Genomic DNA, 105,154 nt, shown 5'->3' with positions numbered 1-105,154 from the left:
TAAATATTTAATAAGCTAGGAAGACAAAAGCAGGAGCTACAGGTACTACGGGACTGAGAGCCTGCTGCCAGAGAGGGACTGCCACGCACTGCCAGCAGTGCAGCTTCTGTGGAGACTTACAGTGCTTGAAACCATTCCTGTATATTTTGAGAAGGGAGCTTTCTGGTTTTGGCCCAGCAAAACTTGTTTTAAAAATGCTCCTACCTAATTTTCAGATAGCTGAAACCCACCTGAGTCATCAGGTCTAACGTTCGCTTTGTCTTTATCCAGACCTCTTCTGTTTGCCCCATCTGTTCACTGTGCTTGGTCCCAGCGGCAAGGTAGGCATTTAATCATGAGTGCTAATCTCTTAGCGTTTTTGCTAGAAAAAAGACAGTGCTAGGCTACCTTCCTCCAAGTCCTTTTCTTCTTTTTTGAGGCTCACAGAACAATGAGGGGGGTAAAGGCAGTACTTGCAGAACTGCAAATTTGCTTACCTTCTGCCTTGCGAAAGATTTAGAAACCTTGCTCTCTGCTGGACGGTTTAATCCCAGAGCCCAGAGTCTATTAGTTGTGTTCTGCTGCTTTTGCTTCTTCTTTCGGTTTGAGGCTGACTTCCTCCACCCTCTCTGTCTTCAGCGACACAGACAGTGGGGTAGATGTTTTGCACATGTCTGAATTATCCTTGAAAGGCATTAAACTACTAACTTCAGGCACTCACAATCCATGACAGCACAGCGCACACACTAGGCTGCAAAACCCACTCAAGAAGCTGGGTAAATCCTTAGGGCAGTTACTCATTACCTGAGCTCATTTAGCTATGTTCGACACGAACTAAAAAGCCGCAGAAGGTGTGTGGCAACAACTGCGATTTGAGGGTCAGTTAGTATGAGCCTTTAAGAAGAAAAATACCTAAGTAAGTACCTGCTGGAAACCAAGCATATCTGTAACAAAGCTTCAGCAGTAACAGAAATACCTCTTTTTCTCCTGTTGAAACTTGCTAATATGCTTTTCCAGCTCCTTTCTACATGGCTGAAAAGTAGTTTTAGCAAATAAATAGAAGCATCGTGCTGCACCTTCCACAAGACATCAGACGTATGGGACAGCAGAATGGGTGACACTGTCCTTGGGTCCCAAAGTGCGTGGTACACCTGTGGACTGTATTTCACACAGCAGCAGTTTACCAAACCTGGGTTATTGCATTTCAATGCACAGACGTCTTTGAGGAAGGCTGGCAAATACTGGCCAATATTGAGCAGAACATCTCAACAGAACTATCAGGAAGGAAACATTATGTTTCATTTATGGGATTACACTCAAAATGTTTGAGTAGGTTTTTATCAACAAATCCTAAACAATGCAAATGCAAAACAAGTAACTCACAGTGTGCTTTATTATTTTTTCACAATATTAACTAGACAGACATGGAAAGTTTAATGGCAGCATGTTCTTACAACGTTTTAAAGACGAAGAACAACATAATCATATTAAATGATGATAAACTGACAAACTACATTACCATACATACATCATCCAAAGGTACTGGATAAACAATATCTGCTTATGTACATTTATGCTGGTGATAATTAAAATTCAAATATTCAGAGGAAAAAGAAAAAATATGCTATTTAAATTATAAAAATATACAGTTTTTATGTGGAATTCTTAATGCTGTATAACTTTTTGGAAAAGATTTCATTATGTGACGAAGCTGCATTAACTTAGTATAGGAGTGTGATTTAAACCAAATACAGATTAAACTAGCTCTTTCGTCTTCCTTCTATTTAGCCTTGTTTAGCCTTGTTTGAAAGAGAGATAGGAATGAAAATCAAAGCTGGGCTTTTGTAATGAGAAAGAATTTTGATACTCATAAATCAAAAGTTGTTTAATTTTTCATATAGTACTGAGCCATAAACTCATAATACAAATGAATCATCTTGCTAGCTTGTTTAAAGAGAGAGAGAGGAAAAAAAAGATAGGCTTTAACATGCTACTTCACTATACTTTTAATCAATAGGACTTCTAGGTTTGTGAAGTGGAGTGCAGATACACAGCTAAGCACAGTGTCATGCTTCAGGGTCAAAGCATGCAGTCCTTACATATAGCTGACTCCCACTGCCTCAGCTGGGGAGACTGCATGCATGCAAGGATTGGGGGTACTGGGTCTGTATTCTTCGAACTGCATCACCTTTGTGTCTCCTTTGCACACCTGGTTTCAGAGAAACATTGTTTCTTCATAATTGTTCCTTATTAGTGCAACCCTACTCAGGCTGTGTAATCCCCAATCACAATAGCAAATCGAACCTTTCTAGCGATTGGGTAATTTTATAATAATTTACAAATAATTTTGTAATTGAAAATTTTTAGTAATTATAGTCATGTAGTGCACACATTTGTATCTGGTTTTAGTTAAAAGTGGTTTTCAGACCATCTTGGGTGAACTCCTGCATCATATGAAACTCAAGATTTTCTTACATACCAATGTCATTCTCCATATCTTCCAGCCTCCTTCCTTATCTGTATATTCTCTGTTACCTGGACAGCCCCATTACTCCTTCGGTGGATCCAGTGCTTGTTCTATTAAGAAATGTCATCTGTTTCAGCTCTGATTTCAGAATACTTAAATTGCAGAATTTTTTTCTTGTTTTTCCATCCGTTCCTAAGTTGCTGATCTATAACAGATCTTAGGTGATCTTACAGGGTTTTTTTTTTCAGAAGCAAAATATTTTCCTTCGTTATTTTCTTAATAAATGGAGAGAAAAAGAATTAATGACAGATAAACTGAATACAGCAAAATCAAGTATTTCTCTTAAATTCCTATGGATTTGCTGTTTTGCAAAAGACTGCCTTCAGAATTAACAATGTTTTATAGTGAAGAATAATTGTGGGGTCTTCATAATCTTTTACTCTGCCCTTACATCATCGTTTTTCAAGGGAAAGGATGAGAGATGAACAAATTCCAGGTAACAGTCATCTTTAACCAAGGAGATATTTCAGTGATCTCTTTGTTTCCCTCCACTTCTTGACCTCTTCCTTTGTTGTCCTCTGATCTTCCACACCTAACCAACTTCAGAAGTGTCCCTCTTTTTTTATTTTTCGCCTTTACAACTTGGATATGTTGGGAGTGGTCAGCTGTGTGTGCATACATAGTGACAGCGGATGGATTTTCACTGAAGCATAGTCTTGGAGCATGGAAGTCTATAAGGCATTTTGTGGGAAAAAAATCTTATGTGAAAGTGTAATGAAGAATAGGAAAGACAGGAATTATTGCAAAAGAAATGCAGGAGTGAGAGGAGAGGATTTTATTAAAGAAGTTCAAGCTTTTATATACATTCAATGTTTCTAATATGTTTCTTAATAAATGTATTATCAACTATCATTATACCTAATGCAGCCACAATACTGTACTATTCTGCAGTCAGGATGGGAAAAATCCATTAGCTCTTTAATAAAATAAAATCATCAACAGTCATCATGACTCTTCTTTTTGCCTGGTACTAACTAATACACTGGGAAGTCCAGTGAGTAGACACAACAGAACACAAAATCCTCAGTATTTATTTAAATGTGTATCATGTGTCGTCTTCATATTATCTCTAAAGCAGCTTTAAAAAACTTTTGCTGTTGGAAGGTATGAAAAAATAAAACCCATTCAAATTATCCTGGTAGTATAGCAGCACTGGAATTGATAGTTACTCTTTTACTACTTTTGACAATGTAAACCTTTAATAAAATAAACAATATTGAAACAATTTGAGGTCTAATAGTTCATGAACTTTAATGGGCGTATGGGCACAAATTGAAATGAGGACTAGATTGTGAAATGAAACATTAGCTCAATACCAGCCAATTCCAGTTGTGAAATTGGCTGCAGACAAATTCAACTTGGAAGCTGAAAAAACCAAAGCCCACACTCAATCCACAATATTAGGTTGCTCCCATTTCAGATATTTTTCATACGAACCCTACACGAGCATGCCCACTTCTGACAGAAGCGCTCTGAAAACATTGCAGGTGCTTTTTGTTTGATGGTGGGATTTTTCATTTTTCTTTAATCAAGCATAGTTCACATTTTTGTGTTCTTAGAAACATTTCCTTTCTATGTTTCTATAAAATCAAAAGTAATTTCAAATTTGAAATGTAAGCTCTCGCCATCTTTGCTTATACAAAGTGTAGGTGCCACGACTAAATAGCAGTAAAAATGCTGAGATGTACAACTCTTTAAAAACAAACAAACAAACAAAAAAGCAGCTTTGAAGACACATCAACTACAGCCTTAACATTGAACATATTACATTCCCAAGTTAATGGAGATATTTTGCATATAATGCCACAAAGTTATTCGACTGAAATCTTGAGGTTGAACCTACAGTTTATTCACTGTATTTTTTTTCACCCTTAGAGCACTTATGTATTGTATGGTACATTTTATCCAGAGCTTTGCAACCTTTTCTTTTTATGTCTGGACGTCCATTTACCCACAAATCCCAGATTTCAAAAGTTTTATAGAAAAAATAGGAGCGCTTGACTTAAACATTTGAAGCTGGACATTTCCATGCCCCGAAGCAGTCCATGGGACACGCTTCAGACTCTTCGGCTTCGTCGGGACTCCTGGCCCCCTCCGAGCGCACGGAAAGCCCCGCTTTAAGATGCATTGACACATCTGGTTTCAGAACACAGGTCTGTTTATAAAACTGTATACCGAGCATTCTGCATTAATTTTACTTGAGTTGCATTTTGTAACATGAGCAAATGACTTCAGCCCCCCCCCCCTTTTCCTCCACCCTATTTTCGCTTGAAATGACAGTAGGCACCTGCGCAATTGAGGTGTCAGAGTCTCTGTCCAGAGAGAGGATTTGGAGTTTCTTCATCATCTTTTCTTCTGTAGACAGTCTTAGGAAATTATTAGCATGAAACAATTTTGAGGGTGAGGGGCAGGAGGATAAAGCTCACTTTCTTTTCCTGTTATGAAAATGAACTTGATTTTGGTGTCCAGTTTGATAAACAAGGATAGGCAGAGCTAATCTGTAACTCGGCTGAGGTCTGCTTCTTGCCAAATAAAATTAAGATCTTTTTCAACTTTCGGGGATTTAGAGACCGCATCTAATTGGTTTCAAACCCCTGGAGGAACTCAGTAAGTAAACAGGATTAGTTGCAGATATGAGCCCACTAAAGTGGGACACAGGTCAGGTCTTCAGACTCCAGCTCTGCTCTGTTGAAGCAGGCACTTAAGGTCTCCTGATGTTTCTGTGTCAGTAGCCGCAAAAAACGTTTTACCGCTGAGAAAATCATTGGAACGGCAATTTCCTGCAAGCCCCAAAGATTTAACTTCACACTTGTATTAAAAAAAAGTATTTGAGTTGACACGTATTAGGGTATTGTGATTATGACATGATGGCACAACTGGTAACTTGAAAACGCACGTTCACAAGGCATAGGCAATCATATTTCCAACTGTTCTCCTGTAGGGATAGCCAAGTGTCCTTCAGGAAACTGCTATCTTGACTCCACGTATGTACCATGTTGAATCGTTTACTCTGTAAGTTCTTGCCAGCAGGACAGGGTGAGAACTTTGTTCACGCTGACCTTGTCTTTCAGATCCCTCCCAGCCATCCAGAAAATGCAAAGAAAATCAACACAATTACGCAGCCTTTAGCAGCTCAAGTGACTGCCCTTGTGAGTGTAAGCAGGTAGGTCTTTGTCAGTATATTTGCTCTTCAGAGATAAAATTATCCAGCCAGCTGCATTAATTAAAAAAAGAACCTAAAAGACTTTGGGGCTCATTAAACTTAAGAATAACAACATGATGTGATGACAGATACAACTTGCAGAGTTTCTGAAAATAGCAGGTTAAAATGTAAATATCTTTTAATAAATAATTTTCCTGCAATGTAAAAATAAATGATATTTCCTTTGGCAGTAATAGCTGATTTAATCTTTAGCTGGGAAGTTGTTTTGCTCATAAAATATCATTGTGCTACAGAAAAAAAAAATATTATTTTGTTGTTTTGAAAGACTTTTGTAATCCACGATAAACTGGGTGACTCTACTTATGTCCAAGATAAGCGCCAAGAGTGATGCAAGCTCCCACCAGAACCAGACTCAGGATAGTCTTCAGAGAGATCCAGGAGAAATCGAACAAAGGCCTCATACTGTTGCCATACAACTCCACGAAGGCATCCTAGAAAGGGAAATAACAGAATATCAGAATTGCAGTAACTTTTTCAGAGAGGGAGGGCAACTTCTTCACGCTCAATAGTCATCCAGCAATTACGCTGGCACAAAAAACCCACACAAACCTATTAAAATAGTGATTTGGGAGCTATGTTTTTGTGCAGTGCTTAGCACAAAGTTCTCTTGCCTATTTCTTTACAAATATTGCTGTAATTACTTATGGTTGTGACTTCTGCTTTAACCATGTCCAGTCCAACAGAAAATATAGGAGCAGCATTGTTAAATACGAGTACCACCATTTTGACTCCAGAATGTTGTATATACAAACATACACAAAGGAGGTAAATGCACCTTCATTCTCCAAACCTTTCATTTCCACTGGACATGGGGTATCTATATTGCTGGTCAGCTTCACTGAAAATAAGGCAGTATTTATTTGGTTCCTTTGGGATGGGTTCAGAAGACTATGTGTAGTAGCCACAGATGTTTCTTTGATACGAACTGAAGCTGTTAGGGTTGTGTTACACCTCTGACGGTCTTTCCCAACTGCCACCAAAAGGGGTGACACCTTGGTCCTGCACTCCTGCTAACCATCCCTTGGATGCGGCAGCGGTCTGGCTGTAGGGTCCGTTGGGCCAACAGACTGACCTGACAGCCCTGCCCAAAAAAAGAGCTGTCTTGTCAGTCTGACTTGCCCCCCAGCCTACAGCCAAGACATTCAGCTAGAGGAAGAGGAGGGGGAGCGTACAGTGATACCACGTCTCACGGCCGCCCACAAGTCACCCGGCGTGAGGTGCAGGGGGAGTCCTCTCCCTCAGCCCAGCCCAAACCACCCTGGGTTTCTCCTTCGAGCTGCAGTCCTCCATGTGTGGCGAGATGTTTAGTAAAGCTGCTCTGGGAAACTCTGGAGGGGTGTGTAGGCATCGAATGGAAAGGCTGCTTAGGTAGCAGAGAGAAAGTTTTTGTGGCTCATAAATACAATGGGATTTGACTGGGCTAGTGACCAGATTGGTGATACTCTGCACGTAACGCCTTTCTTGCAGGCTGCAGCTCCTAACAAACATGAAGCTTCAGAGCATTCCTGAGAGACAGACAAATCATACCGTATGGCATGAAGGCAGTAAATAGCGAAGCTGAATGACTTTAAAAATGTGACAAAACTGATAGCATCATTCAGGGCAACTCTTTTATTGTGCAGCCAATCAAGGTCTGTTCCCAAACTACTGAGAGAAACCCATGAAATAGCTATCTAATGTGGGGGTTTCTGTCTCTACCTTTATTACTCTAGACTTCCCATTTTTGGTAGAAGTTAACGTTCTCTATTTATGTTAGAGTGCCCTTAGCTGTTTTGTAATGTTACTATGCTAGGAGGTAACCTGCCTTCTAAAAATGCATATATGTTATGGTTTACAGAAGGAATTAAGGAATTAAAGGGAAAGGTCCCTGGTATTAATATGAACCTTCCAGCCAAGTTAATTTTCCGTAAATTAGGTAGTTAAATTAGCCTCCATCATTAGCCACCTCTATTGTCAGCATAAGAGCGTTTGTGGTTTTACCACAAGAGGGCGTGTAAGGTTTTTTAATATTTTGCCATTTTGACTCCTGTTCATTAGACACTGAGTGAGATTCAAATAAATGATAGGTATGTACTTCCAATATATGTTATTACATTAAGTAATATTGGTGCATGTTGTACGTAAGAGTGGGTGTCAGTAGGTAAGAGTCAGTAACAGAATAGCTATAGTCTTTGGCCAACAGATTGACCTGAAAACACATCTGCCTCCTCCTATTTCCCCATGCTTGTTCCTCCAGGCAATCATTTTCAAACTTGAGTTTCCAAAGGTATATTCTTAAGTGAAAGCAGCTTAACCTTTGGGGGTAATGTTTTAATGCAAACTCTTCATTCAAGAGAAAATTTGGCAACTTTTGCTTAGCTGCCTGGTTTTTGCAATAGACATTTGCAAACTCTGGCCTTAATATTCTGCTGTGCTGTTGCAGAGCTGAAAAAGCACACTCAGTTTGCTGTGCAGCTCTTTGGAAAGCTGCTTTTATTTCTCCTTAAGGCTATGAAGTAACACAATATCCTAAAATGTTACAGACTGGGCTAAATCCTGTTGTCGCCAGTGCAGACTCACTGACTTCCACGGGAGCTTTGTCTGTATAGGGAGTCCAAGATCAGGCCTTATAAAAATACAACAAGGGTAAAGTTCAACACTTGGTGATATTATTATGGGTGGAAAAGAGAGGAAATGAAAAAAAAAAAAAACCAACATGGAAATGCAAGTCATGTGAAAACATTTTAACGTTAAGATTTTCATGGTTTCTTTCTGTGGGGAAGGTCTCACTTCTGTATATTCATGACAGCCGATGCATACACAGTATCAATATCAAAATGAGCATATTTTGTGCCTCCCTTCTATCCCAGTTTAGGAACATTCCTCCCAGTTTGTCTGGGAGAACATTTCTAATGATTTGATAGAGCTCCTTGTATTGAGTATGAAGATGGACGGAGGGTTACAGTAAAACTTGAAGACAAGGCAAAAGTATGGCCTAACCTATGGCTCAAAAGAGGAATGTTAACAAAAAATGTGCAGCATTCAGTACTTTTTCGTCCAAGATTATTACAACAATAACATGAACCCAACCTAATGGTGTCTGCACTATATATTACAAGTAGCTCTTTATGATCGTTCCCCCTCCCCTTCTCAAACATCCTGATTAGGCCTATTTCCGAAGCTTGTTTGAACAGCCTGTCACTATTTGTTTAAGTTTCAAACCTGTTTTAAATAAACACATGTTCATTTTATGTACTAAAACAAGGAGAGGGAGCGAGGGAAGTATGACTCGTTGCTGAAAACTATTTTAGCACACAGAGAACCCTAAACAGAATCTCAACTGTTTCACAAGGTTTGTCTCCTTCTGTAAACCCATGTATTTGTCACTGGATTTTTGTCACCTAAACCGGTCTGTTTAAAATAAGAGAATCTCTGCTAAAACAAATAAGATTAGGAAAATTTCTTGAAACACTTGATGTCCTCTGAAAAGCACTCTTCATAATGAAAGCAAGGGTCCCCTTGGCAAATAGACTGAGGCAAGTTCTGGCTTGGTCAACCTTTCTGGAAGTCTTACACAATTTGAAAGAAAATGGTTGCAGGCCTTGCTTTTAAGACCTACCTATTCAAAATTTAATGGAAAGTTATATCGTGGATGTAAAATTATATCAGGGCAGTTAAAAATTCTATAGAAAAGAACTCTTCATTGAGCTCTGTAAGTTTTTAAAAAGTAATTTCTTAAGAAGCTTTTATTAAGTCGAATGAGTCCATTGCTGGTTTACTATGCCACTCGATGTTGACTGTTTCTGTGAAGCAAGGGACGTGAGGAAAGGAAAGATGCTCTGCCTCGGCTCCTCTTAGCACCAGAGATACCTGCCTCACCTACCTGGGCTTGATTGGCAGGCCAGGAAGATTGCCCCAAGGGCACCTCTCGCTGCCTTCTCGCCTGTTGAACTGTATGCAGGGAGGACATACTGTGCTCCTGGCTGGAGTTCCTGGGATTTGCAGGGAGCCCAGGGCAAAAGCGGAGTTTGTCACCCTCGGAGGATTAGGAGGCGTGTTTCTGAGTCAGGGCAGTCTCAAAACAAAGCATCCAGATCACACTACCCCACTCTTCCGCTGGCCCAAATTTGGCGTTTCTGATCCAAGAAACAAATGTCATCTTTAATTACACAGGCATTCTTTGCTTGCGCATCGAGCCGAGTTTGTTCAGTCTCGGTCCCTTTGCAACTCAGCCTTCACCTCTGCTTCAGAGGCGAGGCACAGCTTCTCGGCCACAGAGAAGTACACACTTCCCGTAGGCTGAGCCCAGTGAGGCATTACGGATCTGACGGCTCCTTACTGAAAATACAGAGGGAGAAGGCAGTTTCAGCCTGGCATTTCTGACTGAGGGGGCAGTGGGGAGAGCAAACACAAGGAAGTAAAGGCTTCCTTTTTCTACCTGAATCAAACAGCTGGTGAGGAAGTGACTTTATTTCCCTCGTTATCATTGGGTTGGCAGGATATCCTCTTGAGCCACATTGTATTGAATGAAGAGCCAGCGAGACTTCCATTTTACTGAACGGGAATTACCTTGCGGCTATTTTACGCTGCCCTCTCCGTGACTCCAAAACAAACAAACAAACACACAAACACTAGCTCTGGGCTTTTGAAGAAACTTGCACAGGTCTGAACAAGACACCTTTGCCACCTGGTACGGGGCAGGAGAGGGAATGGCATAAGCTCCAATGCCAAGGTTTAGCAGCTGAATGACTTTTCCCTCACCCCTGCCTCCACACGAATGACACAAATGCTCGTAAAAGCTTTCGTTCCCAAATGGTAACTCATTTCAGAAAGAGTTTGGGGAGGGAGTGGACAGAGCTGGTTAAACCGTCCCATGTTTTCTATGCAGTGAAACCTCATTAAAATGTCATCTTGAAGCTAACGAGAAAAGTTCTTGGAACACAAAACATAGACAAATCTGTAGCTGTTCTTTTCCCAAAGAGTTTATGGGTCTTCTATGCAAGCCTAAGTCATGAGGACATGTAAATAAGGGCAGCTCAGACCTTGGCTGTGTTGTGCCGAGGTGTGGTGTTTCACGAGGTCGGTATCTTTAGAGAGGCCGGTATCTTTTTACGCCTGGGAGTGCCAAAACGCTGGCAGTCCAGCCAGGTGCAGTTACTGAATTACAATGGGAAGGAAAAGAAGGTGTCACCACACAAGCCCTGCTGACCATGGGCAGAGAACCTGCCTGGGGAGTGGCTTCAGCTCACCGAAGTCTGTGTGAACTGAAATCAGTGGAAATGCTATTTGCATAAGGCTGACTAAATGTGGCACTCAGATGGAGACATCTAAGGAGCAAGGACTAATCGTGGCTAGGTTTGCTCATGAAAACTGATGCATACGCTTAGAAATACATAAATGTGAGTGGTTATAGTAACGGGGATGGCTATTCCTCCCGTCCACGCTCCCAGAGAGTGACCCTGCTGGCAGGCAGATTTCCTCTGGACCTCTGTGAGATGAAGGACAAGCCCAGGCTTTGGGGAATGGTCAAGCCATCTCTTTAAGCACAGGATTTGCAAGGTGTTGATCATTCAGCTTGCATGGAAACCCATGCCGTGTTCAGACTGGGCTGCATTCTTGTTAAACCAAGTCAGCATGAGAAATGTTTCAGTAATTTAGTCTTGGCGTCTCTACTTAATTCAGTTAGACGTGGCTCTGCAATATGCAAAAGCCCAGACCTAGTGGAGGCTGCCTTGTTTTCTTATTCCTGGAAAGGCCCACAATAAAATGAGGTACTTCTGGCACCAGCACAACAGCTGTAATGTCACTACAGCCGCTAGCTGGTGGTATTTAATGGGTGCCACTTTTGAGGGAGCAATATTACCATTAACGAGAGAAAGAAGGCAAGAAGGCCTTCTGGACAAAATCCTCAATGGTCAAACCTGCTCTACTACTACTTCACAATTTTCTGTTCGGATCTTTTGTGCGTTGATAATCCTATTCAACTAATTTGCTGTTTGTTTGCATCAATATTTAGCAGTCTTAGTTTTATTTTCCAAAGGTACCCTACTTAAGTAGAGTGCTAGAAGCTGTGTGTAACTCATACCTAGAAAACAAATGTGTGCCTGCACATAGTTTCATGAATCTCAGTTGCACCGAGAACTGTTCAGTATAGGCCACCTTCTCCTCCTTCTACTCAAATTTATCAAACCCGTTCTAGAGAGTTTACATTCACATACAACAGTAAACTTAGCAAACACCCATTTATGGATTTGTGGATCACTTTGGAGGAGAGAACAAGTGTCACAGAGTTGCTGGAGGGACTCATCTCAGCCCATAACATCGCTCTTACACCTGCATCCTCTGAAAAGAAGCTAGATGCATTAGGACCCCTGTCAAATCTTCAGAATGACTTTAAAATTAAAATAATGACAAAACGGGTCTGAATGACAACGCAGGCCTGTTTCTCTCAAAATCTTGTCTAGATTCTCCATCTTGCTCGTAACTTACTTTCAGTATGAGTGCCCTTACATGGGAAATAGCCTACCTAGTTTGAAAGCCCAAATCTGAAGATGTGGCTGCAGCGGGTACGTTGGTAGCAGAGGGAAATGTGAACACATCCCCCGTTACGTTCCCTGCCTGCTCCAGCTGCCCGGGGCCGCTCTCGGGCCGCCGCAAAAGAGTTAAATCACGTAACTGCCTGAGAAATGGGAACCGAAAGTAGCTGCTTGTAGAAATGCTCAAAGTGCTGTGGCACAGCGTCTGTCATCGAGGCCACGGAGGGTTTTATTTAACAAGCGCGTCCAGCTGTGCTGGGCTCGAGGAGCAGGTATTAGCGGAGGTAGAGAGGGGAAAGCAAGACAGCTAGGCTGTCAGTCTGGTGAGGAGGGCCTGGCCCAGGGCAGCCTCGGCCAGAAAAGGTAAAGTGCACATGTGAACGAGAAGGGTGAAATCGAACCGGTCTGAGCAGGTTGTCCCATCGGCTGAGCCACGAGGGACCAGTCACGCATTTTTCTGCTTCTTGTTTTAACATCCCTCAGGGAAACACTCCATCCCGTGTTTGTTGTCTCAACACTGAGTTCTGGTCCAAATCCCTTTGGCTTGACTAACTTGCGCTCGGCATTGAGCAAGAGTAGCGCGGAGCTGGAGCGGTGGCCTTGGCGCTCCTCGCGTCCCTTGGCGTTCCAGCGGTACCAGCTCACGCAGAGCCACCGGCACCTTCTGCAGAAGTGCTACCCGTTCCTCACGTGACCTGAAGCAGGCTCTCGTTTTTTTTCTAAATCTTGTGACAATCAACTGATTTACAGGAGGAACAAGACAACACTTCTAACCTTATGATAAAGTAACCTCCCGACAAATCTGCAATTTAATGAATAAGCGCAAAAAAAGCTTATGCTGTAGACTTCAGTGAACAGTTACACCTCTACCAGCAGCCACCTGGAAAATATGAATTTGCGCATGTGTTTTCTTTGGCAGCCTACACCTCATTAGCAGCCCAGACCATTTCTGCTCACCTGTAAAAAGCCTTATTTGAGGCAGAGAAGCAGCAGCATTTTTTGGTCATTGCTTTCTCTTGCCATTTCCTAAGTCAGCCCCAGGGTACTGTGTGTCAGGGTTAGCTGCAGGGGAGGCAGACATGTCCTGGCTGTCAGGCAGCCTGATGGAGCAACCTGCAAGTGCCCCTCTTCCCACACGAGAGTGGAGGCCTCGCGGTGGCTTGCTCCATGTTTTCATCATTTCACAGCGAAGTGATAATGGGAAATTAAAATAAGGGGAAGTTCCTGGTCCGCATCTGCTCGGAAAAGATTGTCTGTGGTCCAGGTGCCTCCCCTCCACTCCTCCGTCTTGTCCTTTCTATCCTGTTCACCACATGCGCAAAAGCACACGACCTGGGAGACAAATGGAGGGTGAGGGAGCAGGGAAAGCAATGAGGAGAGTCTGCGTAGACAGAGGCAAGTGGGAATTTAGACAAAATGAACTGTCTAAATAGGACAGGTGAAAACTGCCTGTGGCCACGATGAGCAGAATCCTACTTTTAAGTCAAGATAGCTTTATGAGGTGCCTTGTGCTATGGGGCGAGGGCTCATAGGTTAGGGTTGGCTAGTAAATCTTGAATTTTTGGGTTCATCCAGAAAGTCTTTTGGCAAGTGTTATCAGGTAAGAGCTAACAGGGACGGGACCGTATGAAAAAAAAGGAAGAGTCAGAGTGTAAGAATACAATTCACAGACAGACTGAAGGATTTTGTTTTGTTATTCAAGCCAGCTCAAATTCATTTGCATACACAGTTGTAATCCATTAACTATGACCATTAGATTTATTCAAATGCCACAAAGCAAAACGAAAATATGAAGACTTACTTAATAAAATGCAAACCCCTCTGCCCCTCCACCTCCAAAACCAACACCAAAACGAACAACAGGCATCCTACAGGAGAACTGGGATCCTCCTCCCATCCAAAAGCAAGTACCACTGCGATGTTTAAAACCGACACACCTCCTACCCATAAGTATACTTTAATTCCTCTGTAAAAAGAAATAATGTCTTGTTGATACAAGAACGGAAACAAATTCTGTGTGTTTCCTTCTGGCAGGAAGCTTTAAAACTGAAAAAATGTTAAGAGACTAGTAGCAGGAGAAAAAGGGTTATTCTGTACTTCAGGGGCTTTGCTGGTGTCACTGTTCTGGCCAAATCTCTCGATGGAGACACGGCTTATACCAGTTGAAGGAGTCTGCCAGCATGGTTGAAGTACCTCTGAAACAATGTGAGTTATACTGGCAAAAGGAGTCCTCTATTTGGTGTAAGTCTATGTAAGTCTACATAGTGGGGAAGGGAATCATGCCAAAATAGTTATCTTTGTAGGCTAGGGATGTGATTTTTTCCCCATGAGATAGTTATGCTGGCCAGACTTTGTCATGTAGACCCTAGGAACTTTTATTTGCAAAATAAGACTGTAATTTATTTTAACCAGATGTTCAGCACTGATCTGTGTCTGTGCATTCACAGTGCACTCCAAGTAATTTTTACTGTGAAAGACATACACCTTGGACACCGGTTTAAAAACATAATGCTGAAACTTTCAGGTTGTGCTGCGCTTATCTTTCCTTTTGGTGGTGATATGTAGTTCACAATGAAGTAAGCTGGTGTTCTGGGTATTGAGTTTTGCTCCTAGCAATCGGATCCTCTACAGGTCCTGTAAAGCAGAAGGCTCAGCTCTCCTGTCTATCAGACATTCACATCAATCGCTGGAGCAAGTCATGCAGTTCCTTACAACCTAATGGTTCCTGGGAGTGTAGGGTGAGAGCTGAGGTGACCTAGGATCTCTCTTTTTCGGTAAAGAGCAGGAGGTACGACTGCCAGTCCTTTGAAAAACAAATCCCTCTTTGTTTTCTTTCATGCCTGGTGTTCCTGAGAGGAGGCAGGGGCTGGTTCTGCTACAGGACAATGATCATCAGAGTGGTCACATAGCTGTCACTGGAGCCTGAAGTACCTACCACTATCAACAAGTTAACATACACATCCTTGGGAACAGCTGAAATACAGCTTAGCCTGCATTCCTATGGCCAGTCATTCAAAACAGAAACTAAAGGATTTGGTTAACTGCTGTGCTTTTTTTTTTTTTTTAATAAGCCTGCATGTCCTTGCAGATCATTCACAAAGGGCTGAGCATTTATATTTCCTGTTGACATCCTTTGAAAGGGAGAATGCCAATGGAAATTGGATCTTTTAATGAACAATTTCTGTGGACAGCAAGTCAGATGAAAATTCATGAAGGATTTAAATCTATCATTGTGACCTTGAACTAACAGCATGAGGAAGGAGAAGGCCGTTAACTTAGGCAGGAAAGACTGGTAATTACTTCATGTGTTGGTGTTTCCAAGTGAGTAGAAATTTCATGCAAAAATTCAGATACTCAAATAAGAGAATAAAAAACAAACTCGGGAATATCAGCCAAGAAAAAAATAAATGCATTACCTATGAAATCAGTCTTGAAAGCGTTCCCACTTTCTAAAATAAATAAGATTGGAAACTGCAGATCAAAATTGATATAAGGTCCTCAACTTCATAAGTTACTTTTCTTAATACTTCTAAGTGCAGGTGGGTCCACAGAGCAGAGTGCAGTTCTATGGAGAGGAAGAGAGCGCTGACCTTGCACTGACCAAGCAGAGGCAGGTGTAGGGGTGCAAGCCCTATAGGTATATTAGAATCATGCTCCAGGTGGGCTAACTATTCCTGCTGTGAAACTAGTGCAATCACTGTTTCAAGGCAGCTCCAGTATCGCTGTGCAGCACTGAGCTGTGCCGCGTAGATGCGCCCTGAGGCACTACCAGAGAAAAAATGATGGATCCTGCTGCGCACAGAGTCTCTTACGGCACCGCCTTCCCCGTATGGCAACGTGCGCTGAGGCTCTTGTGCCAGCAGCTGCTGCTGAAAGGCCAGTCTCTCTTGCCCAGTCACTTCAAAATAGCCTCAAGAATTTCATTAAAGCATTAATCTGCAATTAAAGAGCCACCCTTGCTTAAGAGCCAGAGGAAGTGATTACAAGAGCTGAGGGATTCACGTGTGGTAGAAGGAGAGGGATTAGATCTGGAAATAGCTACAGCAATCATCTAGAGGATGACCACAAATAAATCCTGCGTGCAACCACCTCCTGCTTCTGTCTCTCTTCGGGCGATGACCTGTGCTCATCTTGATGCTCTTTTCATTGGAGTTCTGTCATTGCTGTCAACGTGCTGCTTCTCCCCCAGATCTTCCATCACCGATATCTGCTGCTTCTACCCCTGAGTGGGAACGCACAAGGATGGTTTCCATCAGCTTTGCATCAATAGGGGCTTCCTGCCACAGGGGTAACTCAGCGGGCAATTTATGGCTGGAATCTCATGTATCAGTGACATAACCCACCCAGGAGCTGCCTTCAGAACCTCCTATAATTAACTGTTGCTGCTATAAGTTTAGACAAACCCAGGAAATCACATGCAAAATTCTGTCTGATTTGCTATCTAATCTTCTTCTATCTAGGTTCTTATACCACACACATTGCTGTGGTATCTGAGCATCTTGGTGCCTGGATGCAATTCAGTTAAACCCTTTTCAAGCTAGCAGTCTAAGCTGCAGTCCTGACACTTCTACACGCAGCCAACTGTTTTGCTGTGAGCAAACTGTGAAGAAGCTTCTTCAAAGGCTCCCTGAACGTACCAGCTTCTCTTGTCTTCCTTTCCCAGATAATGTAAGGTTGGGAAACTTGCCAAGCATCACGCTAAACTGAAAGAGACGTTCACATCGCAGCGAGTACAGAAGCCAAGAAAGCCCAGTCTGCCAGAATGTTATTGCAGCGTTCTCAAGAAGCTCACGGCATTAAGACTTCATTTTGTTGTATGCCTGTCTGTCTGTCTGTCTAGGAGATGCTCCACTGGAGGCCAGAAAGTCATTGCTTCCTCAATATTAAATACAAGCGTCTCAGTCAACTACAAACTATTTGTTAGCTTCAAACTTTGGAGTCAGTTTTCTTTCTTTTTCTTTTAAGATTGGAGGTGTTTGATCCTGTGGTTGCTGTCGCTTGAAACAGAACTTCTGCTTTCAAGAGGATGTTAGATATACCCTTTTCTGTTGACCATACAATCGAAGCAAGAACACAGACAGGGACCAGCAGTCAAAAAGGTGATGAAAAGAAGCTCTATTATTTCTGGACGAGAAATACTAGATATCGGTTTGATTGATTAAGCCCAAGTAAGGGAAGAGAAAAGTTCAGAACTTATCTACACTTTAACAGTAAAGAAGCAAACCTCCCCCAGGAGGAACTATTTATACTGATATCAAAGTGTATTCTGACTCATTAACTGAAATATGTTGTGCTGGTGGAAGACAGTTATATCAGCAAGATTTTGTCTACATAAGGGTTTCCACTAGTATAATTTATATCCATAAAAAAAGTCAGATGCATAACCAACATGGGCGTACAGTAGAGTGCAAACCAGACATGAAACATAGGGGAACATTTGCAGGCCAATGTTTTGGGCTATGTAATTTTTACAAATTTGTGATTTAAAAGTTCCTGTAAGTCTATAATGAGAGCAGTTAATATATATATATATATAAAAAAACAATCTAGAGAAACACAAGCATTAAGAAACTAAAAGAAAACCAAAGCCCCTTCCTTTTTTTGGCTATTTATTCCCACAGCTTTAGCCATAGAGTTGGGGGGCGGGGCAGGGAGGGGAAGAAGCTGAACTGAGCCTGTAATCACGGTATTAAGTTGATTTGACTATCAGAAAACTTTAATTTAAATGTTCCCCACGGGGTTTCTGGTATTTATTTCCTTATTTACTTCTTGAGCCTATTTAATACTTTGACCTGAAGGAAGAAGACTTTGCACAAGCAAGAGAATTAAAGGTTCAAATTAGTTAAAGATGAAACAAATCTATTGATTCATTAAAGCCCAGTGTTCTCAGTGTCACCAGCAATACTATCATACATTAAACTGTTAATATGCTTGAAGTGCAGAAAGAAGACCTTTTCAGCATAGGTTACAGATGGCTTTTGATTGGAAAAAATAAGCTGCTCCTTTGCATCCTTTTTGCCTAACGTTTTCTGTCCCATCCAAATGGCCTTCCTATGTATGTAACAACCATGGGAGGGTTTGTCTCTTCTCATGCCTGTCTGACCCTGTACCTTGGTTTTAGCCTAACTTTGTCATCTTTGCCCACTCCCAAATTGTACCTCTTAACTTGCACCCCTTTCATTCATTGGGTTTTTTTGCACGCTTTGTTTGCGTACTCGCTTTCTTTCTCATGTATGTTTCTTCAGGTATTCCTTGTGTGATTCCTTCTTTCGATGGCTGTGTAACCTTCCTTCCTTCATTACCTCTGTTTTCACTATTCATTTTCACGCACCCAGTACTACCTTGCACAGTTTCCGCAAAGCATTCGTGCATACACAAGTTACTCCTTTCCTTGCCGGTGTATTGCTTATTCCTGTCTATAGAGTTGAAGTTAGCAGAGACAAATACATGATTGTCATCGTGCCAGCTAATCGTGCTTGAGCTGTGGTCCCGGCAGGTTTTAACTGCAGCTGGCTGCCACAATGCTGAGTGCAGCCTAGGTGGATGTAATTGCCAAGTCACCATGGGCATTGTGCCAAGGGGACTCTTCGAGGTTGTGTTGTGACACAGTGGCAGCTTGCAGTGAAGACTAGCCCTGCCTAGTACTCGGTGAGACTCCAATACCCAGTTTGTGTCTTGAATAAACCTAAGTTGAGGTGGTGTTCCTCTAGAAGCAAGCAGGGTTGGGTAGGAGTGTTTGAAACACGGCTTAGTACAAACACCAGTTGTGCCTGGTTTGCTGTGAAGCCAACACAAAACCGTGCTCGGAAAGCAGCCCTGCTCAGCGAATCCTGATATGTGGAATGCACAGTGTGTCTATGCATTTTATCAAGAAGCTGGTAGCTGCTGAGCCAGACAAGAAGCCCTCTGAAGGCTTTCACACCCCCGGGAGGAGGAGCAGCTTGTAAAGCTGTATTTAGTACTTCATCTCTGGCCAATTTTTAAGGGTAGATTTAGGAGAAGAAAGATGAAGTTGCTCTTTGTTGAATTTCCTAGATACTAAAATACGTATTTATGTCACAGTTTTTAAAGAAAATGAAATAGCATCACCTCGAAGAGATGAAAGGTATGATCCATGACATAGGAGCGGCTATACTGAATTAGCCTTGTGGTCCACCTAGATGTTAAGACTTGGTGACTCAGCTACAATCAGTTTGTGATTAATACCTGAGTTAAGACTCGTTCCTTCCTTTTGCGTGTCACTTCTCCAAGATGCTGTCGTGTCAAGAAATCTCTCTTCTAACCTGTGTGCCTCCTGATGTATTTGGCCAAGCATAGGGGAGTAGCCAAAGTCCCTATTACCACAATTTTGTTAACAGTTCTTTTGAGTTCAACATTGCTCACTCTGTTTCCTTTTCTTAAGCTGGATATTAGCAAAAAAGACCTGCTAATGTCTTTACTTTCCAAAAGTTGTTAAAATGCCTTGGAATTTCTAGTTTAGCATTTATTTATCTGTCTTCAGAGATTCAGTTGCGTAGTCCTTCCCACTTAAAGTTCAGCTAAATAATGTTCATGTTATCCTTCTATACAGCGGTATCTCCTCTGCCTCTGTGGCCCAGCCTTTCTTTCCTGAACAGTTTGTAGGTAGATAATGATGTTGTTCCACTACATTTCCCTACCGCCCATTATTATTGAAATCATCCTCCATGGCAAAATACTCTGATTGTTCTTTTGCTTTTAAGCTTGTTACATTTGTCTAAATACTTACGCTTATTCAACTCCTTTTTCTGATACCTTCTCAGTTTTACTGAATTCCCATTTATGCGTTTACCAAAATTACGACTCTCCGATGGTCGTAATTGGCATTGTGTTCTCTGAATTCACAAGATGCTGCCATATATACAGATGTCTTTAATAGACGTATCTGACTAATATATTCCCCAGTTCCTCATAACTTCTGGCTTATTTGCAGGATCTACTTCTGTTCTGGTCCTCTCCCTTTTCTAGGCTCTCCTTTCCCCAGAAGGTTTCCTCGCTCTCTATCTAACAAACTAAAACGCCTTCTTGCACAGTCTTTTCTGGCCACGCTTGGAACTGGCATAGATCTCACTGTCTCATCAAGCTTGTGTACGAAACTGGGAACAACTGAGTCAAAGCCATTAGCCTTGTCTCGGACCCAGAGTTTTCTATCTAGCCAAATGATGTTAGTTCCCAGACAGTCTCTTACTTACTGGTAAGAAAAGCTCATCCAGTGTCACATGATATCCATTGTTTTGGCTGAAATAAATTAAGAAGCTTGCTGAGTTCATGTTCCTCACGACTGCGTTCGCGGGGACAACTGGGGGCGTTTGTCTCGCCAGTCTCATTCTGTCTGGTAGCAAAAGCCACCTTCAGTCACAAAGAATCGCATTTTCTGCCAGAGAAGGGTGATCAGACCCTCCGCTCTGTAGCCGAGCTTCTCTTCCTTCAGGAGACTGTCTTCTTAAAACAAAGCATTGGCCAGCTTGTGCCTAAGAGCCACCCTTCCCCTCCCAGACGACCTTTCAGCTTCTGAGCTTCCTCAATTTCTCACAGACACTTGTGGGATTTCAGAACATTTGAAAGTAAAGAAGCAGAAGCTTTGTAAAATCAAGGGTCCTTAACAGAAGGTAAGATATTTCAACCAGTTCCCTAGTCAAAATAAGAGTTACTATCTTTTTATCTACCTGCTTAACTTTTAATAAAATGGTGGGCTTTCGGTTGGGCAAATAACTGTCAGTACTGTATTGTCCAAGAGAGTTCTTTCTCATTCTTACTGTAATGTATCCCATTTCCCTAAATCTTCAGCAAATATGCTTTCAAGTTAGATTCCTAAACACGTAAGTAGACACCTAAATGAACAGACTGAGTTTGATGGGGGGACGTCCTGCCTTGGTTGTCTGAAGTTAGGTAGGTGCCAAGCATTTAAAGTCTTGGGCCAAGTAATACATTACAAAGCTACAGTTTGAATGGGGACAGAGGAAGCTAAACTCCTGATCTCATTTCTAAAATTTTAATATTATGCATTAATAATCATTGCATTGATAATAATTTAATTAAAATTGTTGGGATTTAAAAAATCTTTTCTGAAAATTGTGTTTTAATTTTCTGCACTATTTATTTGACAGGGATCAGAGTGCAGCAATGAGACTGTAAGAACAGAAAAAAACTTTTCAATAGGGAGGGTGCCGGAACTAGCCATATTAGTAAGTAACCAACTAACTGAACAAGGAGTGAATGAGTGACAGGGAGAGAGAATGTAGGGATGGAGATTCAGCACTCCCGGTCCTCATCATGCAAGAAATAGAGGGATATCAATTACATAAGGAAACACAGGAAATTCAAAGCTGGTAACAGGATGTACTTTTGCACAGGATCCACAATTAGACCATTTTATTATATAAAGCATTTAAATTAGGTGATTGCTACAGGATGCTGAGAAATGAGTTTAGCAAGCTTCAAAGAATAATTAAATATTTCTATAGTAAACAAGAGCTGTTAACAGTTATTCCAAAATAATAGTAGTAGTAGTAGTAGTAGTAATAATAATAATAAAAATAATAATAATAATAATGGTGGTAACAATAACAATAACAACATTGGAAGCCTTATGCTTGAAGGATTAAATCAAGCTCTGAATTCTTGGGATTAGTGTGAGGTCTTCAAGGGGACTATGCAGGACAGGGGGAAGGATGGGAGAGAGAAGAGGTTATCCTAAATTCGCCTCTTGTGGCATTTCTTCGCCTTCATCTGAAGCAGGTGATGCTGAGCACAGGCACAGCCACAGTGTGTGCTGGATGGATTACGATTTGGTGAAGAAGGGCAATTTCTAATACTTGTGTATTAGCTGAGCAGCGGAGTTTTGTGTCCTTCAGTGTTTTACAATGATTTTTTCTGAACTTTTTAGTGTTCATCTAACTAAAAAAAACTTTGATTGAGACAAAACACATGGATTCCTAAAAGAAGATTTGTACAGAAATTTAAAAAAATAACCTTTAACTTAAGAAAAATATATGTCTTTTTATCTGGAAAACTAACATGACTACTTAGTATTCCAAAAAATTGCTGGAAGTTAAATGCTAGTCATCATAAAAGATTAAGAAAAGAAGTTCAAGACAGATTTTTAAAATGGGCAAGTTCTTTAATCTTAAAATGAACATTTTCATAAAATATATAATGAAAACTAAAAAGCAAACAGAATAAAAATTTGGTTTTGTCCATGTGCTTTATCCAAATGGAAGGAATAGTAATTAAACATATAATGACAGCAACATAAAGGGAAGAGGCTGTATTAAAAAAAAAAAAAAAAAGATAGCTGCGTTCCTTATTTAACTGAAAATAAAGCTAAACGACCTGCTAACGATACCGAATTTAAACCTGTGCCAAGGTGTAAAACACTACTGTTCACATATGGCTGCCTTCACTCCTTTGTCCGGCTACAGATGACTCTGACGGTTAGTTGTGGGTTTTTAATTGACTTAATTACAGTGGGAGAGCAGGCTCTCCCAGGCTCCTCTGAGGACATCCCTTGCCACCTAGCGAGGTGTCCCCGCACCGCGCGGGGCTGGGGTGGGTGCTGGAAGAGGCCACAGAGGTACGGCTGATGGCGCTGGGGCAGAGGAGGCTCCACCAAGCCTCAGATGGGCAACTGGATCCTGTGGCTGGACCCGGGGGCACAGGGGCAGCCCGAGCGCAGGTGTCCTTATGGAGGGCCACCCGTGCACGTGATGGTGCTGCAGAGGACAACAAAGCCGCGTTAAAGGCTGCAAGGCTGTTATCAGTCTTTGCTGCTTCTCTACTCTCCCTAGAGTACTCCTTGGTCTATTTTTATTTTTCAACCTTCCTTGAATCTCTTTCATTTCCTCCCCTCCTTAATTATACATCACTATATCATGTATTTTTAGATAGAAGCGCGTGAATATTTTTAATGACATCGAGTCTTTTAAAATTGCATTCACAGAAGAGAATACAGCATAGACACCTGTAGTGTGCCACGGGTAACGTAGTGGTGTCTTTCTCACGGTCAGCCGTGCTTCCCAAATTCCCCTCCCCCCCCCGAGTACTTTCACTCACCTCTTTTCAGACCACTAAGCAACCACCGTCAATCACCCTTCACGCCCCATCCCACCACTTTCGCTCTCAGTCATTTGCCCACTGCCGTGACTCTGCCAGGATGCACCTCACCAAACCACGGCAGACGCCCACCCCTTCTTACTCACCTCCCGAACCCTTTCATGCAGGCAGGGATACTCAACAGTAGCTCAGCTAGAGCTGTCGGTACTGTGGTAAACGCAGAAAAGGCAAAGCGAGAGAGAGAGGAGATAACTGAGTGATACCAGCACTAGGTGGGAAATTCCTTAATCAGAAGATTTAGCAGGTATGACTGTCTTGGAGGGACCGGGGAGCGCAGGAAACTCAGCTGCTTGAAGCACTTCTGCAATGCAACAACTACACCCAGAGGGCAGATGCCCTTAGGTTCAATAAAGACAATGATCGAGAGAGAGGAAAAAAAAGCTCTTCCATAAGGTGATTCAGAGAAGCAGCAGCCTAATGCGGCTATCCCCAAGTTGCCCTCTGGAGAAACCTCTCTCCTCCTCTGTGGAGTGCACAGGGGAAGTCCTTGCCTACATACCGGAGCGAGAATGCCTCGTTTCATCTCTGTATCTCCGAGCATCATCTGTGGATGGTGGTAATGAACTGCTTGACTGGGGCATGTGGAGGAGTGTTCCTGGAAGGCAAGTGCTACAGCAGCTGTGGAGGATCACCCACAGTGGGAAATTATGAGTGGCTCTGCACGTGCACAGAGCTGGGAAGTCCCCCAGAAAGAGGTTGTCCATGCCTGCTCAGATCAAGGACAGATACTCTGAGCCTTGTAGAAAGGGTCATGGTATTTCCCTCTGGGAACTGTGTATCACGGCAAGTCAATTTTAGCTGTGTTTGTCTTAAGTGGTTTTATATTCCTGCATTAGTTTGCTGTAGTAAAAGACAGACTGCTATTTGCATTTGCATATCTCCTCAGGTTTCGAGTGGAAAATGATAACGAGAAGAAATTTCTCAGTGACTCTTCAACCTAAACATTGCTTATCTTTTCTTTCAGCCTACTGCTGAATGAAATTTCAAGCTAAGGGAGGCACTATTTGACAGAACAATAGATACCTCTCCACACCTGTCAAGTTAAAGAGTAACTGGAAGGTACTATATTTGGATCAATTATCTTACATAAGTATTATGCTGAATCCAAACATACTTTTCTCTGTAAATAAATCTAAAGGCTAAACGTTGGAGATATGTGTATATGCATATGTATATGATATACATACGTATATACACATCAATAAATGTGTACGTACGTATAACGCTGAATGGTTTGAACAACTAAGTGAAAAATTAAGACCCATGTAAAGAAATTAAATTTAGTATGCCGTTACTGTTTTCCCAGCTAATGACCGTCCTCTACGATAGTCTGGTTCATGAGTAGAGTCCACCACTGAGTGGTTACAGATGCAATATATCTATCTGTCTCAGACACGGTAAATGCTGAGTGCTAGAGCCTGCACTTCCCTTAAGCACCTGTTTCATCCACAGCCTTGAGGTCAGTGGAAGGAGTTCCCGTTTTCATTTGACTTTGGTCAGGTCCTCGACGTGCTAAACTGAACTTTCCCACAGTTCAAAGAAGAATCTCCCATCTGCGAAAAGGGCCCCAGAGCTAAGCTTGTTGTGTTACCAGGGGTGCGAGGGCACTATCTGCACAGAGACCAGGCAGACCCTGGAAGAGAACGGTCTGGACCGTGCACTGAGGGTCTGTTTCAATTACGAGGTTCACTTAACCCAAAAAGCCTGCTGCTGCAGAAGGCCACAGATGTTTTGTTACTCTTCCTTGGTTCTTCCTATCTTTACAGGCATCACAGACACACCGTGCGTAATATGGGTTTATTCAAGCTTTCCGCTCGGGACTGTGACCTGACCCCGGACCACTGAAGAGCCGATCTCATCCCAGCTAGCAGATGCCTGTGTGAGATCTTACAGTTCTTGTCCTTCACAAGTACTTCTTAGCCCCGACTATTGCCAATTAAATCTCCCTATTGTGAAGTTAAGAATGATAGCAGCATTTTCTACGTCCACATGTTCCCTAGACTGATAAAATGCTCAGTATATATTAAGAATATAAGTGTGCTCGGTCCATTCATAACACACAGTAAGTGCACAATTCAATTAACTAATGCAATTCATATTTCATTAGGACAGAAGCTGTTTGTGACCTTAAACCGACAACAATTTCATGACAGCATTGCAGAATTTTAATTAGATAGGAAAATAACAAAGACAAATGAAACAGAGGGAAAACGCGCTGCCTGGCAGAATTGTTCCAAAGAACTTAAAAACAAAAGATGCAGTTGTTCTGCTAAGTCCTTCTCCTCCTTCCCCCTTATTAATGATGCGGAGAACAAAGCATTATTGCCTTTCTTTGCTTCTGATTAACCATTTGTAGAGAAGGCTACTTCAGCATTTGTGGTATATATCTGGTATGGTACCGAAAGGCACAGGAGAGAGAAACCTTAGGGCCTGGTTTACCTTTTGTTTATGGGTTTCTAACTGAAGGCCAGCTCCCATAAGAAGAATCATTTTTATATCAGTTTTTCAAATTTGTTTCAAAGGCCCAAATATTGGGCCCTAAAATCATTTCTGAAAGAAAGTGGTAAACCATCAACAGATATGATTAATAAAATTAATTGTTAGTACGATTAGTACAAAATAACACAAAATCACAGTACATAAAGGACTGTGATTAGAGAAGGATTCCAATGTTAAGCTGCGATTGCTGTAGTATTTCTTTTTGTGATACTCTTAAGAAAATGAGAAGAGATTAATAAGGTTAGTTATTACAGTCCTGTAGTAATTTCATCCTTAATCCAAAGTATTACCATGTTTGCTGACCCCTGTGTGAGAAAAATGGCTCGCTACAGTCTGTAGTTCAGCTTCATTATTTTACTATATATTGCCAAAACTGTGTCTTGTATCACAGAAACATAAAAGGATGAGATCCTTTAGTTTTTAAACAGTACATTTAAAGAGACGACAGAAGGATGAAACTATCAGATCAGAGTTCATGGTCTGGAAAACATGCTCCCTCCCCCCTGCCCCTCTCCCAGACTACGACTTTTGTTTTGAAGATAAAATCAGTAAATAAATTTTGTACAAAGCTGGCCAGATTTTGTATTAAAGGCAAGATGCTGTATAGGAAGCAATTGGATATGTAGCAAGATGTGTCTGTTTAATCAGGATATTTGTTGATCTGGGTCAGTAACAGGATCGTTATTTGTCCCTGGCCAGTGGGTGGCAATGGCAGCAAATGGCTTATAGTAGACAAGGATTGATTTTGATAAACATGTCCAGATGGGTATGATTTAAATCAGTAAATATATTGCTTTGTATAAAGAGATATTTTAAAATTAATTTTAAACCAATGTTTACATCTACCAGTCACTAGATGCTACATATACACCCTTAAAATAATATTTGAACCAGGAGTATAATCAGTAAAGAAAAAGGAAAATAGCTTTGCCTTCTCCGATCCTAACACCTCTGATGTTTTTCTTCTTTATGATATATTAGATCAAAGCCCTGTTGTCTGTATATTAATATTATTTAGTAGTGCTTTCCTCAAACTTACTGTGAGCTGAAGCTAATTTTCCTGGAACAGATGAAGTTACTTTATTGGCAGTATTGTCAAATAACTTTTTAATGCAATGAAAGCATCAAAACAGTACAGCTGCTAAACGAGAGAGACCATAAAAAGGGAGTTTCCAGAACTCACTGATATTAGCTGCTCACCCATACATTCCCTTCCTCTCAAGTTTCAAGATGAGATTATTATTAAAAAAGGCTGATTTGTCAAAAAAAAAAAAAAAAGAAAGAAACCGTCTGAACAAATCTGCAAATAAACCAGCTTGGGGGAATTCCCACGTCTGTGTCCGACCTCCACGATCAAAATAAGGCATCCTCAACCCGATAAAAGATTCTGCTATTTTTTTAGTACTTAACTCTTCACCCAGTCGGGTATCTGACCATCGCGGCTCATGCTTCAGGAAAGCGGCGCTTTAACTGTGGTCGGCCCAGCCTGTGCCAGACCCCTCGCAGGCCGGAGGGGTGACTGCTGGGGGACGAGCAGTGCTGCGGGGACCAGGCTGTTGGACATCGCTGGTCGCAGCGGCAGCGTCTCGCCTGGCCCCCGAGCACTGCCCCGAGTCCCCGCACCATGGAGGAGCCGGGCCCAGGCTATTTATTTGTAATGAGTACCGTTGTGCAGCCAAATTGCTCTGTACGGCTTCCTTTTTATTTTTTTTTCCTGTTAAGTTTTTGGCTTGGCTGATGGAGGACGGGGAGGAAATGCATCCCAGCATAACCGCCTCTCTTCGGACTTGCGGGGGCCTCGTTCCATTCTGCTTGCTGGCCTTGGGCTGACCATGTTAGAGACACTCTGCTGTGATTATTTTTAATTTTTTTTTTTCTTTTCTACACTTAAATGTACAAATTTGATGGCAGATTTTTTCTTTCTCTTACAGTACTGCAAAACTGGAGTCAGCCCACAGCCGTGCTGGGATCTGCTCTGCACTGCCAGTGATGCCACCGACGGCTTTTAGATAGAAGGAAGCTGAGGCTAAAGAGCAGAGAGTATTTCTCGCCCCACATTGTTCTCGGAGACTATTTCTGGCACACAGGAAGGACTCGCAAAATCACCATCAAACTTATTTTAGCTAATTCCATACGTGACTCGAAGTATTCCAGGGGTGCGTGTCAAGCCTCGGAGAACTGATGGCAAATTTCGTTCCCTGCTTAGACACAGAAATAAAAGTATGACACTCTAGGGGCTGCCTGGAAGTGTTTTCTTACAAAAAGCGGGGAAATCAGCCTTCAAACGACACACGAGAATATTAACGGGAGTGGGTCCAAATATTGTATTCTAAAATGAACACTTTGACAATCATAACAATGTGGTTTGAAAAGCATCACTTTAAAAGGTCAGCTATACCACCCTCTGACTGCACATTGAAAGCATAGCGGATATATTGAGTCATACATATTGTTCATTGTCATTTGCATTTGGTGAAATCCCTGCATTTTACCCAATTTAGTAAGCAAGCACCGCCTTGGGCTCCCTTGGCAATACTCACCTCTAAATGCAGTTACTGTTTGTTGGGCTAAAACAACATCTTGTCCCATAGTGGACCAGTAAATCACTCTTTGGTCTTTTGATCGATGTTTCTCTTTTCAAGCCTGTGAGTCATTTTGCATTAATTCAAAGAGAGGGAGAAGCGCACTAGAGCAATGAGGGTATTTTTGAACTTCACCTCTGGGATACTTTTGTGCATGTTGTTCTGAACAAAATGACCATGTGTATCAGCTTGCGGACAGCCACTAGTGCATCACAAGATCTAACTTCATGTTTGCGTGGATAAAGACCGACTTAATTCTACAAACACCATGTAGCATCATTGGGCTACATGTCATGAAGAGGCCTTACTGAAATCAAGTACACTTTTTACATTCCAGTCCTTTTTTAAAACCGTCCTCAGGATTTCACCTCATGGCCTTTTCCTTATTTTTTGCACATCACCTGTCACTGGTAGGGACTGTTCGACTTTCCAACAGTCATGTGAGCGATATTTCCAACCAGAATACGGCGGAAGCTGTCCCCACCCTTCCGGGGGCTACACCTGAAGAGTAAGCAAATTTTGTGGGTGTTTAAGCCCTTTTTTATTTTCTATGAGCAATGTAAAAATGACTCATTCGTGCTTCAGCTGGAATGTATAGTTGGTAAACACCAGCAGGGAGCAATCGTATTACTAGATTTGTAAATAAAAACAGTCCTTACTGCGCCGACTCTCTGGTCCTGCTACTGATGTGAGTTTTGGGTGGGAAGGGCAGGGCAGGGGCTCAGCGTGCACGGCCGGCAGGTCTGGTAGCTACAGCCACCGGCGGCTGGCGGGGGAACCAAGAGCTGTCCAGCAACAGGGAGACCGGGAGGAGGTGGAGGATAGGAACAGAGGCACCTTCCCATCATAGCACTGACAGAGGCTTTCAAACCATTTTTGAAAAAAGAAAAAAAAAATAAATACCCTTCAGAGAGATGCATGGATACGCAAAGCAACACAGAGCCTAATCCAAAGACCACCGAAGGCAAAGGAAGACTCCGGTCATGGACATTCTGGATTGAGCTCTGCATGGAGGATAGGCAAAACGCTTGCCCCTGCCACACACGCACGCTATTTCAAAACTAGTCGGTTTGCTGACTGAGGGAGAATTTAGACTGAATCGTGTAAAAGCACACACATACTGTGCAGAAACTGCTCAGGAGAGAAGCCACCTCAAAGTGCATTTATAAAATCTAACGCTTTTATAGCACCCTGGAAATCATAATGTTGTTTGTAAGGATTTTTGTAAGGATTCAAGGAACACTCTCCATCCAAGAAAGTATGCAAGTCATATGCCTTCTCCCTGATATGGACAGAAAGACCAACCCTCCGAGGATTTCATTTAGACCCCTAACCCAAGCTGCACAAGCAATTCAGATGGAAAATTTGGAACAGGAACCCGCTGGCTTTCTCCCTCTCTCCATTAGCCACCAGAAGGAGCGCACAGGAGTCTACTGGGGCAAAACGCTGTGTGTCATCTGCAGATCCCTCCCGTTTTCCTACTCTTGTTGGACTGGGGCAGCTGGGCTGCCATGCCCAACTCTCTGGTCCCCACACGTACTTGCCCGTTGACTCCCCAGTCCCCACTGAGGCTGCAGCTCATGCAGCTCTGCACTGCTCCCCCGCTGCTGGGCCACGCAAACGTTCTTTGAGATTCAGCACATCCCTCCAGTGACGCCTGTTCGGAGTTACCCACTGATGAGTAATAGTGTGTAAAAGTCCATTACATTCATATTCATAGTGGTCTGCTACTTAAAATGTTAACGATGGGGAAACTTGCCCTACAGGAATGAGGATGGGGGCAAACGTTTATTAGCCCCACATGGGCTTTTATCTGTTTTAAATGTTACATTGTCCCAGGGAAAGAAGTGCCATTGTTAACAGCATTGGAAGCAGTCAGCTGCACTCAATTTAAAATTAAAAGGGGAAGAAAAAATAAATGAAAAAGAAAAAAAAAAAAGGGTCTGCCTGACGCACTGCAGTATGGCAGGCTATGGTAACTTGCCCCAGAAACTTTTTATTGAATCCAGCCCTTCAGTACAAAAGAATTTGTTAACCGCTTCATGATGTAAAGTCTGTTAAAGACACTACACTCACTGGCCAGCACAAGGCTGTTCCCATACGCCGTAAGCGTTGCCTTCACCGATCAGCATTGAGTCCAAGGTTGCATCTACGAGTCAATATTATCAAGCCATGGGCCCAAATGGCGCGTCCCTGGTTCTGACTCGAGCCCACGCCACATCCCTGCCCACAGTAACGCTGCTGAAGTCGGGACTGGCAGAGCTCGGCTCAGGCAAAGGCGCAGGCTGGGAGCGTTAAGTGCGAAGTTGGTGTTTGAAATCAGCTGGCGTTGGGGCTCTTGTGGGCTGAGCTTCCTCCCCACTCTGCACAAGGACTACCGGTGGTGCAAGAGACCCCTTCTCCAGCCTTCCCCAGCACATCGCCTGTGGCACACACGCGGTGCGGGGATGGCACAGAAACCACGGTGCTGCCTGTCCACGCCAGCCTGATCCCGCATGGCTGCGTACACCTACCCTTGGGGCAGTGCAGGATCCACTCCAGTGAAGTTATCCCAGTGTAAAAACTAGTGGAACCAGATGTCTTCTGCACAAAAAATAATACTACGTGAATGTAATCTCTTTGTTACTGGGGGAACCTCACCTTTGAAAATGTTCTTTTACTGGGCTTAAAAAGGCTGGGGGCAAGGCAAGAGAAGCCAGCGTGACTCTGGAAACTGCTAGTATCTTCGCATCGATTTAAGATTTCCATTCACTATCATACATTTTCCAGTTTGCACTTCGCTGACGCACGTGGTGCTGAAAGAGACGCACTAGTGGAAGTTTATTATATTTATCGACCAGGTGGCCCTAACTGCCCGAATTATGCTTGCTGCCTTCTATTCATCATGCCAACTTAATGAACAGAGAGGCTGGCGGATGTCAAACAACCAGCCCGGAGAAACAAAAGAGAAGTCAGGCACGGTGTCACCCGGCTTGAACCAGCCCACCGGTACCTTTCACGTGGCTGTATCCATTCAGCTCCCCTACAATCCCGGTGTGAATGAACCAGAGCCATTGCCAAGCAAACAGATAAGAGTCTGGAGGAACTGATCAATATATTTAGATAAGGTGTAACAAGAATACGTAGCAACCTGCCTCTTTGTCCGTGCTTGGTAAAGAGGAGAGGAGAGGAAAATAAAAATCTCCGTATTGGCTGCTTTGGGCTGAATTCTTCTCTTTGACACCACGGTTAATCGACACCACTGTAACCATGGAGCTAGCCTAAGTTCAGGATAACGCAGTGGCTTTATTAAGAAACTCAAGCACAGAAATACAGTCGGAAAGTCCTAGGTCTCCTCGGCAAATTAACCCTTTGAACTCAGCTCAGCCACCTGCACTTTCACGTACAGTGTTTTTACAGAGATGTTGGAAGTTTAAAAATAATTCAAAATATGTTAGTCATGCTTGAAATGGCCAAATGAAGTTTAGAGAAAAGCTGCAAAAAACCCCCAACAGCTTAACTGAACATGAGGTGACATTAAAGGGTATGTAAATATTTATATGTAATTTTAAAGCAGTACACTATATACTGTACTTTTTTTGCTCGCACACCGATTCCAGCGCTCACTAATTGGAATTTCTTCAACTCTGAAAAGGACCTTTATGGGATTGAGAAAAGAAAAACTAGGACAGCATCAAACACGAACTAGCTTTTGCGACAAGAGCCACTTAACGTGACCAAGGCTGTATCCAATTGCCTTTGCTGTTTTCTTGCAGAGAAGCAGCTGGGCAGTTTTAAATAATGGAAGAAAAGAGTCTGTTTATAGAACAAACTGGAAATGAGACTCTACCTGCAGAGGCTGAGTACACAGCCAAAGTCCTCCTCTGGCTTCACTTAAGTCTGAGTTTATTACAAAGCTAAAGAAGGCATATTTCATCTTTTTCTTCTCTAAACTATATATATATATATACACACACACATATAAATATATATGTAGACACACACAGGACAGAAAGAGCAAGTCTGTCTGTATAAAATCCCCTCTATCTTTAGCTGAAAATTTTTCTGCTGTGTCAAATTCAGAATATAGTGCAAAACCAAAATCTAGAGAAGAGTATTTTGAGACCTGTTTAGTTTTCAGGGGATTTTTTCCACACAGATAAAATTAAGACTATGAGCTTACCTGTGTCTTGTGTAAGAATCTCTTACCCTTCTTTGACTCTATGTTTGTAAGACAAAGGTTTAGCACAGGAAATTCACCAATTACACATTATAAAAAGGCTGTTGCTAATCAAATTTTATAGAAAAAACTTATCAAATTGCTTATGGGGGGGAAAAAACCCCCACCAACATCGTGTAGTATCTGTGTTTGTCCAAATGTATTTGGTGTAAGCACAGACTGTATTACCCACTGGAAGAAAACTCAACCAAGCCATGTCCCAACACTGAAGTGCAAGGCTTGTGGACAGGTGCCTCCCTCTACTTGGTTCCTTTAAAAACAATTTCTCCTCAGTTTACTTAGGTACTTTATTTATAGCCTGGCCCAAACTTTCAGCTGTGGTTTTAGCTTCAGCTCTCATCCACTAAGTCCAGTAGATTTCAAGTGTTGTTTTGGCCAGAGAGGTGTCGATCGTCCATCCCTTAGGAAGGCTTACTGCTTGGCGGCTGGCAATGCTGAACCCTTCAACACCAACAGCACACAGGCAGGTCCACAAAAAGATTCATACCTTTAGCTGTCATTTTAGGCATGCCAGTCCCAAATTTAGGCAAACCCTCTCAGTTGCCGTGGGTGTTGATGTCCTAATATTGCACCAGTAATATTTTCCTAGGTTTCTAGATGTTGGCTATCTGTCTGGCTTTGCTCTGGCTTGATCTGGTATGCACCTACACAAATCACTGTCAGGATCAAGCCTTACAAAAAGAGCACTTGTATTATCCTTGTGCTACTACTCCCCTTTCTGGGAGAATCAAAGTTTGTTCCCTCCCTTGCTTACTACAAGGACCACAAGATGACCTACATGAGTACTCTGTAAGAGAGTATCCCTTTTCTCCTTTCCCCTATTGAAGCATTACCATTTTGTTTTAAGTATTTAAAATTAGTCACTGGAAGAGGATGAATCTCACATAGTATGCCTGGGCCAGCATCAGGCTGCAGAGTCAGTCTGCAGTGGTGTCTAACACAGTTATTGCAGGCAAAATGAAACAGCATCAAGAAGAGACGACATAGATAAGGGCTTGCTATGTAACTCAGGGCCGTGGGAAGATTCCTCAGGGATGGCCACTGCAGCCCTCAGCAAGTTCTTTGTGAAGACCAATCCAATGCAAGTTGAGCTTATGCTTCCAGATTGCAGGATGCAATATTCGCAGTAATTATAACCCTAGCATTTGGACTCGTATCAAAAAGAAGCAGCTCATGGCCAAGTGCAATTGTAAATACCACTTACATTTTAGCAAAGCCTAAGCCAACAGATAGATCCCTACAATCCAGAAAATGCTGAGCTACAATGTTCCTGATTTGCCTGCTAGAGCCAGGGATGCTGTAATAACCATGACCTTAAACTGCAATCATGCACTTTTTTCCCCCAAACGTTTGCTTTAAAGAACCCTAAATTAACCACAGACATAATGATGATACAAACTGTCTTGGGATCACCTAGGACAGGCACATTATCACCTGTCCGAGCATAACAGTGTGCACAGGGTTTTTTTTTTTTCCCCTGGGGTCAAAAAGACAAACCTTTCTCTAGCAGAAAGTACTGTAGAATGACCAACAGCTGTGACAGGGGTGGTAGCAACACCATTTAGTTAGCAAAGACTAACGCTCAGCTTTAGAAGCACTGTTTCCAGTGAGGTGGAGATTTCTGGGGCAATCCCCACACTGACTTTGAGATACTGACTCCTTAGAAAGGAAAAAGTAGCATCACACTAGCGAGACGTCAGAGCCATGCAAGGGTGAAGCTCTTGCAGAGAGGACAAAGTCATCCACTAGCCCCTCTGCCTCCGAGCCACCTGAAATCCCGAGCATATCCCCCAACACCTGCTTCCCAAGACAAACACTTGAGAAAAAAAAACAGAACAAGAGCCTGGGAGCATGCTTAGCTGCATCTTCAGAGGCAGAGGGGCATACCCTACTCAGAGACCCCGAAAACAGCTTGCCTTGTGCAGATGCAAAATGCCCCTCTCTCCTGCCCACACTGCGGAGTAATTTTCAGTGCGGCTGCCCAGGTGGTTATGTGTTACTACTTGCAGATAAAACCACCATGCTAAAGTGTATTTTAACTGCATATCCAAAGTGTTCAACATCTGTTCAGCTTGGATGGGTTCAGTGGTTCAGTTAACGTAAGCTCAGGCTAGTCTGAACCTGTTAAGTGCTCAATTAAGCCTGATCCACTGCACCTCCTTCTTTACTTTCTGCGTAGCTAGATTCTGTTTTTTCCATGACACAAGCATTTCCCTAGCCTTTTGGAAAAGGCATTTAGCTGAAAAGCACGGAGTAGTAGGAAATTATTTGCTCTCGGTATGCTGCGACGGAAATAAAGTCAACATGACAGATTAGTACTGAGTGAGTGGAAGTTATTTTTCCCAAGATGTCACACTTGTGCTTAAGAAATGAGTGATCTCGAGCGTTAAATAAAGTACCGGCAAAAACACCAAAATATACATCATCTATAGCAAAACAAATGCCATAAAGAAATGTGTTATAAGCTCATGCTGAGCCATACAAAGTCCAATAAACATTTGCTTGTCACGGTGCAAAGCAATGGTTACAGCATGCAGAGGAAATTATGTCTACACCACAAGAGTGTGTGTCTGGACTTAAAACTAGGTGAATGGATCAGATCTTCATCTGGTGTAAGTCAGAAAAGCTACAGAGATTTCAGTCAGGTTTTAGATGATTATGCCTAATGAGCTCTAGTTCCATGATGTCTGCAGAGACGCTTGGTTTACAAGGCCACGGCTTTGAAAATTCATAATCTTCCTTTTAGGCTTCTCCATCAGGAATTCCTTATACAGATTTGTTGTTTGATCCTCCACAGGAGGAAAAAAGCTGAATAACTCCCATCTCGTTTGGCTACTGATGACAAATTGACATAGGCATTGAAATTAAAACTCTGCTCACTTCAATTTGGGAATGAAAGAAGAACCTGATCAGAGGCAGGGGTGGTAAAAAATAAAGCCCACACAGCAGATTGCTTCCAGCAGCTCTCACAGGTCCTATGAGCTCCTATGACACAGACAAACTGTGCCTCCCGAAGCAGGGATGACGGGGAGTGTCCCTTGAGGGCTGTAGCTGTAGTTTATGAACACGCAACTTCATTAGCAGCCGGTGACCCCATTAGATGGGTTTCTTCATTTCTTGGCTCAGACAAAACTCTCCAGGGACCTTCACAGCTGTATGCCACGCACAGAGACCTCGTTGCTGGGGTGAGGGAGATGGCTTTCAAAGTCACCTTGAGGAAAGGCTTGGTAATTCAAAGATCATCCTTTGGACTGGCAGAAAACAAAGCATTTTGTTTCGGATTTTGCCGAATCATATTGCTGTAGAGACACCTGTTCTGCGGTACAGAAACCTACTCATCCTCCCAGGTGAGAAGCTGACACTGAAAATCACACATAGCCTAACAAGGCTCCTCTTTCTATAATTAGGGGAGAAGTACAAGACTATTTCTAACATGACTTCATATTACGGGTTTTTTTTAAAGAAAAAAAACTGAAAAACAAAAAAAAGGAAAGCTCATAAGCAGCTGATGACCTGCTCCATGTAGATCAGTTACAGAGGAGCAACTGTGCTCTTCACAAAGGACTTTTGATGTAGGCAGCAGGCAAACAGTGATTTAAGACGGGCTGGGCTTGCGGGGTGGTGATGGCAGGGACATTTGCGGCAGGCCTGAACTCTTTTGCCGATTAGCTCAAACCACGACAGACCTCAGAGTCCTACTCTCTGGGGACGAGGGTGTTTGAGAAGCCCGTGACAGTGTCTGGCTAGCTGGGGGATGCTGCTGAGACCTGGCGCTGCCTTCTCGTCCCTTTACAAAACAAAGGAGAGGGAATAAATGACCCTGCAACTAGTGGTCCTGGTGGGATGGATGCAGCGAACTAAGCATAGCAGGCACTAAGACTAGGAAGACGGTAGAGATTCCAACATCTACTGAGAAGAAAGGAGCTGTGAGAGCAGTGGGGAAGGAAAGATCATGCTGAATGTCATGTTTTTCACTATTCAAATCTGTCGGGTCACAGATGCTTTCAAACAGCCTGTAATGCTTTAAGGTGGTTTGTTCAGTTAAGTACTGCTAAAGCTTTGACCTGAGTTTAAATTTTGGCCGGAGACATAAGCAACAGCAGTAGCATTCAGCAAAAGCCTACAGTGATAGAAGATGTGGTGAACATTGTACTAACAGAGTCTCAACAGTGTGCTCTGGCTGCTCCTGTAAGGTTCTCACATGTATTTTGGAGAGAAAGGGGATATATATGTTGTCATTCGTACATGCCGTATCAACTGCTCTTCCTAATGCGTTCGTCTGGCATGATTTTCTGTTCCTTTCCTTAAAATCTCCTTTTATGGCTGCCATGCAGTAGATCTGTTATTTTTAAACTACCGCATTTTTTTCTCTTAATACTCATCTGATTGTTCAAAGCCCGACCATGGATTCTCAAAATATACATCTGCATTTTTCCACAGCTTCATGCCGAGTTCATTCTAGATTTTTATCAGCAGAAGGATTTCAGCCTGGGAGGTTTCGTGGCTTCAGCCCCAGTGGCTACAGGTGGGAAGTGTTGATTCATTAGTGAGCAAGTTTGAAGGCTGCAAAACAACCTTCTGCCATGGCACCGAGGCTGAGCAATAAGCTATCTGATGTGCCGGAGTTTCCAATGAAAGGCATTTTTGAAGAAGTATCAGCAGTTTTGAACTGCTGGTATGAGTGAAGGGTAGTTTTTTAAACTGTCCCAAACTCTCCCCTCTTCCCACTTTTTGCACTGCTGTTCTACTCTGGAAACTTCTCTTTTGTTGTTGATTTCTTAATGCCGACGCTTTCATTTAAGAAATGCCTCCTCAAGGCAGCGCTGTGGCTGATGTGAAGTGGTTCAGCTCCACTGACTTTTCACTGGAGTTGCGCCAGCTTTGCACCACCTGAGACAGAGCCCTCCCTGCATTTTCAGAATCAGATCTGCTGTATTTAGAAGCAAAAATCAATTTCAACAGTTTCTTAATCTCGTTAGCTCTATAAAATCACGCAGCAGGGCAGGGAATGGCAGCTGGCAGGCATCTGTTACAGAACAAATTTTACCAGTGAATGGAACATCTCCTCAACCATCTGTTTGTAACGTGTAGAAAGAGGAATTACCATCACTGGTGACTTCAGCCTCAGAGATATTTGCTGCAGATCTCATGTGGTCATTCAAAAAATACCTGACAGTCATGCACCCAGCATACTTGAGATGAGTACTGACCTCATTCAAACAGACAAACAAACAAAAAGTTTACAGATTGAAGAATTAGCAGGTGGCTGTGCATAACGATGACTATATTAGGATCAAGCAGAATAAAGCATCAACCAAGGAAACGTATGACAAATTCAAATGCGTCAGTATCCCCAAACTTGACGTATTAGCACAACTGACTGGCAACAAAAACTAGCAATAGAAAGAACTAACAAAAACATGGTTTTATAAAAAGATATCCACAATTCCACAGGCAAGTTCAAAACAAAAAAAGCCTAAAACTGTTAGTCTGGATAGAAGGACATTTCTACTAAAGAAGAAGATACAGAAGCAGTGATAAAACATACAAGTATAAAAGATGGCAGGAAACCCCAAAAGACATAAATTCAGTTAGTAAAGGATTTAGAAATCAGCATAGGAGCCTGGTGTGAAAAGCCTAATGCCTGTTTCCATGGTCCCAACCCAGTGAAAGGAGTACAAGGCTTATCCAGGGGGGAATCACCACATTTGGGAGCCACACCTGAGACTGTTGGGGGTAACGGGCCATGGTGCAACATTGTGTTTGTCTCTTGTCCTGATTTGCTCTTGTGTTTCTGGACCCATAGCTAGCTTGGAGCCTGCACATTGCTGCCCCACACAGTAGTGGCACAGGACGGTTTGGAAAGCTCCTACAGCTCCGATACACATGGGAAAACTCAAGAGAGAATCACAAAAATGATCCAGGGCTGAGAGACAAGCCTGCCACTGTGATCCATCTACCTGGTGCGATCATCTGGCCTATGTTTCTGGGCCCACTTGGTGACACTTCATTTTCCGTTCTGTTTGTGGCCCAAAACACTGCAATATAAAAATCTTTCAGGCTTAGCAAATGAACATGTGGGTGAAACTTATGCATGACACACGGGCAAGTAGGCTAGACGACTTAATAGCCACTGTGCCCCTAACCTCTACAAACCTAAGGAGAATCTTAATGTTTCCCACAGATCAGAAACACATTTAACTATCCGCCAGCAAGCTCTCTCCCAGCCAGTTTGCAGGTGGCAATGCAAGACCTGCTCTTCATCTCAAGACAGAAGGCATGCAAAGCTGCACCAGGGTTGGTCCAGTGGCAGAGGATCTGCACCAGCCCTAACGAATGCAAGTGGGAAGGTATTTAGATACATCTGCAGGTGTTGTATCATATCATAAACAGGTAACTTTTACTTGGCTGTTCTGAAAAAAAAAAAAAAAAAAAGTCCAGTATTTACAAAGCTCTTTGTGAAGGTACACGAGCATTCCAAGGAGCTTTGCTGACTCACAGAGCCTTTGCAGGGAAAGGAGACCACAAGCTCTTAAGGAGAAGCGTATGCGTGGCAGAAGAGCTCTTGGGAGAACAGAAGAGGATGTTAATAACCATCAGAGCTTCTGTCATTAGAGCTGAGCCCCTTTTCACCCACAGGGAAAAAAGTCAAGGGCAAGAGAGTTTGGCCATTGACCATCAAGAATGACATTTCTGTGAGGAGGGAGAGCCTGGTGGGTGCTATAAGAGGAGCCACTGGGCTGCTGAAATTTTGGGGTGGGGTGGGGGAAAGAGTCTTATATTTTAGCATCTGAAGGCTGAACAGTTTTGCAATGAACTTGAAGGTTCATCAGCTGTAGACATGGCATGGGTTGCACTGGGCCTGCAGCTAGAAAAAGAAAATCCTGTAGCATGGAGATCTTGAGAAAGATTTCTTACAACTATCTTTCTTACATCTTCACATATCCAAGCAGAGGGTGCCAAAGCCACAGGCTTTCTAATCAGCCCCTGGCACTACACGTGCCTACCCACCTTGCCCTGGGAGAGGCTTACCCATGACAGCCCCAAGCACCTTGCCATTAGGGTTGAGTCCAGCCAAAACCACATGTGGCACTGGGGCTTCCCTGCTCAGAGCAGAGGGAGTTTTAAATGTTTAAGAAAGGACTTAGTGGAAATCAGCTGGCTGAGCAAAGAGCTAGCCCAGAGAAAATGTGGGAGACAAACCATGCCCTCACCCCAAGGCCAAAGCGTGGGGTTAACTCGGGATCGCAGAGCAATGCCTCTGTCCTCAGGGAATTTAGACGCTTACATTTGGAAGCACTTACTTTCCTTCAAAGAAAAAAATAACCCAGAGGCCTGTACATTCCTCTTCCTTCCAAAATTACTTCTCTGATCTAACCCAGGGGGTCTGGGCTCACCCCACGCTGCAGGGATATGGGAAGACCTGGGATCGTTCCTCTCCCAGCCCGAAGGGATTGCAGCCCACTATTTCACTTTGTTTCAAACCCAACATTGTGGGTTATCCTGAGGTGAAAATGCAGCAAGCCCCTCCTGCTGTAGGGTTTCCACAGCTCACAGCTAATTTATTGAGACAGAGGGAGGAACAAGCCCTGTGATGGAGCAGCAGATGCCCTCACCCAAGAACAACCGTGAGATCCAGCATGTATGGCACCAAAGAAGAGCTGTGTGCCCAAAAGTGCATCTGTTCCCCACCACCACCCACTAGAGCAGGAACATTATAAAGATACCACCTCTGTTTACAAACCCTGCCTCCCTCTAGCATTAACGTTCATCGGGGTAGGCAGCAAGCTGCAGATCCCCACACTCCCCGCACGGTACCTTAGGCCATAGAAACGCCGTATTAACACTGGAGCAGCTCCTTCAGAGGCCTGCACACTGTGCTTTCCTTCCTTTCTTTGAAAGCCAGCAGGAGCATTTAAAGGAAAATAATTCCTTTATCCTTTGCTTTTGCAAGTTGGATTTACCTTGTGTATCTAAAATTTCCTGCAGAACAAACGTAAGTCCAAATTCCTAAAGCTGTGAAGCAAGAGAGGAATGTAAAGGAACTAAAGGGTATGAAAACCTCCTGTAAAAATTAATAATTTTCATGTGTCTTTGAGAAAGATCATTTTATGCGTTTGTTTCTTTATGCAATCACAAATATGTTACAAGCCAGTAGATACAAGCAACAGGTTTTACTTAAATTTTTTTTTTTTTTTTTTAACGGTTGTTCTGGATTTGTTAGGTCTTGTGCTCTATACCTCCTATCGCTTCACTTGGCTTAAAATTGGAACTATTGCTCTTTGACCTAGGACTGATTAGTTTTTCTAGACTCTTGCCCTAGATGTTCGTAATACAACAACCCAGGTTATCCAATATCTAATTGAACACAGGTGGAGCTTGAATTTCTTACAGGAAGACAGCAGAAACCATTTTGAGCAGTCTGAAAGGGAAAAGAGTGCATTGGCAGGGAAGTGAAGATAAGATGGTGGGGAAAGCAGATCGCCTTTCCATTAAAGTCAGTAAGAGTGGTTTTAGCCTCTTCCAGAGTGATACCCGGTAGATTAACTTTCTTCTACTAGCAAATATATTCCTAAATATTAAGCTGATCTGTATGTGAAATTTTGTGGGGGTTTTGCTAGTATCTGTTGCATTGATAACTTCTTTATTGGTCAACAGCTTTATTTGTAACCTGGAAGCGTCCCTACAGCCCTCACTTAGAAGATACAGCTAGCTAATCCTTACCCACACCTGTTTTTTCTGAACCTTGAATGCATTTTGTATTAGGTTACTGCTCCCTGTAAAAAGCATTACATTTCCCACCTTCTCCCGCCTGCAACTTCACCATCAAAGTAATTTTTTAGGCTTATAGTAGAGAAAATACAAAAGCAACGGGTTCTTTGAGTTCCACTTACATATGCAGCTACTTCTAAATAAGCAGAGCTGTCTTAACAAGTCTGTCACAAGTGAAGAGTTTCATACTCTGGTTCCAAACATGCCACGAACTCCGTCACTGCGACCTTGTCTCAGAAAGCTGCACTCCAAAAAAGATCTCAAACTCTGCTCCAGATTAATACCTTGGGCCTCAGTTCTGCCCCCAGCTCGTGCATTTTTTAGTTATGTAACAGCCTTAAAGACAATTGATTAAAGCCTTGATGTTTTCCTGCTGCCGGAGCGTGGAGCTGCACACCAAATGGGTGACTCCAGCACTGCGTTGCGAGCCATCCTCCCTGCTTCCTCATCAAAAAGGTACCGGGGTGTTGGATTTATACAGAGATTACCATCACAGGTAAGCAAGGCAGGTGAACATCCATCTCTGTTGGCTGTCAGTGGGCAGTGGGTGCCTAATGCCCCCCAAGTCCCTTGACAATGTTATCCCAACCACAGGCACGTGCTCGCCCGTGCTACAAAACTGAAACCCCTTTGCACCATCTTTACTTGGATTGCCTCTTCAGCGCTCTCCTTTTGAGCGTAAGGAAACTGCAAGAGGTAGAGGGGCCTTGGAGCCAGCTAGGTGAAGGCACTACTGGTGGCACGTCTTTAGCCGGCCGATGACCGCAAAGGCGACGCACGAGATGAGCTGGAGGATGGAGCTCACCACCTCGCTGCCGAGAGTCTCCGGCACAGCCGGTTTCAGGAGACCACCCAGCCGATGCCCTCGAGAGAGGGGCACGCCGGAGTGACATCGGCCTTCTTACAGTAGCAGGACACCGATGTCTGAGCCTCTGTATGATCATTGTAATTTGCTATTGTGTTGGGAACATGGAAAAACACTGGTGATGAGAGGCTGTAATTCTATAAGGAGGGAGTTGTTCCACACCCACGGGCATGAGCACCCAGTACGGACACAAAGCTTGCCCACGCTACCCTGCCAGCAGCCTCAAGCCATGAAGCTCCCGTGAAAAAACGTCACCGCAGCTCCAGCTGCCCGCCCTTCGGCACTTCCCCGCTCTGCAGGCTGGCCACGGCGCAGGGGTGCCCGCCTGGCTCGGAGGGCACCAGCAGCACCGCCGCCGCTCGGGGCACAGAGGCGAGGGTGCACCCCTTCTGCAGTCGGGGTCGAGGTCGCCGTGGCTGCAGAGGTTTTTCCTTCCACGCTCTCCTCCGTCCGCAGGAAGCCTCTCCGATGTGACAGGGCGATGCGGCACGGCGCCAGCCCGCACCTCCCTCGCTTCTGAGAACGCCGGCTCTCACCACTACCGGCCTTCCGCGAGGCCAGGCGCCGCAGCCGGCACGGCACGGCACCCGCCTGCTCTTTTCACTGGAATCCCCAGCTTTTGGCTCTTTACATCCTTTTCTTAGAGAGAGGCAGGAAGCCGAATGAATCAGAGCCATCTACGGTTACCTCCACCCCAGCTCTTACCAGGCTCCTAGCATCACCCCACGCCTCGATGGAGATACCTATGGCTGGGCTCACGCTCTGCCCACCGCTGAGACAGGGGCCAGAAGCACCCCAGCCTGCTCCAGCCCTCCTGGGCCAGCAGGTAGGGACCAGGAATCCTGGCTGCCCCAGGGCTCAGGGACCCCCCGCGGGTCCCCCAGCCTTGCTAGCTGCCAATGCCCCCACCGGCGTTTCCCAGGGGAGGCAAAAGTGGTGCTGTCCCCATGGAGGCACCTGCAGAGAGCAGAGAGAGGACAGGTCCCCAGGCAAGCCTACGGCACCCCCGCCACTGCAGTGAAAGCCCGAAACCCAGGCACGCAGGGGTGTATGTTGGAGGGAGGGAGGGAGGATGCAGACGAAGCACTTCGGGGTAAGAGGGCCAGTTCCACAGAAAACTAAAAAGCAAGTTGTTCCTCTGAATAAGCACACGGCGTACAAAAACACCCCACCAGAGGAAGTATATCCTTTGCTCTTCTCTCGTGATACCTGGCTGACACACAGGGTTAAACACTAGCGAGCTCTGCTCTGTGACTCCTGCGGAAAGGCTTCTTCTCTCTGAAACCTTGAAGAACAGGCAAAGGAAGAGCAAGGCAGCAGCTTAAACCAACACTTCCCCAGCAAGGAAGCAAACCCTCCAAGCGAGGACAGGACGCTTCCTTTGTGCGAGTGAATCAGAGTTACAATCTCTTCTGCCCATCAGATGCAGGAGGCTGCCTCTGACCCAAGTGATGCATCTGCGCGCTCACCACTGCCCTGTTTTAAAGGGCACCTCTTGCTTCAGGGAGTTCATTTGGCTGCCAGAAAACAACTTCAAGGAGAAAACGAACATGGTATTTGGGCTGCCTTTGTCCGATCCTCCTGTCTTAGGCCTTATCAGCTGAGGGCCGGTGCTGTGAAGGAGCTCAACCCCCACTGCCTTGAGCACACCTGTGCTCAGCTGCTGAGATCCCCCAGAGCTGCTGGGACCCCCCGGAGCTGCCAGGATTCCTAGCCCCAAGGACGGTTATCCACTGGCTCGCGGAGGTGGCTCCCTGCTGCACCAAACTCGCTTGTGAAATGTGCGTGGGGTCTGGGACACTAAATCAGGGCCAGGCATCTTCCCGGCAGCCGTAGGGCCAGACCTCAGCAGCGCCGTGCCTAACGCTGCAGCATGTGAGATGAAATCGGGCAGCTTGCTGTGGGTACCGCTGGGAAAGTCAGATGCCTGCAGATGGCACTTGCAGAGCCTCAAATATTTCTGATGGAGCTCTATCCAATGCCTAACGGGCAGCAGCATTCAGCTGAGCAGGGAAGCGATGCCGGGAGGCCCCCCCTGCCACCTGGGAAATGCCCTATGCCACAGACTGCCGGCTCCTGCTCGCTCTGCCGGACACAGCTCCCAGACTTTGTGCTGGCTCACGCTGCAGGCCCCAGCTCTTGCACGGGAAAACAGAGATGCTCAGGACATCTGAGGTCCAAGTCCTTTTTGCCAACATAAAAAATTTACCGGCGTGCCGGGAGGGCCAGAACAACGCACCCTTTGTGCCTCAGTTGAATCTGCAAAACAAAGCGTATGTCTTCTCTTTTCCTCTTCATTAAGGGAAAAAAGTATCCATAAGTTATAGCGACAAGACATCCAAAAACCCCTTTCCAATCAAAAGAACCCTAAATTTGCAAAGGCAAGTACTCAAAAGGTCAGAGATGCCAGAACTGAGACTGCCTGCTCAACACCAGAAGCAGCGGGCGACTGAAATAAAGGACATATGTCCTGCCCCTCTCGCGGAGGGAGGACTGCATTCTCTGGCCACGTCGCACTGCCATAAAGTACCTGGAGAGAACAAATGGAAATATTTTCTTCAGCGGCAGGGGAGTGACAGGGAGAGGCGAAGCCAAGCAGCTCTGAGCCAGGGAGCTCTAGCCTGGCCGCAGTCCCTCCTGCACCCAAGCTCTGTCCCAGCAGAGAAAAAATGAAGCTCTGAGTCTGATTCAGTATCACCTTGTTCCAGCTTTACACCAGTTCAACTCCCATTATTTGAAAACAAGCAACCCCTTAGCTAAAAAAGTCAGATTTTTTTTTTTTTTTCTTTCTAAGGAAGGGAAAAGGAAAGAGAAGAGAATAAAGGACTCTCTACTGATAATCCATTATATGGAGGCATTTCACGGGAGTCACACTGCATAAAACCCAGCAACACAGCAATGGTTTTGGTCTTTCCTTTACAGCTACAGCAGAAGATGCTTTTTATCGGCATCACAAATTTCAAGCTTTATTTTTTGGAAGTTGCACTCAGCTATATTTCTGCATTGTGAATGTAGTCATAACAGCTTGAGTTGTCAACTACTCGGCCCCTATACTAATTCTGAAACTAAATATCCGTGCTTACAAACAAACCAAAATATTCTGGCAGCCTAAACTCACACAGCTATATAGAGTGCACACCCTTTATTTTCTTAATCTAGCCTGCCTCCCAATAACCAAATACTTCATTAAAAAGGCACCTTGTTTGGAAATTCAGGCAAACTCTAGGAACCATACGTGTGCCAAAAGAAAGGTTTTGTTTCAAAGTTCCATTTGCTCTGTGGTTTCAGTCATTCGGTTTATCAGAGGGTGTGATTTATTAGAAAAATACAGTGAATAGAAATTAAAAATCCAGTGACCTTTCACTGCAAGGAACAGCAGTTTCACAATGCATTCCTGATTAGAAAAGAACATCAAATGACCCACATGCTGGTAGCTGAGCAACTGCAAAGCTGACTCTTTGCAATCTGTAAAATCACAGGATTTTCTTTTTTTTTCCCCTTTAAAAAACATAAACAGTCAGTGTTCGTGTTCCCAAGTGGAAAAAGTGTCTGAGGACCTTATTTACAGACTTGGAAGGACAGGCTAATCCCTTGTCCTTGTAGCCAGTTTTAAGAACTTTCAGGTTTTTCTTGGCAAATACTCAAATGCAACACTGATGTCTTGCTCAGGGTAGCTTTAGTCAACACAATTTCTGTTAAACTCACCTGCAGCGTGAATCGGACAATTGTTTGGCCTTATTACTACCAAACAGTTATTTTAAAGAGTAATCCTTACAGTTAACGAAATGACAGCGGAGGCCTTGGCTTAGATATGCACCAGGAAGAGAGCATTTTCTTAGAAAAGCATAGTTCTCAGTAAATGATAAACCACAGAGCTACTGCTGTGCACATTAAACCACAAAGCTATATTTTTATAGAATTAAGGGTCTTAAATCCCACCTCCACCCCCACCCCCCAGCTTCTGCCATCCAAAAGCAAGGATTTTCAGATGCACATCTAGCATTTTGACTCCTAGCACAACCTCCTGATCCTCCCTATTAGGCATCCACGTTACAGCCATGGGGAATACAAACTCTTTTTCCATATGACTGTTTAGTTTAAGGCATCTGAAATGTCTCCACCACTTATTATTATTGATCTTCTGGGTTACAGTGGTGCCAAGAGGCCCTACCCTGCCAGCTTCACAGCAAAGTAAGAGTCCCTCCCTCGCAGAGCTGCAGTCCAAAGAGACCACAGAGACACCGGGAGTCAGAGGAAGCAAGTGCTCTGATCCCAAACACGTACAGGAGGAAATAAATCAGTCTCCAAAACAAGCAAGCATCCCGATTCAGAAACACACTTCAGAAATGCCCACGCTTAACCCTTCGTGGAGACCTGCGGGACTAGCAAACTCCACAAGCTCCTGCTCGCCTGGGCTACGTGCTATGGCTTGGCAGGGCCACCTCAGGCTCACTTGATTCTTCCAGCAGAGAAGCATGAACAGCCTTTACAGCGTGCTGGTATCCGAGGTTGGGTCCATGTGAGCGGCGCGGTTACAAAAAGTATTTGGCAAAGCAGCTTCTGTCCTAGGGGGAGAGGAGGGCAAGGCTTGTGGAACCCGACAGCAAAACAACCCATGGAGATGTTTTCCTACGCCTAATGCAACAAACTGCCAGTAACATTACTTTTGCGGGCTTTTTTTTCACTATTTCAGACAGGCAAGAAGAAATAGCAATTAATAGCGCTGCACCTGCACAGTGCAACCCAGATCTGAGCTCCAGCAACACAGACTGTCCTCAGGAGAAAAAGACTAGTGGGGCACATCCTGCACTCCTCCAGGCTGACATATGTCTGTCCCCTTCCCAAGGAAACCAGGGGGAGGAGGAGAAGGGCACACGGGTCTCATCCCAGCACAGCCTTCAACCATTGCTGAAGCATCTACCTGAAGGTGGGAGTCAGAAGGTAGAGAGTCTTACGTGAGGCTCTGTTAGCACATTATAGCATTTTAAGAGCAACACAGAGCTTTCTAGACGACTTGAAAGCCTTCTATTCAGTCTAGGTTTAGTCCTGCTGTCATGTAGGAAAGGTAGCTGAAGGGAAAGAGCACCTTTCAATGAAGCATTTATTGGCAGGGCTTCTCAGGAGTCCAGGGGTGCATATTACCACAAACGAGCCCCACTCTCAATCCAAGCTTGCAAGGACTTTGTTCTTCAGTGACAAAGGGAAGTCTAACAAGCCCCATCTGGCAGAACATGCTCCAGGTCACCACAGTCAGACAGTTTTTGGCCTTCACTGTTAGGTGAGCATCAGGATTCAGCAATAAATCCAGCAGTATTGAAAGCTGTCTCAATACTTCAACAGTAAAAACCAAGATGGTCTTCAAAGGGCAAGGTGGCCACTGGTTGTATCAAAGCCTCAGAGTGATTGCTGACATTTCCCTGAATGTATTTGCAATTTTGGGCAGTATTTGCTGTAAAATGACAACTGCCTGCGTCATATTGGTACAGAGTAGTGCAGGACATCCAAATAACAGTGGAGCAGGGACTGTGAAAAGCAGTGAGTAATAGAAAAAGCAGTTTCTCAACTCCCTGAGCCTTTGAGAGAGCTAACAGAACCACGATCACAGAGGACAGAAATTAAAATGCAGTTACAGGCAGGACAGGGGCCGTGTAAAAGCGCAACGTGCCAGCTCAGCCTGGCAGTGCCTGCCCATGAGCAGAGCTGGCTCAAGGCAGAGCCCTGAGGATTTCTGCAGTGGTTTGTGCCATAACCTAAACAGGCTCGGGGCACCACTGAACTGAGTAGTTATTAATTACTACCCTCACTGGCTTGAGTTGGGCAAAGATTTCACGCGCCCCCCCTCTAAGCCCATAAGGCTGACAGCTCTGGGGGGAAGTGGAAAGACTCCAGCGATGCCTAGGAAAAAAACTAAAACCATTGGATGACTCACTTTTCCATATCAAATATGATTATTTTGTATCTGTAAATATATTTAATCCCACAGAGACTCCTACATCAAGTTCACTCACTTCACAAAGCTAATAGTAATTTTCCCCCTCTTAAGCCAGCTGATTCGGTGGGGCACCTGTTATCAAGGAGAGTCAAAACACATGGAGCTGGGCTGAAGGTACAATCGGCTGTTTGACCAAGGCTGACCAAGCCAAAACACTAAGTACTGCAATTTCCAGGCTGCTGAGGAAAGAGGCAAACGTGGATTAAAAGTACTCAAATGACCCAGTGCGGAAATACAAATATAATTCTGGTACCAATGAATCCTGTATTAACAACGTATTCACTGGCGGGAGGAGAGGAACATTTCTGTCACATCTCAAAGGCAAGTGGGAAAGCAGCATTATGCTGGAAATATAAACACTGCTTCAATAACCCGTACTATATCTAAAGGGGTTTCTGTTTGGGGATAATTAACTTTCTTTCCCTCCAGGCACTGCCTTATGTAAGTGCTTTGAATAACAAGGAAAACAATGACTGAAACAGTCAATGTGCTCTGTGAGCTCACGTGCCCCATAACCTCCTAACGGGAGACACTTTGGACAAGTTTTATTCCCTGATCTGCACATGCAGCTCCCACTGAAGTCAGTGAGAGCCCCGTTTATGCTTCTCCAAGAAGAATTTCACCCATGTGAAATGTTTAACTACGATAAGCATGAAACAAATCCGCCTTATTAGATATTGAATGACTGGAAAAATGCCCTAAGTATTTTTAGACTGCAACCTGGAGGACACTCCAGATCCCTGGGTTTACCGTGGCTCAGCTCTAATTTATGAAGCAAGAGTCTGGCGAGAAGAACAAAAGCATATGGACGCAGCTATTGCACATCTCGTGATCAATTCTTAAATGGAAAAATGGATGAGATACCTGAGCTCGGAATAAAACTGTTCCAGTCAAGGGAATACACAAACTGAGTGGGTCTTGAGATGTTTCAAGGCAATAAGATAGCACGAAGGTACCACTCTAACACTACATCACTCTATATTACACAGGTATTATTGTAAGAAGGAAAATACTCTTTTTTTTTTTTTTTTTTGAGTTTACCGAGCAAGGGAATCCTTGTTTCATTTATTCAAAATGAATTAGAAGGGAAAAAACCCCACCAAACAGACCAGCAATTAAGAGGTGGGGAGAGGACGAACACGATCTCCCACTCGTGGGACCCAAAATTGTGTGTTGGATACAGCACGGCATGGGAGCAGTCTCAGATGAGGGACCAACCAGTTTGTGCTTGCCACTCGGATTAGCCGGCACCTAAGATGAAAAGTTTAATTGCTGCATAAAATTAAGGGGGGAGTTCTAGTTTATGTCTCTAGACTAGCTGATGATATACTCTTGGCATTTCTATAACCTCAGAAACTTGCAGATATAAATTTAAAAGAGTGGCTTAGATCTGCCACGACTTTAAAACATAAGTGCCTGGGGAAGTGAGGAATCCCTTTTTAAAAGGAAAGGGATTAGGCAGAAGAAATGTGAAGAACTGTAAAAGGGAAAATATCAATGGAAGTGTAGCGAAAGCCTTCCTGATGAGATCAGTTTAGCTATAGAAGGAGTAAAAACACTATCACTGGATGCATATAAAATTTTACTAGGCTGTCATAGATGTCTTGCATCCTCACTTGCAACCTTTTCTGGTTAAAGCTTCCTTTACAACAGATGGGTAGGCATGAGGGAGCAAAGGACTGGTTGCCGAACACTTCTATTACCAAAAAAGTTAAGGCGTAAGACAACAGAAAAACTTTTCACTCTTGAAAGAGGCTAGTTGAACAAAATCTGCAACACCACATGCCTTTTTGGCAAACCGTACCAGTTTTGCACAGAGCAGAGGAGGTAATTTTACCTCTTTGTTCAGGTACTAACAGATGGGAAGGCTGGGAGGAGAAAAGCTACCCAGCTGTCTCTGGAAATTTTAGTGGCATCAACAAATGCCTGGTTTGATTCCCCCCAATATCCCTGGCTCCAAATAATCCTTCCTCTACCATGCCGCTGGAGGTTTGAAGAAAACCGCACCTCCTTGCAACTGCGGCAATTGAAGGGACCTTATTTGGATTCCTCCCCCCAGCTCCACTTTGCACTGAGAATACATGGCTTCAAGAGCATTCACGAAGGGAATTTTTTTCCTCCTCTGGCTTAAACAGTGAATGGCAGAGCTCCGAGTCTGAATAAACAGTGTGGGTGGTGACTGCTCTGTGAGGCCCATGTAAAGGATGCAATCATTTTCTGACTCCGTTCAGCATTAAATCATGTGAAACTAGCTTGATTACCACACATAACATTGACTCTGTTACAGACTATAACGTACCATGTATCCTTCCCTAACTTTGCAGGGGAAAAAAATAACAATTAATTCTCCTAGCTTCAAGTGTTTAATTGTGTATAAAGTTCATTGACCTCACTAGTTGCTGTCAGATGATCTTGCTAAGGCCTGTGAAAAACATCCCAGGAATGCAGTGATGTGGGCAGAAACAAAGTGAGTTCATGCCACAAAATGCTTTAAATGGAACAAAATCAGCAACCATCCGGAGAGCCTGCACTGAAAACAGGACTTCGGAATAATCGCTGGTTTAACCTCACCTAAGCACAGCTAGTCCTTGAAAAGGGGCTATTATAAATCATAGCCTTTAAAAAAATAAATCCTTTAGGGATCCTGCATGTGACTACGTGAAGTAACTTTGTTTACTGGTAAATCTCTGCAGCTGACTGGGAGTCAATGTTTTGGAATGACTGGAGAAACTGGGACACGTAGGAGATAAGCTGGGAAGAGGGGAACCTGTTTTTGTGCCCTGTCCAGTTTCCATTAAGGGCGACCATAGATAAGTTGCTTTGCCGCCGCGCAACTCAATTTCTTCCTCAATAAAAATGGAAATAGGACTGCTTATCTACACGCAGACATGCGATGCTTTTTTCTAGGCAGGGAAGCCACTGTTAATGGGAGGAATTATTACATATTTGACACATATGTGAGTAGTTGTGCCGCATCATTTTTAACGTCTCTCTGAAAAGCATCTTCTGAGCTGGGTTATAGGAAATCTTTCCCTGAAAGATTCCCAAAGAAGCACGTTGCATTGCCCATTTCATACACGGCTACCAAATGAATAAAATCAGCATGAATTCTGCTGGTAGTGCCCGTAAAAATAGAAGCCGGTCCTGTTAGGTATTCACAATTGACCTACGCCATTTCAGAGGGATGTCACAGCCTAATTTTCTAGGGAAGCAGCGCACGAACCGCTGATTAGACGGCAGCTTTCATTAAGCCTTAAATCTTAGCACAAGTTGGAAGCCTATCTGCTGAATCTCCGTCAGCCTGCGAGGCCTCCGGGACAGAGACCAAGACGGCCTACGGGCACGGACGGCATTTTGACCATCCCCACTCTGGCCTCGGGGCGATGCAGCCAGATGAGCCCTGCATCTCACCAGGGCTGGAAGCACTGCTGTAGAGCTCACCCCGCTTCTGGCGTTTTTGTGGGTGCCTCCGGCAGAGCCCGACCATGTCCACGAAGCGTGACCAGGCAAGCATCACTGCAGGGCACTTCTTCACAAGCATTTATTTCCCATCCTGTCCTGTGCTGCTCTTGCCGCTCCTTCCCTCCTCCTCTCCAAAGGCTAAAGTACGTGAGGAGGGAACATACGGCTTGTAGGCGGTAACAAGGCGCTTGAAAAGCTGGTCTGAAGTGATGACCTAGGAAATGGGCTTCCATCGCGTCCAGTATGTTGCCTGACAGCAGCTCTCTCTTTGCTGGGGGCACCGTTGTCCAAATCCTTTCCAATATACTTCTGATATTTTGCATTTCTTATGGCGGCTACAGCGGATAAGCTCCTGAACAAATAATTCTGGTGAGACCATTTTCCATTTGGTTATTTGGTTCATTTTGGTGATCATAACAGGCTTGGATTATAACTTCTACCATCTGGAATTTAATCTTCTTCACAGACAGATAAAACCAGATAATAGCCATATTAAATTGTGGATTATGATTTCTCTTGGTATTAAGTTCTAAAGTCTTACCCCAGAAGGGTACGGGATTAAGACAACCTATACTACTAAGTGCACTGGAAAAGATGTAGTTCATAATTTCTCATATCTATTTTATCTACTCATTATCGATGATAATAGTGGCCTTAATCTTTTAAGAAAACACTCCAATCAAACTCTGTAACCAAAACAAAGTGTATGCGGGAGAAGGGGGGTTAATTAATTTTTGCTTTCCATTGCCCAGTTGCAAGTGTTTGGGTGGGAGGGGAGGGGGATGCAGGAGGAGGAAAAAACAGAAAGTGTGATGCAACTTCATGTTTATGGGAAAAATACTCGGAGGACAAGATATCTATGAAATCAATGGGTTCCAGGCCTCAGCCAGCATTTCATGCTTTTCACAGATGGTGACATATTGGAATGTTTTCCCAAACAGCAAGAAGCCAAAATGGGGTTTCTGCAGCTGCAAATAGGTAAGAACACTCTAACCCAGTTCCTCAAAAAGCTACAAAATATCAAGCAATTTTAAGGTACTTCTGAAAGAAAACCGTAATACACAATGACATACCATCCTTAATTTTAAGGTACTTTTGAAAGAAAACCATAATACACAGTGACATACCATCCTGGATTATATTTTTGCTAATAATAGAGCAAAATACCTAAGCAGTAATAATAAGAAGTAGGCTTCTGAGCAACACCCACACGTTTAAAGGTACCACAAAGACTTTGGTTTAGTTCAATCATTTCCAAAGTTCAAGATAAATAATCTGTAACAAAGGACTTAATGTAAGTGCAACCCTATTTTATTACCCAGAAAACTATGCTCCACCAGAATAAACTGAGAGAGAATTCATGGGGTTTGCAGCTTGCCAAAAATGGAGAAAACATTAAACTTGCCTTAGGGGAAAAACACACAGACATACATATATATATATATATATATTATACACTATGCAATACCTGGGCATTAATATTTCCTCTTACCTGAAAATGCCATTCTCTTTTGTTAGGACCTGAAAAATACAACACTAGTAATCCAAGAGCAGCTGGTGAAAACCAAATAAACCTAGGAAACCATCTGCATATTGATTCAGAAAATTCTTGCCACATCATTCCCTTTCTTCAATTTTATTTCAGGAAACCTAACGCATCCTGGAAGCAGGAGTTTTATCTGAAAAAATCATGTACTTCAGTCACGTTTGATACTAAATAGCACCTTGAATCCTGTCTTCCCATCTCCTGCCTGCTGTTTAAACCCAAAATGATTTTAGCAGCCCACTAGCTAAACTTTCCTCGGATTAGCAACCCCTGCTTTGTACCATCTGAATGCTGCATTTCTGGACTGTATGAAGAAGGGGGTTGTTATGTCTAATAGTTTCTGACACAATGGAGAGCAAAAGCATGTTGAAATTTGAATTAAGATGACAAGTGTTATCTATATTTACATGAATAAAGACTTTTACTTATATAAGGTTAGTATCCTCAGATAGTATAGAGCTAGAACATTGTTTGGATACTCTTGCAACAGTATAATCCCGGCGTTCCCGTGGGATATGGCATGTGTTTCTATCCCTGGTGATTTATGAGCTATTGGACCTTAAAACTCTTGCTGCTTCTTTCCTCTAGCAATATTTCACTGGCACGGTTCCAGCTCTGAATATAGCCAGTCCACAGCCTTTGACTATTAAAAATATTCGGTGCCTGTTCATTTTGAGGTGAGGGTCCGCACAATCCACTTCGCAAGGCCAACCGCTGGACTTGCAAGGTCCGATACAACCCCACCAGGTTCATCCTGATTTACACCCCTTCAGTATCTTATCTGCGATCCCACATCAACACGTTAAAGAAACACCGAAAATTAAAAACCAAACAAACAAACAAATTGACCCCGCATTCCCATTAAGATAAAAAAGTGAAATGAACATAAAATGAAGGGAGATACTGCTGTCACTTCAAGGAGTGAGGATTAAAGGACTCCAGCCTCATCAGATAAGACTCTGGATTTTCTTGTCTAGCACTCGTTTTAATCCATTTTCCAGTTCTATATGAAATGAATTATAGCTAGATCTGCATAGTGTTTAAGGACATAAATCTATCCTACAGTGTATTTGAATTTAAAATATACACAGCCTAATATCTTTCGTGCCTGAAAAAAATGGAAGCGAAATCTCAGGGGGAACAGAGCAATTACCTATTTCAGTCAACGTGTGAAGATTAGTCAAATAAATGGGCTAACAGGCCCACCAGCTGGAAAAATTAAACTGAAAGCCTGCTTCTGAGTATATGCATTATATCACCCTTAGCCAGAATGGCTTTAATTATTCTTAAATATAGCAGTCGAATGAGAAATAGGAAAATCTTACAGCCCTTTTCTCCCACAATGGAGAAAGAGATGAAAAATGCCATCATTATAATTTTTATTGCCTTTAGATAGATGGGTAGTCTTCCGGGTCACGGTAATCCTTCTTGGCTTTTTATACCATCTATTCAGCCTGGGGATCTAAAGATATGTTTTTTAAGTGCTTGTGAATTCTGTCACTCATCCGTCGTCTGCTGGGTATGGAAATAGCATTGGGCCCATTTTGCAGGCTGGGATAAACACCGCTGCGTCAGTGACAAAGCACAACCCCCCGGCTGAGCCCTCGCTGTCTGTTCCCTGCTCAGACTACCAGGCCACTCAGAGAAGTCAAGAAACGTAGGGTGGGATGCATTTTACCTAGCTTGAGTTGTCTTAAAACTGCAAGTCTAGACAAAGCTAATCATGTAGTTTTTTTTCCCTGGATGAATCATCTCGCTTCGCCCTACCTATTTTAGGACAAGATGAATCACCTTCTGAAAGCGTCTGTCTGCTGGATGCCTAATTTTTAGACATCTCAAATCCATCCTATGCAGAAAAGCACAATCATCTCTAACTACCAAATAGTTAATAAACTCTATAATGAATCTATCTAAGGCTAGTAATGAAAGTGTTTTATCTTGTATTCTTTGACGGCAATTAAAAAAATACCAAATTCTTACTTTTCATAATCTCAACAATTTCTCCTGACAGAAAACAAACAAAAGAGCCACTACGTTTAAATAGAAAATGCTTGAAGAAACTATTACTTCGTCAGGCACACTACACAATTGAAATAAAGTCTCTCAGTCGAGACGGTGAGGAAGAGAATACAAACACATAATCAAACTTTGCAGCAAACATGCCTTTTTTTTGTAGTTCTAGCTTTTTACATATGTTTTAGGAGGACCTTAATTTACATTTGTGTTTTCTCTCCAGTCGTCTGCTAGATGGGTTCCTTCTTGAGTATGTGCTGTCGTGAGACCAAATTTTGGCTGAAACAACAGAGAGCTCCTGGGTCACCCCCAGTTTGGCGCTACAGCTGGACACAAATCTCTGCTGCCCGTATAAACCTGTGCCTGTTGCTCACTCTACTTTTGGTGTCCAGTCCCAAAGAAGATGGTGGAGCTCAGTACAGATCTAGCTGTAGGAATTAATTGCTTTAGGATGACAGAGATGACAGAGAGTTTCCCCTCTCGGGAAAACTCCCCAGTGAATTCCCATGTGAGAGCCAAACCCCTTCCAAGCCATCAGCTTAAAAATAACACGTTGGGTTTCGGAAAAAATGTTATTCTGGGGGGTTTGCGTAGCCTCTGCTTTTGACCCTTTAAGGTTGCACTGCTGTTGAGTTTTCAGAGGACATCGCAACTGAGAAAATTCTCTGCAACTAGCTCCAGAAGCCAAGGCCTTAAGAACTTCAGTCAGGGTGAGACTCAGCCCTGTAAGACTTGGCAATGCTGCCAGCGTACGTGGCAGCCCCAAAGGCCTCCAAAACCCAAGAGGCCCATCCGAGAAGAACTACAGACAGACAAAAAGCATCTCTGCTCCCACAGCGACAAGTGCCTTAGAAATACCAAAAGGCACTTACAACAGCAAGTCAACAGATAGACTGCCTCAAATTCAAACTGATGAGTCTCTATTTCATTACTGATTTCACTCTTATGAGTAATCCCCAGGGTAAAAATTTCTCCCCGTTTCATGCCAAACTGCTACCAACAGGTTTTAGGGAGGTTCTGCATAGCTTGGGGATTTTTCTTCAAGTGTTTTAAAGCCTACATGATGAAAAACACGGTGACTAAAACTGAAAGCCTGGGCATTCTGCACCATATGTTACTGCTTTGCCATAGGAAACTTCAGGGTTTTAGGGTTAGCAACTGGGAAATGATGACCTCCTGCCCATGAAGTTGCAGGTATTTAGCACGCTCCCACTACTGCACCATTAGTTCTTTGATTTCACAGGCAGAAGGAACAGAGGTGGCTTTTTTTCTTAAATCTGTTTCTCTAAAAAAAAAATCTTTTAAAACCTCTCAGCAGAAATGGACTTAGTAAGATGCGCAGAGATCACAGAAGAACTTCTCCCCTAGTCCCGAAGTGCAGTTTCCCTGCTTTAAGCAGTCAGCTCTTACATTGTTCAGTTGCAAAGCAAAGCTTCTGAATGTGACCTGATGTGATGCTAATATTCTTGAGCCTACCAGCATACCAGCAGAAAAAGATCAAAGCTCTGGGAACTGCTCCCATTGAGCTATATGGACAACTTAAATGATAACAGCAGCAATTGCATTGCTGATAAGATTAATGGAACAACTCCTTCCCCAGGTGTATGGCAGAGCCAGTGGTTATGGGTGAGGCTGAATATAGCTGTGCTTCTTTCCACCAACCTCTAACCTTATAATATTTTCTCTATATAAATAGCTGACAAAAATACAGGGGCTCTTGAATCTTCCTCTACTTAAGCACTGAAATCCAGGAAAGATATTATATTACATTTTACCTTACGATGAACTAATTCCTTCTCAGCATGTCCATTCCAACGCCAGGTTTGTGAACAATGCCACGACAGTTAGAAAAACTGGCAGGAAGCATAACTTACTGGTAAGGAAGCTATTTATCTAAAAAAACAGCAAGGAGAGGGTTATAAACTCCAAAATATTGTAATGCAAGTTCTACCAAGATACGCATGTAAGTAAAAAGTGAATAAAGGGTGGTAAAACTGAAGGCACTTTCCCTGTTCTGGGTGACAAGATTATTTGGGATTAACTTCTGTATTGGACGGATGACTCTGAGTACACTGTGGGTAAGAAGGAAATAATACACATTTTTGTGGCTACAAACACTAAACCAAAAAACTAAACTGTCTGGCTTTATATTGCTAAAACACGGAGTTGTGGAAACACTGCTAAAGTTTTGTTGGTACAGACCATGGTACTAATCTTGTCTCTTTCTCAGTTTCTTTACCTCATGCTTTATCTTCCCTTTAGTTTCTACTTTTCCCCTTTTTCCTTTTCTCCCCCTCCTTCTCTCCCCCTCAGTGTTCAGTTTCTTTCTGTCTCAGGTAGAGCAAGGTCGGCTAGCAAGGCAATCCTGATGCAATCGTGATGCTTTCCTGTCACCTTTCATTACTCACTAAGGCTATAAAACCGTAATGAATGATATCATTATTACTAAATAATTTCTGCACAGATTAATTTCAATAGCCTAATCTTCCCCTTTTGTTTCATTTTTAAAAAAACACTTCCTTTTTTCGGTACAGCACAAGGGGGGTACAAGAACATCTACAGCTGATCTCTGGACATCCTCTTTTTTTTTTTTTGGCACTGCTCAGGCTGCGGCAGTGGCACCCTGCGAGGCCACCTTGGCGGTGTAGGGTGCTCGTGGGCTACACCAGTGGGGCAGCCCACCCTCCCGTGTCCCATCGGCACTGTCCCCTCTGGTGGGACACTGGCCGGTGAGGTGAGTGGCTCCTTCCTGAAGGTCCTTGAGATGATGGACTGCATCCCTCTGCCTCCCTGTACCCGTGGCGGGAGTGGGAACCGCGGCTTTGCTGCCAGCAACGTGCTGCCGCGCTCGCCAGGAGGGCGGTGATGTCTCCAGCCTGGGACGCAGAAAGAGGTGGGGTTACCACATTTCCCTGGGGTATTCGGCAAATAACCCACACCTAAATAACCCAGAGCTCAGGGGGAGCTGTGGGTGGAGAGGATTTTGAAACTCAGTCCTAGGCTTGAAAAAGCAGGTCCTAACATCTCCTCGCTATTTGCCCCCTGTGTAAAGCTGTACCCACACTAATGTCGGCGAGATAAAAGATGAGAAATGTACATACTGCGTCTACTGCTTCCCCCTTGGCACTCTCCTACCGCTTCCATACTCATTTCCATCTGTGCAAAGTGCATGTAAAACAACTTAACCCCTTGCCAGCCAGACATTGAACCGCGGGATTTGAATTGTTCTCGGTTCCTGGGCCTCCTTAGGTACTTAAAAGCCACGTCTGCGCTTCAGGAGGCGGCTGAATCGCAGCCTTTGTGTGCCCGGTGCGGGGGAAACAGAGCCCGGCTGTGGGCATGTGCCAGCCCTCGCCGGGTAAGAGCCGGCATTGTCTGCCTAACAAAGCGTTGACATTTCTACCAAGCACACTGAGTAAATTTTCAATGGCATCACCGGGCTGTACGTAGTAAAATAAACGAGTCCAAATTTCCTAAAAGCAGGGAAATCTACAATCAAAACACGCAACAGAAAGACCTGGATTTCCCAGCCCAGGCAAGGAGCAGAGAGAGTAAAACTTTCAGAGCATCCTTGAATGCTGAGTTTTAGAGCATCCTCAGCTGCAGCGCCCAGCACCTAAGGAAAGGCACCACGGTGGGTGCGAAGGATGCTTAGTGCTGCGGAACATCACCCAGGGGTGCTCGAGGGGGACGTGCCGGGCAGGCGGATGGTTTCGAATGTAGCAGCTCTATGCAAAATAGCCTTCATCGTGTCTTGTTTCCACCAGGCACACGTATCTCCCCGTCACAGAGAAGTGAGTGGCACCAAGTGTACACAACACAGCAAAACAGAAGCAGAGGAGCCTTATGACACAGCAGTAATTCCAGTATACATCTTCCGAAGAAAGGAAGAAAATAATTTGCAGTCTGCTACGTGAAAAGGTCTTTCAGCAAAGTTTTTCCAGCTACAGTGATATACATATAAGCTGCTACATATTTACAGTTAAGACACCAGGGAGATAATCTATGTACATATACTTCCAAAGTATGTTTGGACAAGAACTGGAATTTTCCTCTGCAAGTAGCATAACAACTAAATATTTAAATGGTTACAAGGCCAAACAATTGCAAACAAGTCAGTAACAACCATATTTCTCTCAGTTCCTGGTATCCCCCACTAAGGACAGCTGTAAACCAGGACCCAAGTAAGCCCCAAATTATTCCTTAAAACTGAACATAACAATAATAATTAATAAACAGCTATATGGAGTGGAAATATGTACACGTCCCTCAGAAAATCTACAAAGACAAGGCCAGTGCTTTAGAGAGCTCGCCATTTTTTCATGTACCATCACCAAACACTTCTCTGATAAATTGTTATGCAAACTGATGCTTGATGGAGTTTGGACTAATTAAATAGTCTTATGTCAGAGACAGACTCATAGAAGAGCCTTATATGGGTACCCAGCATCTCAGCAAATGCACCGAGTTCTGCCGGCTCAACTGATGCTGCGCCCTGCAGACAATTTGTGATCGCTGGCGCCTTAACGAGCCCACACTTCGCGAGTAATGACCGACCAGGTTGATTAGAAACAGCCAGCGATGTTTCGTGGCCAAAGGCTGCTGTTCTTCCCGGTGCGGGAGGGAGACGGGTACGGGGGGCATGGGGAAGGACATCACGTGAAGGAAGAAGCGAAGCACTACAGATGTCCCGCCAGGACAACGCCGCAGTGTTCCCACTACATCCCGGCAAAGAGGAACACAAGCGTGAGCGCAAACGGGGTTTGTGTGCATTCAATGAAATTGTTTTTGTATACAAAGAGGATTTCAGCTGCTGTGAGGCAGATGGAAGGCGCTTTTGGCCACGCTGAAATGTCTGGTACTGCCCGCGTTCGGAAGCATGCGTGGGGCAAGAACAAAATACACTACTGTGCAATGTAAGTTGTCTGGTAAAAAATTAATTCAGCACAGAGCTATCATCCGAACTACAGGAAAACAAGGAGGAGTGGATGGCTTACCCTGCCGCTCTGCTCTTTCCTTTCTCCTAGAAGAGAGCTGCTCACGCTGTCGGTCAGGAACCCGGGCAGCTCAAAGGAACGTGAGGGAACAGCAAGTGTCAGAGGGCAGCAACAACCTCGAGAAACTCCTTTTTCAGGGCAGAAGAGAGTGAACAGGGAGCAGCTGCAAACGGGGAGCCTTTACCTTTGGCAGGTTTAGTCCTTTAGTCGCCGGCAGCAGCTCCGTTCTCCGGGCTGGGGGGGAGCGTGTGGGCAGCTCCAGGCAGTGACTACAGCTCACCCTCCTTCTGCTCTCCTCTCCCAGGAGCCAAGCTGCTTCTGCATGGCTTTCAGGGTGGCACGGAAACAGGTGAGCCAAAAGGGAGTCCCACTTCCAGAAAGTTTGAGAAACTCTTTACTAGACCAGCTAGTTCATCCTACCAGGGTGATTGCATCACTTAAATATCTGGTTTGCTAAACTCTTTAATTGGGCCAGTGTTTTTCTATTGAAATTTGCAGGTCTCCATAGATCATTTACCTTCCAGTACCCCACGCCTGTTAAAAATCTTTCTCCCAGCTTGGTTTTGTATGGTGCTAATGTCAATCCACATCAAAGTCCACAGGAATTCTACACATGTGAATCCAAGTTTAGGCAAGAAAAAAAAAAAGGGCTCAGATTTTTATTACGTGAATTTTATTGGAACATTCCCTTCATGTCCCTACATACAGAAGAGCGTCTGGATTCAGTTACAGCTGCATTTACTCCCACACATCTGCTCCCTTATTGTTATAGTTACCTTTTCTCGGGGGATTTAAGAAACTACCCCCCAAAAAAAGCCCTTCACCTTTAGGTCCACGATGACGAAGATCAAAAAGCCTTTGGCATTCCTGCACCATGACATGAATAATGCTTTGAAGCTGTTTAAAAATTGCTTTTCTAACTCAAACGCTGCCATTTGACCACTAGGTTTCTAACACCAGCGTGCAGCAGGCCCGGTGCCCTTCCTCTCCGTGTAGGTGTACAGCTTTTTATAATGCACTACCCATCTGTGAGTGGCGTTTCATTGGAAGGGATGTAAGGCAAGGTATAGTGGAGCTCCCTAGCAACAAACGTAGAAACAGAAGAATAAACTTTGGATGCGTTGGGTTCAATCGATTACACAAGCTGCTGGGCTGGCTGCATGATGGAGAGCAGTAGGAGGACAGCCCCGACCCCAAAAGTTCCGCTGACGGAGGATGCCAGCGGAATTAAAGCTACCCAGGACACAGAAACATGAGGTCCTAATTGTGTCAAAAATCTTATTTTAATACAGTATGAGGAGAGATATTTCCCTGCGTCCCAGTTACTCCTATGTGCAGACCCTCCGTAGGGCTTTGAAGACCAGATCTTATTGTGGTCTCACTGCAAAGAGGAATCTTGCTCCAGCTGAAGGCAGGAGCAAAGTTCTGGTTTATTTCAGTGCTAACGAGGGTGGGCACTAAATGCGTGTGTTGATGAACCTCAATGCAGGAAGGCAGCTGAGGATGCCAGGGCCGTCAGGGATGAAGCACTGCAGCAGCACACCCAAACATGCACCCTGGCGGGGGGAGCTTGGGCAAAGGGGGGAGAAAGGAGGAACCACTGAGCTCCTGCAGTGACTACAACCGACACGGCTATTACTGACATGAACAAAAAAAACACGGTCCATTTTGGACTGCTCTCGTTAGCTGGAGAAGGTCAGCTAGTGCGTATTTGGGGTTGGAGCTTGAACTGATTCAAAGACAGACACTGGCTGCATTTTCTACACAGGAAAACACGAGCTAGGTCCAGAAGCTGTCATTTTCCAGGGAGACCGTTCAAAATGATTTGGTTTTAAGTATGGATGGACATGATTTAGAAGAACCAAACTGGCGTATCAAGAAACATGTGCATGGCAGGGATAAGGTTAAGACAAGGGGAGGCATAGCTTATCTGAATTATCTCCTAATAACCCCACTAGTGAGCTAACATTACTGGGACCTGAAGTGACGTGGGCAGACAGGGGTGCAGGCTGCAAGGCTGCCTTTGCCTTGGCCAACATGCTGACTGCCCTGGGAAGATGCTAGTTAGTCTTGACGGCAATGTGCGCGTTATCCTCCCAACCATACAGCAGCAGTCCTATCTGAGACCTGTAAGTAAGGAGAAACAGTGTATTCCTCATCTTGTAAATTAATTTAATTCCCGGAGTGCACTTACAGAGTAATGCCTGAGGCTTACAAAGGCAAAATGGAGCTAGAGACAGCACATTAGTCTCTGGAGAGACATACCAGCTGTTTCACGTCCTGATGGGGGTAGGGTGGAAAACAGTTGTATACTGTCTGCATCATCCACTTGAAATGAGAATAGTTTCCCCTTACTTTCCCATAGTATTTAAAAATCATATACCTGAATAAATATAAGAAATTAGCAACGTTACAGAGATGCATTAAGTCCAAATGCTGCGGTATACCTCTGAGGTGCAATGCTGAAATAGAAACAGCAGCCTGCTCCTCCTACAGAGCATTACCAAGAAAAAATGATTCTCTCTGATGAAGAAACAGATTAAAAGGGAAATTAAACTGCAGATTTAATTTCAATAGCAGTGCACGCAAGTCAGCCCCTAAATAAGCCAATCTCACCATCTAAATTAGGCATCAATAGAGAATTAATGTCGACCTTAGGAAAATTTTAAGCCTTAAGAAAAGGAAAGGGTAGATGAGTGCTCCCCTTTCAAATATGAATCTACAATCAACCCTCTCAAAACCAAAGAAGGTTAGGGGCTAATGGCAGGCAAATTTAAATTAATAAATATGTAAAGGGTTTTCATCTCACTGAAGGGGCAAGGTTGGCCCCAAAGCTGAGATCAAAATGCTCCTAAACTTTGTGGAGGTCTACATTTATATCCAGACATTGTGACTAGCCCATGTATTTTTAATAAGCTATATTGAAGGCCTGCATTCAGTTACCTTACCATGTTGAGACACCTCAGATGCAAAGCTCTTCTCTAGATCTCAAGCCTCGGTTTCCATAAGAAATCCCCTTCCAAAAGCTTACAGTAAGTGCTAGGGGGTTCTGTTTTGGCATCCTCATTCCTGTCTGCCAACGAGCAGTGGTTTGCACAGTACCGAGTCAGAATATCATGTCTTCAGCTCAGCTTGATCAGTCAGGTAAGGCACAATGCAGCTGATCGCTTAGAGCACATAATTATAGCATCCCTGAGCTGCTCAGAGGATGCTGGCACTGACAAAGTGGGAAAGGCTAAAAGCATCATATTAAAATGTCATAAAACATTCATTTTGCATGATTAGAGAAACCAGTAATTAGCATTTTTCTTTTAGTGCTTGACTTTTTATTCCAGCTGCTCTAATCCAGCTTCTTTCTACAGCAATTATTGCCAGGAGAGCTGAATTTGGCATTCTTTTCATGTCCACTTTAAAACCTGCTCTGTAATCTGTCAGCTAGGCAGGTCTCATATGCAGTATTTGAAGGTAAGTGGGGTTTTTTTTTCCCCATAGTCAAATTATGTTCATAGTAAGCTTCAATTGCTAAACACTGAATTGTAGGAGTATGTCCATACGCTATTAAACAAATCATATAAGTATGTTTCTTCTCTGTTAGTCTAGATTTATCTTGCCAAGGCTGAAGCTTTGTGTAAAAGGACTGACCCCAGGAGTGCATACGTCAAATTGAATTAAGAAAAAAAAAAAAAAGTAGAGCCATATCTAAACTTCCTAAGAATAACAGGATGTTGATTAAATTGTTAGAAAGTTAAATAAACAAGCGATTTTTTTTTTTTAACTGTCCTTTGAACACCTCAGACTTTCACTTGCCCTAGCTGTCTCTGAAGGTAAGGAGGAGAAATAGCCCATTGCTAGAGGGTACGCAGTTTTCAGGAGGCAGTGCTCTGCCAGAGCTTTCTGAGTGACATTGGGTAAGTCACTGAAGCCTGGGGCATTTTGACATCTCATTTCCATCAAACTAATTGAGTTGTTGTAGGAATAAATAGAGAACAGAGCCCAAGAGTTCTGCAGCAGAAGGGCAAGCTAACGTCTGCTTCAGCGGGTACGGCAAGCAGCCGCATGGCTCTAGCAAAGAGCCGAGCACGGGCGGTGCGCTGGCCTCTTGGAAAGCAAACACCAGCACCATCCTGTCAGGAGCACGGCTAGAAAACTTGGGTCGGGAAGCACCGAGAAACAAGCCGTTGCAGGGCTCTGGCCGGGCACCATTGCTGCTAGCGGTATCAAGAGTAAAAGACAAAAGCCATCGGGTATCCCCAGATCTGGTGGCTGCTTCTGACCACGAGCGGGTCATACGCTACTTGGTGCAGACTGGGCTAACATTGCCATGTCCGTGCTGCAGGTGGGAAACCGCCGCCCTGAGGAGTGGAGAGAGTAAGCTTCAGAGGCTGAAGCAGTGATCCATCCCTCCCCTGCCTCTGAAGGTGTTTCACTTGGGTATCACTTTTGTCTGGCTTTGGGAGAGCAATCCACGTTCGTGTTTTGCAAACGGTTTGTCAGCTTTCATTTCCCTGAGGAGACAACTGCAAACCCTAAAAGCTTTTAACCTAACAGAGAAAGATTTCTTTGGCACTTAAGCTAAATCTTTGCCTTTTCAATGGCATTCTGCCCCCGCTGAGCTCTCGCCGTCAGCCCTCACGATGCCGGTCGTGCTTACCAAGCGTCAGCCGCTCCGGCCGCCCATGGGCTGAACTGCCTCCACGCCGACGGAAAGCCACGCAGCCACGTTAGCGTGGCCCCTTACTCCAGCCGCTGTCTCCAGCTTCCCAGCAAACGCGCTACCTCGGGGACAGCCTCACGCTTACCCACGTGTATACATTTTGGACTGGAACTGGCTTAATCTTCAAGCTGCCCTTGGTGGGTAAGCGGGGCAAGCACGGGATGGTCTGCATCCCCCCACCGTGACCCACAGCCACTTAGAAAAACCACAAGCGTCTTTCCTCATACTTGTCTATTTAGCACTCCCCCACTAACCTGCTTTTGTTCTTTCCTGACCCCCTGCAGAGCTATCAATCTCTTTCTGACAAAAAGTGTCAATTTCTCCAATTATAGCGAAGCCGTACAGAAATGCAATAGCATTTCTTGGCTCATTAATAATTTCAGAAGGGTAACCCCATTTTTCTTCTGTTGTATGATTTACAAGTTGATTTGTCATCTCATGTTAAATATCATAGGTAGACATTAACTAGCTAAACAGAGATACTCTTATTTCCCTAAAACGACGCTTTAGATATTTCAAGTTCCAATCACCTTTCTGTGCCACATAAATTCCTAATTTAAAAAGGAACTAATAAATGCTCTTCTTCAATATGTTACTAAGAAACCTCAGTATGTCCGCACATTGCCACAGGGCTCTTTAACATTAGAGAAACTTAGAAAGGTGCTTATATTAGTTTTACTTACTTACAAAAAAACCCTCACCAGCATTTGAGGAAGAAAAACATGACAATCAATACCAAGAAACATAAACACAAATAAGGAAGATATTAAATTAAGCCACATTTGAAAAGTTCCTACTCCAATGAGTACATGATGTGCAGCCAAAAACCTATTTTTATACTACAGAAAGTATTTAAGTGAGCACATCTGCAATAAGCTTCTGTGGGAACATATATGGGGATCTTGTTCACACAACGTACGCAGGTGGATTCATGTTCCGACAGCGGACTCTGGAGCATCACGAGCCACCCATGCCTTCTGCCCGTCACCCCCATTACACACAGCTATGGAAAACTGGTTCAGCCTGACTTTCCAGCATTTTCAAGTTCCCTATACATACAGCTGTGGATCTTCCTATTGCCTCTCTGGTTTTGCTGAAAGGGACCGTGATTTCCAGCACATCGCTTTCCCCCTGCTATTTCCCTGCAGCACCCAGGCAAAAGTATTTCTTTTTGCCAAACCAAATCTCGAGCCTGGGGAACATATCTGAGGAAAGTGCCTGCCTTGCTCTCCTTCACCACCCCCTCTCCTTTTGGAAGCCCCTGGCTCTCCTGCACACGACCCAGCACGCCGGATCAATACGAAGGGCCCTCGTGTTACAAACAGCTTCCCAGCAGCTGAAATTATTCCAGCGGAGCTAATCGCAGTGCAATGCCTGGCGGAAACGGCAATTCCTGACAGATACCATCTCCTGTCTTCAGATACAACGTCAGCAGTGCTCTTCATTTATGTTAGCGAGTGATAAGACGAAGTGGCAAGGTAATGTTGGACCTCACAGGAGAAACCTGAAGAGCAAAACTGTCACAGTTGAGCAAAACTAGCCCTTTATAGTCACTCTTTTCTTTAGCTCGCAGAAATGGCGAGCTAAATGTTTTCAATAGGCTGCAATTCCTTTTTGTGCAATTATAAATATTTTAACATATGACATCAGTACAATATGTTTTCATTGTGTTTAGATCTCTTTAATTAGGATGGGGCCCGAGTTCTCCTTGCTGCCTTCGGTACTTGGACTTGGCAACCAAATTTGTTTTGTCTCAACTTACTGTTCTTTCTTCCAGTGCAGAAGGAGCAATGAGCACTTCTTTTTTATTTATTGTTCTTGATAATTGGCTTCGTTTTCAGTCAGAACTGATCTGATCATCATGGAAAAAGAAATAAAACACATAAAAAAACCATTAAGGGATATTTATCTACAAGTTAGAAGGGCAGTGAAAATAACCAGAAGGATGAGATAAGTGGTATTTCTAATCTAAAGGATAAAATCCCCACTTAAACATCTACAGACGATGATACAGCTTTCAAACGCAACTATTTATGTCCTTTTATTTCTGGACTTTGCACTTAATACGGTGGTTAATTTATAGCAAGCAAAGGCATAATTTACAGGGTTGCAATAAGCCAGGAGCCCAATCCCGATACGAAAGAGGTCAATGACACACCACCCGTTCCCCCTCCGTCACACGGGCCATAGCTGCATGCTGGGTCACACCTGGACAATGTCACCAGCCACAGCCCTGGGTACCGACCGGAGCAGGGCCACCCCAGGTACCCACCACCCTCCTTCCCTTGGGTGAGGACCACAAGAGGGTCCCATCCCACCCAGCTGCTCCAAAAAGCCCTCAACGCCCTCCCAGTGCCGAGTCCCACCACCCTGCAGCCGTGCTGGGAAACTTTGGGATTATTCACCCCACGGCTGGAGCCCTTGTGCACCACTTAGTAATGCGAGAAGTGCCAGCAAAGGGTACTTTCCATAGCTTGTTTAAAGTTTCCTGGTAATCGCTTAGGTGACAATCAGGCCCAGAGGCTGGGCAGAGGGGGCTGCTTCTCTGGGGCTTAGGTGAACGACGCGTGGCAGGTGGGAAATTTCTGTTTGGGTACATCCAACTACCAGAATTAGTCTGCAACTTTTGCTTGCTTATTTGTGGTCATCGAAATTGCACTGCTACACCGCATTATTCATCAGGGCAGATACTAAAATGACCAAATCGCTAGAAGATGGAAACAAGCTAGTTAGAGTGAAAGATTACAAATTAGTAAAGTACACGGAGTAAGAATGCAACTCCCTTTGCCAGCCAATATGGCAAGGACAACCGTTTTTTTTTTTCCCCCCCTAAGCAAGCTAATAAGGAATGTTAAGCAGGGCTCCATTTGCTCCTGAGAGAGAGAGGCTTTTTAAGTAGATTTAAATGTATTAACTAACATACCAAGATGCTTTATGAGAAATCCTGGCAATAGAATTACAGAGGTTGACAGCACATTCGAAGTGAAAAATTAAATCATAACTGGTGTGCGCTGTCTAATCCCATTCATTTCAACCAGTACGAGAGCAAAACTTGTCATAGAAAGAACAAGAACTAATTGAACAAGATGCCCGGGGACTTTCTGGTTCTTTCCCTGATGTCTCCTAGGGTCATATAGAGGGAGTTTCATCCTGTGATTCAGCCAACTGGCCAAAGATTGCATGTATCTGGGTCTGATTCTCTGTTCCCTGCCTGACTCCAGGCACATCAACTCATGGCCAGATCCAGAGATGGCAATTGCAGGCATTTAAGCAGGACCCAGGCTCCACGGGTCTCTGTGAGACCCACAGCGAGAACCAGAGAGCCCAGCTTGCCACCGCGTAGCCCTGGAGCCAGGGGAACTCGCTGGGTCCCCACAACTTTACTTTTCGAAGCTGCCCAACCCAGGCAGGTAGGACCTATTACCTATGGAGCCAAACCGGTGGAACATGCCTAACCCATGCACAGGACCAGCTTCTCCCATGCAGTACAGCTGCCTTCTTTTCTCTAAACATGTAGCAGTAGCCGTCTCCAGGCCAGCAGTTAACACTTACTTAGGCAGTGGCTTTCTCTGCCTTCAGTCTGAAGGCTTTCAGGGTTTCCACCACCAAAGAAAACAGCCTAACCATCTGAACGGAGGGTGGGGAAAAGAGCCCAAGTATGGAAAAAAGGAAACAGCGTATTACAACCACACACGAACACCGAGACCTGAATTCGCTACCCCATACAAAGTGCCTGGGATATCAGAGCTTACAGGGTGTTCTCCCGGAGAAAGAATGACAGCCCTGCGGATGTAACAAAAATGCACGTTGTGGGTCTCTTTGAATTAAAAAAAAAAACGTATTTTACTACGCAGCATTAAATGCAAGAATACGGCACGTGCAAGTACTGAAGTAGTAACATGAAAGAGACAAATATTTATGTTTAAAAATCTCCAACTGTTATGCAAATTAGATTTTTTTTCTTTAAGGATAAAAAATTTGCATACAAAAGAGAGATAATGTTTGGGGGATAAAAATAAGGAGGAGGAGCAACACGGTCCTCAGTTCAGATCTTCCCCAAAGTTTTGAAAGAAACCGGGAAGGAAAGCAAAGGCAAAGCTTCCAACGATACTGTAAGTTACTCAGTGAAGTCTTCAGGAGCACGTCTTTGAAGTACCACGGGGAAGGCTCAATCCTATTACAGACCTCCTGAGGAAGTGTTAATCTTCTAGACAAAGAAACCAAGGCTCACTTTTTATGAACTCGCATGTATTTTTGATTGCTTCTGGCTTGGTTTATTTGTTTCTTTAAGGCTCATCAAACCTGATTTTTTTCTGAACCACTAAACCTACAGTTCAAATCAAAGGCAAATGGAAGCTGCTATGAAAGATCAGGCCACTTTCTTTTAGGAAGGGTGAATTTACGGGCCTGTATTTAACCGTTATTGATGAAATGCTGGCATTGTGGAAATCAATAAAATAGACCGTTGCCAAAAATGACAATTTTATTCTTGATTTAGAAATTCCTGGCTATGGTAAAAAAACAACAATGAACAAACAAAGAAAACCCAAACCAAAAAAAGAAGACAAAAAGCATGTTTTGCAGGTTCATAAAAAAGGATGCAAGAAAAAAGGCAGAGTGCTAGGAGATAAGCTATATTGATAAAATGTAATCCTTTTATGTTGGAACTAAAAGGATTCAAGGTTTATATTTCTGGTGCTTTAGACTACATTTATCATAAATAAGCCAAAGTTAGTATAACGTTGTGGCACTGTCTGTTGGGAAAAATTCACAAATCAGCCCCTTTATTAGGATTACTGTTATTACTTTACGGGAGGGCAATCAAATCCAAACTCTGGGCTTTTTTTTATCTTCCAGAGACAGATGAACAGCTTTTGGTTGGGGATTTTTTTTTTTTTTAAGTATAAAAACCAATTACTGCTCTTGACTGAAGCTGAATTCAATTCCTTTTTTGATGTTCTGCAGTGCACTTCTGAGCAGCTTTTGCAAGCTATGACTAGCATATAGCATTTGCAGTCCCTCCAACAAAACAGAAAACGTATCTGTAAGCTCATTACTACTAGAATAACGGCACAGACACGACTCACACAGTTTGTTCTTGCAGCGATGATGAAGAAAATTCACAGTATGAGCAAGGGGAAAATCAGAGTGATCGATTTCTGATTTATTTAATCAGGTTTGGGGTTTTTTTATGTTTAGGTGTGGATGCACCACAATCAGACGTTTTTTGTCACCTCCAGCTTCTTGCAGAAAGGCTGGCAAGTCCCAAAGGTGAGCTGTCCCAGAAGGCAGCATGCATCCTACACAAACCCATACCCCTGCTCAGGAGGCCTTCAAACTGGGTTTAAAGGATTTAAAGACATTTTTGCATTTCTTTTTCCTTTGCAAGTGATGCATCATTTGCCATGTTCACCCTTGCTCTTGTTGACCAGGGGGACTGGCTGCCTGTGGTTCGCCTGCTGCTCCCGCCAGGGCCAAGCCTTGCTCCCGGGCCATGCATCATCCTACCTGCCATGGAACAAGAAATGCTGTGCGCGGCCAGCCCACGGAGAAGGAGGAAGATCTGCGACCTCCACACAGGCTCCACCTGGTATCCAAGACCAGGATCAAGACTTAAAACGCAGCAAATGCATTTGTTGTGGCACTAACGATGTTCTGCTTGCGGACCGCAAGCTGCTCAAGTTGGAGATTAAGTGGGGAAAAAACACACAGCGGAATTTACTTATTACATTAATTTGATTTCGTTAAACGGCGAAGTGGAATAAAAAAGATATAGGAGAGCAGCTTCAGACATAAACAAGGAACGTATCCCATTTTGGACTGCCTCATGCGCTGTGTATGGCACAACATGTAGTTTTCTTCTTTTTGTTTGTTGTTTTCAGTTTAGGTTTTATCCAATTATATATCTATTGTGTGACAGGCCTGGCATGAGAGATCCCATTTACAGGAAATATTTCTGAGATCACAGGCCCTGCAGGCTAAATGCAAACACTGGAGCAGATGGTAACTGATCCAGTAGAGCTGTACCTAGGGGTGCTGGAAGGGGGAAAAGACTTGGAAAGTAAAGCCGCTAACAAAATAACCTCGCATTATTAAAAACTACAACCAAATCAGCCCAGCAAGCAGCTAGGGACCTCATTAGGGGTGCCTCTGACCACTGCCATCGACCTGCTTGCGGCAAGGGGCCGGGGCAGGAGGGAGGACGGGCAAAAGAGAGTGCTTGGTTAACACATGACTTTCTACCTGCCCGAGAGGAGGGCAAAGGGGGTGTTTTGCCAATGGAGTAATCACCGTTGGATAGCGGCAACACTCTCAGAGGAGAAACACGAGAGCTAAATGTCAACCCACCCTTTAACACAGTCGTTCCCAGGCTCTCCCTTTGGCACGGCCGGAGGATGTTGAGCCTAGCCCGGCGAGACGAGCTCCCTCCCCTTCCTAACAATACGGCGTCTGTGCCCGGCCCGAGCCCGCTGATGCTCCTATTCAGGCGGGACCCTCTAATCTGCAATGCATCTTGTGTTTACAGCAGCCCGGGCTGAGGCCAGGTCGGCACTGGGAATAGCTGACCAGGGTAACTGCGGCAGCTTAATCGCACAGGCGAGCTCAGGCGGTGCAAACGCCGTTTATCCTGGGGGAGGGTGGGGATTAAGGAAGGAAGCTTGCCTCAATACGCTCTCTAGCACTTTCTTGCAGCAAAAACCACCCTTTTGATGATAAAACTGCATTTATGCTAGGGTTATAAAAGTGCCGCGACGAGAAATCACAGCCCTAATGAACCGTACTGTAGCAGGAAAACAATTCAACCACAGACCTGCAAAAGCAGGTAACTCTGCCTCCCCGTATATTTAAGTAGCATCTCTCACAGTGACTTTCCGACCTCGACACTATGGCAGTCTCAGTATAATGACGGTAACTTTGGTTTTAAACACATGAGGGGAAGCTCAGAGAGACTGGATGATAAAAGTGAGATTCCAGACCAGTAAACGGGAACAGCTGACCAAAGCCCTTGAGAAACACTGACTCATTCACAATCAGTATTTTAAAGGTTGGTAAAAGTTACATCACTTCATAAGGCAGAGTGCAAAATATCAGCTTAAGTTACTTTACCTACTTTATTTGCTGGAGAGGGACCAATTATGTCCACTTACCTATGTTAATTGTACTCTCTCGTCTTTACTAAGTAAGCTTGCGTTAAGCTAGAGGTGGTCCCTCAACTATGCCTATGTAATTTTTGACACTTCTGCTCCTGTCCTACCCCCTTCGGGCTCTGTGGCTGCTTCTCGCTCTTTGAAGACTTACCCTCCCATCCCTTAGCCTTCTGCGGTCTTTCACAGACCAAACAAGCAGCGTTTGCTCTGATTTGCCTTGTGGGCAATGCTGCCCAGGCCATGGGGGAGTCCCTCTGGACTCCCCCTCGGGCTCGTCGACTGCTTTTTTGTTCGAATCGGGGCACAGCATCCAGCTGAGACTTCACCAGCACGGAGTCTCTGTACAAAGGTTTCTTCACACGTCTTGCGCCTCGCTCCCCTCATGTGACTTTTTCACTCTTTGGAATGCAAAAACAAGCCTTGATTTACATGAGCAGTCCAGTTTTACCATGATCCTCTAACATAAACCCCCCTGCTGCTGCAGAGCCCTGTTTAAATCAAGAGGCCTTCACATGGGTGAAGATGTCTTGAAGAAAGATCAGGATGTAACTCTGTCACAATTATTATGATTTGGTAACATTTAGCAGCTGTGGTTTTTTGCTGTAGACATCAGTTTTATAGCTGAAACTGTTCCTTTAATTTTTTTTGCAAGAATGTTTCGCGATTTTTTTTGTCATTGTTGTTTCCTGGACTCCTAAATATAGCCAAGTGGAATAACTAGCACCTCTGTAAACTGTTGGTTAAATGCCACGCTGAGTTTCATTTTGCACTTTGGAAGGCCATTTAAAACACATCAGACTTGCAGAGTTCAAAATTTAGGAAATTATTTACATTCTGGGAATAACTTCTAACCGTTTCCTCAGGCTTTTCTGCCTTTAATACACATTAATGCTATTCTCACCAAATAAAAGCGTGGCCTGGAAAATACCAGGTGTCAAAATAAATGGCACTTCAAAGTTTAAAAAACACAATTGAGAAATGAAAAACTGGAAAGGTTGCTCTGCTGTCACAAGGTGTTTTGTCACCGGGATGTTAAACAGCAAGTGGTCTGCTTTGGGCTTCACAGGAAATTTCAGGCAAGGCCAGAGAGGCAAATTCACTGGCAGCAGACGAAACCACTGCTGCACTTAACCCTACGGAGCTGAGTTCATGAATGTCATTATTTAGTATAAAGGCACACTATTTCAAAACTAAAAACATCATGAAATTGAGTGTCATGTTTCTGCCTGACAGGGAAGTAAGATGTCCATCTGCCTAGCGTCTACACGCCACAAGGTGTACGATGGCGAACGACATGGCCTTTGGAGGCAAGGCGTGAATCCTTCACTCCATCCTGAAAAAAGCCCCAACACACAACGGAAAGCTGAGGTACGGGGGTCAGTACTGGAAAACACAGTAAGTCCTCGGTGATCCAGAACCCTGTGCTACATCCCTTGACTCCAAAGTCATTTGAAAGAATGGAAGCTCTGAAGTCCCTTTGAAAATAAGACCGCCTGACCCACAGAGAGTAAAACTTGCTTATTTATTCAATTTTCTGTCAACATTTCAAAGGAATTATCATCCCCATTTTGCAGCAACTAAGCTGTTTGCCTAAGGTCAAAGAGTGAATTAACGTTAAACTACATTACAGAGCATCGTGGTTCCCATTCCTGTGGTCAACCAGCTAGCATCTGATTAGGTCACCCCAGTACATTTAATTTTAAAAGAATGTTGAATCTAACACTCTGCCTAAGAAGTGCTTGGGCCTTTAATAAAAAGTCATGTGAAAGTGAGAGAGGGAACAATAAACAAGGAGGCTCCTAAGTCTCCGTAACTTGCAAACCCAAAGCAACAAAGAGCAATGCGAAGTACTGTACTGAAATATCGGCATGTGCTGCAAAAAATAGTCACATAAATACTCTCGGCTTTTGGGGCACAAATGCAGCCTGCAGGGTCTGACCACTGCTGCGGCATGGGGCCGGAGCGAGCAGCATTGGGGAGGCTCAGGAGCTGCTCTCCGATAGCCCCAGCAGTCCTCGGCATCTGCAAAAGCATCACAGCCTGGCCAGAAGGAAGGTATAATGAAAATTGCGTAGAATGAATACCACTCAAAATGACTTCTTGTATTTTTCACCTTCAAAACAGAAGATGGGCTACAGGACCTGAAGAGTGTCTTTCAGAAACACCAACTGGCCTGTGCTGGAAGGGAGACTGGAGAGGTTTTAAATTATTAAGTGCTTTCTTCTTCCAGGCGCCGATGAAATCTATAACACCAAAACAAGATCTTTGCAAATTTTTTTATATTCACTGAAAGGGCTGGAGCTATCAGTCGCTCAGAAGAAGAGAAACACTTGTTTTTGCAAGGCCCAGCTATTGCTTCTGTTACCATTGGCAAGACAGCAAATAGCTGCCTGCCCAAACCAAACTGCAGCACCTCACATACATGCACTTGTACCCCCGTACATTTAATTTTCTCAAACCAATGCTGATCTCTGAATTCATACTTTGAAGCAGTAGGAAACTTAAAAAGATTTTGCTGAAAATATATATATTCAACATCATTTGTTGACAATTCCAAACATGAAATAGCCTCCTGTACCTGTTCGGTTATTTAAACAAAGCTTGTTCAGTTTGCCTGCCAAGCTAAATGTTTCTGAAGTCACCATTCAGACAACCACTAAGTAACATAAACTATGAAGACAGGTCTTCAGAAACCCCAAACCAAGCCCTGCAGCACATCCACAGAGCCCACTGAAAGAATAGAGCTCGGCTTTATGTGGGATTATTGAAGAGCAGCTATTTCTGAATTCTGTGAGTTGCCACTCTTGCTCTGCAATATGAGTGTGTTGTTCCTCTTTAGCCAAAACCAACGCTGCAATACACTAAAGACTGCTCAGGAGCAACGCGGCCTCCTTCCAAAAAAGACTGCTGGTTCATGGAGTCGTTCAGGAACAGCTGCTCCTCCATACCTGTTTCTGAATAACACGTGAGTAGAGAAATCCTGGGAAATCTGTGTCATCAAAAATGTCAAGCTATGGACTAGTGAGATATGTTAGCCACCTACATGCAGGTCATTGGGTACCAAATACGAATAGTGGAGGTTAACTAACTGTCCTGGATAAGCTATATGAAAAGCTGTTAGGAAATCAGAAGAACAGCCACTACAAAACCTTAAAAACCAAAGAGCGGAGTCTCTGCTGGCAGAACCGCCATGGGTTTCCCAAAGGGTTTCTGTGGAGCTCTCCCAGTGGTACCAGCTTCCAGCTTGGATACAACCAAATCACTGGTGATTTTCATGGCCTATCACTCTGCGTACACGTGATCCCTCATGAACATGCCTTTTCACACAAAAAATGGTATTCTCACATGGAAAATAAGCAATTTATTTTGCATATAAGTTCAGTCTTTCTGTACGAAAGTTAACATGCAAACAAGTACATGAAATTAGTGTCGTGTTTTCTAAATTCTAAAAGTACACTGCACAAGGAATAGCAAGAAGACATACTGAACAGCTAAGTACGATACATACATTTTAAGATGGTATTTTCTTTTCCTACTCTTGCCTCTCTGAAGATCTTTCTTAATTCAGCAGAGCTAGCCACATACCCACTTGCCTTTGAAACATCTCACAAAGGTTTGTGAATGTGTAATAAATGCACAAGACATGCCTCCTGTAGGTTGCATTAATAAGGGTAGGGTTGCATTTCAATCAAAGGAACAATAATTATGTACTTAAACTTTTCTTAACGGGCAGGCAGCAGTGAAAAAGAACGTATTCATGCATCTGCGCAATGTGGTCTCTGTCCATGAAAATCCAGTGATGCTTAATAGTTGCATGAGGAGGGTGAGGAATGCCTTTCGTCCTGTCCACTTCCCCTGGCTCATGCACCTCTAAAAGGTCCTACCATTGCAGCTCTACAGCTCTGTTGGTAATTTCACCAGTTTTACCAAGCCTCTCCTCCAAACTCCCACACAGCAGAATTAGCCAGCTTGCACCCACATCTTGTATGCTAGCATGGAAGAAAGCTTGAGAGCTACCACTACACCCACAGCTGTTTTCCACGAATCTGAAGAACGCAATCAGCCTAATTGTTTCTTTGAAGATAGACCATCCTTTTCCTGTGGCCTAATTTAGACTCAACATTAAAAGCATATAAAGCTAAAAATGGAAAATCACTCGTAATTGAACTTGTAAAATATAGAATCTATTTTTCACGAAACAATCTCAAATTCTACTTTTTTTTTTCACATACAGACGGTTTCCTACCTCAAATGGAAAACACTACAGCAATGACCTACTCTTTCATGAACTCCAGCACTTCTGACCTGTAGCAAGTAGGACATAACCCGAGGTGAAAAAAGACGGCTTCGGATCTGACTCAAAGTGTACCACGGTCAAGTGAGAGTCTGCTGGGGCTGGGATCATGCCCGCAAGGACTGCAGACCTTCTGAGACAAAAGCAGTACATGACAGAAGACCACAGAGGCAATAGCAGGAGGCCAATAAACACTGGCCTTTCGCTGAAAATGAGCAGCTGTTGGGTGTTATGATAAGATGCTAAAATAATGCTGTTTACCGCCAGTGAGTAAGCAGTTTCAGAGCATGCTTAGTAGACGGAATGTTATACTAGCAACACGCACAATTTTGAAACATGAAACATCTTCAATTTAGCAGGAGAAACTGAAGTTGTGACATACTCAACAACCCGTTTGGCTCAGACCTCAGGGCCCAGGTTGCGCCCAGCTGATGATACGACCTCCACACAAAGACCCGCATGCAAGGAGCTAGTAAAATGCCCCCAAACAAGAAGTCTTAATGGGTCCTCGCAAAACCCGGGAACTGTGCTATCCATTCTTCAGCACCATCTACTGGCACCGTACCTAGCATCAAACTATTTATTTGCCTTCAGGCCACGGCCAGCTGTCACTTGCCCATTCCTCCAAGAAAACCATGGACCCCACTGGGTCCAGGGTCCATCTGTCACTAACAATAGCCTTTCCCACCTGGTGGATACATCCCAATGACACCTCTGGGACTTACCAAACTCCTTCCCATGCTGAGAGGGCTAGAGCTTAGACTTGAACAGCTCACGTGATACCAGGGGCCTGGATTAAGGCTGTTCTAGCTCAAGAAATGAGATGATACATTCCCATGACCAAGGCAGTCCTGACCATACCTGCAATATTGACTTACAAATATCCTTGGATCTGCTGACCACAGAGTGCCATCTGACAAGCGCTATCCTTCTTCCTCTTCATGCCTCTATCACCTTTTGGGCTTCAGTCGCATCTAAGTGGCATCATCACACTCGAGTGACTCAGTTGACAACGCTCCACTCATTCAAGAGTGGCTTCGGGAGGACAAGAGACAAAGCGCAAGGCACGGCAGCATCCCCAAGGGTGGTACGCACACGAAGCACACGCCAACGTACTAGCTTTGCGTGGGGGAAGTGCAGACCACCCCGGCTGAGCCTCCCCGACACGGAAAGGTGTTTCTGTCTCACCACACAAGCTCTGAGCAGCACTCGCAAAACCAGCCCCCAGCAAATACTGGAAACACAGGTCGCAGCTGGTTAGGCTGCTTCTGGAAAGCAAAGCACTTGAAGGAAATGTTCTCATTAATAGAAGGAGGCTTTCTGGGGCCACGTGGACAGTTCTGGAGACCAGAGCCAGTACAATGCACAGGCTCTCATCTCTGCTTCAGCGTCCTCACGCCCTGTTGTTTCAGTGCTTTAGCTGAATGTTGGGGAAGTGTTGACAGGGATTTCAAAGGGACATTTCGAATCTAAACACATTGTTGAATCCAGGCCCTTGGTAGTTGCTTTGTTGCATAAGAGAAAGGAGAGAAAACACGAAATGAAAAACCCACTGCAAGCACTTTCCCAGGGCACAGGCGCAATCACCCAAAGGGCCGAAGCCCAGCGGGTCCCGCGCCCTGCCCACTCACCGACTCGCTCGCACCATCCCTCCGCCAGCCTCCAAACGTCACGCCGTCACATCGGTCAGCACCGTTTCGTTTGTTTAAATGGCGATTGCGCGGGTGCTGATTTGCTCTCCTGGAGCAAACACCCTGCTGCACCTGGTCCTCCCCCCGCCAGCCCAGCACCCGGCTGGAAATAATGACCATTTCCCAGGGATGCTGCCGGGCGACTTAGCAGAGCATAGCCTGAAGAGAAGATGAAAATTACCGCTGGCAAAAAAAAATTCCAACTGGAATTTTTCAGCCTGCTTTGGGAAGACACAGTATATGTAAAGACCAAAAACAAAAAAATCATCTTTCTTATCTTACTGCATAAGAAAGCACTTCTGAAGATTCAGAACAAACAAAATACATCCAAACGCAGGGTAAAGGAGGACCCAAATAGAGATGATAACTACTGACATTCCACTTTAAGCCTAATTTTTAGGTCTGAACACGGAAATTAAATACACAATACATAATGTAGGCAGAAATGAATTTCACCCTCTGATACCCGTGTTTTTTTCCTGTTTGGCTCAGTCATTTAAAGGAACAACTTTCCCCTTGAACTCTAATCATTTTTGAATGAATTATTAAAAAGCCTGACTTTACAAGCAGATTTCCTTTCATATACAACAGCACAAAAATAAAAGAGGAAACTGATTAAACAGGGAACATGACAGTATTCACTTGACAGCATACTTTGTAAAAACCAAATTGGGCATGTGTGGTGCACGTGTGCACATCTGCGGGTGAGGAGGGGTGGTTTCTTTCTTCAGTCTTCCTTCTCATTTAGAATAACCGTGTGCTGTTCTGGCACTTTTAATTTTAATATATCCAGCTAATTATGATTTTTTTTAAAGTTGGTAGTGCCTCTTTAGAGAGATAAAATATTTTAGCTTGCACTATATTTATTTCTATGAATTTATTTTGAAGTAATGGAGCTTAAGTTGCATTCTTGAATGGCTTGCATTTCATCTCCAAAAAATCCTAATAACTCTAGAATATATAACGTATTCCGTCTTGTTGCAAACAGACTCTAGATTTTATTCATAATAAAAAGTGAGGGATGCTGCCAGCCCTCTTTTGAAAAGTCATGGCAATAAGTTGTCTACGTTTTGCAACTTCATGTACTTACTCAAGACCGATAAAAGACTTCTTTTGAAGTAAATCATAAGCGTGCAGTACCTTGAAGTGATTAAAAAGGAGTAAAATAGCTAAATATGCCTATTTTTTGTGTGAAAGCAACTACATTTATAACAGCAAGGATGTAGCATGAATGGGAACAGTCTTCCCATATCTCCATGCATCAAAGCGAAGCTGCTCTTGGGGTGGGTGGGCACATGGGACCAACCATGGTTTTCGTGTCCAGCCACTGCATACGCTGAGGCTCACGTTGACGACAAGGGAGCCAGAGCCATCCGCTCCCCTGTACTCCTCATCGAGGCGTTTCTCACCTGTGTTACCTCTGCACCAAAGACTTTGCCTTCAAAGAACAATTTAATGCAAAATGTAACAGGCAGAGTTCCCTTAGCTCTGTGCTTTCTCTGCAACACGTTTTTTTCAGATCCTTTCTGTCCAATTCTGCGGAGGGCATACACATTCAATAACTTACACATTTGTCCATATTAGATACTATTAGCTTCCCATATGAATCTCATTAAAAAAAAAAAAAAAGATTAATGAGGAACATGAACACACCAGCCAGCTTGCTTTCAGAAAATTACAAATCCATGCAAGAACATGATGACAAGATGATTTTGAATGAAAATAACACCAGTATAATCCAAGCCTAAGAAATTATTCCTCTGATGTTACGGTCACAAAACACTAAGGCTGATTTTTTTGGGTACAAATCGGACTGCGAATCTCAGTCTACATGGCTATCCAGAATGATTATCAGTTACCTTTGTAAAACTCTCCTGCATTCGGAGGACCAGCCCAAGCCTACTCATCACCTAATGCCAGCTGAGGCTCAGTGGGAGAAGCACCGCCACGCCACGCCGATGCCTTGCCCTGACCCTCAGCCCTGGGGTGAGTTCTGCCCACAGTGAGCAACCGGAGGGGACACGCTGCCAAGTGATACACCTGGTACCAACCAGCCAGATCATGTACCCAATTACCGGCTAACGGCACAGAGTAGACGGCACGTATCCTCTCCAGCGAGCGATCCTGCAACCTCGAGTGACGCTGACGTCCAAGGACTGTTTGCCAAGATACTGACTGCTGCACTGGGCCCTGGGGTCATACATCAAATGTTCACGTGCACTGACAGATGTTTATGTTGGTCATCCTGATTTAACTCCCATTACATCATTTACCAAGCTACTGATGTTATCATAAACGATTAAACAAGCCAGCAAAGGAGACTCGAATACAAATTTGATTCCCTTGTGGTATGAGGGCATTACACTCCAGACTGCGTCTTGCTCTTAAATCAAATTGAAATACTGTACAGATTCTTTAGTTCATTTGAATTCCGTATGAAAAAGAGCCTTTTTTTCTTTCTTTTTTTTTTGTTTCCCAGAAGACTGATTTCATTCATCATTTGACCGTCGCAGGATGAACGAAAGGTATTAAAAGGTAACCGGGGCGGGGGGGGGGTGTCAGACTTTGAATCACAATTTTTTGGTATAAAACTAAAAGCATTTTCATACTTTAAGGAAGGAGATGTTCAGGCTGGGATTCATTTCAGCTACCTTAATTCCTGAACGTCTGCTGCATTATTTAGTGCCTCCAGTCACTTCTGGTTTGTGTCTGGACTATTTTAACATACTGAAAATAACTGAAAGTTTTGAAGGAGCAAAATTAATAAGCAGAGGAAGTCCTCAGTCCAGTGTGTACATAACATGCTTGCTGCCTACCACTGAAATACAGGCTTATTATCAAATACAAGGGGTTAAATTTAAACTCCATGACCGCCTCTCTGCTTGCTTGGTTGTCATTAAGTGTGAGGCGGGAATAGGAAACACTTCACACATCTTGTTTTCCGCTTCTAATATATTTTTGGGTTTTCTAGTGCAGGCTTTGCTTGGATGTGTAATCACTGTGGAATGGCTACTATACCCTTGCTACACTGCATAATACTTTCCCTTCCTCCTTCTGTAGGATTCCTCATGAAAATAGGCACTTTGTGTTTTTGGCCCTAAGGACAGAACATAATGTACTGTCTCTAGGAAAAAAAAATAAAAAATCATTAAAACATTTTCCACTACTTAAAAAAACCCCAACACATGAAGTACTACTGTATTTCTTTTACACACATGACCTCATAGATAGATGTGTGCATCCACACACACACAAATGCATTCAATTTTCAATTTAGCTATTTATAGAGCTCTATAATTTTTCCTGGCCCAAGATTTAGTAAGCCTTCCCTGATGGGGTTCCGTTCACACGGTTTGGAGCCCTTCATTTTGCTTCGAGTTCATATCCATGGAACATCCCCTCCCCATCCCCACCTCCTCCTCGAATCCCATTTAATGTTTTGCCGATTAAATTGGCTGGTTGCTTTATTGAACTCATCACAAAAACCAGTGGTTTTTTTTCTTTCCCAAGGAGCCGTGCGTGTTTTGTCAGTTTTTCTTGCAATCTCCTAGCAGCAAAGCTCACGGATGCAGTAGCATCCATCTACAACCACCTTTTTTTTTGCTGATGTAACATTCGACGCACAGCTAGACGGTCTTGGCAGAGAGTCACATAAAGGTCTTCCAGCCATGCTGTTGCTCCCTTAAGTAGGAGCAATGCAGGTTTCAGGAACGTTTGAGAGTCATAGAGCCTTCCAGCCAAGCCAGCAGCACTTCTGGAAGATGCTGTTTGCTTGCTCCATTACCAGTGAGATGAACAAGACCAAAGTGCTTGGAGACCCCAAGGCAGGGAAAGCTTTTTCTCACCCTGGAGTCAGTCTACTCTTCAGACCCCTCATATTTCAGCAAACTGGCTTGTCCCAGGGCGAGGGACGTCCCCGGCTGATCTAGGACAGTTGGGTCTGGTGGTACTTCATCTCTTCCCAGCCCCTTTCCAGCTCTCCAGGCTGAGAGGCAAGGCTGAACTGCACTGCAACCCAGCAAGCTCCTGTTGCGTGAACGCCCACTGAGAGCTAAATGCCCATTTGTGTAACTTCCAGCTAAGCTCTGCTTTCTTCTGGTAAGAAATCACCCCCCTGCCATGTCAAGGTGCAGTGCTGGAGCACACAGGCAGACAAGAACTATGAGAGAGAAACAACTAATTGCCCCCTCTCTTCACTTTACAGACCTCAGCTTACTCGGGCCAGAGGCGTACAGCCTGCATAAAGGACAGAGAGGTAGAGCACAGAAAGTAAAAAGCTATTAAAGCGAAAACCCATGAGGCAGATAACAGTTTGCTGCCAGACTTTTCAAAATTTAAGTGTTGATTGTTCAGAATTTATGTCTAGATTTTTCTTAAGAATGCAATTTCCTGGCACATGGTACAAGTTGCTCTAGACCTGCATGTCAGCACAGCAGGCATCCTGTTGCAAAGGTTGTTATGGAACTATTGAATGTTTTCATGCCAAATTTGTCCAAATTAAACCGAGGGGAATGGAAATACTTTCCCTGGATAGGTGGTGGTTGCATTAGGTGGGTTTGTTTATAAGGAGAATAAAAGTTACAGCTAAATATAAAAGCAGATATATCATAATATTGTCTGAGAACTTGAATAACATGTCATTCAGCCTGCGTGCTGTGGAAAGAACACGAAGGTCAAGTCTAAAATAAGATCAGTGACTGTTTGACAATAGAAACGTGTAGGAGGTAGAGCAGGAGAATTTTCCACATTTTTTAAATGACATTTTTCTTTCAAAAAATGTTCTTGCTTACCTTGCAACGGGTCTGATGCAAAACCCCGTTGAACTTTGTGCAAAACATACTGCTGAATTTGGCATGTTTTTGATCAATCCCCTGGCAAACCTATATTAGTCATTTGTGCCAACTGTTTACTTTTTGCATTATGCTCAGTTGGGAAAATGAAAGAAGGCTGCTCTGTTGCATTTTTGTTTTTAGAGAGTTTCACTTTCTGCTTCAGCCTTCTCAGCCTGCTTCCCTGGAAGTCAGAGACTTCAGTGAGGCTACTGCTACTTCTTAAAGGTAAGCACATCTGGGTTCACATCATTGGGGAGCTAGCAGAATCCCTGGCAAGGTCAAAAAGGGGGGGGGGGGGGGGGGGGGAGAAAAATACCCAAACCACTACTTGAAGTACTTTATAAAATCCAAAGCGTTCCCTTTTCATTTTGTTCATCCACCAAACCCTAGGGTGAAGATACGATGTCAGGCACTTGCCATTTCCAAAAGTGCAACCGTGGCAGGCATTTCAGCCCCTGCCCTGTGGCAGGGGTAACTGCCCCTCGGCAAGGCTTGTAGGAGAAACAGGGAACTCGCAACCCCAGTCTTGACACCCAACGTACCCTACTTTTACTGCAGTCAGTGATGTCAGGGGTACATTTCTCTTTCCTCCCCTATATTCACTTTTAAATATAGTTACAGCCACCTCCCTGTAAAAGGTGTTACAAAAGGAGCCTTGCAAATGCCCTAATCCCCCTCCCCAACAACGCCGTTGACAAAATCCCATGATTTTAAAGCAAAGGCAGAGACAGAAAGCAGCCCGAGGCCAAGGTCCGGAGGCAGCCGCCCTACCTTTGCCCCTGAGCTGTGGCAGACAGTCCATGTAGTTTACAGAGCTAACGTTACAACATCCATTGCCAGCGCGTCACTCCGCGGGAGGACTCTCGGGGTCTCCAGGAGGAAGGGTCTGGGGCAGAGGAGGGAGATGAGATGTGGGGGGACAGCATCCTCTCCACGCCTCCCCCAACCTGCCCCTGTCCTCCGGAGACTCCGCGCCAGAGCTCCGGCTGGGTGAGACCTGCCAGCTGCCCTTTGGCAAGCCCAGCCCCACGGCCGCCCTTTTGCTGCCGGGCATCCCCGTATTTCAAGCCATCGAAACGAGCCACGTGGGGCTTTCTTGTCTCTCAAGCGCAAAGACCCCTGTCTGGAGGAGCAGGGGAAGGGAGGGAGGGAAGCGGTCTGCAAGGTCTCTGTCCAGGGGAGGACTCGTCTCCCCTGAGGGACCTCCGATGAGGCTGCAGGAGAGGTAGAGCAAGGAGCCGGTGCCTTGCAGGGCACCAGCCTTGCTGGGGGGGATCAGGAGAGCCCCCAGGCACAGCCCGGCCAGAGCCCACCGTGGGGCAGGGGGGGCTGCAGGGACAGGTCCCGCTCGGGTCCCTGCTTCACGGCCCCCTTCCGCCTGACCTCCAAACCTTGGGGCAGACACGGCCAAAATTAGTATCACGCTGAGGGCTGGCACGCGATGGCTTTGACCCTAACGATCCCACTGGGAACGCGGTATTGTTCTGGCCCTATTAACAATAATTTGCATGTTGTCTGATGGCCCTGGGAAGAAAAAAATAAAAAGAAAAAGGGTGGCAGGCCCTGAGGGAGGAGAAGAGGAAATGGGAGCGCTGCCATTTTCTTCTGAGAACTGGCAAAATAAGAAGGCTGACTTTCTTACGGAGCCAGAGGTAAAACTAGTCATTGCAAAATTATTTAATATCTAACTTAATCATCCAGCCTTCGTTGCTTCAAGGCAGGGTTTTGAGAACCCAGGCCATTTAACTATACCAAAGAGCTCTTGTCAAACCAGCCTGGTAGGGACCTCGATCACAGGAAACTTATTTTAGCGGGAGCCCAAGTCTCTCCCAAGGCACTGGTGACAGTGACCTTTCACAACGAGGAGTTGCTCTCAACCGAAGGGTCTGAACTACAGAGACAAGGGATGCCTGCGCACAGTGTTTCTCCATCATACTCGGAGCCTTACATAAAAAGAGCAGTCGGTAACACCAAGCTGCCACAGTTCCAGTAATTTTTTTTCTATTGAAAGGAGTTTCTTTAGGGATCAAAGTGTCCTCAAAACCAAACAAGCTGGCTGTCCATCCCTTCCAAGAGAACAGGTAGTTTATTCCAGCTGTCAGCGACTGCGGACCAAACAGCTCCTCTCCCACTGTCAGTTTTAGCTCTAGGCCAGTTATTAAAATTAAACAGTTTCATTTGTGAGAATGATGTATTTGTGTCTGCAGGGGGGAGAGAAGGGAGCAGAGAGGGAAAAAAGAGAGCAAGTTTTCTAAAACAAACCCTAAGCCCATTTACACAGCCTAACAGCGTGCCAGTGCTGCCTCTTCCTTCAGCCCATTAAACTGCCACGGAACTCCCAGCCTGCGGGATGTCCTACCATGCCCCAAACATCCTTCTCGCTGGGTTGGGGAAAATAAAATGAAATAATTAAAAAAAAAAAGGCAAAAATTTCCAATTGCTTGCAAAATAAATACACGATTCCCTCGTGAAACAATCAACTTCAACAGATACGAAAAAAGGTAGGAAGAGATGCCTTGACAGGTTTCCCTACCACTTGTGCCACCCGGGCTGGAGAGCAGAGCGGGGAGCTCCCACCCTCGTGGTCCCAAAGCACCAGGGAGGCTCATCGGCTCAATGGCTTTACCGGCCGAAGCTGAACAGGACTAATTTCTAAAAAGCTGCCGTGGTCCTGGTGGGACACTACCACCCCTGGCCCACTGTCAGAGGGACCTTTGCAGCATCCCAGGCCATGTTCCCTTTACAGCGAGGACGCCTGGGGAAGCTGAAGAGCACTTGCCAGGCAAAACCCAAGGCAGCCTCGCTCCAGTTTTCCACCGCTGCAGAGACCTGCCCAACCATCCACGACAACCAGGGCTTTGTACGACGCTTTATAGATCCCTTTTTGGGTCTGCCCACATGCTCGCTGCTGTACGAGGCTGGATACTGCCGGTTTTAGCGTCTGTACTGGAAAAAAATAGCTATTGACTCCAACCGGGCAAGGATTTCACACATTCAGTCCAGAGCCAAATACGTGAATTTTCTGCTGCAGGAATTTTTTGCAGACAGCCATGAGCTACTGCAGAAGCCTGAACAGACTCCAGGCCGGCTCATTGACTTGCAGCCTTGATTGCCACCTGACATTTCAAGCGACCGGTTTTATTTCCTCCCCTGCCGGTGAGCCCCACCGCCACGCTCCAGCCCCGCAAGGAGGAAAACCTTTAGCTTGCCCAGGCTCTGCGGCAGCGCTGCTATCTGTTGCAGATCTGGGCAACGGAGAAAGGAACAGGTCAAGCTGGAACCTGAAAATAACACGGGCATTAGGCCTCCTTCTCGGTTATATTTGTGACCTTTCGCATCCAGCAGCAGACTGGGGATTTAGACGGCGTGATTTACTGTGATTTGCCAGATGACTTCAGGAGAGGGGCTTTGGATATGTCTAAATTGAATTAAAATTTGCAGACACTTGGAGCACGATGTAGGGCTTGCTTCTGTTATGAACGAGGGAGTTTTTACTTCAGTTTTTTTAATGTCATTTTTCACTTGAGCTGTGCGTACATTCTGGAGAAGTTCAACAGATTTCACTAATCTACAACACTGGCCATCTTATTCTAATGGAAATGCCAACTTGTTTAGTACTATATTTGAATTTGTCTTTGAATTATTTTTAATTCTTTTTTCTCTAGAAAAAAGATTAGAAATAGGGTCCTCTACTACGTTTTATAATACACGGTCTGAACATGTGATGAATATTCTTAAGAAAGGAGTTCTTTCCTTCAGAGACAAAGCTGGCAATAGTTATTCCATTGCACAGACACGCTACAGGACTGTCCCATATTGCAGAGGGAGGCGTTTCACTGGCCTCCTGTCCAAGGTCCTATCCTGACTTTCCAGTGACTCTCGCAAGTCTCTCCAGAGCATGAAACGGAAATTTTGTCTCCTAAGCCTCAGTTCAGCAAGACAGTTAAAACTAACTTCAAGCTCATGGTCAAGCCCAAAAGCTTGATTACTACTCACTTTTTTTTTTATGTTTTAAAATTCCTTTTTCTGTCTGTATCTGAACACTTAATGAAGCTTGTGAATGGAAGCAAAAGAATACATGTGCATGAAGATACTTCTTACATGCGCGTGTAATACAGCTTATTGCTCCTTCCCCTGAAGTGCCACAGACAGCTTTTACCTATGGTGGGAATGGAAAAGGAAGGACAATTTCCTTCTTGAAAAACCCGATGAACTGTGCTGATACATAAAGGAAAACACTAACATTGTCAGTTGCCTTTTCTCACCCTTTTCCTAAATAAAAACTAGAAATCAACACCTGAAACTGATCTGTTTAATCTGTTTCCATCACAAGCATTGCTAAACACGTCCAAACAGTGGAGCTGAAAAAGTGTAAGCCTAATTTCCATTTAACTTTTTCTTTCTTTCTTCTACCTCCACTCTCCACTCAAATCTCACCCCCAGGTAGTTTCACAATCTGACTCACTTTGCTCTTTTCCAGGCTAGCGCGCTCCAGCAATGACAAAATGTAATGCTACAGATTTGAATTTTATTCTAAGCCCCAAATTACCATGACAGACATTTCGTTCAATATTGTACCTTGTATGACCTCTTTTGTTTAATTAAAAAACATCAGCCCAACTCATGATAGCATGGTGGGCAACAACACATTTCCCAGAGCTGGTGTGCTGTATAGCTAGCAAGAATACCGATTTTATAGCTGGGTTAACTGAAAAAGAGAGATATTAATGATTTGCCCCATATCCTATCGTGTACTCAGTACTAGAGCTAAAAAGAGGAAGTTAAGTTTTGACTCTCAGTTGCTTTCTTGAACAACTGCGCGACAGGCTCTTTCAATCACTATGTGGGAAAAATGGGGCCTTTTCTTTTTGATTTTACCTGGCCCGTGTACATAAATTACTCACTGAAGTACCCCAAAACCCACTGAGCTGCCTTTTCAATCAACAACTGGAATCATCCTTTTTATGCTTCAATAAAATGAAATAGCAATAAAATGATGTATGCACTGAAGGATGCTATTTCTTTTAACTAGCTCTAAATGTGGCAATTCATAACAGGTCTTCAGTCAGCGCAGGAATAAATTCAGTGATGTGGGTGCTCTTCGCAACACAAGTGCATTTACAATTACCTTTACAAGACATATGCAGAAGTAAGAAGTTTTTCCTGGATGGATGAGACTGGCAGTGCATCCATCCCAGTATCCCCAGTCACCAACCAGCACCAGGTGCTCTGGGGGAGAAGCAATGTCATAGATAATTTTGAAATAGCATTCCCCAGAGAAAGGTCCACCCTCAGCACCTGGTGATCTCATTTCAGCAGCTGCTGTTAAATTTACCCCAAGGTGTATGACTGCCCTTTCAAGCAATTTTATTCAAATGTAAGTAAGATGTTTTCCTTACCCTTATAAATACCTAAACCTTTCCTGAATGCAGCTTAGTACTTCCACTCACAGCTCTCCCATGAAAACAGCTCCCAAAAGTTAATCATGCATTGCAGAAAAGGCTGTTTTTCTCTATTAGTTGAAAACCCGTGGCTTTTTCATTTGATCTTATTTTTCTTGCCGCATATACAAAGTAAACATAACTACAATTGTCCAATTAAGTGCCTCTTCCTGTTCCTATTGAAGTCAATGGCAACACTTTCTAAATTCAGATTTGTTTTCTTACTCATTAACTTTAAAATCCAGAAACCCACAAGGAACTTTCCAGCGAGGGGGATTTAGCAAAGTCTATCGAGATACAATAATTATGACAGCAAACTAACATTAGGATAAAATAACAGAAAATAAATTCCAGACTTTTAGATGCATTTGGAAAAGTTCTTTGGTTTCACAGTCTTTCAGGAGCCAAAAAAAAAGGGGGGGGGAGGGAGGGGGAAAAAAAAGGGAAAAAAAAAGGGGGGAAAAAAGCCATCAGACTGTTAATGAGACTGAAAGCCAGAGTAAAATAAAAATCCCTCAAATCTGTCATCGGCATTTGCGTTTGCCAAGAAGGCCTGGATGTTATCCTGCTGGGGAAGAGAAGATTTATGGCAACGCACACCTTCATCCATTCTATTATTATATATGAAATGGAAAATAAAACAGGCCAGTACTACCCTCAGAAATAATCAGTATTTTGCTGCCACTGAGTAACAAGTGTTGTTATTATTATTACCAAATCAGCAGGAGAGCAGCCACGAGGTGCTCATAAATAAATAATTTTAAAAAACCCAACAAACCAAACAGGGCTAGGCTGCACCCCCCAAGGGCATGGAGGAAAATAAAACAGTCCAGGGAGGGAGGTGGGAAGGGCCGGACCCGGACCCAGACCCGGCGCGCACCGTGGCCGACGGCCGGGCGGCAGCACCCAGAACCGCGTCCGCCACCCAGCACCCGGTGCCAGCCGCGGTGATGGAAAGGGATGGTCAGAAAGGCCTGCAGAAAGCCGGGGACCGCCAGCCCTCCACGAAGCAGAAAGACAAAACAGGCAAAGAACCAGACACCCGCCAGACGCGAGTGTGCGCGCGACGGGAGCGGGGAGCGTGCCTGGCCAGCGCGCCACGGGGCGCACAGCTGCGCGCTCGCCCCTGCCCAGCCGCACCCTTCCCCGTAACCCCCATCACCGAACGGGATGGAAATGCGATAGCCAAAAAATAAAAATTCGCTTTGCCACAGGCGAGTTGTTATTTAATCAGGCCTATCGCGCTGTTTTGTAGCTACGGCTGCTCGACTGCCAAGGCTGCTGACCCAGACGCCGGGCCAGGAGCGAGCGCCCGCTGTCCCACCGGCAGCCCCCGGGTAGGACCGCGGGGCTAAGACACCGCAGGCTAGCCCGGTGAGGCGGCTGTGGAGCGAGAGGGGAGACAAGGACACAGCAAGAATGCCGGCAGCTCGCGCTAGTGAGCAGGGCGGCGTACGGAGAGCCGCCGCTTCAGCCAGTCCTGCCCCGAGCCCCGGGCCTGGCATCCCTCGGTGGCGATGGTGGAGCGCGAGGTTGGCTCGCCAGCGCGAGGCACAAACCATCACACGAGACCAAAACCACAGCAGAAGTTTCGGAGTGACACCCGAGCGGTGCTCCCATTCCTACGTCCGCCTCCCTCCGCCATCCCAGGTCCAACCCACCGAAAGACGACCCTCTCGTCAAGGACGCCCGTACCGGGCACAAGGGCTCAACCTTTGCTGGCGATGCAGTACAAAGTTCCCGCGCTGCCTTAGGAAGCCCAGGCCCTGGTATCTGGCCACTAAGAAAATGCTTCTGCTCCACATGCAATTTCACACATCATTGCATAGGTCTTGTGATTCTCCTGCTAGTGCCATGCTTTGCCGTCGGAGAAACGCTTGTGCCTCGGCAGAAAAATTCAACTGGATTTTCTCTGTGGATTACCGACTCCGAATTTCAAGCTACATACTCAAGAAACTAAGCTACTTACTGCCCAGCAGAGCTAACGCAGCAGCTTGAGAGAGGCCTGTGTTAATGCAGGCACAGAACTAACTTCTTTCTCAATATTGAAAGTAAAGTAGAACTTTTTAATAGGATTGCTGTTTGAACTTTACGGTTCTTTGCAAGATCAAGGCAAATGACATCATCTCCATAACCAAGACCCCTGGTTCTGAAATTCTAAAGGTCACGGTCAATACATGTATTTTTTGGAAAAAAAAAAAAAGACAAGAAAGACAAGACTTCTGAGAAAATACGCAACCTAACGTTGTTGCAAGTTACGGAGAAAGCTATTACAAATGAAAGGGACTAGAGAACCACAATCATTTTCTCTTTCTGCCCTAGCTCTTCTCCTCCTTGCTTTGGCACTTATCCTCCACAGAATGAATTTCTTGCTCTTCGGCAACTGCAAAAAGAAAAATATTTTGATAATATTTTGAGAATTCGATTATAAACCCACAAAGCCACAAAAACTGGCAAAGGACCTAGAAGGTGTAACACTTGAAACTGCCAATTCATTTATTTAACTGAGTGGATTTCAGATAGTTTCCTTTTACCAGTCAAACAGTGACTTGGGGTTAGCCCCGCTGGGGATTGAGTCGTTACAAGGCCGCATGTCACCGGTAAAAAAAACTCAAAGCGCCTCTGCTCCAGCGTGGGGCATCCGGCTCCGAGCAAGGCACCGTCCCGTCCCGGATGAGCGCGAGGCTTTTGCTCAGGACTTCCAAGAGAAGCAACGTGCTGTGCAGGCAGGCACCTGGCCGAGCTGCTGGGAGAGCAGCCCCAGAGCCCAAAAGGGATGAGATTTCGGTCGGTAGCCCATGCACGAGCCCGGGAGGGGCCCTGCGTCACACCGATATCCAGGACCTCTAGCGCTGTCCCGGAGGCAGACGCGGCTGCCATCCCTTGCCTTCATGAGGAGGCTATGGACCATCGCAGGGCACGGCGACTCTCCACACTTCCTTTTCAAAGAGTGCCACCGAGCAAAGAGAATTAATGATTTACTAGGCAAAAAACAAAGAAAAGAGGAAGCTCAGTGATTAGGGCAGTCAACCCAGGAGAAGGGAAACCTGGGGTCTAGTTGCTGGTCCAAGAAGCATTTATTCATTTGGCTGCAGCCAGCCACCTGAGAAAACACGTCAGACAGCAGGAATTAGACACCCCGGTTCTTCCTCCTCCACCAAACGAAATCTCACCCCCGCAGAAGGAGGAGGACAGCTCGGCAAAACCAGCAGCCATCTGGCAGGTGAAGCCTCCTGAGATGTCGGAGATGCGGGTGTACACCCCCCTGCCAGGCTGGAGAAGGTCTCGTTGGCAAACCTCTCGTTACCTCGGGAGAGGCCTTAACCAAGGAGCCGCCAGGAAAAGCGGGGGCTTCTCCCCGGCTGTGGTTGCGCATGAGGATGGCATGTAAGTGACAACAGCCGAGCCAGAGGATGCCTGCCAGCTTCAGGACACGGAGGTTCTTGGGAACGGTGTCCCCCGCAGCGCGCCGAGTGGCTCCCCTCTCTCAAGGCAGGAGCAGCTCCCGGCTGGCTTGGGTGAGGAGCGGTGGGAAGCCAGCGACTTCTGCCACCATCCTGGCTAGGCGGGCACTCAGAGGATGCAAGCGCTTACGTTCCACCTAAGGTCCACTTCAGACGTCTAAATCCTTCCTCCTGTCTGGCCTTAACTCTCAAACAGAATAAAGAGCCGCAATAAAAGAACAGAATCGGATGAAAACACACGACCATCACATTCCTGGTTCAAATGTAAATATTGTCATTTAAAATGATGCTTTCTTGGCTGAATTTTCAACACGATGCTGCTTCTCTCACCTGGGCTTCTTTACATTCTTTATGTCAAAAACGTACTTGTCTACACCTATATGACGGTGCCTGTGTCTCCTTCCATAGTTCTCATGCTCTTGCTTTTTCTTGAACAGCTCGGGGAGGAAGCCGTATGTTGGACTAGAAGCCCCCAGAGCTGAGCACGGCTCCCATGTACATCATGTTGTGTGCCTGAAGAGGTCACCCATCACTGCAAGACAAACACTGTTATTTCCCCCCGCACCGGCTGCATCACTTCAATGTTCCCTAAGTCAAAGTCAAAAGTCACCAAGTGCAACAGCCCACTGACAAGCCAGTTCTGCTGCAGCTGAAACACCAGGCTCTAAAAAAATGAAGCCATTACGTTGTCAATCAGAAAGCATACGTTATACCAAGTACCACAAAATTGCAGAGATGAGCTGGTTCTCCTCTTATTTCTTTTGTAACACAATTAAGATGTTATCAGGCCAAAGTACAATATTGCGGTATCCTGGCCTACTTGAAAATCTTTGAAAGCTGCATTTATTTGCCACCAGAACCACAAGCTAATAATACAGCCTCCGTGCAGGCAGTCCCCATCTGTCGCTTCTTCTAAGTTTCGAACAAACCCATGATGCTGTGTATTGTAAGGGTATTAACAATCCCCAGACACCATTAATGGCAATGTCTAGTGCTTAAAATATATACTCCACCAGCTCCACCCCTTCCAACCTGCCCTTCGATATGATTCTTTCCTTCTTCGTTTTCCTTGCAATATAAAGAATTTATGTCCTGAAAATACACTGTCAACTTACAGAACCAATTCAAAAGAAACAGATAAATAAGAAAGACATTTCAACCAAACTTCAGACCTGAGTGTAGGATATAAGCCTATACAATAAACTCAAAGCACGCGCTGTCCAACTCACTGTGTAACATATGCTCGTCACTAACTCCAATGCTCTCTTCTCTACCACTACACAGCCTCTAATAAACTCACCGCTCCGCAACACAACGTAAAGGAGGAGAAGGCTACAACAGCCGGCGCTCCCACATGTTGCAGGAGCCTGCATGACAGAGAGACCTTGCAGGCAGCCGTGCTGAGGTCCTACAAAGCATCACGACCTACAGGGTGATCAGCTACTTCGGAAGAGCCATTTACGACGCTTTAATAAGGTTCATACACGGGGTATGGTGCAAGTGCCAAGCTGAGGACCAACTGCATGTATTAAAGCATCTTTTTTCACTGACAGATCCTAAAAGCTAGGAAAAGAAAAAAAGAAAAACCCGCCTCCCCATGCCATCCTTGATTCTTCTGTCTGAAGACAGGATCCTAAAAGCTGTGTTTGCAACTTCATGTTAGTCTTTTGCTCTTTGTAACCAGCTAGAAGGTGTTGGCTGTGTTTAATAATCCCATGGCTCAGAGGTACCAGCCATTTACCAGACAGGCAAAAGCCACCTTGGAGTAATATTTTGCACATCTTCTTCCATGTGTACATTACAAATAACACGTGGCAGTAAATGGCATCACATGCATCCAAACTCTGGAGCTTTTGTTTATAGGAAGCCTCAATAAACAACAAAACGTCTATCGATAAGAAGCATCTTTTCCTTTTAAAGGCAGTCGGTGTTTATAGTCCGAGTTTTGTGTATTTCTAACTGTCGAGAAACAGCTCCAGCACTCGCCTTATCTGGCCAATCACGCCTGGTAACACCTGTCTTTTCACATTCTTAGTTTTATTCATTATTTATGCTTCTCTTTACACAACACACTTACAGGACAATACATCTCCAGCATGCTTACAGATTTGATCCAAAGCTCACTGGAGTCAACAGAATGACTTCACTGGCTCTGGAGCGAACCGAGGGCCCCAGCTCCACAAACGGGCTTCCAGCCTGAGGAGGGACTTACGCACAAGTTAGGCATCCCAGCCCAGAAGTGCAATCACAAAATCCCTAACCCTTTAGCTGCTCGTCTTTTAAGCAGCCAAGGTCTCCAAAAGCCTGAATGGTTTGCAGATTTTTTTTCTCCCCAGTTACGTGTTTCATGAAAAAAAAAAAGCCACCGACAAACCCTCTGTAGTCATCTGTGAAATAGGGGATCCGGGGATAGGTCTCCCCCTCCCAAGTGTGGTCCCAACCACTAAGCACTGGAGTCATTTTTTGTATGTGTGTATATATATGTGTGTGTGTGTGTGTGTGTCTGTATACGTATGCATATTTGTACATACATATGCATATATGTATATCAATACACAGACACACATACACACACGTACGCACACACATTTTTTGCTCCCCCTTCTGGCCCCATGAATCTTGAATTTTTTTTCTTCTTAGTGGAAGCAGGGGAGAGCAGGAGAACGATCCTGCCTCCAACGTGACTTGCAGCCAGGGATCTGCAGCACTCCTCCGGGAGGTGCGCAGCGTGTATTCCTGCTGAGAAAAGGGCCCCAGAGCCTTACTCCCTCCTTTACGGCTGCATGTAGATGTCCTCTGGATCCCTGAACACGTACACCCTTTAGTCAGGTGGTTTCAGCAGCGGGAAGGCAGCATCTTCATTTTTTAACAGAGATGGTCAATGCGGGTGGCACGTTACTTAGCCTAACACTGACTTAGCAAGAGACCCAATGCTAAAAATTCAATGCCACAATGCTTCACAAACACTAGGCTTGCAAATCATGTTAACTGGGAAACATACACTGTATTTTACATTCCTTCACACACGCCTCTTAAAGGTGTGCTGTGTAATTGAGTCAGCTCTCTGTATTTCACAGGGGACCGGACCTGAAACTGCCAGTGCCCGCCCAGCTGACCTCCATTTCTAGGTGACTTACAGCAGCTCTCAGCCCATACGTAAAGCTTCTTCTTCAGTATAACTTTTGCCATTTACTCCTCCAACACATTAATACCATAAGCTTCACACATACAACAGGTTTGGTTCGCGGGAGAACGGCTGGGACCGCATTTTGTTACAGTATGTCAATTAATACAGGAAAAAAGGAAAGAAATACCCTTCCAATTTCAATGCAGTTATGTATTGTGGAAAGAGAGAGAGAGAAAAAGGAAAGGCTTTTGATTGACTACCAGTGTAAAAGCTGTCCATTTTCCACAAGTGGAACTCTTCCCTTTCTGGACGATGCTGAAGCCAACCCTGGCCAGAGGTGATCTCTAACCCCGAAACACAGTCACCCATCGGATCACAACAAATACTCATTTTCCAGAACAATCCCGCAGACACGGCTCCCCGCACCTTTGTTTCATCTTGAGACAAAGGCAGACTTTTCACACTAGACACGTCCAATACCATAAAACCCCACTCCCGTCGCCGCCGCAGCTGTAGATGCTGGCACCGAAGTCCACCTGCCCGCCCATACCACCGGGATCCCGTGTTCATCGTGCACAGACACGCACGCACGCGACGTCCACCTGCCCGCCCGTACCACCGCGCGCACACGCACACGGGCACCTCTGCTGCCCCTTCCCAGCCCGCTGCCTTGGCCAGGGCTGGTGCTGCCAGCAGGCGAGGGTGGACGGGCGTGGGAGAGCGGAGAGCGCTGATGGAGAAGGTGCCTTGCTCAGCCTTTTCGCTCCCCAGCTGGAGCTGCTGCCCCCATCCCAAACCGCTCCACCGTATCCCCGCGACGAGGTGAAACTCGACAGCCGGCAAAAGGCCTGTGCTGCTTGGGCGCACGCCAGTGCAGAAACGTTTCACCCCCCGCCGTGACGCGAACGCATCCCCCCCCCGGGGCGCTGCCCACCCCGGAGCCCCACCGGCAGCGGGCCAGAGGCAGGAGAGGGAAGGAGCGATGGGGGGACGTACCCAGCCTCCGTTGTCCTGGATCCAGTTGTGCAGGTGCCGGTTCAGGTACTCGGTCATCCAGGCGGCGATGCTGTCTACGAGGGGAGACATCTCCCGGTTGACGCTCTCCACGCACATCACGCCGCCGAACTCGAAGAAGGCCACGATCCTGCCCCAGTTAACGCCGTCTCGGAAGAGCTCCTCCACCACCGCCACGAAGCGGCCCCTGGCCGTGAAGGGCGTCAGGTGCAGCTGGCCGGACATTTGGGCGAAGTCCCTCCGGTAGCGGCGGGAGAACTCGTCGCCCGCCTGGCGCAGGGCGAGGTGGACGACCTGGGGCGCGGGGGGCAGCCCCTCGGCCGGGGGCGCGTGGCTAGCAGCAGCCGAGCCGGGGGGCTCGGGGTGCGGAGACACCAGCCCAGTGTGATCAGAGGAAGTCCCAGCAGCAGCAGCAGCAGCAGCAGCAGCAACCGCAGCAGCAGCAGCAGCAGGAGGAGAGAGACCCGGAGGCAGGGCTGCCCTGTCCTCGGCGGCAGCCCAGTCGTATCCCCTCTGCGAGAGTTTATAGTGGATGTACTTCAGCACTATCTCCCGGTTATCGTAGCCTCTTCTCCCCGGATGAGCCATAATTCCCAAGAGGAAGCAGCAAGAGGAAGGGAGAGAGGAAGAAGAGGAGCAGGATGAACCCAAAAAAGTAAAGCAGCCAATAATAATAAAATTAATAACACCAAAAATTATAATCCAGTTACTGTATCGGGCACGGTTTCATTCATGGTGGTGTGGGGGAGTTCTCAGGGTCTCGGAGGTACTTTTGTCTTCTCAGTGTTTCCTCCTCGGTTTGAGATGCACGGTATAAATAGGGATTAAAATGCTGTAAATACTTTACTTCCAGGTGCACATTTATTACTCATTATAAATTTACGTTAGGACCATTTCCTCCTCGGTGTTGAAATACATCTTAAAAAATATTATACCGACTCAAAATCAGGTGCATTTTCCCCTAGGTGCTGAACTACCACGGACACGACGGAGCGGACGAACACACACTGTAAAAACTGCAATTCAATACGACTTGCTAAACAGCCTTGGATGAACGTTAATCCAACGCACTTTAAGCTAGAAACCTCAACACTGCTTTTTTTTTTTTTTTTGTTAAGTTACACAAACTAAATTTCCTCTGTAAAGTACTTACTTGGACTATAAATATGTTCCTCTGTCAAGTTTCCTCTAAAAAAAAAAATAGCAACGACAAAACCCAAACATCAGAAGTCTTCAGAAACGTTAAGTTCTGGCCGCTTTGATGCTTCAAGTCACCAAGGGGATGGGAAAGGGACAAAAAAAAAGTATCTCTACGATTTCAAATGTTTTTTCCCAGACTCCTGTTTAACAGACATCTCCAAAGATGTGTCAAAGCTCAGAAAATCCCGCCTCGCAGCCCGGGAAGGCGAACAACCCCAAAGAGACGGAAAATCCTGGAGACCAGATGAACCACATTTGAATCCAAGCTCTCGCAGAAGTGCTCCGTTTTTCCCTCCAGTGCAACGTACAGACATATGCATTTACGTAGTTTCATTCAGACACCGATCGCAGGAGCCCGGTGCTTCCACGCACACGCACGCACACACCAAAAAAAAAAAAAAAAAAAAAACATACGCATTTAGGATATTAATTCTGTTTCACGAGCAAGAGCGTCAAAAAAATTAATACAGAAATAAAAATAAAGACGGAAAATTGCGTTTGACTGTGGCTCCGGGGAGAAATGCCATTTCCCGAGCAGCTTTGTATCAGACGAGGAAGAGCCCCCGGCGCTGCCGAGGAGGGGCGCGGACGGGGCGTGTGTGCGGTGTGACTGGTGCCGATGGGGACCGCGGCCGCTGCCCGCCCGCCCGCCCGCCCGCCCGCGCAGCCCCGCGCACCCCGCCGGCTCCGGGCGGCTCCTCCGGGCGCTGCTGCTGCTGCCGGCGGCGGCGGCGGCGGCGGCGGCTCCGGGCGGCTCCGGGCGGCGGCTCCGGGCGGCGGCTCCGAGCAGCGGCGGCGGCGGGCGCGGGCGGGGAGCTCTCCCGGCGGCGGCGGCGGCGGGGAGCGGAGCGGCGCGGCGGGGGCGGGGAGAGGCGGGGAGGAGCGGAGCCCGAGGGGGAGGCTCCGGCTCCGGCTCCGGCTCCGGCCCCGCGCGGCGCAGCCGGGCGCGGTGGTTTCCTAGAGCTCCGCCTCACGCTTCATTCAAGAAAAGGGGGAAATGGGGAGGAGGAGGGAGGGGGGAATACTAAAAAAAAAAAAAAAAAGAAAAAAAAGGCGGCGGGGGGAGGCGAGCAGCCCCGCGCAGCCCGGGCCCGCCCTCCATCGCGGCGCGGGCCTGGGGCCGGCGGCGGGGCGGGGCGGCGCGGAGCGGAGCGGCGCGGAGGGGCGGCACCGGGGCCGCGGGTGGTGCTGGCGGACCGCGCGGCGCCCGCCCGCCGCCGCCTCCGCGGAGGAAGCGGGCGGGCAGGCAGGGAGCGGGAAGGGTTGGCTGCGGGCTGCCGGCCCTCCGCGGGGGAGCGCCCCGCTCCGCGCCTCTGCCGCCCCGCGCCGGAGGGGTGAGGCTGCTGCAGCTGCGTGGATTTGTTTAAAAAAAATAAAAAATAAAAAAAATGGGGAGTGGAGAGAAAAAGCCGAAGCACCCTTTTTAAAAAGAAAAGTGGCCCGATGGAGGCGGACAGGGGCTCCAGGCGGGGCGGGGCGGGGTCTGCACTGGCAGCGGCCCCTGCGCGGCCGCGGAGCCCGTGCGGGGCCGGGCCCGGGCCCGGGCCCCGCGGGCCGCCTCGGCGGGTGGCCCCCCCCCGGCGGTGCGGGGACCCGCACACCTGCTCCACACAGGCCGCCCGGTCGGTTTTCAGGCATGCCCGTGGGACAGGCAGGGAGTTGGAGTTTAGGACTTTTTGCAGAAACGGGACTGGGATTTGTCCCTGCGCCCGGCCTGAAGGTTTTCTTGTAGACTGAAAAGGGGGGAACCGAACTGTTGGGAGGTTAGATTAATCTGGAGCTTGACCAAAGAAGCAGAGTTAACCTTCCAAGTGGGTTAAACCCACAGCGCTGGGAAACAGTGATGGCTCTGCCCCCCTCCTACCCCGAGAAGCGACCCCAGGGCAGGATGAGGGATGCTGGGACAGCCCCGGTGAAATGGGGAGCCAGCCCCGGGGAAAGCCAAGTGAGACAGGAGCAGGAGGTACCGGGCACCTTTCACTGCTTAATATGAGAGGGGAAAAGAGATGTTTGATACATTCTGCCGATTTTTGGCAATACGAGTGTGACTGGGATGATAATCTCATCTATAAACTACCCCGAACCTAAAAGCAATAAAATGCCTAAATAAAGCTGTGCAGGTGAGTTTGTTTTAACAAGGGGACACAGGGAATGGCTGCACGCTGCCCTCCAAGCCTCCATTTTCGGGGTCACGTTTCCTTCACGCACTGCCCCATCACGCGTGGTTCACGGGCTGGCAGCTCCCCTGCTTGAGGAAGACGCGCTGGAGTGGGGCAGGGTGACCACCTTTCGCTCCATCCAGAAGAAGGGGAGCTCCTGGCATCCAAACGGGGAGGAATCTCCACGCGCCCATGGACCTCGCTTGTGCCCCGGCTGATCCGGGGAGTCGTTTCGAGGCCGTACCGAGGAATTTGTCTCCAGCGTGTACAGACACCAGCACCTTTCCAGGTACCCGAAGAGGCGTTCAGGATGTTTAATGCTCCTGGCGTCCCTTATTCGGGGGCGGGGGCGGGGGGCAAGGGAAGGCGCTCGGCACCGTACTTAGTGCCAGCATTTTCCATCTCCCTGCCAGCAGCTCTCCTCTCCCCTCCCCGGCGGGGGGCCGCGCACACGCAGACCCCGAACGGAGGGATGCTGCGGCTGGCCGAGGCCGCGGGGGCGGCGGGCGGAGCGGCGCGGAGCGGTGCGGGGGCCGGCGGTGCCGTTCCCCGCCGTCAGCCCTTCCCCGGCGGGCGGCTGTTGCCACCCAGCGGCCGCTGCTCGCCCCGGGCGCGGCAGCCGGGACCCCCCCGGCCCGTCCCTGCAGGCGGGCGGGAGGCAGGGGCTCATCCGCCTCATCCACGCCTGGGGAATTCGGGGAGTAAGGCGGTGCCCCCGCCCCGCTCCGCCTCGTATTCCCTCCCGCCTGCTGGTGTTTAAAACGGGGCGGGTTGGGGTCGGTTGTGTTCTCGGGGATGGAGAGGGACAGAGGTTGCAGGGCAGCAGGTGAAACGAGGTCCAAAGACGACGGACGATGCTCTACGCGGCCGTGGGCTGAGGGCTGTAGCCCACCAGGGCACGCGTGTAACTCGGGGCATGGTTACGTGCCGGAGCGCAAACACACCTCATCTCTGTCTGTATAAAAGACTTCGGAAAGTAAGGCGTTTGCGATGAGCTGAGGGATTGCTTCTGATGGCAGAAATGTAGACGAGGGATCTGTCAATCGAGTAAAATCACTGCCTTTATATTCTTGCACCAAAAGAGAAAGAAGAAAAGAGGTCTCTGAATACAGAAAGTAACCTGACATTTCCACGTAACATGCTATGGTTTAAATGGAACGATACAGAAAATCAGAACAGCCACAACCAACCAGGCTGCTGATTCAGTCTGTCCCTGTGCTAGTGACTGAATCTAATGTAGCTGGTCCCGCAACTGAAAATACATCAGACACAGATGTTAAGTAACACAGAAAAAACTGTCTGGGTAAGCTGCAAAACAATGTCATAGCAGGATCGGTTTTAAAGCCCAGAGGATACATCAGTGTGGGACTGATGCAGAAAACAAAGATGCATATAAAATCAATGGGCTTTTGTAAGGAGCAATTGAAAATATCACTGAATTTGCTTAGGGTTTTTAAATGTATCTTGTATGCAGAAATGGAAGTAAAACCAACTAAATGAACAGAGTGTACTGAGGGCACATAATCAGTACAATAAAATAGTTTCAGAATTCATAACTCATTTCTGATAGAAACGGGTACAGCAAAACTTTGAGATACTCTGTTTGGAATGGATTTAGTAATGATGCTTTTTCCCCACCAGCTCTACATTCAGCACTTCGCCATAGGAATGATAGATCCCAGCCTCTTTAAAAGTTTAATAGGAAAATAGTGGTCATGGTTCACAAGAAAGCTTGCTAATACCAAACACAGCTGAGCCTGTACCAAAAAAAATTAAAAACACAAGGGAAAATCCTCGGAACTGTTTGCTTTACGCAAGGGTATCAGGGATGAGTCATGGGAAACAAAAACTGTGCCTTGAAGAATGACAAATTGGGACTCTGTAAAAAAGCAAAACAAAATTATGTGCATTTAAACAGTCTTTCTTGTTCTTAACTTAATGTGTCAAATGCATTGCATCTGACCTGCATTTATGGCTGTAACTGAAGGGAGTGGCACCTTAAAACCAATTACAATGCTACCTGAGTGGGTGATGAGCATCTATTAAAGTATCACAAGTTTGCGCCACAGTACTGCTTTTTACCTGGCTTGTTTGTTTGAGCTCAGCAGGACAAAAAAAGTTAAGAAGACATCCAAAATAAGGGCAATATGTTTTTGGGGGCAGACAGAAGAAACTGGCAAGAGAGGCTCAGGATTTACCAAGGAACATGGAATGAGCGCATAAAGTCAGCTAAGAAATCATTACGGTGCTTTTAGGTAGGAGAATAACATGCTGACTGCTCAAGATCCGATACCGCAAATCCTTCACGCACACATTTACCCTTATGTGAGCTGGCCCACCGAAGTTTATCAGCCTAATAAGAAGAATTAGCTGTATAAAGGATTGGATCTCGGTTAGGAATACAAACAGAAGCTCACGTGAAAAAACTTTCCTTGACAATTAGAGAGGCAGGAGCATCGATAGCAGGCATCAGTCAGGTCTGGCAGTGTAAAGGACAGACTGTTTTCTTGAGATGCCTCTCTTATCCGTGCTTGGGCCACTGACCAAACAGGCCGGGTCCTGCAAAGCCTGCTGTTTCTTTGATAGCTTCCCAGATGCCCGATGTACAGTAGGTGCGTTATTAACAAATGATCTAGAAGTTTGTAATGCCTGGCAACGCTGAACTTCCCGACAATCTGAAAGTGGACACCTTTTCCCTGTACCTTTGTATTAACATCAACAGGATTTCAACAGCAATCCTGGTTCCTGGTGACCTGCCCACCCTTTTATTTCCTTGGCTCACGAGCAGGCAGGTTGGAGAGAAGCAAGCGATTGTTTAAAGCCCTGCCTGAGCAGGCATGAAACAAGCAGGGTGTATGTTTACACCGTGTGACAGCACTCAAAAGTCAGCAAGGACATTGCCACACTTTTTGCTGAAAATCTGCAGAGATTTTCTATTCTAGAACAAATCAAAACAACAACAAAAAAACCCGCAACAAAAACCCTGAGTAACCTAAAAGTAGTATTTAAGAGTGGTACAGGCAAGTACAATTATGACAACTAAAGAGGTGCTTTGACTTACGATGTTCTAGCACAGCTTAAATACTGGTTTTACTGAGAGTCCACTTAAGATTGTGCCCATGGGTGGGGAATTTGCACCTATGCAAATTAGCAGGCTGCTCCTCATACAGCCAATAGGTCTGTAAATGCCTGTAAATGCCAGTGGCACTGTAAATGCTTGTTGGTGCTAAGTCCAGCAAAGCATTTGACTGCGCCACCCACGGCCGTGCTTCCCTCTGTTTGAGGCATTCAGTGCTTCTCCTTTCCACACCAGCATGTATTTTGCTCTGCATGCCTTTGTGCTTGCAAGAGCTTTCTAACTTGCCCTGACTAAGAGTAACCACCAACCGCACGACCTTTCACATTTGTTTCTGTCCGTGAGACCACGGACCTACGGTATCTCTGCCAAGCTGCATAAAATGCCTTGAAAACAACGCTTTTCTAGAGACTTGCATGCGTGCACCTAATTCTCTGCTATCAACTGCACACCACCATTTATTGCTAAGACTGTCTCATCTGTTTTGCTCAACGTATTGCCCAACATTGCTATCAGGCAGCATCTGTCATATACAATGCTTTAAAAAACAGTTTTCTGCATGTGAAAAGTATAGGGGAAAGTAGCACCCATGAAGCCTGGATGCGTATTTTCCTAATTTTTAACCAGGACGGTGGCAGGTTGACCTGAACAAACTTCTTCAGAGAGCATTCCTGAAATGGGAGGTTGCCTTTCATCCTGCCGGTGTTGCACATGCTACAGGTGTGGAGTGGATCCTTTTTGGCCGGAAGCGCTTGCAGACCAGAGAATGCTACTGTAAAACACTTAAAGGGTGCTCAACCTGCAATTATGGTTTATTTCATGGGGCTTAATTGTTCTCATGAGGAAAGGCAGCTGCATGAGATACTCAGATAATACCCTTAGGGTCCAACATAGCAAACAGCTCCTGACTTTCAGACACCTTTTGCTGTACTCATCCCTCAACCATCTCCACTTGTCAAGATACAGAGGTCCCATGGTTTGGATTGGAAGGAGGCAAAACAACTGCATCCAGCTCAGGAAATCCTTCCCTTTGACATCGCTACTTCACTATGTGGCAATAGGGTCTTGTCCTTACAGTACCTGAGCTGTCTCACCACCTTTCGCAAGCTACCAACTTATTCTTGTGACTTGGGCAATGCCACCTATGCCCTTTCTTTCTTCTTTCTGCTATGGAAAAAGGAATCAGAGACCAACTTCCCAGTTGAAACAGCAGAATAGCTAAAATAAACTTTTATTACACCTGTTAAAATTTCTGAAGGTAAAACGGGGGAAAGCGTTTTTTGAGCAAATGCTTTGAAATAAAGTCCAACACACCTCATTTTAACTACTTTCTTTGAAGTACCTGTTAGCTTTGAAAAGGATATTCCCCTCAGTTGCAAGTTACCTATAACATTTAAAATTTGTTTTTAGACTTATTTTTATATACATTATTTACAGCTGGTATCTTTACAGATTTAACACCTAATTTTGGCCAAAGGAGTTGATTGTCAGTGCTCGGTAGCATCATTTAGTGTTAGTCATGTGTATGTTTTGCTTTTGCCCCTTGTGTTTGTTTACATTGCTCTAACAGCACTACTACAGAACAAACTTCATAGAACTCGAAAGGTCTAAAATTAACATGGGGATTCCCCTCCAAGCTGAAAACAAACTTGTTTTCAACTTAGAAAAATAAAATTTCAGATTGGCTTGGTGGTAATTTTACCACAGAAGAGGTTTGGTATTATATTCCTTCATCAAGGTTTCCCCAAACAGCAAACCTTCCCAATCAGCTTTATGAAATGCTTCCCCCCACCCCCATCAAATTAGATATGCATCTTTGGGGTTTTAAAAAAAAAAAAGTATTTGCACTTTCCGCTTCCTTCAGCTCAAGTTTCTGTCTAAAAGCTTAACAGTATTATTTCCCCCCCACCATAGACCACCAACAGAAGATTAGCACAGTCTTCTTTTTCACCAATTTAGTGCATCTAGGCTGAAAGAAAGGAAATAGGAGAAAGAGGATGGGAGGTGTGGCAAGACAGACACCTCATTTAAAGTTCTCTGGCTCTTGTGAGAATCCCCCCCCAGTGACAGAGGAAAGGAAATGACTTCATGAGGTTTTACTACCAGCTTTGACAGACAATCAAACACACACCTACTCTTCAAGTGTGCCTGGTACTGGCTGGGCAGGAGAAAAAAAAAATAAAAAAAATGGAGCTAGCAGATAATTTAGCCTTGTAGCTGAAATCTGATTACAAAAAGGAATGAAGAGCAATCTACTTTGGCCTGCTACTTTTACTGAAGTCAGCAGCTCCAGTTGCAACATGGCCGTCTTCCATTTCAAAACTTCCAATTCTCCAACATTCTAAGATTAACAGCCCCTTAGCTTTAAAAACACATTTTAGATAGCATATACTTTCCTCAATCCATCTTTGATTTTGGCACTCTGATAACTTAATGTCTTTCTAAAAGACTGAACTTTTGAGATTTTGGATTTACTTTGAGAATAAGTATCTTAGGGCTATTTCTCCCCTACTATTATCTTGGAGCTAGCTATCCACTCAAGCCCTCCTACCACACAGCTGAAACATAATATAGTAATTTCCTACACAGCTGCATGCTCAGTGGTGTTACAGAAAGACAGCTACCATAACTATTATTTCCATTGTTTTCCACTAGGAAGAATAAGCATCACTT

The 105,154-nt window shown here is 45.0% G+C and overlaps 1 protein-coding gene across 1 annotated transcript; it reads right to left on the bottom strand.

Moving 5' to 3' along the window:
* Positions 1-1,354: 1,354 nt before the first annotated feature.
* BCL2 (BCL2 apoptosis regulator) lies at positions 1,355-97,176 on the bottom strand. The gene is made up of 2 exons (XM_052780632.1): positions 96,029-97,176; positions 1,355-6,160 (listed from the first exon to the last, which is right to left on the bottom strand). Exons 1-2 carry the CDS (start codon positions 96,632-96,634, stop codon positions 6,026-6,028), a joined length of 741 nt encoding a protein of 246 aa, XP_052636592.1. The 5' UTR covers positions 96,635-97,176; the 3' UTR covers positions 1,355-6,025.
* Between the last annotated feature and the right edge of the window lie 7,978 nt (positions 97,177-105,154).

The sequence above is a fragment of the Harpia harpyja genome, chromosome 1, assembly GCF_026419915.1.
Source record: "Harpia harpyja isolate bHarHar1 chromosome 1, bHarHar1 primary haplotype, whole genome shotgun sequence".
NCBI lineage: Eukaryota > Metazoa > Chordata > Aves > Accipitriformes > Accipitridae > Harpia > Harpia harpyja.
The sequence above is the reverse complement of the archived record's forward strand: the minus strand, read 5'-3'. Positions and strand labels throughout refer to the sequence as shown.

Coding starts and splice junctions, on each gene's coding strand:
- BCL2 (XM_052780632.1), bottom strand. CDS start 96,634: ATGGCTCATCCGGGGAGAAGAGGCTACGATAACCGGGAGATAGTGCTG. Junction 6,161..96,028: donor TCCAGGACAACGGAGGCTGG/GTACGTCCCCCC, acceptor TTCCCTTTCTAG/GATGCCTTCGTGGAGTTGTA.